At 39.0% G+C, this 130,730-nt stretch overlaps 3 protein-coding genes across 4 annotated transcripts in view; 2 read left to right on the top strand and 1 right to left on the bottom strand.

Annotated features, from left to right (window-relative positions):
* Window positions 1-12,469: 12,469 nt before the first annotated feature.
* On the bottom strand, window positions 12,470-17,760 carry tmem218 (transmembrane protein 218). Of its 2 annotated transcripts, XM_066651359.1 has the most exons (4): window positions 17,184-17,760; window positions 16,902-17,112; window positions 16,321-16,423; window positions 12,470-12,985 (listed from the first exon to the last, which is right to left on the bottom strand). In XM_066651359.1, the coding sequence occupies exons 2-4, from the start codon at window positions 17,009-17,011 to the stop codon at window positions 12,851-12,853; spliced, it is 348 nt and encodes a 115-aa protein (XP_066507456.1). In that variant the 5' UTR covers window positions 17,012-17,112; window positions 17,184-17,760; the 3' UTR covers window positions 12,470-12,850. The 2 variants fall into 2 exon arrangements, with proteins under 2 accessions (XP_066507456.1, XP_066507455.1); XM_066651358.1 differs by having other exon boundaries at window positions 16,902-17,760.
* A 1,841-nt stretch (window positions 17,761-19,601) lies between these two features.
* Window positions 19,602-120,545, top strand: pknox2 (pbx/knotted 1 homeobox 2). Its single transcript, XM_066651252.1, has 12 exons — window positions 19,602-19,649; window positions 37,738-37,819; window positions 88,145-88,253; window positions 94,548-94,684; window positions 110,343-110,514; window positions 113,882-114,061; window positions 114,232-114,367; window positions 115,838-115,935; window positions 118,183-118,302; window positions 119,027-119,103; window positions 119,316-119,494; window positions 120,298-120,545. The coding sequence occupies exons 3-12, from the start codon at window positions 88,167-88,169 to the stop codon at window positions 120,543-120,545; spliced, it is 1,434 nt and encodes a 477-aa protein (XP_066507349.1). The 5' UTR covers window positions 19,602-19,649; window positions 37,738-37,819; window positions 88,145-88,166.
* A 10,005-nt stretch (window positions 120,546-130,550) lies between these two features.
* Window positions 130,551-130,730, top strand: part of panx3 (pannexin 3) — an 8,290-nt gene continuing 8,110 nt past the window's right edge. Inside the window, exon 1 of the mRNA XM_066651253.1 lies at window positions 130,551-130,730. This exon is cut by the window's right edge and continues 4 nt beyond it. Within this exon, the coding sequence (XP_066507350.1) occupies window positions 130,551-130,730 (180 nt within the window).

Genomic DNA, 130,730 nt, shown 5'->3' with positions numbered 1-130,730 from the left:
ATGTTCCCTGTACAACTGCACCAGCATGAAAACTGACATTTGATTGGTCAGTTTAATCTCATATCTGGTCATACTCAAACTCTGAGCTCTAAGGCAACCAATGTCCTGTTTTTTTTTGTTTTTTTTTTAACTGTTTTTGTTTTATTTTCTTGAAATTGGATTTACATCCTGATATCAATTCATAAATCAAATGCTCTAACAACAAGAATAAAAAGATTCGTTTTCTATTTCGGCCCCAGGAGTATAAAAACTGTCCAATCATCTTACTCAGGCAAAACGAAATAATTGGAGAGCTTGCCTGCCTGTCCACTATATTACCCTGCTGCCATGCCTGAATGCTAAATACATGTTGGGAGACTTGTGTCTGGATGCAGAGAGGGGTGCAGGTGGCTAAACAAAGGAAAGACAGACAGGTAGAGAAGGCTTCCAATAAAAAGAGGCTGAATAAACCCAGAGGGCAAGCCAGAGTGAACATGGGTGAAGCTTTTGGGTGTTTTCATGCATGTGAATGTGGTCTGTCTCGACAGGACGTAGATGGATTGTGTTTGAAGGTGAGGGTTTGAGCTCTTCTTCCTCTGTGACATATCAAGCGTTGGCACCACTGTGTTTTAGAAGAGGGGATTTGAATGGAGGGCTGAATGTAGGGGATGATAGGGTAAGATCACACTCAAAGCATCAAAATACAGTGTAAACCAACATGGTTATTCTCATTTTCCCTCATCACTACTGAATAATTTAATACTAAGTAGTTCATTAAAAAACATCAATTTTACTTATACTAAAAACGTTCCTTGCAAGGCTTTTTTTTTTTTTTTGCTAATATAGAGGCACAAGTATCACGTGTTAACACACTGAGAAGCACAAATCCATTCTAAACTTTATCTAAGCAAACATTTGTAGACACCAGCTCATCTCAAAGGAATTAATAAGAAGCTTATCCACTTTACTGCATTAACAGCCTCTACTCTTTTTTGCTGATTACACTGCTGTGAGGATTTGAAGGCACTGAGCCAAGAGATCACTCATGAGCTCAGGTACTGCTGTTGGATGAATAGTTCTGGACCACAAAATCCACTCCAACTCTTTTGTAGAATTATGGGATTGTGCTCCATCATTCCAGAGAATGCTCCCCAGCGTGATATTATTACCCCCTCTAGCTGACACATTGTATTGGGCATAGTGACCTTTAGCTCATTTGCAGTTGTTCCAGGTTGTGTCCTTTTACTGCCAGTGCTTTCTAAAGGCATTAGCAGTGTGTGCGCAATGGAATGTCTTTTTTAGCATGGGAGCACCATAAATGGGAATCCAAACAATTATTTTATTTATTTACTTATTTTTTTAATGTTTGTATAATTAATAAATGAGTTCCACATGTTTTAATGGGAGGCATTTTACTGCTGTTTAAAATGACCTGCTGTAGTCTTTTGAATTTGGATTCCATCGCTATCCAAAGAAAAACATATTTATTTATGTATTTTTATTTATTTATTATTTTGTGTGGATTTTTAGTTTACTTCATCATTTTAACACAGCAGCTGTCCATCACAATTTGTGAAAAGTTCATGATGAATGAACCAAATGTTCCAAAACTGACTTGGAATAAAGTATTTTACACTAATTTCCACTGAAAGGATTTCTAGAAAGTTACTATTTTAGAGATATGGGGTTTTACTGATTATAAATTGATGAAATAAAGGTAAATATAAAAAACAACAACGATATTTTGTGCCTATGTAATAAAATATATACATTTTAAATGTAAATATAGCATACATTTACATGGCTTTATGTAAACTGTCGAATATGAAAAGCACCTGATTGGAATAGTTGAATTCACTAGATTCACAATAGATTTGTGAATAGACTCTTTAGGACATGCTGAGTAATTGTAAATAAGAAAATATAACCAGCTAATCCCCACCTTTGCCTCTTAGAAATAAGTGTACAATGCAGAAAAAAACAACACTGCACTTTTGGTATTAGATTGGACTGAATAAAATGTGACCTGAATTTCGCCATAATCAACAGCAGAATATTTCTTAAGAGAATAACCATATTTGGAATCATCCCTTTATATATTTATCAGATATAATTTTGTGCAGTGAATACAAAAAAAAAAAAAAAAACATTTACAAACAAACTCCGTGAGACTTAAGATTTACAGTGGTTTAAGTATAAGATTTATAGAAATACACTCTAGACTATGTCTAGCTGACCCTGATTACTTTTTAAGCTTATGCAAATATGCCTTCTCAAGGGAACAGAGGGAGAGAGTAGAGAAAAGAAGAGAATGATAGAAATAAGAGAGAGCAAAAAGAAAGACAGAGGCAGTGGCAGTTCATTTTCCTTTAAGGAAGCTCTAAATAAAGTGGCGTTTAGTGAAGTGTCTATTGTGAGTGTAAATGGCCCGAGCTTCAGTGATAGACGCGTATTGATCGCGAGATCACTGCCCGATGGCCTGCACATCGACCGGCCTTCAAGCTCAACAAAGGGCACAGCGGAGGATCTGACCACATTCCACCACACAGCCACTCAGCGAGAAGAGCAACAATGGCCTGCAAGAGGATTTATTTACTCAGTAGCAGCAAAGAGCAAAGCCACTGATTTCTGCACACAGGTTCACCCTGAACAAGACACATCACTGATTACTTTCCTGTAGAGCAATACCTCGAGCATTTCTGGAGGATAGTGTTTCTTTAAAATGCAGATGTTGCAATATTATTCAGAAACCAGTGAAAGCAAAGGAATATCAAATAGCCATGAAATCATTTACACATTTATAATGCTTTTCATAAATTTCAAAAATGGCAGAAAAAAAATCTGTGCTTGACTGCATATAATAATTGGGACTATACATCAAGTCAAAGTCAGTACTTTACAGCATGAACATTTCTGTATTTTACTGCATGAAAAGAATCAGCATCTTTATTTTCATCAGTGCAAGAATAATTCAGTAATTTACGGAATAAAAGTGTAGTGTTTTAATACATGAAAATATAACTAATTCTCTACAAGCATAATTTAATACTTTAATACTTAAAAATTCAGTGCTTTTTACTGCATGAACATTACAGCACTTCTTTAAAGATAATTCTGGGCATTGCTGCTTGAAAAGTGTACAACTGTCCTGTGTGAAATAAAATGAAGCTATTGCTTGAAAAGTTTTTTAAAACATTTTTTATAAATTATAATTTATATGCCACTGTTGATCCAAGAAATGCCTGAAATATAATATAATATATTGTAGTAATTTCAACTTTTGTGTAAGTTATCCCAGTTTCAAATGATGAACTGATCACAGGAATAAAAATAACTCTTAGAAAAGTCTTTGGCTGTAAAAAAAAAAAAGATAATTCCTAATACACCACTTTAGCTTGATATATTTTACATCAACTAATGCAACAAATGAAGGTTGAAACTGAAACCTCATCACCGACTTTATCCTTTGTTCTAAAGCATTTGTTGCGTCAATATTCCACCCATCCAGCATCAACCTCAGCAGCCACTTCACAGCTCCATCTCCGAAGAGGTAACTTTATTTCCTGCCAATTTCTGCCCATGTTCCATAAAAACCTCCAAACATCCAAAGAGTCTAACAGCATCAGCAGAAATGTTATAACGGAGCATTGATATTCACTACAAAGACTCACAGCGACTTTTAAAAGAGAAATCAGTGACCAAGTGTAAAATCAGTGGGTTGAAAAGAGCTGATGTGTAGCTCTGATTTCATGCACTCGCCCCCATGCTGACACACCGAGAGATTTTCTCTTCGAAGCATTTTTTTGTGAACACAGCCGTGACACCGCCGCCGGAGATGAGGAAAATGGAATTCTCTCAGATCAGAGAGGAAACAAGCGTGCAGGGTCTAATCCATGCATAACCAATCATCTTTTCAATCTTCCTATTATGATAAGCGCTGATGAGAAGCCATGTTTTGTATGTAAATCACCTGAACACATTGCTACCAGCTACAACTTGAGTCTTTGTAGGACAAGATGATTATTGAATGCAGAAAATGTTCAATTATGCCCTTATCCCACATCGGAAAACTTGAAAAATGTAGTATGGCTATTGAACCAGAGCAAGTTGCAAGGAACAGTGGTTGACATTAAGAGCTTACCAAAAGATTAATATTTTTTCAGAAATGTCAAGATGCCAATAAGAACCCTTTTTGTGTTTGTTTAAAGAACATTTCAGTGGGTGGTTATTAAAGAAATCATTATTGTATTAGATGTAAGTATAAGGAACTTTAAAAGTGACCATAAACTTTAGTATAAAGTAAAGGTATTTTGAGGACTGTAGGGAAAACATCAAAATGTTGTTGAGATTTTACCTTTCCTGCGATGACCCCTGTCTTTTCGCGATGGACGCTCATGTGCCAGGTGAAGGTGGTCCCGCCCTCTGCCCGCTGACCTTTCTGACCCCTGCTGCTCCTCAGGTAAACAGGTGCAGTGGCACTGACAGCGGCCAGAAGCTTCGGCCCAGGAGCCTACGAATGTCAGCCATAAGAGCCATGCTAAGAAATGCATCTTCAGATGGAATTGCTCCTCTCAGGGACTCTCTTATTTTCCTCGTTTCAAGTGTGCACTAGCATCCGCCAGCGTCCCCTAAAGTGCCAACCCACTAACTGACAAGTCTGCAGCACGGCCCGCTAGCCTCCGACCTGTGCTAAGTTATTCTGAGATTGTTATAAAGAATGTGTGCTTTTCTTTTTTTTTTTAAAGAATGTTCCTTTATAGTGCTTTGCGTTCACATCCCCCCCCCCCCCCCCCCCCCATCCCTCTCTTGTGCTCTCTCTCTCTAGCCCTCTCTGTTTTTTTTTTGGGGGGGGGGACAGAAAGAAGTTGGAGGAAACAATGATTGAAAAACAAGTTGGAGACCCCATGCTGGGAGCGAGGGAGAGGAGGAGAAGGGAGGAGAAGGAGGAGAGGGACGGGGGATGCTGTCTCCTCCAACAACATCTGTGTCATTCGTTCTGCACGTCCCACAGATAGAGAATAAGGCTAGGACTTGGGGCCAGCAGGGAGGGGAGGGTAGGACAGGGAAGGGGAAGGGGGAATGGGGGCATACAAGAGGAGAAGGAAAAGGGAGGGGATGACGTTTTCTTTCCATTTGACTTACATTAATCAAGTGTCTACTAGATGACTGATCAAATCCTTCACAATGAAAAAAGTTTCTGCTTCTTAAAACTTCAAACAGCACCAACCACCCCCCTCACGTTCTCAGTCTTGAGCAAGTGTAGGCATATCCCAGTCCCCTGTGTTTGGACGTTTGGTCCGAGCAATTGGAAGTTATGGGGGATAAACCAGAATCGTTTGTGTTTAAAGCAATTTAATATTGTCATCAGTGACTACAGACTTTCATTGAGCTCCATATCATTGCTTTCATTACTTCTTCTAATGTTCTTAATTGGATAAAGTGGATAAAACTCACAAGTGCCTAAGCTGACTGATCAAATCTTTTACAATGTGATAATGCTAGAACATCAAACTCTCAAGGAATGCGAACAGAACTCTTGGACTTGGGCAAGCAGACACCCTCCAGTTCCTGCATTTCTGCAGCTTGCTGCTCACTCAAAGGCCTTAGAGAGGCAGAGTGGGTGTGTTTTCAAACAAAACTGACCTTCTCCAATGCCTTTAGCGGCTTGCCTAGAGTGAAAGGTCCCACTTTTGTTGTGAGGCTTTCACAGTTTCCCAACTCGGCCTTTCTATCTCACGCTTGCCTTTTATCTTCACGGGGAGGATGAAAACATCGAGCTGTAGCGCTGAAATCGCTAATGCAACTGGAACATTTTTGATTGTTACCCAGCGGATGTTTCGCTATAAGCGAACGCTATTTTAATTTTCACACCCAAACATATCAATTAATGTGACAGCAGGCCGGTTGCAGCTTTTGATGGTTGAGAGGAAGAAGGACTTGAACAAGGGCACAAAAGAGACATATTTAGTTAAGAATAGTGCTCATCCCAGTGCGTGGATAAATTTGTTCTTCCCTCTTTTGCACAGTATGAGGCTCATGCATCATCGTGCCTGAGTGGTCAGAATCAAACAGCAGAGAGAAAGCGATTAGTCTCATACAGGCAGGCCCAGTGTCACTCTCTCCAGGCCCGCTGCTTCACTTCACTGGGAACACAAGGACCATGCTGGGCTAACAGGCCTGACCTGCTCTGGGGTCTAAAACCCACAACCTCTTGACTAATTGAAGAACGTAGCCCACACAGTGTGTTGTTAAATTTACCCTGACAGAGCAGCTTTAGGTTCATACCATTTTGACTTAGTTTGGCCGTACCATATTGCTTCTGTCATTGAATCATAAACCAAAAAGCCAGCTCTCCTTCCTGTGGTCTCAACATTTCATGACAAACAGAATAACAGAAGATGTTTTACATTAGCACTTACTACAAAAGTAAAAGTTAAAAATCTGATAGGAATGGTATTTGCCTTTCATATAACAGCGTTTAATGTGTTATTGATCTTATAATTATAATAGACCAAAGCATTCATCTCCCTGAGTACTCTATGATTGCTGTTGTTAGAAAATACAACATTCCCAAACATTCTTAACATCTATAGCTCTGCTTTTCAAAATTGAAAATGAGTTTGTTTTCAAATGATGAAGTTACAGAGTTATAACAGAGACTATGTTAAATGTAATTCTCTGAATGAAACAAGCCAGCACCTCAGTCACTATTAGCATATTCATACATCACCCATGATTGGTGCCCTGACCACCCATATCATTGCCTCACCAGGAGTGACCTCTTCATTCAGCTCTACTGGCTTCACGCTGTGTTCCCTGCCTGGTGTTGGTACATCTGGGGTAAACATCCCCCACAATGCAGCGCTTCCCTGTTGCGCAGTGCAAAAATGCCACGCTTCAACCCACCACAGGGCGTCAGGGCTGGGCAGCGAGGGTTTATATCTGCCTCTGCTGACCCTCAAATACAGCCGTGATCTTTAGGCCAGGAGTATAGGCTTTGGCGGTAATCCCTTCTCTGTAGAGGGAAAAAGATAGAAAGAGAGAGGGAGAGAGAGAGAGAGAGAGAGAGAGAGCAATGGGGGGGTGACAACAACTCATGCTTCACACAAAGGGACTAATGGTGCAGGGCTGAGAGGCAGTGAGAAAATCCACCCTTCTATTGCTCAAAATACATCAGTCGTTGCCCAGGCAACCCTTGCCAGCCCATCTAGAAAAGCACATTTCCAAGCCTTAAGCTTTAAGTGAAGGAATGTCACCCAAAGTTATCTCCATTCCCTCAGCATAAGATTGTGCACTCCAGTTAAAACTCACCTGTCCTTCAGAGAGCTCTTAAATCTGACCTCAGGCATCTTACAATAATCACAGATCCAATCTACAGTGAGCTGAGGGTACACTGTAGTTTCAAATCAAAGTAAAATAAAAAAAAGTTTCTTGCATAAACTTACAAAAGAGAAATAAGGTAAGTTACAAAATGGGCAGCACTCTTAAAGCTGGGGTCACACTAGACATTTGCACTTTCCAGTGCACTGAGACATAGGTGACACTGGAAGATTGGTGATACACATATGACATTGGTGATACATTCATTTATTCATTCATTATCTGTAACCCTTATCCAGTTCAGGGTCACGGTGGGTCCAGAGCCTACCTGGAATCATTGGGCGCAAGGCGGGAATACACCCTGGAGGGGGCGCCAGTCCTTCACAGGGCAACACAAACACTCACACATTCACTCACACCTACGGACACTTTTGAGTCGCCAATCCACCTACCAACGTGTGTTTTTGGACTGTGGGAGGAAACCTGAGCACCCGGAGGAAACCCACACGGACACGAAGAAAACACCAAATTCCTCACAGGCAGTCACCCGGAATGGGATTGTGATACATTCAGTTTTTCTTTTTATTTTTTATTACCTAATCAAATCTAAGTACCACAAAAGATGTGCACGATCTAATTGAACCTCCCAACTGACTGTAGTAGGTTGCCTCACATTTTTGTGCCATCAAAAATATTTATAAGCAGCTTGCACTGTGTTGTATAGAATATTGTGCATACAATTAAGGCTTCCTCCATTTTGGATCTACTTTACTGCTGCAGAAATATTAGTTGAGGATAGAAATTCAGATGTGTACATTCTCCAAACTTGATCTTGGCATGAAGTTAACTTGTTAAACGTGTTTGCCCTGAATATTTGCAAAATAAAATCACTCCTTGCAGCACATTTCCTCAAATATTTTCCTAAAATCTAGTGTAATCACAGCTTAAATCTGCATGAAAACATTCATGACATGCACTAAAGTGTTAGAAACTTGTTGAAATAAAACTTTATAAACATCAGTAACACTTTCATGTCATAATTCGAAAGAGTAATTGTCACATTAAGCCAGCTATAAAAGTTATAGGTAGGTTTTAGTTAGTTTTAGACCTACATTATAGTGGTACTGTAATGTCTGTCAGTGAGCCAGTAGATATCCTTTAGCCTTATAAACACTGCTTTTAGGTGAAGTTATCTCATTGTAACACCAAGAAATGGGCTGGGTATAAAGTGTGCTGGTTTATATCTTAGTCTGAAAAAAAGTTAACACTGCAAGGCATGATGCATCACTAGTCCTGCATTCTCATTCTAAAATATATGATACATGATTCTCAGGGCTCGGGTTAGGACTGCAAGGGTCTTGGGTAGGCCAACAGGCCGCAAAGATGCAGAGAAAAGGAGGCTGGGGGTGTGGGAGCAGGAGTTCTGCTTGAGTGGATCACAAAGGAGGATCTACTCTTCTCTTCCCCTCCCCTTCTCTCTCTCACTCTTGCTTCTCCTCCTCTGCCACAAAGCCTAGCACCCACACCCATCACATCACATCCCAGCACACACTCTCTCTCTCTCGTCTCTTTGTATGTCCAGCTGGCTGCGCCACAAAGACTCCCGCTCAGACTCCCAATGAGCGCTGGTGCCCTGGACGCTTTGTTCGCCCCTTTTTCCCACTCCCTAGAGAGAGAGAGTCACAACTACCATGAAAACCAACCAAGAACTGAGAGAGAGAGAGAGAGAGAGAGAGAGAGAGAGAGAGAGAGAGAGAGAGAGAGAGAGAGAGAGAGAGAGAGAGAGAATATACTGTACAATCTGAAGTCAGGGATTTGATGAAAGTTTGAAGAAAACTGGCAAAAATATGTGTAATCATTGTGCAGTTATGAGCAAAATTTCTGATTATGTGAGGCTCCCATAAATGCTAATTAGCTTTAGCAGAAGCAATGTAACTTTGTACAATCTTTACAAAATATTGAGTCTAACAATAGCAACTGACTGGTCAATACCATTTAAGTTCACATTCTGGTGCATTTTCTGGTTGTGTAATGCACCTTGTTGACATTATTCCCACCTAAATGAAATAAAGAATTAGCTAAATTGTCTTTAGCTGCTAGTCAGAGGCAAAAAACACCTAGCAGTATCTTTAGATCACACTATTACAGCCATTATTATTATAGCCAGGAATTAGCCATTTTGGCTGTAATTTAATTGGAATCTGCGGTTTAAATTCATTATCAGTGCACCCCTATATGATATAGATGCCATTATATGGCCTTGGATATGAATGGCTAATAATCCTTTAATGACTTGTATTGCACTCATCCACACCCACCCAAATAAAGCTCTGTCCTCTGGATCTTCATCAGTTCAAAACATGCTGTGTTTGTTTTCCATTCTGTCAGCCTCAAATGCAGGGTTAGTGATTTCATGATTCTTGATTATAAAGACTGTTCAGTTTAACTTGTTGGAATGCAGGTATCCATTCATTCTTTCATTCATCCATCCGTTCATCTATCCAAGCATGCATCTACCAATCCGCCCTGCACCCTGTTTCTCAAGCTCTGAGAGGTCCAGCAGAAAGCCTCAGTGTTGAGATGTGGGCCGGAACTAATAGGATTGGATTTGATTCATTAGATTCTCTTTCATCGCACTGGTTGGAATTTCACTGCACGTCCCACCGAGCTGCCTCGTTTCTTTTTTGTTTTTTTAATGGAGCTTGTGAAGACTCTGGGTGTCACAAGCTTCACATAACTGAGGCCAAATATTATACCCCCATCAGCTTACTCTGATAAACAAACAAAAACACACACAGGCACAGGCCTGAGTAAACATATCATTGCTGTCAGATCAAAAGTTTTGTTTTCAACTAAACTTTAAAATGGCATTCTTAACTTTGAATGGAAGATAATTGTATTTATGCTAACACTTTTAATAGTATTTAAATAATATTTATTCCTAATTAATATTGGAGCGTTTCTATTGGTCCGCTAATCCCAAAATCCACTTCATACTGTTACATTGCAAACAGTACTTTTTTGTCATAAGCATATAGTACTAATCCATATTGTACAAGAAAGAAGTGATACACTGAATTAACATAATTCAAATGTATACATCTTTCCTGCATGAAATAAAATACATTGCATATATTACACAGTTGTGCTTAACGTAAATAAACTGGGTAAACATGTTGATGCATAATTTATTGCATATTTGCATATTTTATTTTAATTCATGGAGAACGATGTGCACATTTAAAGGAAAAAATACTGTGTATTACATTTATCAAAGTTAAAACTAGTCTCATTAGGGATTATTTACTGAGCACTGTTCAACATTTATTTAAAAGACTGTAAGACTGCTGCTGTTTTATATATTTCCCCTCATATTTTATCAAACGTGGCCTTAAAGTTTTGTGAGCTACAGAACACCATAACAACAAACCCAGCATAAAAACAGAGCATGAGGGGAAGATACCACAACTGGATGTTGTATTTATCACTATGTATATAAACTAAACATAAAAGACATTTAGCTTGCATATGTTTTGAGGTAATTTGTCCATAAAACCATGTGTAGTTGCTTTAAATAAATACAACACAAAAACTGTGACATGCAACATATTTCAGTATTCCAAAAGTTTTAAATATTAGCATCTCATACTTTACCTAAAAGTCTCTTGAAAGATATTGGTTATATAGAGTCTGATCAATTATATATTATGTTTATATTAGCTGCCACTGACCTAACAATGCTAGCTTCACAGCAATGCTAAGCAAGTTAAACAAGCTACTAGCGCATAAATGTTCTTTCAATAAAATGATATTACTCAATGCCTTTTCATGTTATCAGTGCTAATAAAACTTGTTTGATAATGTCATATGTGTATCACAGGATTTGCATAATGACACATAACCGGAACTGTAAGCTAAAACTGCATGAAAGCCAGAGAAAGAGATTGTATTTCACTGCCTTCAGATTGTATGTTTAAACTAATCTGCCAAAACTGATATGGCTATTTGAACCAAACAGCAACAAAGAGAGTGAATGAAAGAGTGGTGTCTCAGAGATGTGAAAGCCTAGGGTGAGATTGTTTAGTGTGAGACTGAACAGTCTCTTTTATTTGTTGTAAACACTGAACCTAGGCAAGCTTCCTAATGTATTCAGCGTGCAACAAGGACTCCGTCCACGCAAAACATTTCATGTGAAGAAAGCACTATAATGATGTCCCTCTCCACGTGTAAAGAAGTCTTGCTTCCCTCAGGGACGTATGAAATGGAAGGCAAACATCAGAAACAACAAAAAGCCCATACAGAGCATCACCTTGTTACGATCAAAATAATCAACTTGCACAGCTTGAAGTTCTGTTGAACTGTCCAACTTTGCTCCCTGGTTTTATTGTTTGTTTTGTTTTTTTTGCATTTTACTGAGAGAGAGAGTCTCTTAAAGAATGCTTCCACTAGGCTGAATTAGCATGTCAATATGGTGCGGAGCTGATGAAATTTGTCTGGTTTGGGTTGTCAACAAGCACAATGTGGCGTTGTAATTTATCAGTTAACAGAGTGCTCTAACAGGCCACTTCACAACTACATCCCACACACATCAGTCACTGAGAAGTTTGACACAGCGTTGTCTTCATTCAAAATACTACCTGCAAATAAACACAACACTCATGACAAACAAGATGCCTGATACAGACAATGATGTATGAAATACCTTTTGTTAATGGGAATCCCACTGATTCTTCATTTATGCATAATGAAACCATTGACATATAAGTAAAGTCATTATTTTGTGAAGTGAAATGGCGTTTATCAATGGAATAGACAGAGGGGAGCCAGGCGTTGCGATGTCTACAATGCAAATATAGCCAATCTATTTAATTTCCAAATGGATCAGTGACTCTAAGTGTGTCGTCTGTATGTAATATGCAATGCTGATAATAATAAAAGAGTTAATCTGGGATATTACATTGAAATAAATCTCTGCCAGTAATCCCACCGCCATGAATTAAATTTAAAAAACAGGTTTACACTAAAAACATATCAATAAACTATAGTTAACTGCGTTTCAAACACTGTGCAATGAATAACCTGTATCTCCCAAAATAGTAACTTCACAGGAGAAGGGAAAAAAATGGAAATCAATGTAATAAGAGTTTATGTCAAGTCATTTTATTTCAGGACATTTCTAATGTAGCCTTAGGTGGTACACGTGTTGTTGTGCCCTATTTTATTATTGCAACATTTTTGTGTATGTTAAAATGAAGTTTAAAAGTACTGTTTGGTGTATGCTAAATAAATATTACTATTTAAAATACAAACAAACAAACAAACACATGGACAAATGTGTTTCACTCTTTTCAGTGTAGCAGCAGTGTAATGAGCAGCCTCCTTGTGTTCTGCCCAAATGGACATGAGTCTGTGCTTCTGATCTGGACAGCAGTAGAGTAACACTGGAAGCTCTTGTAGGACCGTCTCTTGTAAAGCTGGTCCCATTGACAGGGGCTGAGCCAGACAGGCCCTCTGGGTCTGTGTAGGGGTCTGCCATGTGCCAGTCTCTGTTCTAGTGAGCTCTCACAGGCTTGGCATGCACTGGCTCCAGGAGGTGGAAGGGCAGGAGCGCAAACAGAGCTGCCAGGAACACGACACTCACTATGGACAGCAGCACGTAGCGGCCAATAAAGAAGGTGTCCACTATCTGAAACAAAACAGAGGAAACCATTATAAACATATAAATGTACTGCATGAATAGCTGTATAGGCTTAATACTGCTGGGCCAATGGTGCAACAAAAAACCTTATTCAGAGATGGAGAACAGATCAGGTTTGTTCATGTCCACTAGAGGACAGCAGAGTTCCTTAAAGAAGAGCTGAAAAGTGTACCCCATTTTGGTACTTACAACCCTGCACACACTTTGAGATACAGGACTTCCCTGACAAAGCTGATATGTAAGTGCTGCGTACTGTACAATATGGCAAACAAAAAGATAATAACTTCAGTGCAGTGGGTTACTAAATATGATCAGCATTATACATGTGAGAAAAAATGTAGAATCTTTCAAATATCCACATAAAATAAAAAGAGTGCTATATCCCACTTTCACATTAATGACAGAATGGCCTCAGAAAGTGACCATAATTTGGTAAGATGAGAACAATATCAGAATGTGTTGATGTGAAATAATCTGCCCTACAGCATCTTAAAAAGCCCGACTTCATCAGAGTGGTGTTAATAGAAATCTACAGCATTTAAAACATGTATCTAAAACGACATTTACAAAAAGCTATAATATGAAATTGTTATTAAGACCGTACCTTGCTTATTAATATGAACACTTTTTAAAGTAGAATACTGCATAAACAACACCATCTGAATCCATTACAAATATTAAGGCTTCACACATTATGCCTCGGCTTGCTGAAATACAGCTTTACATGGCGAAGAGATGAATGCTAACCACAGTAGCCTGTCCCTAAAGGCCTGGGCTAGTGTATGTGGGCTTGATCATAGGAAAGCTACCTTAAGATCTGTGTGTGTGTGAAGGTGTGAGAATGAAACAGTGAATGTTTGTGTGAGACAGGGTGGGGGAAAAAGAGAGAGAAACAGGGGGAGTGAGTCTGTGGATGTGTGAAAGAGAGAGGGAAAGGAAGAGGGGGAGAGAGAATGGGGGGAGGGCGTCGTCTCCAGTGAATGCAGTGTTCTCTCGTTTAACGCATCTCACTTTCTAATTTGCCAATTAGCCGGCTAGCGAAGCAAAGAGCGGAGGCCATGTTTTATTAATGCGGCGTTGAGTGTGCCGTGCCCAGCTCCTGTTTGGGGCCAGCCTAATTGGCACTGTGATATGTTTTTGTACAACAGCAAGGGCTTAGCCATTTCTTATACAGCAGACGGCCACTTATCAGGAGAAGCAGACGATCTGCTCAAACTTACTGCAACCAATAGAACAGGGGAAACTAGCATCAGTGTTTCTAGTTTTATACATACACAACAGAGTTCTTTACAATAAACACTGAGTGTACATATCCATATTAATTGGCTCTAGGTTTACACATGTTCTCCATGTAAAAAATAAACAATCTGAACAATATACCAAACCTGATGATAGCCTGCATCAGTGCAACATACAGTACAAGAGGGCACAGTCATCACCAAAAATATGTGGACACCTGCTTGTGTACATGATTCTTCTGGAATGATTAAGGATATTACGGTTAAAATGTACGGCTAAAATTATTTTTAAGGTGTTGATAGTGGACATTTCTACACACAGTAACCAAGAGGCCCTGAATTTAATAACGTATATAGAGTGTAAATTAGATAAACAGTCAAACAGATGTCTACTGGCTCAGACAGTAATGCTGACTATTTACAAATTGACTAACTCAAATTCAATCTTGAATGATAGCATTATTCCATCTTTAGTACCAATATCACTTGGTCAGTACCACAAAGGTATAACATTTTAAAAATCCATCGATAGTCTCTTGTCCTTTTTACCAGAGAAGCACTTAAACATCTGAGTAAAGATGAAGAACCATGAAAAAACAACAACCCTGACCCAAATCAGCATCACCACAGCATAGTACCCCATGGATCTTACAGTATGGGCTAGCGCTCAGCGATGAATTACAAATGAGCCGACACCACTGTGTGCTGAGACCCCATTGGCTCCACTAAAAAGAAGTCACGTTGTTTAGGCCTTGTGAAAATTTTTCAAAGCTTTACAACACTTTTTGTTTCTTCCAGTTAACAATATTCCACTGTGTTTTCCATTCTAATCTCAGGCTGAAAGGCTGAAAGGTAAACTGTGTGGTTTGTATGTGTGTGTGTGTGTGTTTGGCAGTGAGGTGCAGTGGTTTTGGCAGAAACACACCAGGGGAAAACGCTGCTGTGTGTTTGTGCTACTCTGCTGCTGGAGAGAGATAAACCACACCAGGCCTTTTGTGTAAAACACACACACACAACAATGCAACCAGCATGACAATTAGGAAAACCTTCAACAGTTTAGACAATGTTTGATAAAATTCTACATTTCCACCATTCAAAGAAACATTGTGGGAAACATCTAAATGCTGACTGGGATTTATGGTTTAAAACAGTGTTATGCCATCTTCAGTGTGGTTCGGGAATGTAAACACTGCGGCCAAATCTGAAATTAGGTCAACGTAGTTTTTGTGCTACTACAGTAGTAGTGGTTAGTAATATGAGGTATTTGTTTAAGCCACTGCCACCTACATGATGATGTGCATGATGAAGTTTGCTTTATTAAATGAGCTAACTGCTTATTAAATAGAGGATATGCCAAAGACAAAGACTCCCCTTATTTATATTATTATTTATCTCTTATAAAACTGCCATTAAGTACATGTTACTCTTTTTATCTTGAAAAAACAAAACATGTATTTAACAGAAAATGACAGAGGATTAGAAATTCAGATTTTATTGTATCACCTTTTTGCCTTTATTATATTTTCCGTTGTTTTCAGTGTTTTGACGAGATATTTTCTACACGTCCACTATTCACTCTTAGCAGTTTGCTGCATTTTCTGCTTCTCATAATTTAAGCAATCCCAAAAACTGACACTTTATTGTTTTGAAAACACCAGCAGCTGAAACTTCTCTGTTCTACTATACAGGAGGAAATATAATGCAAATATCACATAATCTAAGCATGTGATATTTCACAGAGATTTGTTCCAGGACTGGATATGAGTTATATGAATATAACTATAGGCTAAATTCTGGCACAGTTTTTTTTAAGCAGCATTTTAAACCAGCATTCCATCGTTATCCAAATAAAAGTACCTTTTTTTGTAGATTTTTATTTGTCCTTCATATCGTGTGAAAATTTCATGATGAACGAGCCAATAGAAATTCTGCAAAATTACTTGGAAAAAAAATCTTTTTACCTTCACTTTCACTGAAGGTTAAGACGTTTTTTTTTCCTTCTAAAGTAAGTTACTATTTTGGGAGGTACATGTTTTTAATTGGACAGCAACATTATGTTCCACTATTACATTCACTAGCACTGACCTGTGTTTCCTTAACTGTAGAAGGGAATTCAGGTGCTCGGGGGAAAAAGATGAGGATAAACGTTATGGTTAAAGCCAGGACCACAGTGGGGATGATGAATAGTCTGATGAGGAAAAAAAATAATAAAAACATACAATATTATTAATTTATAAAATTGCGCATATTCACACAAACAAGCACATTAGCAAGGCGGGCTCTTCAGCCATTCAGTGAGAGAGTGAAGAATACGAAAGTGATTAAAGACTCATAAAAACATTCATAAGTAGGCTATGCTTCAAATTAATGACACTGACAATATGAAATGAGCTAAGAAATTAACAACATGGCACCTACAGTCCGCTCTTTTTTAGAATGTTCATTCAGGCGATGAACAATTAAGAGATTTAGCTTTTGTGAAAAGTTTATTGTTAAAAGATACATGATTGGGAAATGAATGGTAAGGGATTTTCAATCAAAATATTACAGCTAGGGGAATGCACACACGCACACACACACATACATACACACAATTTATATAGGTAAATATAAACTGCTGTGTATACAGTAATGTTGGCAGTTGCCATTTTGTTCCTGTGGCTTACTTTGTTTGAGCAGAAGCTCTAGAAAGAAGAAGAGTGAGAACCAGACTCACAATCCATATGAGAGCAATGATGAAGACTCCTGTCCCCACACCCAACACTGCTGTAGCCATACCTCACCTACCCCTGTATCTCACTTACAATCTAAGCTATGGCCTCATCTACAACTTCAACGTACCTTAACTGACCTCACCAAAAATGTTAACTCAATTACCTCACCTATTACCAACAACCTCCCCCCACACCCTCAACCTAGAACCTCAGCTCAAATGCAAACTCAATTACCACATCTAGGACCTCTCCTAAAGCCTCCAACTTTACCTACAACCTTAACCCCCACGTCAACTTTCCTTACTTACAATCTACAAGTTCTCCACCACACTTAACCTAAAACCTCTGCTCACATACAAATTCAACTGGAACCTCTCCAGGAACCTACAACTTAACCTAGAACCTAAGCTAACTACACGGAAAATCCCGTGAGAGAACCCAGAGTTTAACCTCATTTACAACCTCAAATTACCTCACCAAATACCTTTAATGTACCAACAGAATATCAACAAAGTTTAATAACACAAAAGCAGTGTAAACAGGAATTAGTAAACACTACACCTTAGGTAACGTTAGCTAACACCCTATCATTCAAAAAGAACAAAACAGACTAAATTTAATCAGACCAGTAGCGTTTTTCCTGTTTCTTCGCCCTGTTTCTCACTGGCTGTATCATTAATAATAGCTTCCGTCTTTTTGTAAAACTTAAAATTTCTGCAATCCAGCAAGAAAAGTCTTTTCTAACGGTTTCTCCATAGATACAAAACAGCGTCAGACACTACCGCCACACTTCCTATGCTACCATAAACAGCCAACCGGAGCAATTGTTACTCACACGAACAGGATGCTGGGAATTGTAGTCCATTCCTTTGCCGCAGGACTACAAATAAATACGAAAAGTGAATAATAATCTCAATAATAATGAATAATAATCTCAATCTCATTTCACATGTTATATCTTTCATGTAATTTTGTAAAATATCACCACACTTGTTTTATAGTTTACTTATAAAAAAAATTATTAGTTGCATTCGGATTCAATGTTTTGTAATGTCTCAGTCAGGTCATTGAAATTGTGACCCGAGGTGTATTCTACAAAGCAGGACCAGTTAGCCAGGAAAGTTGAGATAAAAAGGAATGTCCTTTAATTATTTTCCTACAGGACAGAACTGATAATAATAATAATAATAATAATAATAATAATAATAATAATAATAATAATAATAATAATAATAATCTGAGAATAAAGTCAGAATTCTGAGAATAAAATTTGAATAATCCTGAGATTAAAGTTGGAATAATTCTGAGAATAAAGTCTGGAAAATTCTGAAAAAACAAAGTCGGAATAATTCTAAAAAATAAGTGAGAATAATTCAGAGAATAAAGTCAGAATATTTTTCTGCACATATAAGGAAGCAGACACAACCTGTTACAGTGTAATTGAGGAATGCAGTTGAAGTCATAAACTTGTTTAGATACTAAGTCCTCAGGCACATCATGGGTTGTGCAATAACCCCTTTATTCAGAACATGGCATGAAGTTTCACAAGATACAATTAGATTGATTGTGAAAATGATTAATCCATAGAGAGTGGAACTTTGGCATGCCCATGTCTTTCTGGATGGAAGCATAAAATAAATCATTTTATTCACTTAACTTGACTGTTTCTTTAACGACACACTCTATGGCACACAAACAGAGAGCCTGTCTGTCTAAATAGTCGAATAGCAAACAGTGATTCTCTTAATACTCCTACTTTATTGTCTGAATTATTCAGACTTTTTTCTCTCTGATTTTTTCTGACTTTTATTTCAGTAGTATTCCGAATTTATTCTCAGACTTATTCCGAATTTATCCTCAAAATTCTGACTTTACTCTGAGAAAATTATTACTATTATTACATCAATGCCATGACCCTAAAATGCTGTCATATCTTGGAAATCTGACTAGAAGAGAAATCTGTTTGTTTAGTCAAACACACTTAAACCTTAAGTCAAATGTGTCCAATCAGAACAACAAACAACAACAAAAGCACACAAAATAATTAAAGCAAAACATATATTGATAAATAAAACCTACATTCTTAGGTTAAATGCTAAAAAGTGGTACCCCTGTGATCTGATTTTAGTTAAAGACCATACATTTATATATATAATTAAATAAAATGTGTCTAGTGGCAATATGTTAATTACAATCAAATAACACGAGTGACATATTCAATCTTCTTATTGATTTTGTGTTATAAATGGGTTCATGTTGTTTTAAAGATCTGCTGATGCTGATATGCCCTGGCTGTTTTTGCTGATACTCTCTTTGTTGATGCTGTTATTGTTATTAAGTTGATTATTATGTTGTTATCATGCGTTGGCAATATCTTGAACTTGATATATGAGCAGAAGCAGATCTGCCCCTTTTTTTCCCTGCGTCTCGTCACTGTCACGTTCTCAGTGCGCGCCGACAGGGGGCCAACAGACTCCACACAGAGGAGCACACACTGGACTCAACACTTACTACAGCACGGAGAGAGAGAACCAGCAAAGAGTGGTACAGAGAGCGAGAGAGAGGGAGAGAGAGGGAGATGAGGAGGGGGAGGAGGGGGGGTGGTGGGAGGGGTCTTACATGGTAGACGTCACTAGTTGTGTAGGGGAGTATAGGCTGTGTTGTCAGCCTGGTGTCAGTCTGATGAAGATTGGCATTCAGGTAAGCTGTCATTCATTTTCAATGTCAGAGCGCAGAAGCTAACACTCCAGCATCTTTTTTTCTCTCTCTCTCTCCCTCTCTCTCTCACTCTCTCCCTCTCTCTCTCCCTCTCCCTCTCTCCCTCTCCCCCTCTCATTACAAAAGGCAGGACATTATTCATACAGACAGGGCCATGGACGAGGGAGAGCAGGGGCGAGCGAGCGAGCGAGAGAGAGAGAGAGGGAGAGAGAGAGCGAGAGAGAGAGGGTTGAGAGAGCAGAAGAGAGGAAGAGAGCAGGAGGGAGGGAGGTAGGGAGGGGAGGAGGGAGAAGAACGAGTGTGATAGAAGGAAGAGAGGAAAGAGGGAAACGAAGGGAAGATACGATATTTGGAGGCGCGTTAGGATTCTTGGATGATTTGTTTGCTCCTTGAATCATCGGAACTTATGAAATGTGGTAATTTTCCGTGTTAGTGGCCGGACTGTCAAAACAAGTCATTCGGTCATTAAGTTATTCGTTTGATATCCACACGAGGCGGTCATTTGTAAGAAGCCGTAGCATCTGTCAGAAGGGGTTTTAATGCAGAGCACTTTTAGTTTGTTTTGGTTTGTTTTTCCTCGTTTCACTTCGTTACTAAGACCCTGAATGTGTTTCTTTTGCCGCCCGCTCTCACTGTGAGTGGGTTTAAACGTCAGACTGTTGTAACGGCTGTTGGACCAAACTGATCGTTGTTTTAGTTTATTTGGGTGTAACCTGCTCTTTTAAAGCAAATCCTTCTACTTAGGTTAATTCTGACCAGTGGTAAGGTCACACTTTTTTGTGGTGAAAATAGCATTTCGAACATTTTTTTTCCTGGCTCTGGTTTTTAAGGTCAACTTTTTGGGCACTGATAGTAAACAGACTAATGTTACATGTTTGTCATTACACAGGAAGGTTGGTGGAGTGAAAGAAATGTGTTTATATAAGCTATTACTTCTTTATCTCTGTATTTTTGTATGTAACATTTAGTGTATATAAAGTATATATATGTTTTTATTTAATGTAGGCTGTTATTTTCAGTAACATTTCCCTTTCCACTGTTAATTGCTGTTCATATTTTTTCAGTGTCAGTGTTTTCAATATTTTCTGGTTGTAGCCTTCCAAGATGTTTGCTAATGAAATATAAAGCGTTTTGCAACTTTTTTTTCATATATTATTTCTGTGTTTTAACATATTTGTGTGTTATTTGAGTAAAACAACAGAAAACATCCATGTTTAGTTTTAGTAGAAAGTTCTGTGGTAAAACTGCCTCAGCAAACACTTTTTCATGATGAACTATGGCCTTTTTCTAATGAATTTATTACATCAAATTTGTAAATGTTAAAATGTCTGCAATTTTTAAAGCAAAACCTAGTTATATATGAAAATATTTTATTTTATTTTTATGTATGGTTAATATCAGTAGTTCAGAGTAACATATTAGCCAGAATTACAGTCCTTTTACCTTTATTGTACACATTTATATTATAGGAATTATATAGGATTATATTATCAATTATAGGAAGTTTAGACGCCACAAACACAAGCAAAAGAAAGAAAAAAAACACACAACACAGCAGAGCGTTGTAAGAGTTTGTTGTTCAATTCATACATTATTTTTAGTGTGAAATTATTTATGTAATTTAAGTGTAAGTGTTTAATATCACACAAACCTGTTCCTTCTTAATGCACAAAAGTAAACTAAACTAAAATATCTTGAATGTACATCTAACATCAGGTCCATGCTGCCAGTGATATCCTGTGTTTGGGAATCATGACAGATATGAAAGCTATTAAAAAGGATAGCTCTGTGGTACTGACATGGGGATTACATTGCGTACATAACCACGAGAGTCTTCCCATGCCGTTCCGCATCTGACACGAGTCCATGCTTTCTGACTGTCAGAAGAGCTGGATGAGGAATTTCTCACCACGAGAAGGCGAGAGAGTGCGTGTCCCTTTGTCCTCTCAAAGGCAAGAGCCTATGTTAATCAGGTATTGTGTTTCAGAGGTTTCGGCTATCATAAGTCTGTGATATTTTGGGTGATGGTGGGGGGAGATAGTTGCTGTTCTGTGCCAATTTAAATGCTGAGATCCCTGCTGTGATCTTAATTGATGATATGTGTCATGGGATGAGCCACCCTTGGGCAAAACTGCAAATACAAGGAAAAAAATAATAAACCCAAAACAAAACAAATACATTTGCATATTCTCATTGCCTTGTCAGGAGCAAATTGCAGGCTGAGGTGCAATTCATCGGGTCCTGCAGCTTTTCACTCTAATCACTAATAAACTGATTCGGTCTTGCCTTGATGAGGGCCGTAAACAGAGTGGAAACAGCATATGTTATAAACCAATTTGCGCACTTATGCTCGGTCATAAAGCTATTTAGAAAATTGAGCTCAGCCACAGTGTCTATCATTTGCTTGTTGACGGCGCTCTATTCCAGTACTTTATTTTCTACAGATATTGCCAGGATTATTTCAACATCTCTAGCGCTAATTTTACGGAACTTGTTGTAGGTTTATCTATGAATTTAAAGGGAGGGAAAAGAAGTATTAAATCAGAAATATTCATCAGCTTGGAGTCTTCTGGGTGTTGTGGTTTTAGACGTTCAAGGTCTTGTGCAACTTTGTGAGTGGATGTGAGGATTTGCACCTAGTTCTCCCTCATAGCACACCTCCAGATGATTTTGATGCATGGAGGCAGCACTGGGCTGGTACTGGCCCGGTCCACTAAGCCCTGCTGATCCTGATGGCTCTCAGAGGAGTGCAGACCTGCTATTGCTGCATGTCCAAACGACCTCGGCGTACTTTTCTTCCCCTTTCCGCACTCAGCCTCTATGCTGCTTGGCATAACAGTCCAGTTCCTCCCCAGGGGCGTTGGAGGTACAGACAGATCTGCTTGATTTATGCTCCAGGAACCGGCGACTGGAGGTATTTAACGATCACCTATACAGTTTACATCACAGGCCTGCTGCCTGCACTAGCCCCTGTGTGTACAGGGACGAAAGGAAGATCATGAAAATACATTAGAAGTATGAGGAGATAATGCATATCCATGTCCATAATGCAGTTTTAATAGAAATAGCAAGGTCAAGTTTAACAGTCAAAGTAAACATTCGTACAGACTTACTGTTCAATTACTTTGTCATCAGAGTCTGAGGCCCATAAATGATCGTTGGAATATTAATACATTATTTCAACTATAATAACCAATAAAATATTATTTATAATACAAATAATAAAAATGGCAAAAATTCAGTTTTGTTCGAAGCATAAAATGGCATAACCCCTCATTTATGAGTAAGAAATAATGACTACATCAAGATCAAAAGCAGATTCAAATTAGCAAGGGCTTATTATTAATTCTGAATTTAAAAACCTTTAACAAGGCTGTAAACGTCAGAGTGCCTTTGTTCTTATCTCTGGTGGAATGCTGCTAATCCTAATAAATGAACACTGCCTTGCTGGGAGAAATAGGGCCTGCCTGAGAATTCTGAATTTATTAAACTCTTCTGCACTTGCTGAGCAGGCGTAGGTTAAAAATATTTGATTCAAATTCATCTGGAGATCAAAGGGCAGAAAATACCACCCAAGACCAGCTCTCTTCTATTTTTTTTTTGTTCCTGCTCAAAATATATAAATATACATGTGAATATTATAACTTTCCAGTTTCCATTAAAAAATAGCTCAGAGTATGAATGACTTTGAAGGAAGACTGCAAGGAGGAGGTTCTTCTAACATTCGCTCTGTTAGACCTGATATGTGGTGAGCGAATCTAACATTCTACACATTTCTAACGTGTGTAATGTGGACGAACAGACAAACTGGAGACAGTGTGTTGATGATTTTCTTGCTGCTGTATGAGCACAGTTACATTTAGATAAAACCCTGTAGTGTTGATCAATATGAATGGGCTTGTTCTTTTCTGAGTGCTTCCAAATATCAGTGCTTTTATTTTTGTTATTAATAATCCTCCATTGGTGAGGAAACGTGTCTATTTTAGCCATTGACATTGGGTAATTTGTTGTTGTTGTTGTTGTTATTTTGAGGCCTCTTTCTTTTGATTGGCCACACCTCTGATTTTCAAGTTTATTATTTTATTTGACACAAAAGTATTGTCCAAAATATGATTAGAGCCTAACAGACTCTACTTAATGTGGTGATAGTTGAGGTGCTTTTTCAATTATTCAGTGATTGAAGAGTGGTTTGATATGGAGTAGAAATTGTAGGAAAACTTATCGATCTATATTTCGTTTTCGTCATTGTGATAAACACGGTTCACAGGTCCACAATTAATATATAGCCGTTTTATTTACTATGATTTCATATTTTTCCATTTATCTAAAATACGCCCGTCTACACAGTCCTATTTCCACCACAGTGTGTAACTCTGACTCTGTAACCTTCTTCTAACCTTTTTACTCTAACATTGTTTTATTTAAAAAAAAATTAGGTACTGCTATGTTTATTGAGACACTATCCATAGATGCAACAATACAGTTGGTTGAGTATAGTCACCTATGGGAATGTCTTTTCAAGTCTGCTTCACACAAGGCTGGTTTAACTGTTTAGGTTTCTTTGAACTGGAGTGGCCTGAATTATCATCTATTACTGTGAAACCCATTTTGAGTGAGAACGCCATCTGTGTCCAGACTTTCTGAATTAAATCTTTGACAAAGTCTGTTCTTCTCCTTTTCACACTTCCGGACATAGATGGCCACTGATTTGGACGACCTGATTTCTTTTTGCTCTGGAACGGTGGGTTATACCAGACCTTCCTCCCCTGCCGATCTTCTCTTGGAGAATCTTTTGTTGTTCTCTCTATGCAGCCCAAACATCACCAACATCGTTTTTTTTTTCTTAGCTGCACAGCCATTTAAAGGCATTGATTGCCCTTTGAACGCTTCATAATAGCATTAATCCAAGGAAGCATCACTTAACAGCCAGGATGGAATTCTTTCCCTGTGTTAATGCACTGGAATGTGTTTTTCTTATATGGAACATAAGTGACTCTTGAATGAGCTCCCAATCGCTTTCTCTAAGAGCACCATTACTGTATATCAATCCAGCTAAGTGGATGTGCATTTTATTTGCTAAGTGATGTGTTTTTCCACTTGTTTTATTGGCCTGTTGTTCCCGAAATACTTAAAGGAGTGCCGCTTTATCCCTCCGATATAAAGCATTAGGGCCTGCCTGGCCTCTGGATGACCGTAAAGCCCATGGCTTTCCTCTGGCTTTAACTTAATATAAGATTTACAGCATGTGTGAAGTCCAGTGATTGAAAAAAAGTCAGACACAACTTTGCTTTGGAACTCGTGCGCAAGATTCAGCATGGCAGATTTTTGTAGAAATCGCTGACAGATTTAGCGCAAATGACCTCTGAGCTCAGTGGTTTATAAGCAGATAGTCAATGATCCGAATCGGTTGACTCTCATTTGCTTTTGTTGCCAGTTTCTGGGCTTCGGAAAAAAACTTTGTTCTTTTTTGTTGCTCGTTTCTGCCTGCGAGAAAACTTTGTGCACCCAGATGATAAGTGCATTCAAGAACTGCAACATAAAAGATATTTTTATCAGAGCAGCATAACTTAGCAGCAGAGTCAAGTGAGGAGAAGGGCTGTAAGTTTGGGAGAATTGAGGACTAAAATGTGCACAGTTTTCTTTTGATTAGTTTCTAGTTCAGTGTTCGATCAGTGTGAGACACATCACTTTCTTCATTTCAGTCAGTATTTTGAATGCTGCTAATAGATATGTCTCAAACATGAGAGAGAGAGAGAGGCTCAGTGCATTAAATGGAAGAATTTCTGTGTATTAATAATAGCAGGTTATTTGAGATGGACCTAACTGAAAATGCGAGCTTTGTTTGCAGTACCAGCCCTGATTATAAGAGACTATGAATTCAGACAATATTATCTGCTCATGTAACATTATATTAAATTACAATCTGTAGCTTCAGTTATGTTGCTAGCTATGTAATTTATTATCTTATATGAAAAATCGGTGTATGTATGAATATATATCTTGTTAACTGTCCGAAGCAAAAAAACATTTCTCCAAAATAGTAACTTTATGGAGAACAAAAAAAATCTTCTTCACTTTCAGTGGAAGTCACTGTCAAGACATTTTTGTTCCACATAATTAGGGGCATTTCTATTGGTCCATTCATCCTGAAATGTTCACACAATGTGCAGAAGAGTTGCTGAGTTGAAATGGAGATACATTATTTTTTAGATAGCAATGAAATGCTAGGCGCAATAGTTTTGTATGTTCAAATTAATTTAAACTACTTTGCAGTCATTTATGCAACACTTAGTTCCGATGACACATTCATATGACCCACTTTACACTGAAGCAAACCATTAGTAGGTTTCTGCTTCAGTACAAAAATAAGCTGGCCATTGCTGGCAGTATATTTGACCAATATCCATAAGAAAGCGAGTTTTCGTTTCCTGATATTATTAGCCGCCCTGTATACTGGCTCAGGTTTTATTGCTGAATGAATAGCAGTAAGTTGGATTCATTTTCATTTGCCAGTTACAAATTCAAAGCACACATTCTTGTCGGAATTCATTGTGGTCCATACAGAAGCAAAAGATATTGATCATGTTGAGTTATTGTACCGCATAGTGTTATCTTGTTAATGTTTTATATTGTCACTTTGTAGATCAAATTAGTGAAAAGAAACAACACGTTTTTGGTCATTTAGAATTTAGCAAGCCAAGTCTATTCCAGGAGACAGCTTGGATCTCAAATCTGCTTTCACACACACACACACACATTCAAACACTGAGAGGGTCATTGCCAGCTTGACTCAGTTGGGCTTTTTTCAGTATGTGCAGACATTTTAGGGAAAACCTCATGTCGCTTCTGATTTAAGAAGTGGTTCTATTTGAGGCCTCGACAACATACTTTTGGTTTTCTAATGGATTTCCAGGGCGAGCTGCCCCACATTTCCCTCCCGCTCACTTTGGTCGGGTTTGATGGGCCTCAAGGCTTCGAGTTGTTTCCTTTCAAGTGGAGATGTAAACAATGAGATTGCAGATGCGTGCAGTATGCGTTCTGGGGCTTTCGCTAAGGAAAGTTTTATAGAACATGAAACCCATCTTTTATTCATAAAATTCTGGAGCAGAGCTCTCAGTCTGTGCCAGAGTTTGATGCTTTTTTAGTTGTATTCCTAGGGTTGTTTTTTGCAGCCTTCCAAGGCACTTTTGTTTTCAACATAACAAATTGCTGGTTGGATGGACAGCAGCATATCTAAGACAAAAGTGTCTTATTTAATTTGATGAAAGATTTGCCCTTTAGTTTACAGTGTGGTCAGGGAGAGTGCTGCCCACTGGTCAAAATACATTCACACACTGGAAATTCAGATTTAGTTCATCTGAAGTGTTGTTATTTCAGCTCATTTGGAATCACTCATCATCCTACAACAGATAAGGTTCTCATGTTAGATTCATTTAGATGTTTTGATAGGATCTGTTATGGTTATTAAGAGGTTTCTAGCAAACGTCTTCAGAGCTCCATGAAGAATCTCATTTTGTTAGCGATATTGATTATTACGTAGTAGTGTAATACAAACACACATACACACACACACAGACACACACAAACACACACACACACATGTGTGTATTCTTGTATTGATGCCATAACAGGACCACTTTTGAAGGACTGTCCTACAAAATAACTGCTTTTAAATAATAAAATTAATTTTTTATAGTTGTAAGAACCTCCTCAACATGCAAAACTAACTTGCAAAGCTTCTAAATGCAGATGTTTGCTTACTTGTCTAAGCCAAGAATCATTTAGGAACATATCTTTTTAAGAACACCCTTGAGCCGCTTTCACATATGAACTCCAGAGATACTACAGAGAATCAGGTCCTGAGATTTTTCAGAATTTTCCTTTCACATTTGTAGCGAACAGTAGGGGCTTTTCTGTGTCAGATGTGTTCTCACATTTGGAAATGTTCAGTGTGCCTTAGGCATTTAGGTATGTATGTCACAGGTGGCTCTGTACACCCATGCGCTCATTTGGACATTACTTGGATTTGTACTCTGCTGCCAGCGGGATAAAATCTGAGTGATGTCCAGGACAAATGTTATGGGTGTTTGTATTCACACGTACAACTGATCTGGGTAAAATGTCTGGGTTACATCCATGTGTTAAAGAAGTTTTGGTTCCATGTTCAATTCTCATTTTCATGTTTACAGAATTTAAATAATGACTTTAAGGTCTAGAATCTTCACATTAGCGATCTCTCTTTAGTGCCTCTGACAGAAACCCTTCACTAAAAGGTGCTTAAAGGAACCAAAAATATTATTTTATTTTATTGTGCAAAAAAATATAATTTTTGGCATTTATATTTTAGAAAGTAAACATTAACAACTCTTTTAAATTTCCCAAATAATCATTGGCTTTGATGTAAGGTTGTATGAAAAGACTCATACATTTCAGTCACGGTTCTTAAGGGAAGCAAATGTCCTCCTGTGTCATTGCTAAAAGTAACATTTGTGACATCTTTATTTTTCGAAGTTTTGCGTGATATTGCCATTTTTTTAAAAGTGCTCTCTATAGAATATTCTCTCAGGGATTATATCAAGGATAATCGTTTTTTTAAAGAAGAGTCCATTGCATTGTTCTTACGGGAATTAAGTGTTTAAAAGTAGCTCTTCCCTGGCACTGCTCCAGAAAACCCTTACTTTTTAAGAGAGTCGTTCTCAGGCTCTCGAACATTAATATCTTGATCGTTTTGAAATCCGTATATTTATTATCGGTGTGAAATAGAGCGTTCTTGGCTTGGTGCAGTGTGAGAATCAACTGACCACCAGGCGTCCAAAGCTCACAGCAGGATGGAAAGCATTCCTATGCTCTGGAGTATAACTTTATAATGCTGCCCTTCAGACGGCTCTGATGACAGCTAGGGGCTAAAAGTGAAAAATAAACAGCTGCAGGCCTAGACCTGGGGTAAATGTGGATGTGGACCAGTGCCATGGTCAGGGTAGGATGACATAGGGACAGAGAGAGGATACTGAGGGCCTTTTTTGCTGGCCAGCGAGCATATGATGGGCCAGGCCTGCCAGTGAAACTTTGTGTTTGACCTGGTCAACACATTTCAGTGCATCTGGAGAAGAGGGGAGAGTTAATGGTTAGGTGTTGGTGCCACTGTATATGGCCTGCACCTGCCGTTTGATTCCTCTGTTATGAGCAGGGATTAGAACTGTACCCTCTCAGTCAACAAGTCAGATAATCACTCTTAATGTTCTTGAAGATTCTGCCAATGGATTTACAGTGCCTGACTGTATTAATGTACTTACAGTATATGAATTATTATTTTAATTATTGTTATTGCATTACGTTATGGACCATGAGTTATAATCCCATTTTGGCATCAAATGTTGGTCCAAAAATTGGACTGAAATCAATTCTATTTTGAAATCAATGGTATTAATAGGGGGTTGGTCCTCCCTTCTCTGAAGTAGAAAACCATCCTATTAAACAGTTACTTACTAGACAGACGATGATTTAAGGAACACTAGGTAAGATTTTGTTTTTTGTTTCTGTAATGAACTCAGTGGGGAGGCGGAAGGAAGGGGGTGGATTCTTACCCTCCTCCAAAAGTTACATAGTGCAGTTTCTCCAGTGCTGAGTCCGGATTCGCAATGCCAGAGGCACTATTCTTCCTATTACAAGGAAGTGAACCATCACAATTCATTTGAAAGTGTATTTTTGGGTGAAAATATTACATACTGTTCCTTTAAGTCTAGTCATACATTAAACAGCATTCAGAATGCAGAGTCTTCTTTGAAAGGAAAATGTAGTTGAAGAATAATCTTCAGCACTTTCTGGGAAACTGCCACATGATGCTTTACTTCTTAGCCTAAAGCTCTGAGTATGAATGTTCTTCAGAATTTTACATGTACAGCATGGTCATGATGAATGATTTAGTTTGAAACAATGGCATTTTAATGTAAGGAAACCATGGCTTTTGGTCATCGCAGTCAGGGACAGTGTGGTGTGGTCGTGAGAAGGAGTTGCTGAAATGCTGCTGGCTCCACACTCTGGAAGTATTTATAAACAGCCATGGATATTCAATCCAGTCGATCACACCTCACCTCTCAGCTTTCAGTCTTTGCTTGCTGAAGATGCCTCGTTGCTGCTGCCAAACCACAGCTGGCCTGGGCAGCAGGGAAGGGGTTAACCTTTAACATCCTGCTCTGAAATGAGGCTGGAAAAACAGGGTGAGAGGTCAGCATGAAGTGAGACACTGCAGGGGAATTCCTCACTGTCTTCTTAGGCCTGCCATGCAGTTCTGTGGGGCCACACACAAAAATATGAGATATTATGAACATTGTGGTGGTTGCACAAGCACACACACACACACTCTCACACACACAGACACGCGTTATAATTACATAGACATTCAGACGGGTTGTCCAGGTATATGTCCACACCTGTGCAAGTGGTTTTGGTTGTTCTTTAATGTTGCCATGAGTTGGAATGTTAGCCCCTTTTGTCTCAATGTTTGGTAATTTGTGCACTGTGTTTGCATTTTTGGATCTGTGTGTGTGTGTGTGTGTTGTGCTTTGTGTAACTCCAGCCTCAGACCAATTGCATTCCAATATCAATTTTAAGGGACATAAATTTGATAACTGAGAATATTTATATCTCAATATATTTTATATTTTTATTTTATACACAGATACACCTGTGATTATTGTCATTCCTTAATTTGTTAAATTTATAACTTCTATACACAACGAATGCATACAGTGTCTTGTCTCTGTTGCTCTAACATCAGGAGATTGGAGCTTGAATCACAGCAATTATTAAATGTAAATTTGTTGGTTATCTGTACCGAAAATATATAATACCATTATTGTTTTTATTAAAAAATTTGGTTGAAATTCAAATAAAATGTGCTATTAAATCAGTTTACTATCCATAGTTACAAGGTAATTTGAAGAACGAGTGAAAGTGTGAAACACATATTGATATAAAATGCTTTGTAACAGTATATAAGCCTCAACTATATAGTGGTATATATTGTTAGGCATAATTAATATACAACACAGGTGCCTTATAATATCTGATAGGTGCTCTGATTCTCAGAGATTCGATATCAGAGTTAGTATAAAAATGAAAGGAGTTGGATCAGGGCATCCCGAAGTGTGAATGTTTATGTGTGTCAGACATGGTTATTAGAGGCTGCTGGAGCTGAGAAGAGCCTGATGAAAGCTGCATGGCTTGCTCCCCGGTGACTGTTCTCATTCCTACAGTCCCAGGACAGGAAGCTGGAGAGCAGCAGGCCTCTGAGGCCGTCTCGACTCAGGGAGAAGTGAGACTGTGCCTGGCCAAGATCCAGGACGCTCCACTGGCCCACAGAAGTGAAAGAGCATATGAGATGTGTGCTGGGGATTAGACACAGGAGAGATGGTCTTCGTGGCATCCGGCTTCAGTCTCAGCAGACTGGGCACAAAGAAAAGTACAGCAGCTCCCTCTCCTTTCTGTAATGTCCTAAAGACCACAGCGCAGGAATAGTGGCTAAAGACAATAAGGGGATTTTCATAATGATATAATGGAATGAGGATTCTATTGGGTGACAAAAACAAATAATTTGCAGGCATATTGCTAATATACATTTTTCAGGCAAAATTAGATACAGATTTATTTCAATCTTAATGTGCATCCCAAGTTATCATGCTAATGAAGAAAAGTCATTTTAGTGCCTATGATACAATGGGAAGGAGATGGTTCCACATGTTTAGATGCAGGGAAAAAGTCTTATCTTTTTTTCCACTTTGAAAGGTCTTCCATAAGTCCAGGGGAAATAAAAATTACACGGTGAAGAAGTGCACTATTTAAATGATATAAAAGGATTTGTTTCGGACAAGAGCTTGGTTCCACCTGACTCATCACTTTGCTGTGTGATATTTTTAGGGCTGAAGTACTTTTCCTGTTTGGATTTCCAGAGTTTTCTAGGCTAGAGGACAGTAGAGCCTTTCAGGGTTTAAGCAGTTATAAAGTATAACCCTCTGTAATACCGGAGGATAGCATGGGTAATGGCTAATATATACACTGTTTGCTGCTAACGCGACAGGCACACTGTGTGTATTTGAGAGTGAATGTGTTTTGGTTCATTTGCCCCGTGTTGTGTCTAGTGCAGCTGCATGTGTCAGCTGCTGCCTGCTTTAATGTGAAGTTTAAACCCTTCATGACGCCAACTAGGGTCCAGTTACACTAGTGGGAATACCTGCTATTGTGCTCCAAATCCCTCCGTAATTCTCAGGAATTCTGCCATCCTTCCCTTAAACTGGCTGCATTGTGTCTTGCTAAACTTCCACAAGCACAAAGGTTGCTCACCTTAAAGACGGTGGGTTTGTTAGTCATTTTCACCTCTAGAATACAATTTGCCTTTGCTTTGGTGTCTTTATAAAGAGCAATATAACAGTCTACACTGATCCTACATAATTATCCTGATTATTGTTTGAGACTGTAACAATTCTAGCATAATCAGGCTAGTACTGCTGATTAGCACTGTCTCGATTACTCAATTGAGCTTGTCGGTACCGCTATTAAAATAATCAATGATTAAAATTGACCTTCTTAATGAATCGACAGTGTTTTGTTGGCACGTTGCATGATAATGTATATTATGAATTCTCTTACTGATTCCTTTCACCCCTTAAAATATAAGGAGGTGTTCCCCTTTTACATTAATTACTTGTAAAAACCATTTCCTGGCTTTAGCAAATGATTTTTATCAGCCCAGCAATTGTTTTTCACTAATCATTCCATGTTAGACACTAATGTTAATATGAAAAGTGTGTTAGCCACTTTACTGTGTGTGCAGCGAAAGTTTTTCATGGTTGAGTAGAAGGTGCATTTATAGCATAGATTCCTAATTATACTACTACAATGCTAAATCATGTTGTTAAAAAAAAAAGGATATGGCATATTATGAATGGTTTTTGCCGTTGTCACGGTAACAGGAAGCTCAAAACCCTGGCAACAGCTGTTGTTATCACAGCCTTTGAACAGCTGGGGGCTATTGTTGGCAAGGCATTGTGGGCATTGACTGTGTCCGCCAGTCCGTGCCTTGCTATGGCCGAAGCAGAGATTTTTGGATTTGGTAGCTCAAGCAGTGTGTAAAGACCACTATGTGTGGAAAAGAGATAGATATGCTTGGAAAACAGAGTCACTGTTGTATAATTCCATATTAGACATAAGGAAAAATTATTCCACAGACTTTTCTCAACTTTTTGCTCAGAACCATCCAACAGCTGGAGAAAATCTTGCCAATTTATGTGGTGTAACACACTCAGAATAAACTCAATCAACAAATACGTTCTTCCAAAACAACTATAGTGAAGGTGGACAATTTTTGTTTTAGAAAATATAGGTAAATAACCCATTCAACTAAGTCATAAGTTGTTTAAAGCCACTGCGTAATTGTTTTATAATTATAGATATTTAAAATATTGTAGGTTAAAAATTTACAACATCAAAATTACCACCATGCTAATGAATTTTAACTTAAAGGAAAAAAAAGAAAAGAAACTAAACTGAGGTAAAAATGTGTCAGTGCGGCACGGTGGCACAGCATGTAGAGACCTGGAGGTTGTGGGTTTGAGTCCCGCTTCGAGTGATTGTCTATGAGGAATGTGTTCACCCAGTGTCCATGTGGGTTTCCTCCAGGTGCTCCGGTTTCCTCCCATGGTTCAAAAACACACGTTGGTAAGTTATGAGTGTGTGTGTGTGTGTATGTCACCCTATGAAGAACTGGTGCCCCCTCCAGGGTGTGTTCCTAGGCTCCGGACCCACCGCGACCCTGAATTGGATAAGACAGTGAATGAATGAATGAATGATAAAATTGTGTCCTTTCACACTCAGATACAATCTATGTCATTTGAACTTAATACATTCATTCATTGATTATCTGTAACCGCTTATCCAATTCAGGGTCGCGGTGGGTCCAGAGCCTACCTGGAATCGTTGGGTGCAAGGCGGGAATACACCCTGGAGGGGGCACCAGTCCTTCACAGACAGACACACACCTACAGACACTTTTGAGTCGTCAATCCACCTACCAACTGTGGGAGGAAATCATTTTTGGATCATATTTTGTGTGCACATTTATCTCAAAAGCAGAGAACAATGTGGAGGTGAAATTCATATGCCTTGTCCTCCTACTGATCAACAAAATGAAGAATTCTTGCACTTTTGGCAAATAGTGGATACTTTGGACACCCCTGAGCCTCAGTGAAAATTGGTAAGAATTCCTGGAAGAGGAGAACTGGACAGAGATAATGTAGGAGAAGGGTTGTGTGCTTGAAAAGTTTATATCCCTGTGATTTATATGGGGGAACCTCAAAACACTGCTTTCTTTGTATATTTGCATGCCAGGAGGGGGTAACCCACAAATCTTCTCAGCGTTTGCGTATTGCATTTTTGTGTCCTGTTACTGATAATAGTGTGTTTGTAAGATGCCCAGAATCTTCCAGTGTGGCTTTTTAATGAAGGGTAGAGAGTAAAACACACATCTTCTATATTTGCGGGTGTAGACAGTACTCCAAAAGACCCAACGTATGAAGGCAATAGTTATGTGATTTCTTGACATACTAAAATAAAGAAATGTGATTTCTAATATGGAGGCTTTAAATCAAAATTCTTTAATTAGTTTATTATTTTTTGTTTTTGAATTGTGCTGATATAAACAGTCAAATTGAATTAGCTTCTCATCTCTCTGAACAGGTATTGCTGATACATAATCCACAATACAGTACAAAATTCATAGATAAGCATCACACGTTTATTTTCTATTCACAGTGGACATTTAGTATAATTTACTCAGTATTCACAACATATTTATTAGCCCAATAAAATTCCACTCATTTCAGATCTGGAAAAAAAATCCACAGGTATTTCTCTCCGACGTTCTATTGTAAGAATGCTCAAAACTATGGTCAAAGAAGCTTTTACTGAGAAAACTAAAGGACTGAAATGATGAATATTTGAAAAACTGCCAAAGAGGCTGTGGATGTTCACAACTGACTGGCCACCCAAGAGTCCAGACCTCAGACATCACTGAATGTGTTTTTTTTTTTGTTGTTGTTTTTTTGGATAAGAAAGAAAAAATAATGCTGCAGATTTCTAAAAAAACAATGAAAGAAAGTAAAGAAGGAGTAATTAAGGCAAAATTAAAACAATGTACATATTTGATTCTTCTGTGCAATTTTGTAATTTAATAGCACATGTAGTCATCTTTGATTCAGTTCTTGTGGCTAAAAATCATCATCATCAAAAAAAAAATAAAAATAAAAACATAAAAACACAGAAATGTTCCAACACATATTTAGACACTCTTACTGAAACAAACATTGGCAAATTACCTATTAATACCATTGTTTTAAGAAGAAATGTTGAATAACCTTTAGACCATTTACTGTACCTCCCACCCCAATAAATACTTGCGTATGTCCTCATTTGTGTATGTGTGTGTGTGTGTGCGCAAAGGGCCTGTGTGTATGTGCAGGGGTCCAGCTGGACTCTGGCTGGCTGTGTGGGCAGATGTGGTGGTGTGCTGCAGCAGGAATGCTAATGCTTCCTCTGAGGTTAGCGAGGAACAACGCGATTACCCCTCCAGCCCCCAGGGGGGGGCCACTGAGCTCTCCCAGCTTTAATTCATTTTGACGTCAACAGGAAGCTGGACGATTTCTCGGAGGGAAAAGAGGTGGGCTTTGTGGGGGGGGGGGGGGGGGGGGGGGCTGTCAGCCAGAGGGGTCTGGGGGTTCTGTAGCTTAGAGAAACTGCAGGAGGGATTAGCCAGTGCTAAAATGTTTTCTTTGTAGTTTGGAAGAAACCTGAGGAAGGTCCTCCATAAACCTCCCAGCTTCACTGACCCTTAGAGGGGGGTGGGGGCTGGGTGGGCCATTATAGACGGTATTCTGCAGTACCCAGGCCATCCCTGTGTTCCCTCTTTGCCTCACACACACACAGCCCCTATTGAAGCCTTGGGCATAGACCTCACACACACACACACACACACACACATTCTTCCTTTATTTTTTGTAGGGTCATTAGCCCATGGGTAATCACAATGCATTAATGGAAGACGTTTGTGTGCCTCGCTCATTGTCTGAGCACAGTTATAATAGTTAAAAATCCAAACCTTAGAATCAGTGCAAATTATTAAACTCTTAAAATTTAAAGTTGTTTTTTAGTTACCGAAATTAAAGGGGGCTATATTCCACAATTTAACATAGTTCCCTGGAGTCTTAATTAAATGTCTGTGACATGCTTTGGTTAAAGTACTACAAGAATCAAACAACAATGAATTTTCCTCCCCATGTTCAGAGCAACTGGTTTCAGCTCCTGTTCCTTTAAAGTGTATGTAAAACCTTGAACTGAGTGGAACCATGCCTCTATGAGTGTTAAAAAATAATGCACGTAAGGGGGTGGAGACCAAGTGTATGTGAGAGCAGGGCAGTGACAGTGACACGGGGAGGTGAAGGCAGCCTTTTAAGGACCACACTTCTTAGCCTTATGCAAAATTTTAACACCTGAGTGAGAGGGGCCAAGGCCTAGGAAGCCGCTTTTCCAAAGTTCATTTGTGGTGTAGGCCACACATGTTGTTCTCCTCCAGCATGAGACGTGAGTGCCCCAGGCACCACAGGACCACAGCTCTGGCTGCAGACAGTGTATAGATGAGGAGTAGCAATCAGAGTGTGCAATGGGCCCCAGAGTCTGGAAGCAAACTCCACGCTCTCTGCTGGAGCTAACCACGCTCTCCGCTGGTGAGCTACTGCTGGGGTTAACCTTGAACTCTTTGGTTTCTGTGAAGAGACTGTGAACCAATGCAGAGCTGGGTGGAAACCCTCTACAATTATATAAGAACAAGGTGCTTGGAGGGTCTACAATCAAAAAATCACTGCCCACTTTTGACATGATGGAAGGCAAAAGCCTCACAATATTGTCATGAATTTGGCGATGGCCACTGATTCAGCTCCCTGAAATTTTCAGGGTCTCAGAGAAAAGAATGCACTTTGAACCATAAATGTCTGTTATATATCTGAAAAACAGTAGAATACACCATACAACTTCAGTCTGAATATTTTAATAACACATAATAACACAAATTTAGGGTTTGCTTACTCTTTAAATGAGAATGAGCCACAGCTGGGTTCAGCACTAGAGCCCAGGAGTGAGGAGCGTGGAGAAGCAGCTCTGGTTTTTAGTCATTTTCATGAATGTGTACAGGCAATGAACAGGTGATATTTTTCATAATATGTCCCCTTTAAAGCACATTAACTATGACATTGCAGCATGTTCACACCATCGTGATGTTATACCCAACATGAATTTCCTGTCAGTACAATAAATAAACATAGAGTTAAAATCTGTTGTTAATGACTCTGGATCACTCTCACTCTCATATTCTCAACATTCATTTAATATATCTAGTAATATGGTTTTAAAGGACCAGATCAACTTTGCTAATAATTTTATCCATGGAAATTAGCTACCAGTTAGCCTGACTGTAATAATGCTTATTAGTAACTGAACTCAAGTTTTAAGTCAGTCTCATGTCATTATTATTCCAGGGTCTTAAGCAGATTTCCTCTGTGTTAAAATGAATAGTGTTTTTGGAAATCACTGCTGTCATGCCAAGTGGTAAACAAAAATCTGTCAAATTCTCTGAATTGCGAGGTCATATACAAATGGAAATGCAAATGTTACTAGATGCACGCTGAGCACTATTTACATAATAGACTGGTAACCTCACTAAAATACCTCACTCAAATAAGTAATTGTTGTTAAATGTAGTAGTTAACTTGCTTTGGCTGTTAGCCTACAGTCTGCTGTATATAAGAGTGCCGAAATTTATTTGTAGGCTTGCTATTAGTAGACGTACTGTCATGCACCAGCATTTCTATGCACAGGTTAAAATGGCATGTACATATATCATTATTCATTCTGACGACTAAATGTTAATCCAGAAGATCCAGTGAAATGAAGAAAAATGTACATAAGACAAACCAGATTACATTCGATGTTATCTTTGTAACACCTCCATTTTCTACCTGTGTTGCAGACCGTCAGGAAACCGAGAGCAGTTTAATCGGGTGGACCTGACTGAAACATGAACATGCTGTAATGCTGAGGACAAAATAACTGTAAGTGTTTGTGGTGATATTTTTTTCCTCCTGTTTTCACATTCAAGTTTCTTGCACCCTGTTGCATAGTGCTATTAAATATATGAGAAAATCTGTTCTATTTTTTGAGGGTTTATCACATGATAAATAGTTGGCAGTGTGTATTCAGTATCACAGTCCCTCATTCCCACAGTGTCAAAGTCTTAGCATAGCCTTATTTTGTTGGCATTATATTCAGTTTTAAATCAAGTCCATGATTTTACTGTTTGTGAATATCTGAACTGGGATACAAGCTTCTAATGAACGTGTTATCTTTTACAGTACAAATTTGCTTGATCTAGTTCCAACCCTTACTTCTTTGAGGGCTTCTTTTAAGATTGTCTCACACTTGGTTAAAAATGGCTAAAAATACATGAAAGTTGGTAGTTAGTAATTAAGAAGATGCCAGTTGCATAATGCTAGCAGATGATTTTCTGTATTCATTATTTGGGATGTCACATCATATGAGAACTGTGGGTCAGTGTCCAATATAATTTACATATATATCTGTAGATGTTGCACATAAACAGTTACAAAATGCAGAATTAGCATTATAGAGGATATGATTCTTATATTATTGTGCAAATTTAATTATTAGCACCATTAGCCTAAGCTATTTTTTTGCTGCTACAAGACTCTGGATTTGTCTAGTGACATAAAAGGTCTATAATCAAGTACCTGTTCTTAGTCAATAGCTAAAGGAGAGGGTTGAATGTGTGCTGTGTTTTTGCCACTCAGCTCCAGGATCTTGGGGTAGTGGGTTCAATACTTGTCTCTGGTCACTGTCTGTGAGGAGTTTGGTGTGTTCTTTCTGTGTCTGTGTGGGTTTCCTCTGGGTGCTGTGTGAATGTGTGATGGACTGTAATAGACTGGTGCCTTGTATGGGCTTTGTGCTCAATTATTCCAGGAAGGCTTTGGACCCACTGTGACCATGATGAGAAAATTGGGGAGTGTTCAGACTTGTAATCCAGGTTCCTTGGTTCAGATCAAACAAGCAAATGATAAATTGTTACATGTTTCCTTGTTTGCTTCCAGTTCACACTGACACATTTAGAATCATATCAATGTATGTAAAAAAATATATAAATATATATATAATATAATATAAATAATATGTGACGCACGTATGACTTTTGTTTTGTGAGTCATTCATCAGAGTCGTCAGCTGGGCTTATTGCACTCATCCCGTTTATGTGTGAGGCAGTTTTACCAAGTGGAAACACAACAAGAGGTGGTAAAATAAATGAAGGTGTCAAAACAGCGGCAGAAATTCGTCCAAGGCTCGAAAGAAAGAGAGTCTACCACAGAGTGAAATCCTTAGGAGGATTGTCCTCGGTGCCTTGTTTGTTTTTAAAACACTGGCGTGAGATTATTGTTACAACTTTGGTTTGGTTTGTTTAGACACCTTTGGTCAGTGCTGCATTTACACCAGACTTCGAACTGAAACGGCCCAAGACCCATTCGAAAAGGGGCGCTCATACTTACGCTATCAAATGGTATTAATGTACTAACAGAGCAGTTTGATTTAATCAAACCAAAGCTGACATGTCTGAACACACTCTTAATTCGATTTTTTATGTGATGCATTCTTTGAAGGCACAGTGGCTTTTGTTGTTTTAAAGCGTTGAATGAATGCTGATTATACAGTCTGTAATGGGTGAATGGCAAAATAATAATCACTTAGCTATTGTTTACAAAGGATTTTAGAGTGTTCTTGCCTCTGTATTTAACTCAAAAGTGTTGATGGTGTTTGGAGGAAGTTGGATGATTTCTGAGGTCTCTACCCTGAGATATGAAACATAGCTGAAGACTGCAATCCTACCATTTTAATATCTCTCCTCCAGCTCTTCCTTGCTGGTTTAGTAGCAATTGGGCCTTGATAGATGAATGGCAAATTTCAGCTGGAGCACTTGCTGTTCTTTTCCAATCACTCCAGCTGCGTTGCTTAAGCGTTTATTTCCTGAGTTTAATAGCACTTTTTTGGTCGTGTCCTTATAGAATGCAAATTCGTTCAAAAACACAATTTGGTGCCTTTAATGGTTCGACGGCTCGGGATGCAATTGCCTGAGCCGTGGATGAGTGAGAGAGGGCAAGGTTGGGGGTGTGAAAATGTCTGTGAATGTGTGTGAGTGTGCAGCGATGGCAGAATGAAGCAAGGTTAACTCTCAGCTTTTTAAAGGGGGTAAAAGACAGGCAAGGCTCTTTAATTGAGTGTGAAAGCAGCTGGGTGTTGGGAGCCATTTCCCCCCCTCCGCAAGCTCGACGAGTGACTGTCTCAATATCCTCTCGGCTCTAATCGCTCGCTCAGCGCCCTCCACCCCCGTCTCTCCCTCCCTCTCACCCTCTCTCCCTCACTCCCTCGCTCCCTCTCTCTCTCTCTTTCCCTCTCTCTCCCCGAGCCCTGCGCCCTGCCGAGGATTGTTTTACGCTTAATTTTGTTAAACCTAACGAGATTTTGCTAATTAAATCTCCCCCTGGCTGGAAATCTCTCGCTCCTGTCGGGAGAAGTGATTGTTTGTAGATCTTTTTAGACAAATAAACATTTTCAGTGAGAAGGCGTGGAGTGAAAGGAACACTTCCCGCTTTCCATTTTTCTTGCTGGAATCAGATAGAGGCCTGATACACTCGTGTTCGCTTACAAGGTCCTGAGATAAGCCTCTGTTATGAGTATTTTTTTTAACACTTATAAGATGTGGGATGATTTCCCACTGCTTCATCATAGAGGTTTTAAATGAACATGTAGTTTAACAGGGAGGCTGTAAACATTATTATTAAACCACCCTTGTGGTCAGGTTGGTTTAAAAGCATTGCTGGATGCCAGTAATTCAGCCTTGTGCGATTTAATCTTTGTATGATATGATGGCATTATACAATGTATTATGATTTGGTTGTGATAATAAATTGCATTTTATTGCATTAATTTAAATAAATGTATCTAGATTGTTAACAGTTGTCAGTTGTTGCCAAGCAATATAATAATATTATATAATAACCAAAATAATAAAATGAAAATAATCATAATTTGTAGATGTGGAGCTCCTACCAACTCACAAACTGTGAAATATAACAACCCAGTCTGTTTTTTTTGTGGTGTGCCAAGTCTGAAATCTTGGGATAAAACAAGCCATTGTGATTTTTGTGCTGTGTCATATGTAGATAGCAGATTTAGGTTTGCCCCACCTCCTTATTTGAGTTTCTCCAATCACAGTGCTGGACCTGTGTTTATACAAAGACAAGGTTAAACAGAGCAAAACAAACACATCAAATCTAGAGAAATACGAATAGTGAAAAGTGTAGCAAAAACAAGTATGGCTGAAAACAGAGGACTAAGCAAAAAAGAGCTTCCGTTCCACATCCTTAATCCTGGGTGCCTCATGCTTAATTCAGCTGTAGCTCATTCTCATTTAAAGGAACAGGAGCTGAAAGCAGTCATTCTGAGCATAGCTGTTTAAACAGAGTAAGAATGGTGCTGTGGTGTCTGGTTGAGATGTATAATTGACACCTCAGGACTCTGTTCACTTAGGCAGAGGGGGTTGAATATGTCCCATTTACTTTGAATTTAAATGGTATATGTAGTCATGTTTGTGTATTGAATAATGCTTCAAACTTTGCTCAGCCAACCAACTTTTTCAAGTTTATGAATATTTATGGGCAGATTTGTTCCGATACTGCCATCAGGTTCTTGGTAGAAATTTTAGTCCCAGTTAAAAGAATAGCTTGAGTACACATTCTGACTGAGAAAACATAAAAGAAAAGCTAGTAGCCATGAATAGTGTGGTATAATTTGCATGGTGCTAACAGTTGTCATTGTATTTTGAGTTAATGATAGCAACATTAGCTTTTTAATTATTTTTAAAAATTGTATTTGATTCAAATTAATTGGCATAAGATATATCTTGTGCTATTTTTAAGTCAATATTCAAATCTTGTGTCCCCTCCAGGGTGTATTCCCGCCTTGCGCCCGATGATTCCAGGTAGGCTCTGAACCCCCCGCGACCCTAAAATTGGATAAGCGGTTACAGATAATGGATGGATGGATGGATTCAAATCTTGTTTCACTTATTCTGTTAGCAAACATCTTGAATTTGGATGATATAAAGTGGATAAATTTAACTTGCTTACTTACACATTTGCCGCTTTTTATGGCAGGTGTCAATAACATTAGCATTTACTAGCATGCATTATATACGAAAATCTGTCATCATGTGTTTGAAAGAAAAAGAGGAAGCAATGGCTCAGAAATATTGTTAATGTGAAAAAATGACAATTGCCAGCTAGTGAATGTCTTTGTTGTTCCAGAGAGAACTGAGATTGCGGTCCCTTGGTGAAGAGGCCATATTGTCATTTATATAAGGCATACACAAGGTGTATGAATATGTATGGGTGTAGCTTAGTTTGTGTGTGTTGTGTTTTGTTGTGTGTGTGTGTGTGTGTTTGGGGGAAGTGGTGCTGGGTGGGACTGCTCCATTGAGCTCTCCCAATGAGAGGCCTTGAAAGCATTGTTGACTGCAGGCAGTGGTCTGCTATTGTGGATGCCCCTTGGGACACTGTTATTGTGGGACTCAACCTTATGTTTCCCGTTTGGACTAAGGATAGCTGGTGCCAAGGCTCTTTCTCTCTCTCTCTCTCTCTCTCTCTCTCTCTCTTCCTTCACTTTCTCAATCACACACTAACAAAACCACCCTCCACTAATCCTACTCTGCAACACACACAAACTCACTCATACTCCCATAAACACTCATTCAAACATGCACAGCCCCTGGCAGTGTTGTTGCTTAGTAGTGGACTGTTGGGCACTATGCCCAGTCTCTTGTGAAAGGTTCCCTCTGATTCTGCCCCCTCTGATCAGGTTTCTGCCACCTGTTGCCCCACGCCGGGAGGGCTGTAAGTCCACAGAGATGTCATGGCATCTGGCACCATTACATTGCACACTAACACTCCAAATATCACTCGGGACCCTCTATTCAAATTGCAGCATTCATAAGGCATGTACAGAGATCCACACATTTGTTATTTGCCATTAAAGTGCTCAGAGCTGTCCCTCTGCCTTTTATTTTTATATTTCTAGTTTATATTTCTGCTAAACCACTGTCTTCATTGCTAGAAAATCAGCATTCATTAGGGTCTGGATGCTCAGCCTGACTGATCATGTTAGCTGACCAACTGAACAAAGACCAGCCCATCATAAACTAGTTTAGATTAGCTTAGACCAGCTTAGAGTAATATTTCAGGAGGGCTAAGAAAGAAGCAATACATACTGCAAAGTCAGCAAAGACATCAGTGTTTAAAGTGTTTCAGCCAAGACATCAGTGTTTCTTCATTTTAGCCTGGTAGTCATGAGGCTAAAGTAGCAACTAAGTGATATTAGCTTATGCTTTTATAAACAATTAGCACTGTGCTAATAGCATGCCTAAATCTTAATGCCCTAAGTAAATTTGAGTTGTAAAATATTGGACTTGCATGTATCTAATACTGTTTAAGTTATGATTATCTATTAAAGAGTCAAAGGTAAGTTAGCTAAAAGCAGTGGGAGCTGTCATTTTGAAACATTGAACTTTGACATATTGTTACATATAAAAGATAGCTATAAAATGGCTGCTAGTTCTGTATACTAACATACTTCTTTTCAAGTTTATAAATTCAACTCAGAAACCATAATAGCAGGTCTGTTTGAGATTATTCAGCATAGTTTGTGACAATTGTCTGTTCATTTAGGCATACAGTTAAAATGGTACTAATTTATATGTTTACGTAACTTGTTGGCTGCTTCACCCAAACGTAAAATACAAATTTGAAGTACTATGTGTTTGACCACCAGACTAATTTTGAGGTAAAATGGGAAAATAAAGAAATTCTGGACATAAAAAATCACCAGGATTGATTTATCTTCTGTAAGTTGTAGATTATCTGTTTTACTGAACGTCTCTATCACATCTGAATGCATTATTTCATATGACCTCAGCCCTGACAATACATTGACCTGGGCACTCTTCCATATGAATCTCTGCCATTGTCATCTCCATCCTCATCCTCACCATGATCATCATCTGTGCCCCCACCTGGGCTTTCACCTTTTTGTCAGTACCTCACCACGCACGATTAAAATTATGTTGATTTAGCTTAGTAGCCCCCATGCCCCCCTTCTCGATGGAAGCTTATTAGTTTGAATTTTTTTTTTTTTTTGTATTATTTATTCCCATTTTCTCAGGGTCCCTGTTGGCATTTCCAATTACTCTCGCCGTTCGGCTGTAATTGCCTCGGCGCTAATGGCCGCCAGACAATCGTGCTAAATGAGGTGAAGGCGCGAGGCAGCGAGCTCGACTTCATTAAGAGCTAATGGGATTTTATTGGGGGGACTGAGGACCCGGCTCATCAGAAAGGAGAGTTGGAGGAAAAACGGAACAGATGGAGCAGAAGAGGCAGCGAGAGCTCTATAGGCTGCTGCTGCTGCTGCCACTGCTGCTCTTTTCAAGTTCCTACAGCCCCAACTGTTTCCACCTATAAGTGCACAGATGTATATATCCACATACAGAGATGTTAAAGTAGATAATGGACACAGTGATTACATCAGGATGTCGACTGGATAATGATGTAAGAGTGACTTACATTCATATTTTTACCGTAGGCCTAATAAATAAATAAATACACTTGAACTTTAAAAGTTTTTTTTTTGTTGTTGAGACTGAGTCTGTGTGCAATTGGGAACAAGAAAGCAAGAAAGCAAGAAAGGTAATCAGCCCTCTCGAAAACTTCAGCCCTGTATGTCAATAGCTGCATACAGTGACCTGAAAAGTAATTTAATTGTTGATTACAGTGGTTTATGTAACAGATAGTCAGCTAAATTTATTTAATCGTGACAAGCCTTACAAAATGTTTTCTTCATTCCACAACATGAGTGAAGGAGTTTCACTGGTGCTTTCAATATGATGACTTGCTCTATGCGTCTGTTTCTTCTACTTAAGCATCTGTAACATTAACTTCCGGTACTCATGTATTCATTACTGCCGTGTTTGTGTTGCTTTGTTCTCTTTCTCTGCTGTACATGTCCTTATAATATATGTTAGAGAGAGAGAGAATTACTTTTCTGCTCTTGTGTTTGCACATATATACTCGTTCATGTTGTGTTGCTTTGTGTTGCGCCATAGTCCTGTAGCATTGTTTTTTCTCTTCGATTCTGAATGGATGAAACATGATAAAGCCTCTTGACTCGACTCTTGGAAGATATGTGTGTAATAGATCAATTATATTGTGGTGCTTACAGCCCTCTCAGAGTTTGTCATGAAGCAGTTGGAGAGGATTCTCATCAAAACCCAGCCACAACTGTAAAACATAAAGCATTTACCTGTCGGTGTGTCTGCAGAAATACTTCCATGGCCCTCTATTTTGCTATGTAGCTACTGTATACAAAGATAGATGGAAAGAGAAAGAGAGAAAGAGAGCATTTTACAAGAGTGCTGTTTTGCCAGACAAATAACCGTAGACATCCCTGAAATAGTATCACAGCGGCTAATTCGACCCTTAGAAGCTGTAGGGTTCTCAGTCTATAATCAAAGCATATCAAATTAGAACCTAATAACCAGGGCTGAACAATAATTCAGCATCAATATACAGGGGTTGGACAATGAAACTGAAACACCTGGTTTTAGACCACAATAATTTATTAGTATGATGTAGGGCCTCCTTTTGCGGCCAATACAGCATCAATTCGTCTAGGGAATGACATATACAAGTCCTGCACAGTGGTTGGAGGGATTTTAAGCCATTCTTCTTGCAGGATAGTGGCCAGGTCACTACGTGATGCTGGTGGAGGAAAACATTTCCTGATTCGCTCCTCCAAAACACCCCAAAGTGGCTCAAAACAATTTTGATCTTGTGACTGTGCAGGCCATGGGAGATGTTCAACTTCACTTTAACGTTCATCAAACCAGTCTTTCACCAGTCTTGCTGTGTGTATTGGTGCATTGTCGTCCTGATACACAGCACCGCCTTCAGGATACAATGTTTGAACCATTGGATGCACATGGTCCTCCAGAATGGTTCGGTAGGCCTTGGCAGTGACATGCCCATCTAGCACAAGTATTGGGCCAAAGGAATGCCATGATATGGCAGCCCAAACCATCACTGATCCACCCCCATGCTTCACTCTGGGCATGCAACAGTCTGGGTGGTATGCTTCTTTGGGCCTTCTCCACACCGTAACTTTGGGGAAAACAGTAAAGGTGGACTCATCAGAGAACAATACATATTTCACATTGTCCACAGCCCAAGATTTGCGCTCCTTGCACCATTGAAACCGATGTTTGGCATTGGCATGAGTGACCAAAGGTTTGCGCCCAGCAAGACGTGCACCAACAATTTGTCCTCTTTTGAACTCTGGTATGTCACCCATAATGTTGTGTGCATTGCAATATTTTGAGCAAAACTGTGCTCTTTCCCTCTGCTAATTGAACCTTCACACTCTGCTCTTACTGGTGCAATGTGCAATTAATGAAGATTGGCCACCAGGCTGGTCCAATTTAGCCATGAAACCTCCCACACTAAAATGACAGGTGTTTCAGTTTCATTGTCCAACCCCTGTATATGGCAATATAAAATGTTTCAGCATCAAGTTTATGATTATAAATCATATTTTTATTATTTCATTATACATAATTTACAGCGTCTGTCACTGACTTATGTCCATTACAATGCACTGCCATCAGTTCATTGCACTCAGTTTTAAAGTTATTTTAAAAATATTAATATAGACATAGCCAAGGTTTATTTTTGACGGTGATGTCATGTTTCTTGTTTGTTCTTGGTAGTTTTTGTAGCTTTTATTTTGCTAATATCAGTATCAGTATCAGTATCAGTTATAGCATATCAACTGAAATGAAGAAATAAATGTTATATATGTTACATAAATGTTGGCCATATAGTCCAGCCCTAGGAATAAGTACATCTAAATATTCCATTAATATCCCAGCAAAGATCATAACACTCCATATATATGGGTCAATGATTGTTTTAAGACACTTGCCAGCCTGTTATGAACTTACGGTTTTTGTGATGTCACAGAGCTCACAAACCAATTTACATATTTTCATGTACTCAGCTTACAGCAGTTCAACCTGAACATTAGGGTTAAAATTATAAAAAAAAAAATTAAAAGTTTTCATATTGTCAGAACAGAATTCGTTTACATTTATCAGCCTTAAAGGCACAGTAAAAAAAAAAATGCCTGTTTAACCTAAAGAGATAAAGAAATGTTGCAGTATGTTCACACAAAAACGGATTATTGCTGCTTTTTTCACAGAAGCCCCCACATACATATCCTATACAGTTCTCAGTGGGAGCAAATCAATAAGAATTATGGCAGATATTAGTATTATTATACATCATATTTGTAGGGAGGAGTTGTTTAAAGACCAGAAATAGATATGTTGTGATGTACATTGACATGACCTGGACACCTCGGTCTGCTAGTGAGAAGCAATGATTGCTGAAGATAAATAAAGCTGCAGGCATGGTCAGTGTCGGGGTTTAGGGATCACTCTTCTGCTGCTGCTGCTGTTAGACTGATGTGAAAACAGCTGTACAACTGAGCTCATGGAATTGATCAATAAATAGCCATCACACGCAACATAAGACCACAGCGTCCATCAGGCACCGGACAGAGAATGAAAGTAAGCCCTGTCCAGCCAGAGGATCATCTAGAACACTGAAGAATAACATGTTAGATAGAGCATTGGCTTGTAATCGCGTTAACTCCTAGGTAGGAGAAGGAAAATCACCACTTTGATTAGATAAGAGCCACAGCTCGGAGCGATCACGTCAAAACCTCAGTGGGTGACATTGCACAGGAAGCTCAATGTCAAAAATACAGCAGAGTCCTATCAGCATGCTGCTGTTATTTTTTTATTTATGGTAGACTGAAAAAACTAAACAAGAAAGCTTTGAAAAAAACAAAAGGTGAACAGTCATGATATAAATAATGGAGTTATTATTATTGTCAGGTACAAATGATATAGCAGCAGAAACATTTAATTCATTCATTCATTATCTTTAACCACTTATCCAGTTCAGGGTTGTGGTGGGTCCAGAGCCTACCTGAAATCACTGGGCGCAAGGTGGGAACACACCCCAGGGGGGCCACCAGTCCTCCACAGGGTAACACACATTCACACTTTTAAGTCACCAATCCACCTACCAACATGTGTTTTTGGACTGTGGGAGGAAACCGGAGCACCCGGAGGAACCCCACATGGACACGGGGTGAACACACCAACTCCTCACAGACAGTCACCCGGAGCGGGAATCAAACCCACAACCTCCAGGTCCCTGGAGCTGTGTGACTGCGACTCTACCTGCTGCGCCACCGTGCATGATTGGGGAGTATTACATTTTATCATATGGTCATAATATTGCTGTATATCATAATGTGGACCAAATTTATATCACACAATTTAGTTTTTCCCCTCTCTTCACCAAACAGTGGCGACAGAGGTGTCCCAAACAACATTTTAACTTAGAAATAGTATTAGAGGTACATTAGAATATTATTCATTAGTGTAGTATGTGAAATAAGAAGTGTGTGGTTTGTGATGCAGCCATAATATTTGTGCTGTGGGTGTATAATAAAGAGAATATAAAGAATGTAATAAAGATAATATAATTTTTGTGAATTAATACAAAGAGAGGGTACTTCAGTTGGGATGTTCTTGATCTGAAGGAATGACATTCACTGTTTACTAAATAGAAATAAAACAAAAATGATTAACTTTCTGAAAATACATTTTGAAGATGAAAGGTTTGATCCAACAATTAGTTTAATCTTAAGACTTTTTATTTGACTATTTCTTCCAGTATTAGTGGGTGGAGCCGAAATGCAGTTAACTGAATAATATCATAATTATGTTATTAAGATGTTGTTTTTTTGTGACCTCACAAGATCAACCAGTTGAAAACAGGTGTAAATGGACTTTAAAGACATGGGAGTGATAAAACTCCAGTAGCACTGCTGTGTCTAATCCACTCATACCAGCACAACACACACTAACACACAAGCACCACATCAGTTTCACTTCAGCACTGGGAATGATCCAACTTCCAAGTCATATCTGCTCTGTCATGGTCCTGTCGGGGTCCTGACAACTGAAGACCAGGGTGAAAGTGGGCAAACAAATAACGCAGAGTGACAGATGGACTTCAGTCTGTTTCTGTAGAAACACAAAGTGCTGTATGGAAAGTGGAGCTGAGGGAATAGAGAGTGAGTGCAGAAACAAGGAGGTGATCATAATATTATGGCTGATCTGTGTTTACCAATGTGGGGCCTAGGCTAATGCTTCATGTTATTGCGCTGTGTCAGCTTGTCTCTTTGCATTTGTTGAATCAGAGATTAATGAGAAAAGGGAGGGAGCTTTGAGGAGCTACTGAAGGCTACAGTGGAGTGCCCTCAGCCCTGCACTAGACTGAATGGGGGAGTAAGTAAATGAGTTAGTGGAGAGCTGTATTAGCCAGTGTATAGGAGACTGAATGGGTGAGAGCTAGAGAGAGTTAAAGAGGAATTGGTGATGTGTTTGAAGAGTCTGGCATTTGAGCTTTATGCTGATGGTAACAGCTGTAACGTAGTAAATGAAGGGATGAGTATGTCTGTGTGCATATCAGAGACATTATCAGAACAGTCCAAAATTGACATGCTGGAATATGAATAGAAAAGCTGGCAGTGCTCAACACCGCGGTTGTATTACAGTGCAAAAGGAATAGGTATAAATGGGAAAAACCTTGGTAAATGTGCACATTGTTGGGTCATCTAAAAAATGCATTTGAACCAAAGAACACAATCCTATTTTCCAGTTGTTAGATTGCCAGTGTATTTATAGTTCTCTTTCTATTCAAGAAAGATCCAGATCTCATAACTAGAACTGGTGGCTAGTGAGTAATGGTTGTTTACTTGAGCTGTTAGTCAGCAACTTGAAAATGATATATCTAAGTAGCTAGAGTGGTCATGTTATGCTTGTACTTAGAGGTGACAGATTATACGCCATTTCCCCTAGTTAGCACAGCCCCCTGGGGTTTTAATGAAATGTCCGTGACACACATTGTTCAAAATACCACAAGGATCAAGCACCACAAGCACCTTTTTCACCCGTGTAAACAGCTTCGGTCAGAATGGCCTGAAATAAGCACCTGTTCCTTTAAATGATATTGAGCCACAGCTCAGTCCAGCTGCGAGCAAGCAGCAGCGAAAAGAGAGGCACTCTCATGTTTGCCATTTGTTTGTTGGCTTTTTGGTTATATGGCAGTTATTATCAGCTTAAATTTTATGATTGGTCTACAAACAGTTTACACTAATGTTCAAGAGCCATATTAATGGTTTTATGTTATGGAGTGTGCTATAATAATGGATACAAAATGGATTAAATATTACAAATTACATATCAGAAGCTTTAGAAGAAGAAGTTTTAATTGTATCTGAGCTGTTTAATTAGATATTTGAAGCATTCTGTGAACAAGAAGTGAATAAAGAATACATTGTGAATGTCTATTTATATTCATTTCTTGTCAGATTGCCTGACTGGAGATTTGATATGAACTAACTGGAATTCTGGATATTCTTTTTATTATAACGTCTATCATAAATTATTGACATTATGCAGCATGCCGTATTAGAATCATCTGTGGCTTCATATTTCTTTCTGAGTGTTCTTTTTTCGTTTCTTTTTTTTTTATTAAGTAACTGCAGGAAGCATTTCATGACAAGTGACATCAACCTACGTTAATATCTTATTCCAATAAATGTAGTTGTAAAATGGTTGACGCTCTTATAGATCATTGTAAGTGTTTAAAGATGTCAATGTAGGTTTATGTCCGTGGTCATAAAATGCTTATTTAGGTATCGTGTAGCTTTATGAAGTGTTGCTGTATCATTTTATACACATATCTGCAAACAAGTGTATTATTGACAACAGTGATTGCACAGTTTTTATAAGTGATACCAAACTCTTGAACAATAAAGTGTATCAAGTTGTGTATATCAAGACCACAACGAAAGCCTAATACAATAGGTTTCTTTTGACATGTTCCAGTTTTCAGATAAAGTGCACCATATACTGTGTCAGCCATTGTGTTTACCATACACTACATCCTTTGTAGTCAATAGTGAAGTGAATAGATTTTCTCAAGCCTTTAGAGCCCACACACCTGAGCTACGGGTGAGCTGTGTTTGTGTGTGTGTGTGTGTGTGTGTGTGTGTGTGTGTGTGTGTGTGTGTTTGTGTGTGTGTGTGTGTTCTAGCTATTCATCACGTTGTGGGGACAAAAATCTTTTTACATACTCACATTGTGGGGCCTTCTTGTCTTTATGGGGAAAAAAGCATGTCCACATGATGTAAATCAACATTTTAGGGTCAATGGGTGTTAGTTATAGGGTCAGGATTATGGTCAGGGTTAGGGTGTGTGTGTGTGTTACTGTGTCAGTGGGTAAACATGAGGCTGCACTAGTATATGTGTGTGTGTGTGTGTGTGTGTGTGTGTGTGTGTGTTCGAGTGTGTAAGCAGACCAAGCTGAGTAATCTCGTCCTGTTTCTAATGGCCATAATGTAATGCATCATGAGTGTGTGTGTGTCCAGTCAGAGCAGCTGTGCTGCAGCTGCCAGTGTCTCCCGCTGAGGGAGAGAGTCGTAGTCCTCCAGGGTCAGACCTGTGGTATGGCGGTCTCCGTGGCAACGGGCTTTGGGCCGGCACAGCGAGAACAATCCTGCCACTGAGAGCAGAACACTGAGCCTGAGCTCAGCACATGGGAATGTCCCCCAAACACATACACACACCCCAGGAGACTTGTGTCACTCATATGTCTCATGTCCTAACTTATATACCATTGTTGTCATATTACAATTCAGCTTGCTTTTTTTTGTTGTTGTTTGTTTTACATCTTTTCAAAAAACACCAGCTTCCTTTAGATAGTATGAAGGGAACACACGTTGACCCTATAGTCAGGTGATCATGAGTTTGATCCTCAATGATGCCACAGCAATCCTAGGACAGGAAAAGAGTGCAACTGGCCCTGCTTGCTCTTGGTGCTTATCCCTTAGGAGTCAGGCATCATGCTTTTGTGATCAAACCTCATGCGTCATTCAAGAAGAAATGCATCAATGAAAAGCATCTTTGTCATTTTTTTGTATAATTAAGAAATCTTAAAAAATGTAGAATTTACTGACTCTCCACTAAAGGCTGAATACACCAAGGGAGGGTGGTGTAGGGGGTGAACATGCTGGAAGAGAGAAAACACGCAAAGGAGAGGGATGGCTGAAAAAAACTATTTAGAATGTAAAAGCAAAATTTGAACAAAAAAGACCAAAATAAGCCAAAACTCCTAATGGCCATTCCACTCTCCCCATATGTCAGCACAAGATCTGTAAGCTAGCATAACAGAGCTGGACAGTTAGTGTTCACCTCCAAGAACTCAACTGTCTGCATTGAACATTGAGTTGGTGGCAGTTTGATAATAATTGATGGCTGGCTTCACATATGTCAGAGAAAGTGTTTACTGGTCTATATTCTCCCAGCTTGGCAGCATTGTGTGACCGACTGAGTCTCTGCTCATAAGTGGAGTTGCCGATCATTAAATCCTGTGCATAATCATTTCCACTTTTCAAAATGTCCATGCAATTTAAAGTGATTCAAAGTCATTCAGATGTTTGAGTGATGCTTCTTTGATGAATGTACCCATTTTTACAAAGTAAAATTTGTAAAAATCTATGTTTTTATATGCAATATTTTGCTGTACAACTCCCTGGATACACCTCACCATAAATGTACCAGCTCAATTTCTAGAAAAGTAGGGATGCTGTGCAAAATAAAAGATGCAATAACGTGCAAAGTATTAAAAAAACACATATTTAATTGAAAATAGTACAACGACAAAATTTCAAATGTTAAAAGTGAGAAACACACACACACAAAATATTTTCTCATATGTTCTTGATATAGGATTTCAGCTTGTCATCATTTCGGGTCTCAGTTTTAGTGTCTTTTATTTCATAATGTGCCCAATATTCCAGTGGTTTTGGACCATTTCAACACCTGTCTTTTTCTAAGGAGCCATGCTTTTGTAATCCATGCACAATGTGGATTGGCCTTGTTTTACTGAAATAAGTAATGCCTTACGTTAAAAAGACGTTATCTGGATGGCAACATCTTGTTCCAGAACCTGTATATTATCATTCAGCATTAACGGTGCTTTCCCAGATGTCACCCATGCCATGTGCACTAATGCAACCCCATAGTGATGCTGGCTTTTGAACTGTGCACTTATAACAAGCAGGATGGTCCCTCTGCTCTTTAGCCTGGATTTAATTTTTTTTTTTTTTTGGACCACAGAACACTTTTCCACTTCACCTCGATTCAACTTAAAAGAGTATGGGCCCAGAGAAAGCAGCAAGGTTTCTAGATCCTGTGTGTTTATGGTTTCATCTTTGCATTTGTGGATGCAGTAATGAACTTTATTCTCTGACAGTAGGTTTGGGAAGAGATTTTAAGCCCATGCAGTGATTTCTACTACAGAAACGTGACTTTAATTCATTGCCATCTGAGGCCCTGCACATCACAGCCAGCTTGTCCTTGTCTCTCGCATATAGAGATTTCTCTGGATTTTCTGAATCTTTTAACGATATTCTATACTGTGGATGAAAAAAATCCAGGTTCTTTGTTATATTAACTTCAGTTTTAGATTGTTGCATTATTTTCTTGTGCAGTCTTCCACAGAAAGAACCTCTGTGAACCTCTCCCCATTTTTATTTAGAAAGACACAGCCTGTCGGAGATACAGTTTTTTAAAGACCTATTGCCAATCAACCTAATTTAGTTAAAAAAAAAATTCTTGAATGGGGTATTGAATATGGTCTATGTCCCTAAAGGATCACTGCAGATTTATTGTAAAATTAAGTGTCAGAAAGGGCATCAGAAAGTGTCTTCTTGACCATTTTGTCTAAAGGCTTTCTGTGATGTAGATTTTTGAGAAATTTAATAATGTCCAGACATCTGGTTCCTGGTTATCGGCTGCTGTGAAATATGTAAACATCTCTAGAACTGCAGGGCCACATTTTTACATCACTGATTGATTAGATGAATAGATTTAACTTTGTCATTGCTCAGTATAAGTACAAGGCATGAAATGCTGTTAGTATCTACCCGAAGTGCAACAGAAGCCTTGTGCAAAAGAGTGCAGAAATTGTGCTCTAAATTAATATTTATTTATGTATATGGTGAATAGGAACATATTTACAATTGATGTGAAAGATACAAAATAAATTAAATGTACACTATATCCACAGCATGTAGCAAACAGTATGATGTGTATTAGGTTGTATGAATAAATGAAAAGTCTGTATCTAGTGTTGTGGTATGGTACGTAATTACAGCTCCCTGCAGCAAAACCTGTGAAAATAAGAGTGGAGAAGTGAGAGAATCAAGTAAAAGCAGAAAGAAATAAGTGGTATTTTGACCAAAGCCTGTCCCAGAGGTTTCATTAAGACCCCAGAACTTTCTGGAAAAGGGGTAGAATATGCCCATTTTAATTCCAAAATGATCCTGGTATTTTAAGTCAGGCCTGTTTTCTCTATCTATATTATAAGTCAGAAGATGGCCTTGAATGAAGGAGGAAGACTGGACTTGCTGTGATGTAGAGGATATGATGATAATGAAAATGTAATCAGCCAGTGGTGAAAACCAGAGAGAAAGCAAGACTCAGACACCAACAGAGGTTGCTTCTGTACTCTCTCTCTCTTTCCCTCTACCTCTCTCTCTTTATTCCTCTCTCTCTCTCTCTCTCTCTCTCTCTCTCTCTCTCTCTCTCTCTCTCTCCTTTCCCTGTAGTGAGGCCTCTGGAGGGAGGCTTATCTCTCGGCTCCAGCCTAGGCCCACAGTGCTCTGGCCCACAGTGTTCAGTATGGGCCTCTGCCCTCCTCTAAACACACACACACACGCTCTGCAGCTTTCAAATTCTAGGCCCAAAGATTTAGACCGACTCAAACAGAAGCAAGAAGTTTTTTTTTCTGGTGTTTTTTTATTGAGGCTTGTTAATCCAGATTGGGAAAAACAATGTAAGATCTCAAAACGACTACACTCTAAAACCCATGTGTTAATCTCACATTCCACGCTTTGGAGTTATCACTTTTACAAAGACTTATCCAACATTCTTTGTGTTTTTGTCCCTGAGATTTGACAGGACTTTGGATGTACCAAAATCATTTAGAAATCATTTTTATCAATTTCCAACTTCTCTTTATTTCTTACAGTTCAACAGGTGGGCTGTGTTACTATGTGTTTAAGATTGATATATCATCACTATCAGAACTATTTTGTATTTTACATATAAAAAATGTAATGTAATCTCCAAAAAAGATTGTTATAATTTATTATGTTTTAATCATAACATTTTAACAGTGTAAAGTACAGTTTGGAGCTTTCAATTAAAAACAAAATCTGTTAAAATGGAGTTAAAAACTGAGATACAATGTATTAATATCACAGCCATGAAATGGATTGCACGGCAAAGAAGATGATGATGATGATGATGACAATGTATTAATATTACAGCTACATTATGTTAATAACCTGTTAATGACACAATTTTTACCACTGCAACATTTTGTTGTAGAGATATCTGTTCACATCCCACTGCAGTGCTTCAAGACTAATAATAGATAATGCATCTTGAGGGTGGAAGGGATATATGAAAACCAACCTTGATATAGAGTGGATTTTTGGCAGTGGACCTTTGTGAATATAGAAGGCACACAGATAACATTCCTGCTGGATAGTTTAATGCAAATCTTTATTTATAATAACTGGATTCAAATTATTAATACTGTTAAAAAAATAGATTAATTAAAAGACAGTAATGATTAATCAGATTTAGAAGACAACAAATTTAAAGTTAACAAAACTACAGGTGGTTGTGGGTTCAAGTCTCACTCCGGGTGACTGTCTGCAAGGAGTTTGGTGTGTTCTCCTCGTGTCCACGGGGGTTTCCTTCGGGGGCTCTGGTTTCCTTCCACGGTCCAAAAACACACGTTGGTAGGTGGATTGGTGACGTAGGTGTTAGTGTGTGTTGCCCTGTCAAGGACTGGTGCCCCCTCCAGGGTGTGTTCCTGCCTTGTGCCCAATGATTCCAGGTAGGCTCTGGACCCACCGCGACCCTGAACTGGAAAAGGGTTACAGATAATGAATGAAAGAATGAATGAATGAAAACTACCTAGATAGACAGCTTAGCCCAGTGTGACCACTTTCTCTAGCTAGTATAGCAGTCATGATTGGAGGATTAGTTAATACAGGTTAGTTCCTACTTCTTGATGGTGATGTATTTGTGTAATGTTTGTTTGAATTCATAGTTGGGGATCATGCAAAGATATCAAAACAGAATAAAATTTGATCAAATCCATTAGAGACGTCCTACATCTCAGAATCTTAACCTAACTGAAACAGCAGTCAGTAGTAAATAAGATAATAACAGCCTGGGTGTGTTAAAAGTAATCCAAAATGTATTGACCATAACTGGACACACAAGTCCAATGCATTTTTTAGCACATCTGTTTCGAGAGTGGATGCCTCATTAGATAATCAATGCATTCCTCATATTGTACCAGCAGATACTTTGTTGTGTCCCTTAAAAAATATTCTGTCCCTATACCGCCCATTACTTAGCAACAGATTTATGTAAAGCAGCCTCCTTGTACTCTGTGTGTGTTTTAATAGGATAATGTATTCCCTTGTTGTTTGTTTAGCTGATCTTCTGCGGCGCATTAAGTTCACTTTTTTACAGGCGGCTACGAAGCTCGTGTTTTGAAAGTATAGCTGCCGTTCTGAGGTGGCCATTGTCATCTGTGAAAGTATGTTTATTTTTGTAGTCACACGTTATAGCTGAATTATGGATCTGCCTCCCACACTCCTTCTGGAGAGGCCTTCGCAGCCAGCTGCCTCCTGACTGCCTTCATACGTCTCACATATATGCGAGATTTCACTTTAAAAAAAAAAAAGAAAAAACAGGTAGAAGTGAAGGTAAACAGCTCGCACGAAGAGAACTGAGGTGGCAGGAGCGTGATCTTCTAAAAACTTTAATAAACAGCATAACTTGAGCATTCCGTCTGTTGGAACTAAAGTGTTTTTGATTAATAAAGACATTTTGGTCACAATAAGACTTACATACATAATGCTATTTATGAATTATTTTTGGATCCTTCAAAAATAATTAGCGGCATCAAAAAGGTTTTAGTAATAGCGTTTAATAAAATCTTAAAAAGAAAAAGAAAAAAATCTGTGAATAGTTCTGTTTTACTTGGTTTTGCCAGATCGATAGACCCTGTCCTCTCTAAATAAACTGACAGGGCTGGACAGTATGTAAATCCACATGGCTACCAGATCAGAAATCACAGAAAAAAACAGATTGGAAACTATTTGGACAGAACAGAGGCCTGTTTCAGTGCTCAGAAATATGTAACACACACCCTACACATGTGGTCACTTATTGAAAAAAGGAACATGGGGCAATGAGGGTAGGAGTATTTTAGCAAAAAAGCATTTCTTATAGACTAGTGTAAGCACTTTAGTTAGCTAGCCAAGGAAATTTTGCTTGGTAAACCATTTTTGGAAAAATTTGAATACTACATTTCATCGTAATATGTCATTATTAAATTATTTCATTCATTGTCTGTAACTGCTTATCAAGTTCAGGGTGGGTCTGGAGCCACCGGATCACTGGGAGCAAGGCAGGAACACATTCTGGAGGGGGCACCTGTTCTTCACAGGCGATACACACTCACACATTCACTCACACACTCACACCTATGGACACTTTTGACTCGCCAATCTACCTACCAATGTGTGTTTTTGGACCATGGGAGGAAACCCACGTGGACACGGGAAGAACACACCAAACTACTCACAGACAGTCACCTGGAGTGGGAATCGAACCCACAACCTCCAGGGCCCTGGAGCTGTGTGACTGTGACACTACCTGCTGCTGGTAGGTGGACTGGCTGTGTGAAATTGTCCACAGGTGTGTGTGTGTGTTTCTGAGAGAGAGAGAGAGTGACTGTGTGATTGTGTGAAATTGCCTATAGTTATGTGTGAGAGAGAAATAGTCTACAGGTGTGTGTGTGAGAGAGTGACTGTGTGTGTGTGTGTGTGAGAGTTCCTGTTCTCATGTTTCTTGTTTGTAATCATCACCAGGTACCGTCTTGATCCACACTTACACTGAACAGGATGAACAGCAGTTACTGAAGGTGATTGAATTAATTAATTTTCTTAGTAATGTAGCCAGTAAGTCATTTTTAGAATACTGAATCTTTTATATTCCACTACCCCATGTTCTTGAGTGTCATCTTTGGAAAGGAGTTACAGGGTGTAGCATTTAAAATCATCCCCTATGAAATGACCCTGCAAGTGCCTGACACATCACAAATAAAAAGAGCAGATCTTGATTCCCAGGCTACTAGCAGTGCTGGTCTTTAGGTAAATTTAAAACATCATACGTATTCAGAAGTGTTCAACAATCATATATTATTACCCACTACTAAATCTTCTGTGATATGAAACTGAATTCAACTTCTTATTCTGCAGGGTTCTTTTTAATTAATCTATTTATTTTTTTCTAAAAGAGGCATTGACTGACTGACACCTAATGTTGAGTATAGGAACCGTTAAATCAGCCGTGTTTCACAGAGAGAATTTAAAGTGGCGCCACTACACCACTACAGCGTCTGTTGTTAGTTCAGCCATATTTCACATTCCAGTATGTGAACTAAATGTGGAACTGTTTGGCAGTGACCAAACAGGTCCTTTTTTCCCTGGACAAGTACTGTTGGGACCTAAAAATTGCATGTTCAAGTGGTCAGAGAGTTGAGAGCTGAATTGGGACACACTTTCGCCGCTTCTGCGCTGTAGGTCCACCATCCACCGCACTGCAGCTCAGTGTTTTACTGAAGCCTCGAACAGAACTGTGTTAAACGTTGTTGAGGTAATATTTATCATAGTCTCTTCTTTATGTTTGGAGAATGGTTCTGTGATACAGCCTTTTGTCTTCTACTGTATATTTAACAAACAGAAAGTCATCTTGTCTGTCCCTATAACGACATGAATACACGGACACATCTCACCGTTACTGACTTCATGACGAGTAAATTACATCTCCACACGTTTTGGTTTAACTTTACACAAAAACCGACTGATATCTCTGGATTATTAAAGCCAGAACACCAGAGCGAGGTGTTACTCAAAATAAACCAGGCTGTGAATTAGTTACAGCACTGTTTTCTGTTGGATAAAAATGTAAGTCAGTAATAAATATCTAGTTCCCAGCGATGCTCTGTTAAGGTGCTTGGTTTTAGAAATGTCCAAAAACTTTATTATCTTGTTGCTTTCTGGTAAACGAGTTGCTCTCAACACGTTGCTTCAGTTTTGTAGCTTTGAAAACACAAAATAACAGGCTTCCCATGATCATACACACACTGTCAGCAACTGACAAGATAATTATAGTTTGTCATTCTTTGTTATTATTGTAAACAAATACATTGAAATGAAGCACCAAAACTTCTCCAGACCATGCAATGACATGGGGTATGTATTTTGGGTTTTCCTTATTTTTGAAATGCCAGAAAAACCTCTGTGATAATGGCTATATGGCTAATGGTGGTCTGGCTAAACTAGGCTTGCCTTGTTTTTTTTAAAGTGTTCTTTCCACATTGAATGTTGCAGTAGTAACGTCAGGTGCTATAATGCATTTAAGGTGGAACTGGAACTAAACTAGCTACCTACCAAGGCAGCATAGTACTAGTGATGTTTTGCTGTGAAGAAAAAGCTTACACACATCAGTGCACAAAATGTGGGGCAATTAATGAAAAAATGTTTAAAAACATTGCAATATTTTTATGACATAGTATTGTCCTTTTTTGACATGCTATCTTTATTTGGTCAAAAATAGTTAGTGAAAACAATGACAGTCAGTTTTGGTGGGTGAAGACTTCTACAGATAGCAGTGAAAGTAAATAAAATCAGAATTAAATGTAAGAATGCAAATCCCTTAGAAATCAAATCTTTCTTGAAGTTGCTCCCACTGTTCCAGTGTCCTGCTCGGGCGACAAGTCACAGCTAGATGATAAGCACTCATATTTGTATTGATACGTTTTTGTACGCACACCCAAGTATATACGGAAAACGTGAAGGGGTGGGGTGGCTGCACACGTTTCCATGGCAACAGGCTTCCCGCGAAAAGGTCAACGTGGAAGGCAGACAGGGAAAGGCACAAGAGGATTATGGGGATTTAGTGCAGAGTTAAAAAAAAAAAATCATTTCTATTCTCTTTTTATGTATTTCTGTCCTATCTGAGCGATGATAAAATGGGAGAGAGAAACACTGGATATGAATCGCGCAATTATGTGGCTCAAAAAATAAAAAATGACATTCTTCTTCTTCTTCCTTTTTTATTATTATTATTATTTCTCCGGCTGCTTTGAAGTGGAATTGAAAGAAGAGAGTGGTGGACGGCGCTTTGTGTGCAGTGCTGATACGCACTAGTCTGCCCCCTCAATCACTCTCTCTCTCTCGCTCTCTCTCACTCTCTCTCTCTCTCTCTCTCTCTCTCTCTCTCTCTCTCTCTCCCTTTAATTAAGTCAGCCTCACTGGCATGGCTGCCAAAGATAATTGGAGTGGGTTTTGGATGCCATTTACTCGAAATGTCGCCTCTTTCCTTTTCTTTTTTTTTCCTCACTTTCTTAAAAAAAAAAAAAAAAAAAAAACTCACCTCTCTCCTCTGTCACATTTTCTCCTTTTCCTCCCTGTCTCCCTCATGAGAGGGATTAAACTGAAGTTTGTGCTGTACAGGTGTGTGCTCTGTGCTTAGCACAGTGGCCTTTATTTGCCATGTCAGTGTGTGTGGTTCACTTTCCCAACTTCTCCCCAAGTTTTCTGTTTAATTTTCATGGCTGATTGATTGATTGAGCGGTACTGACTGAGAGTTGCTCTGGTCCCTGTGATACAGATTTCAGCAGCAGAGCTTGAAGTCTGTGCAGTATCTCAGCCTGAACTGGCCGGCTGCAGTTTGTGTGAAGAATGGTGTGAGTGTGATGCAAGCTGTGGTGATTTGAGTGGTGCTGTTTTATTCCTGAGAATCCATCTGATTGACACGGATACCAGCAAATGAAAAGTAACCAATGTTGTTTGTTGCACAGGGTTGCTCTGGTCTATGTATGTTCTAGGTCATCATTTGTAAGATTTCAAATCCCTAACATTAGACTTTTTGAGAAAGACGTATGTCTACATAGTAAATGTTGATTAAGTCTTATCAGTTGTCATAAAGGCTGTTATAATCAGTTTCATCCTAGAAAGTGTAACAACAATTGACAACTTGTTGGAAAACGTCTAAATGGCGTAGATACTCTAAGGTTTCAGAAGCTAGAAAACCTACTTTTATTATGTTGACTCTTTTTTTTCCTGTTCTGCTAAATTCAGTATTATCTGAAGTGTTTGTACTGATAGTACATATTTATTTAGTGGAATTTGGCAAATGCCTACTGGCTTCTGTAAAAAGTGTATTATGAGACTGCAGTTTTTCTGATATTCAATGCATATTCAAATTGTTTTATGTAGTAACTTCTGCATGATATGAATGCAGCAGATCGATACATGTGTAAAGCACACTGTATTATTCCTCTAAAGTAGGGGATTGCATTATATATGTAGTTAATATTTCAGAAGTAGCTCTATGAAATCCATATCTTTAAAAGTGTATTACTTAAAAATATCCTTAAACTCAAAGTGCTAATATGAGACTACAGTGAAATGGTGTGATGTACCCTTCTCTTTAAGTTTGCAGTCTACTATTATAGGCTACATAATGTAGGGTAGTACAGAATTGGTGTGAAGTCCTCGGGATGTGTGTGTGTGTGTGTTAAAATTTGAGAGATACTGTGTATATAGTAACAGCAGTGTGTTTATTAGCCGGACTGTGTTTGTGTTTGCATGTGTGTGTCTGTGTGTGTGTAATTGTGTCAAGGTTTGAGAGTGTGTGTAGTAGTGGTAGTGGTAGTAGCAGCAGTGTGTGTGTGTGTGTGAGTGTGTATCTGGCTGCTGTGGGAGTTAGCGAATGAGGCCTCCTATCAATCACGCAGAGCTGGTGAAAGTTAGTGTGTGCAGCCAGGCCACCCAGCCAGCACTCCAGCAGGGGGATCTGATATCCCCCCGGTCCTAATGGGCTCCAGATGGTCCAGCAGAGCTCTGAGGAGGGCAGGCCTTTCTCCATCCACTGCAGGGATTACTTACTGTTCTGTACAACTGTCTTCAACTCTGTATGTTTTACATCAGTTATACTATTATATCATTACTGTACTGTAATGCATATTGATGGGGTGATGGTAATGGTGTGTGTTACAGGGGAGATACTTCATCAAGTGTGGATGATGGGAACCACACCGTACTGTTAGCCATGCATTCTTGCTTCCTGAACTACTTCTGAGATACTCCTATTAAACTTAGGAGAATCACTATCGGTGGCAATAAACAGGTCTGATTATGTTTATGATTTTCAAGAATGATTAAGGTAATGCATACTTTTTTTGCATATGAACAGTGCAGCCACCAGTTTCATCAGTTTCTGTCTCATCAGTTATTGTCCTCTTTTTTGGTTTTCATTTATTTAAAGAAATCTGGGTTTTTTCTACAACATTATTTTGAGTATGTTTTGTCTTCACACTCTTCAGCAGCAGCCAGTGCAGTAGAGAGCAAAAATATCATAAAATGTGATGAAGACTGCCTGAAGAAAATACATTCTGTGCACACCGTGTGAAATACAGAGCACAAAGCTGAAGCCGAGATGTTCTACAAAGTGATGGTGGCGTGTTACACACAAACAAGTTTTTATCTGGTAATTTAGTGTTTCACACAGACTCAAAGTCCAATTTCTGACAGAAAACAAAGGCATAAAAAGCGAAAGAATGCACTCGCTGCTGTGTGCCATTGCTTACATTGCCATGACTACAAGAGTGTCTTACAAATGCTCACTCTGTCTTAATAAAAGCGAGAAGCTACAGTCTGGAGAATTATATTATACATGCAAATATGACTTTGGATAATGATTATCTAGTCATTTATCTTTGGAACTATTGAAGTTCTGATTCCACACTCTGGTGGATGACTTACAATTAGGATTTTTCTGCTTCTCATGATTCGAATAACCCAAACACAATGAATTAAAAATACCTAAAAATGGGTGTATCGGTACCTTATCTTTTTCAGTACATCATTCTAGCAGAAAAAAGGCTTGGAGTCAAGGTGAAAGATGTAAATCCAGCTTAAAAAAAGGACTATAGCAGTACATGGTAAAATTATACTCCCAGTGTAAAGATACTGAAGATACATACCACTCCTGCATTTGTGCACTGAAAATGTTCTCCCCCAACAACTGCAGAGTGTAATTCATTACTACAACACTGTCCTGAAATCAAGGTTGTTTCCTTACGCAATGACAGAGGCTCTGTTCTCCCTATTATAGGTCAGGGAAGCATCATAATGGTTTTTAAGCTGTAATTTTACGGTAAAATGACTGCCTATTTTTTCTTTAAAACTGAGCAATCATGTATTGATATTTATCTTTTTTTGTCATTGTCTTACTATTCATGGTTCCCCATGTTAATATGAATCTGTTAGAACTGTGGCGTATATTCTTGGTGCAAGACCACTCTGTGTTCTTGTTTCTATATTTATTGTCCATTTTATCAGCAACACTGACCATAGAGGTGCGGTTTGTTGTTCTACAATAACAGACCATCTGTTGCTCTGTATACTTTGCTAGCCTCCTTCCAGCTTGTCTTTCAGTGGTCAGGACCCATGATGCAGTACCAAAACAGAGCATGTATGATTTAGGTGGGTGATCATTATCAGTGCTGCAGTGACACTGACTTGGTGGTGGTGGTGTGTTATTGTGTGATGTGCTGGTACGAGTGGATCAGACACAGCAGGAGTTTCTAAAGCCCTCAGTTGCTGGAATAAGAATTGTCCACCAACCAAAAATATCCAGCTGACAGTATCCTCTGGATGGTATCTTGTGTTCACTGATAATTTAACTAGAGGACGACCAACACAAACTGTGCAGCAACAGATGAGCTACTATCTCTGTCTCTTACAAGGTGGACCAACAAGGGTGTTTAAAAAATGAACAGTGAGGTGAATATAATGCTATAGCTGCTCAGGGTGTGTAGTTTCATTTCTGTTAGAGTCAAATTGTCATTTCGCACACTCCCCCCCACACCACACACACACACATATACACATACTTTAGACTTAAATTTCAGCCTGAGTAATATGAATTGCCAGCCTTTAGGTGGAGAAATACATTCTTTTTAGTAAAATAAATATTCAAAAAGGTCCTATAATCATGAAATTGGACTGTGGTTATTTAAAGCATTAGAGATACATGGAGGAATGTGTGCTTTTGGCCTGAGGTCCACATGGAAGCTCTCAGGGTAATATTAGATGTGAGCGAATGGCCGGTTGTTGATGCACCTGCAGGTTAGGAACCTGGCACAGGGCCAAGGATGGACAGAGGGGCTTTCCATTCAAAACAGACTTTCTTGTTCCCCAACTGAGTTCTTCTCTCTCCATTCTCTCTCTCTCTCTCTCTATCTCTCTCTCTGTGTGTTCTCTGTGTCTTCTGCTCTCATTCACCTCACACTTAGAGTTTATCTTTTCTCTTACAGTCTCTCTCTATCCTTCTGTTTCTTAACCCCCTGACACCCTCTTGGTTCTTTCTGTTCCTTTCTTCTTATTCCTCCTCACTTTCTTGTCTTCTCTCTACCTCTCTGTACTCTCACACTGGTTCTCTTTCCCTTCCCTCTCTCTTCTGAGTCTGTCCCTCATGTTCTTTTTTTAGTCTCTATATCTTTCTCCACCCACTCTCTCTCCCTCTCTTTCTCACTCTCTCTCTCTCACTCTCCCTCTCTCTCCTTCATTCCTCAGTCTTCTTCTCTTTCCCCTGTGCATGCTTGCCTGTCTCCCAGTGGCATTGCAGAGGAAATTTAATATTGGATTGTTTGGAGTTTCCAAGGATTCCATTCGGTGTAGCTCGGGGCTGCGCACAAAGACAAACATCAGCTGCGGGGGCCAAGAGCAGCAAACACCGCCTCATTATCCTGCCGCGCTCATTTCGCCTCTGCGCCGGCGCTCTCTCTCTCTTCATTGTCTGTTCCTTTCCTCCGAGTGATCCTTTCTCCCTCAGCATCCTGCCCGCGGCCAGCCCGAGTAAAGCTACACATCTCAAAACCCAACTTCTGCAATTTCCACGGCTCTCGGCCTGCTCTGTACACTCAGCTGATTTTGCAGCTCTTCAAACTGAATATGGAGTGGAGCTTCGAATCAGTATACCTGGCTCTCCACATGGCCCTTGACCTCCTTCCACATTTGAACTATTTGCACTTCAAGTCAAATGGTAGTTAACAAATAGTGATCAAATACAATTCCCAATCAAGAAATCTAGCAGTTATTTTGCAGATTTGTCTTTAATATGTTTATTTGCTATTACAGTCCTGATAGTTTGGGTTTCCTCTCTTTCAGTGATGCTTAGAGAGACCAGTAAAAGCACACCCTATCAGAGAATGTTTAGAATGCTAAACTTGACTTTCTACTGACTCGCAGAAATCCTGTTTACCATTCACATTAGGAACCCATCACTAAGCCACTTCATAGAAAATGCAAATAGGAATTGACACATTTAGGCTACGTTCACATTACGAGCCTCATGCATCAATTCACATTTCTTGCACAGATCGGATTTGGCGGTCTTTAAGGTTCACATTCATAAAAGTAAATGAACTGCATCTGTCTGTATTGTGTTCTCCCATGTCTGTGTGGTTTTCCCAAGGGGGTTCTGGTTTCCTCCCACAGTCCAAAAACACATGTTAATGGGTAGATTGGCTATCCAAATATGCTCATATGTGTATGTGTGTGAGTGGCTGGGTGATGTACTGGCACCCAGCCTTGTGCCTGCGGACTCACCTCAACCCTGAACAGGATGAAGCTTTTACAGAAAATGAATGCAATATTTTCTGCTTTATTCCGACAACTTTTGTGGTTCTTAGTGCCATATCCTTTTAAAACTTAATACACAGTGCACACTGGTTGCGATGCATGTTTTCTACAATGCTAATTTGAGCTTAGACTATATGTATAGAATTTGTGTAACAGTTAAGTCTTTGGAGTTTTGCCAACACCTCTGTGAGCTGAGTGAAGCTGATTTGTAAGGAGGAATACATATGTGCAAATTGCCTTTCTTTGGCATATTTGATTCTCTTTTGATAGACCCTTGTTTTATTTTAGTTTAAATATATCCGTAGATGTTTTTATTCTGGTGCTGCTGAGACTTGCTCCTGGTGCTCACTCCCCTGGCCAAGCACAACACGTCCAGCCCAGTTCCACCTCCCTCATGACCTGTGGTCATTTGAACAACCACGTTCCTGTCTCCCGTTCTCTGTCTTTCCTCTCTTTCTGTCTCTCACTCTCACGCTGTCTCTTCTCTGATGTCTGTCCTTGTAGCTTTCATTTACTTCTAGATTTACTTTTAGATTTAATTGACCTATCCATGTTCTTTCAACAACCGTTGCCATCTTGGACAGGTTTGGAGGAACATTCACTCAGCGAGGATCTTTATTACTCTTTGTTCAGAATCAGCATGTAATGTTGTGTTTCTGGTTTATTAAGTTAGGATGGAATCCACTATGGAATCCAGAATGTAGAATGGTCATCCAGACTAGTGTTGCCTCTATATTGTAAGAAATACATGCACCCAATCTATTTGACCTGTTTGACCATTCACACAAAAATGAAGTTCCTGCTGTTTGTGTGAAATATAATTGGTCCAAAATATAATCAGGATTCACTTTGAATGTTCAGAATGTTCATCGCCCCAAACCAAATTTCTTCTGTAAATAAAAAAAAAATCATTCTATTTTAACTATAAATAAGCACTCTTAAACTAATATATGTATATTTTTGTATTATTCTGGAAGTAAGTGTACATGCTCACAGTATAATTTTGCTTACACTATTTTTGATTTGCTGTAAATAAGCAGGTTTCATAACAAACATTTCATAACAAAAGGTGGCATAATATCATTGCTGTAAAACACAAATAGTAACTGTACAGGAGAAGGAAAAAAAACCTTCTTAACTTTCAGTGGAAGCCAATGAAAACTGATTTTATTCCAAGTCATTTTGGAGCATTTGTTTGGTCCAATTTTCACAAAACTTATGAAGGACAGCTGCTGGGTTCAAATGATGTAGTAAACAGAAAGTTGACAAAAGCTTAGATACATGTATTTCTTTGGAAAATGCCGATATACACAACTCACTTTACTGGCTTTTTCCTCAGCTCTGCAGGCTGTGACAGAGAGATTTGTCATGACACTTCAGTGACTGTTCTAAAAGTTGTGATTCAGACAAAGAAAAAGAACCACTTTTATCTATAAATTTTCCAGAACATCTCAGATACAGATGGGTCAAATCGACCCATGAAAACTGAGATGTACAGATGTACTGAGAATGTTTCTTCGCTGGCATTTTCCTGCATGCATTGGTCTGACATCCTTTGTTATGTTTTGACTGGATGCTTTTGACTGTTGAATGCTGTTTAAAAAAGAGAATATAATGTGAACATAGTGGAAATTAAAAGAATAAAATACGGAAGCAATATTTGAAAGTATTTTGCATGCTGCATGTACCGTCAAAAATTGGTGTTTAAAATAACCTTTTACATCAAAACTTTATATTAAGTCAGGCATTATGCAGCATATTAAAAATCATTTTGTTTAAAAGCTTACTGTAACAAAGCTTTTATAGGCATTAAACTCTTCAGACATCTGCACATTCTCTCAGTGCTGAACGAATGTTTCGTTTGAATGTGCAGTTCACCTTTATATTTGTTTTTTCTTCTGCCAGAAATGTAGAACCATCAGCTTTGTGCCAAATGGTTGTTTTCACTTAGCAAGCAGTGGTCATTGTCATGCAAAGATCTTTCAAAACACCATATAATAGAACATGTAGAATCACTGTGTGGTCAGAACTAAGGGCTGTATAATTCGTTATGGATCTCATGTGTATAAAATTCAGTTGTAAGTCTCTTTATACCTGTAAGGTACTGTAAAATCCTGCAGTAACTGAGGGTGTATGGTTCTAACGCTTTAAGCACATGTGTTATGTGTTGGTCATTTGATCTTTTGTGCTGTGGCCTCTCGGCCGGTCAGTGCACACTCTCCCGCTGCGGCCTTTTCTCTGGCTGCTCTTTTGAAACCCAACCCTAAACTCTTCATTACGAGTCTGCTGACAATCAGAGCACTCAGGGGCACTGTGTGATAATCTGCCTCCTCATTAGCCCCCTATTGCTCTTCTCTCTTTCTCTCTCTCTCTCTCTCTCTCTCTCTCTCTCTCTTTCTCTCTCTCTCTCTCTCTCTCTCTCTCTCTCTCTCTCTCTCTCTCTCTCCCTCCCACACATGCACACACAATTTTTATTATTTTTTTTTTAATGTGTTACCAGGAGTGGAATAAAATCCTCCACATCACTCACTTCTTAATCCCATAGTTGCAGTCCTGCCACACTACCAAGGCCATGCTCTTCTCTCTCTCTCTCTCTCTCTCTCTCTCTCTCTCTCTCTCTCTCTCTCTCTCTCTCTCTCTCCCTCTCTCTCTCTTTCTCTTTTCTTTCTCATTGCACTTGTTTCAGTTTTGAACCTCCTTCATCTCTTGTTCTCTCATCTACTTTGACTCTGTGGTTCGGACCCCTCAGTTTTCCAAAAGCAGACCTTTTTTCTGTTGTTGCAGCCAGTTTCCCAGCAATGGTGCTGTATTCCATTAACGCCCAAGTTGATGATTGATGACAAATTAAGTGGAGGAAAATCTGGCCCAAAAGCCCAGTTTCCTACGGTCAGTGAGTCATTAGCTGAAAGTCCATCTTTAACTCTTGTTTATGACTGTTGCTTTAGCTGTGCAATTTATAGGCCATTAGTTAATTACACAATTAATTACATAGTTGTTACATTACTTTGAAATCAAATATTTAGCAATTTATATATTAAACAGCATAGTTTTAACATGCTTGAAATATGTTTCCATTGAATTTAAATGCTGTTTTCCTAGTTCTGACTTTACATTTTCTTGGATTCAATTCATGTGTTTTGAGGTGAGTTAAAGTAAATAATGTGCAGGGTTTTTCTTTACCTCACTGCTGGACAAACAGACTATCAGCTAAGAGCAATAATGTCTCATTAAAGTGTCTATAACTAACTGAATTTCCCCTAATTATATTCTATTAAGCTGGGAGCATGAAAGCTAGCATGGGCCTCCTCCAGAATGTGTGAAACTAGCTATTGCTAGTTTCACACATTGTGTGCTTTTGCAGCACTTTTCCTTCATGGAATTCATATCAAATGCAGTGATGAATACATTTTTCTAGCTTGCCTTTTTCAAACTACTTAATTGTTGAAAAAAATGACAATAGTCATTTTTAATACTACGTAACAGTTACCATAAAATGACAAATGAGTGGAAGAATGTTTGAATTTTGAATGACACTTTTGCATTATACAAAAATCACTTTATAACTTATTTGTACACTTAGTATTTACAATGGCAAGTGTGGTCTCCGTTGACAATTCAAGGCCCTCAACCCCAAAATGCTGCTGCAAATGGGTTACATTGTGCTGGTCAGAGGTCAAATTGTGTTGTAAGGTTGTACTATGATAATAAAGTATGTAACTGAAGTTATGAAGCTGCACTTTCAACAATAAATCTATCTCTAAGTGTTTATTTGAGAAATAATTAACAGCAAATTACAGAGGAAGCTTTAAAGTTGTATGCACTATGGCAGATGTTGTAGAGTTAGTGGATTGGTGTGTGGGAGAAGGTTAAAGCTTGATGGCGCAAAAGGTTTATCAGAGCTGTCCTTTTTTTCTGCTGGTTGTCTACCCAAAGTCTCACTAAAGTGACACAGAGCTGGCAGGCTGGTGTTAAGATTAGGAGGTATCCATTTAAAAAAATAATAAATAAAAAAAATACAGGGCCTCGCAGATGGAGAGAGAGATAAAGCCCCCTACTGTCCCCCTGCCGTATCTCCGCTCGACATGACAGCGCTGGGAAACGATTTGACAGCAAAACTCTTGAAGATTACCCTTCCTCTCTGCCGGGCTCTGGAGTTCCAATTTCGGCGGAATTCCAGGCCTTCGATATTCTGATTTTTATCAGCTGAGAGAGGAAATGTGACCACTGCGTGTCAACCGCAGGACGTGGCGCTCTCTCTGCTGCTCCCTAATAACATCAAGATGCCACTGTGCTCAGTGCCAACTGGAAAAAAAAGAAAGAAAAAAAAATAGATAATGCTTCCACTGAGACCCACACACAGAAGAGGCCTGGAACATGGATGGACATGAAAGTTCTGTAGCTCTGCATTCCAAGAATAAATACAGCTAAATTATGGAGAATGTAAATCTCCTTATATTTACAATAGACATGAAGTAGACTTGCTTCAGCAGCACAGCAAAACACAACAATGTAATAATTTCCAAGTATTGTAATAATGCTTAGAAAAGTAATTAATTAATTCATCCGTTTTTATGTAAAAGTTCCATCTTGTTCATGTGTTCATTGGAGCCATAGCAGGAACACACCCTGGAAGGGGCCCAGTCCATCACAAGGCATCACACACTCACAAACATTTTTTGTGGACACTGTTGAACATGCAATCCAGCTATCAACGTGTGTTTTTAGACTGTGGAAGGAAACCCACACAGACACAGGGATAACACACAAAACAGACAGTGACCTGAGGTGTTTTGAACCCACAACTCCAATACTAATATAAATATCTATAATTAGATCAGATTAATTTCTACTAAAACCTCATTTGTATGAAGATTGTAAGGTAAACACAGTGTTCCTTTAGTGTGGGTGTACATAGTCACTCTAAACAAACACTGTAATGGACTAAACAAAAAAGACTAGACTAGACAAAGCCAAACTAGACATACAAGACTGGACTATACTCAACTAGACTAGACTGAAATAGATTAGACATACCAGACTCAACTAGACTAGACATACAAAACTCACCTAGACTAGACATACAAGACGTAACTAGATTAGACAAACAAGACTCAACTACACTAGACTCAACTAGATAAGACATACAAAACCCAACTAAATTAGACTCAAATAGAGTAGACATAAAAGACGTAACTAGACTAGACTAAACTATATTCAACTAGATTGGACATACAAGACTCAAATACAAAGCTAGACATAAAAGACTCGACTACACTACTGGACTCAACTAGACTAGACTCAGCTAGACTAGACATGCAAGACTAAACTAGATTAGACATACACAACTCAACAACTCAACTAGATTAGACATACAAGACTCAACAACTCAACTAGATTAGACAAACAAGACTCAACTAGATTAGACTCAACTAGATTAGACATACAAGACTCAACAACTCAACTAGATTAGACATACAAGACTCAACTAGATTAGACATACAAGACTCAACAACTCAATTAGATTAGACAACCAAGACTCAACTAGATTAGACTCAACTATATTAGACAAACAAGACTCAAATAGATTAGCCATACAAGACTTAACTAGACTAAACTAGATTCAACTAGACTAGACATGACACTAGACTCGATTAGATCACACTAAGCTTAACTACACTAGGCTCAGTTAGACTAGACATACACAATTCGAGTAGACTCCTCTAGACTAAACTCAACTACACTAGACTCAACAGCACTAGACATACAAGATTCAACTAGACTAGACTCAATTATACTAGACTAGACTCAGCTACACTAGACCAGACTCAACAATACTAGACATACAAGATTCAACTAGACCAGAGGTAACTACCTTACACTCAACAAGACTACACATACAAGACAACTAGTCTAGTTCCAATTGTACTAGACACAATTTGTCTACATCAGAAATAGAATAGAATCGAAGGTTAACCCAGCAATTCCCCTGGCTTGTGGAATGTTCCAGCAGGAACCTGTGAAGGAGAATAGAGCTGTGAATGAGGAAGAACCCCAACAAAGAGTGTAGATGAATGCTGTATGTACACTATGGCTACGTGCATACCTCTTTTCCTTTAGCAGGGTGCCAGGAAAGCTGTTTAAAATAAACCAGAGGATATCCTTAACGCTTTCCAGCTCCTCATCAACAGCGCTTAAAGGGCGTGGATGAAACAAACATTCTCTACCCATCCGCACACATCCCATTGTTTGTTTTGAAGTTTATTTGTTTGTTTTTTTGAGGAGAAATTCAGTTGTAAACATGCAAATTCTTTTCACTTTCATCCCTGCCATGCTCGTGCGTTCTATTGAGAAAATACTAATTATAATAAAAGCTTTTAGCCATGCTAATGAGGTCATTTGCATGCGATCCATCAGGCTGAAGGGAATTACGAAATTTCACCACAGACTAAGTTTTGACAACACCCGTTTCAGCGAAGACTTTAATCTAATTTTAAAAAGCAGGACACAGCGCAATCACTTCCAGATCTGCTATATCCAAACAATCATTAGCATAAACACAAAGGGAGCAGAAATTGGAGATAGATTGGAAGGATGGTGCCGCGATCGCGTCTTTGTGGGCTCTGAAGGGGGGTTTCACGCTCGCACTGTAAATGCATTGAGCTTGTTTTAGCCTCCATTGCACTGGAGCAGATCACTGATGGTAGGAAAATGGTGAAGATGAGCTAAATTTATATCTCCTCACTGGTGTACCGTAAACCTTTAACTTATTTTTTTCAAATACTATTTGAAAACATTACTTGCCATTTATATGGCAATAGATGTTTTATATGGATACTTCTAGTGCACCATTTGAAAAAGTCCAAATAATATTTTCAGTAAAAATTCAAGGTGCATATCATTTTCATTTTCCTGTTATGTTTATTAAAATGGAAATGAAAGATGCTTTTATTGTCATTGCACATCAATATATTAAAATTGTGCTTCCACACAATTTCAACCCATTCATGGCAGTGCTCTCTCTCTCCCTCTCTCTCTCTGTCCCCCCCCCCCCCCTCACACACACACACACACACAATCTCACACAAACACTCACACACTAGTGTACTGTAGTAAGCGAGTGCAAACCCCCAGGGCTACAGGCAGCCATCCCAGCTCCCAAGGAGCAGTTGAGTTTTATGGGCCTTGTTCAAGGTCACTTCAGCTGTGGATGTTGAGGGAAGGAGAGAGCACTCTTCCTTCTCTCCATCCCCACAAGCACTTTTCCTGCCAAATTTAGCAAATTTAGAGGATTAAACCAGCAACGTCCTCTCATCCTGAGCCATGTTCTTTTAAAGCTTACATCTTGGAGATAAGTTTTTCATCAGAATTGTTATTCATAAAATATAAATGAATGGTGGTCTCTGAGAAATATTAATGCTATGTTATTATTAATACCACCAATATTTGAGAACTAAAAATATGTTTTCTATTATTCATTAGGTGTTATTCTTTATTTTAAAAACTCATTATTTCCAAAACTGGATTAAAAAATGATGAAAATATGGGAATTCCTCATATATACTGAATATGTGGGTATTTTTTCAGGAAAGTTCAGAACAAGGAAAAGTAGTTTTTTGTATGCTGTGGGTTGTTGGCAAGCCGTGAGCAGCATGCGTTCCATTTCTGCACATCTGTGTTTGTGTATATGAGAATGTGTTTTGTTTTTTATGGGTACATGAGATTTAATCCCCTACCTGCGGCTTGTACAGGTTAATGAGCAGTGCTGGGATTGAGTCTGTAAATGTGTGTGTGTGTGTGTGTGTGTGTGCGTGTGGCCTCAGGGCCCTGGGCTGGACCCACAGCCGCTCTGCAGGGCCCTCCCACTTCCCCTGTCCCCGTAACCCCCTCACAACCCCCCACTTCTGACTCAGCCCCCCATTGCGAATGGACTTCACACTGGACTCTAATGGAGCAGATGCATTCAGATGGGCTGCTTTATTTATGCACTTTGGAGAAGGCCTGACTCAGGACATTAAGATTCATGATATTTGTGGCGTTGGTGACGCACCCGCTGTTTTAATGTTATTCATTGCGTTCTCCCCCCGCAGGATCCGCCACTGACGAACTTCCGAGCGGGTTATGCCTAAAGGGAGGCGGAAAAATGACAATTGGACACACTTCTAGCTCGCCGCGCACATGCCTTTGTGCTACAAAGCAGCCTTATATTTATCAGATCTTATCTAACCACTCTGTTGAGAAGTGTAGAATGAGTATTTTTCCTTTAAAAAGCCCATATCATGGAAATATTTCTTTTCTGTAAAAGAAGACTTTGATGTTTAATGTGCTACAAATGATACTATTCGTCACCCAGTCTATAAAGTTTGTTTATCCAAATACTATCTATACACTGTTTATCCACAAGCTATCTTCCCATTTGTGAATTTTAAACTGCTTATAATCACACCAGTTGTAGATGCAGCTGTTCAGCTTCGGAATCTTCCTAGAAAAGCATACAATTAAAATGTAGTTAAAATGAGTCTCTTTTGAGCATCTTCACAAAGTATTGATGGGTAGATGGATAGATAGATAAGAATGAGCTCATTCTTAATGCTAGAAATAGCAATGCTGCATAAAATACATTCTGACATTATAACAATACCAATTATTCATTCATTCATTCATTCATTCATCCATTCATATTCTGTAACTGATTTATCCTGTTCAAGTCACAGTGAGTCCAGAGCCCACCTGGAATTCCTGGGCACAAGACAGGGTGCCAGTCCATCACAGGGCATCACACACTCGCACATATGGACTTGCACACTTTTGAAAACCTAGTCCACCTACCTAACATGTTTTTGGACTTTGAATATGTATTGTTTTGGACCTGGAGGTAACCCACACAGGCAGAGGGAGAACACACCAAAATCCTCACACCCCAGGCAAGGCTTGAACCCCAAACCCTAGAACGCTAGAGCTGAGTGTCAGTGACATTACCTGTTGCACCACCAATTATTATCAATTCTGCGCATTCTAAATCTCTTTTATACACATTTGTGGCCAAAAAAACAAAAAACAAAAACAAAAAAACAAACAAAAAAAATACATATAGCATTTGTCTAGTAGCTTACAGCAAGTTGGCGCCACACATCCATGTTAAATTTATAAGTACTCCAGCCGGATCTACTTTTTGAATGGTGCACAACATATAATGGAGTTTTTGGTATGTAATACCGCAAACATCCTATGTGGCCCTCAGGAAAATACAGATATGAACCTTTAAGTGTCAGAATCATTCAATGCTGTATCGGCTTGTAAGTGTGTTGGGGACATGTTGACGTCTATTGTTGCCGTAATCTGTCCATCTGCGCAGGAGCACATACAAAGAAGGCAGCTCTTGACAGATGTGAAATTTGGCTTGGGGACTGAGAGAGGGGGTCTGTGCATGATAAACAAGCTCCATAAACACTAAAGCTACATCCTGCTGTACTCTGCCTCTGCTGTGTTTACAAAAACATCATGCAAGTTCCAGTCAAGTTTTGAGTCTCTAAGGTAGGGGTGTGTGTTGAGATTTTAATTTTTAATGGATGAGTCTTAGTGGATTCTCCAGTTTTTTTAATTGTTTTTTTATGGATGTTATTTAGTTAAGTCTCATTTTTATCTGCAGGCAAAAGTGAACTCTGAAAGCTTTTAAAAACATTTTTTTATTGTCTGTAGAACAAGGGCAAAGTGTCTTGATCAAAATACCTGAAACATGTGGAGTGATAATAATGCCCCCATGTGGGGAACCTTCACTCTGCTTAACAGAGCCAGCCCTAGTAATAACAACCTAAGATCTATTTTGAAAAATAAATAAATAATAAAATAAAAAAGGTTTGTCAAACTTGTCAAAATTGTCAAATTGTCAAAATAATATTGTGCTCAGTCTCTGCAGCGCCCCCTCTGGTTGAATATAGGCATGGATGACGTGTAACATGATGACCCATCACAATCTAGAAATCAGTCAACCAATGTTACTGCCCCCTGATGACATCCACCTATGCCAAAAAATATCTGAATTATACAAGCCTAGCGTGAGGGAGATTTTTGGTTGATTAGTTGATTTAGTTGATTGTTTAGTCTGTTTATGGTCCCTCAAACTTTTAAGTATTTTTCAAAGTTGGAGGGATGGAGTTAGCTGAGACCAGTGGGGAGCAGTTACTCTTTAAAAGGAAAGAGGTCCCAGATCCCTGACCTCAACCCCACTGAACGTCTTTGGAATAAATTGGGCCAGATTCACATCAGTGCCAAGCCTCACAAATGCTCTTTTGACTGAATGGGCATAATTCCTAAAGACACACTCCAAAGTCTTGTGGGAAGATTTCCCAGAAGTGCTGGTGAGGGGAAGGAGGTTCAACTTCATATTAAGCCCCATGGATTTAGAATAGGATGCCTAACTTGCTCATATGAGTGTGCTAGTCAGGTGTCCAAAAACTTTGGGCCATAAAGTGCTTATGTTTGACTAGGAGGAGACATAAGTTAATTTAAAAACCATAAAATAAACTTTCCCAATCTAAAACAATGTTGATGTTTTGTATTATCACCTTTTAAATTATGTTCTTCTGAAATATAATACTCCTCATAAATGACCTCCCCTAAGCTTTGATATGGCCTACAACAAGACAATCACAATAGCATTTAGGAGCTCTAATATACTTCTAAATCAGCGAAGCAATAACCTCAGTTGCGCTGTTAGGCATTATTTTCACCTTATTGTAAGAAACAATAAAGAACAGAACATGTTATCTCTTATTGGAAACTGTATCACCTTTCTTTGTGGATAGTGATGTGTTTTATGGGTGTTTTCCATTTTTCCACTGCAGTTGGGCACATGAAACTCAGCCTCTTTCATCTCAGAGTAACAGGGTTCTAATTTCATGGCTGTGCTCTAGTGGAAAACCTTCATAGAGCAGTGTTGTACTAACTTTGTAAGGCATAGTTGAAGTTTTTGACATTTGTTAAGTTGGCGGACAGAAAAACTGCATCAAGGTGGGCTGTGTGGTGAATCTAAAGCGTGTGACAAAATTCACCAGCATGGTGTTATTTTCAAACCTATTTTGGCCTAAAAGCACGTTGGCGCTAAGACCTTATCAGGGCTGCTCTTAATCGCAAAGTCAAGTATAACATATTTTTGTCAATTCAGGCAGACATAACGTCTCTGACTTTTTTGAGAGGGATTTTGAACAATATCACCCCTGAAAATATAACTCCCAGTTGCTAATGAAACTAATTTACAGGTATAATACAGCAGCAAACAACTAATTTCAATATAAAGGAATAGTGAAGTAAAGTCTCCCTGAGCAGAGAATGAAGTCACAACCTCTGTGTGTGTTGTTCTCTGCTCTTTGTTTTTATAGCTGTTTAGGCAACACATGCATGTTTGTCCCAATCTGTGGAAATGTTGGCCCTTCCATGTTTTGTTTTGCTGTCCCCAAGAGACAAGACAGTGACATATGCTCAGGTGAAAGCGAGCAGACAAACAATCCTATACTGAAAAAAAACCACACTCTTCAGCTGAGAAAGCCTCTGACAAATAAGTTAAAACTGCTCTGCTGTGCTCATTTGTGGTTAGTGGCTGCTTACTCTGGGCACTGTGCTGAGAAAAAAATGGGAGGGCAATACATGACTGAAGGGAATGGCATGGTGAATACGAAGCATTTGTTTTGGTCTGAGTTGCTGGTGCTCTCAGAGTGTGACATCTAGTCATTGAATGTCATATCTATCAACTTTAATTATCATAGCTATTAACTATTATAACTATTCATTTATTTTAATTATTATGATATAGTGTTGTTGTTGATGATTATTGTAATGAGAATAAATTAACATTAATGTAGTTGTGAATTATTGTTGGTGCATTTATGCAATGCTATTATGAAATAGTCATTATGCTGTAGCTTACCTCTCATTTTAAAGGGGATATGAAGAAATCATCTGATTGGATATAGGCTAACCATGCCTTTTAACAAATTATTCCATTTAAGCCAAATTATTTTTAGATATGTACCCCGCTACCAGATTTATGCATATAACCTGGTCACTAAATTATCAGACTACACTTCTTCTGTGCCCACACAAAGAACTTTGAATTTCTTACTATGATGTAATTTCCTTCAGACTTCAAACCTGTATCATGTAACAGTTTTATACACAATATATCCCAATGCTTCAACTGTGCACAGACAGCTTATATATTCTACTCTGAAAACATGAAATGGGATGCTCTGGAACTTGCTAACCTATGTCATTGCCAATTGTAAGGAAGAAGGGTATTTTCTGCATTTTCTAGAGTGACTGATCTCTGTTCAGTAACTTTAGGATTAGTTAGACTGGCATTTTTGCTCATGGTCTAATCGTTATGCTGCAGTATCTGATCTCATGGTTCTTTAGTTGAATGCCATGAAATCCTCACAGATTCCAAGATTTAATGTTAACGCAGTACAGAAGAAAAAAACCACACCCATTAATAACCCTTATTTTTTATGTTCTGTAAAGTATGTTTAGACTCACAGATGGGAGATAAAGATTGTGTTGTTTAGTTATTCTGGTCATTTTTGTTTATTGTTGTTGTTGCTGGTAAATTTCAAACGCAAAGAGCTGCGATGCATTCGCTGAGTCACATTTACACATAGATACATACACATACACACACACACACACACTGTTTATACTAAGCCGTTGGTCCATGGTTCTTGTCGATAGCTGTTCTCGGCGAGACGCTTGTCTGAAAGATCTGTACTGATCAGACAAGCTAACGATTACAGCTGAAGGGTCAGGTGACACTGGGTTATTGACCAGAGTCCACATGGCCAAGCAAGTTGTACTCTTTTGTATGGGGCTGATTTTGGCTCTATGTTTAATCCCTATAAATTCACTGACCTGCGAATGAGTCCAGATATATATAAATAAATAAATAAAAATAATCAGTGCTTTTGCACAGTTATCCATCAATAATAAGTCAATAATAAATCGTTGGACAAGGACTGACATGAAGTAGAAATGTATCGCAAACATTTGGTTCAGTTCAGAGCCCTGAATAGACACTTAAAGTGAAGGTTATTTATTAGCCTTTGTCTTGAACATATGCAGTTTTTTTATGCCAACAATTGTTAAAACTGAAAGTATGGACAGAAAGTGATCTGATGGACAGAAAATTACCTGTGTATATTGATTCTCTCTTATGCCCTGCCCCCCATGTCTCCTGTGTAACCCCCCACCATGATATGTATCCAGTGACATTGCAAAACACTGTCTAAATCAAAATGCAGGCTTTGGTAACCACAACAATGCCTGTGTTAATGTTAAATGTTATTTACTCATAGTATTCACATTTTTCAATGTTGTCATTTTTTGGGGACTAAACACAGCTCTGCCCCCCCAATTTCAGACAGTTCTTGTGCCAGCCACCAATCCAAGGTAGGCTGAACCTTTTTATAAGTCCATGGTATGTTTCCGAGTTGTCGTTGTGAGTCAGATATAAATAAATGCAATCTTTACTGCAACTTGCCGATATTACAAATGGCGTTTTTGTGTATGCATTTCATCATGATTTTCTCTGGCCATTCAGTGCTCTTGAATGTTTACACGGCACGTTTAGTCCTTGCTAGGAACCACGCTTGCAACCATGATTGAGCAGGTACTACAAAGTACCCATTTCCACATACCACGTAACAGCAGAGCGGAGTACATTAATGACCATGAAAACGCCATTGCAGTGTTATTTATCTGATGTGGACAGTTTAACATTGACCTACTTTCCTTTATGTTTCTAATATCAGAAAAATGAAAAAGAATGAAATGGTTGTTTTGACTGGAAATGAAATAAACCAACAGTGGTCTGACTGCACTGCACACTGTTTGAAGATAACAACAGTTTTAGGAACCTTTCAGAGGAACATTTTAAGAGTGTGAAACCCTGATGCCTTCTTCTCAGAGTGATTACATGAGTACACGAACCACAGATGTTGTCTTTACAGTCGTGTAATGTGAGCAAAACCATCCAAAATCCAGGGTGATGCTGAGAAACTCTTTATGAAGATGGTGGGATGGTTCAGTGTGACGAGGCCGCCCTTAGCGCTGTGTTGCTGAGACATAAACACAAGGCAAGGAAAAGTCGGTTAGACAGCCTTCCAGAGACTTTAATGTCATTCACAACACTCTGATTAGGCACCAAATTTCCTCCCTTCGCTCCACATTCATGAGCCTTTGATGTCGTTCACTGCATAATTCTGCCTTTCTTCCCCTCTTTTATTTCCCTTTCTTCATGCGCTCGGTGGCAGAATTAACAGCCAAAGCGATTTTATGCAGAAAGCATGTTGTATATAGAGGTTCTCCTGCAGTAATATCCTGTGCTTCCCTGCAGCGATGTGCTATCTCCAGCCCTGTGTGTGTATGTGTGTGTGAATGTGTGTGATGTAGTAATTAGCAGTGTGTGTTGAGTAAGGGGGGTCTTGGGGGGTGAAGAGTGCTTGCTCTCATTGTATGCACGCCTGTTTCGCCCATTAGGTGAATGGCGAGTGTGAGAGATACCTGCTGTGTGTCAGTGGATGGGGCTCGATATGTTGTTATCGATCAAATGCAATAAGATCAATAGGCTGCATGTTAAATCTGAGGGAGCCATGATGCATTTTAAAAGAGCACAGTACCTTTCACCCGCAGAGGCCTCAGGGTGACCTTGGAGAGGTCTCAGTTCATTACAGAGGGGGCGTGTTTATCAAAGGTGGGTAGTGTAGCCTACATTTATGCCCAAGTTTTGATAATTTTAGGAAACCATTACAGCATGAAATTAAACTCAAAACATGAATCAGGAGCTAATTGTTAAAGTCTAAAATCTACTTAAGTATTTTTTTAACTCTTAACTTAAATGTAAATGTAGTTAATGGCTACCTTCCTTTGATGTTTATGTCATAATCACAGTCAATTCTTAAGTAACAGTAAATTTACACCAAAAACAAAAAAGCAAACAAACAAAAACAGTTTCTATAGTTACTGCTGGATTGCAATGTGTTATTCATGATCAGCCAATAAATTAAAACAACCACTGTACATTTATAAGCATTTTGTAGTACAATTACAGTCTGTAGCCCCCTTTGAGTTTATAGTTTATTTGACTGTGGCTGTCCTGACCATTGATAAACAGGGTGAAAGGGGGCTAACAAAGTATGCAGAGCAACAGAGAGATTACAGTCTTTAATTGAGCCCTTGTAATCTTGAGCCAAATACTGCCCATCTCCACTGCTAAACTGGACAAGCAAGCCATGCTCTACACACACACACACACATATATGTATATATATATATATTTAAGTTTGAAGGGATCAACTTTACAACTACCAAAGTGCACCTGTATGGTCAGTGAAGCTGATGAAATGGACAGTGTGTGTACAAATGAGGAGGTGATTTTAGGTTATAGCTCATCAGTGTACATTAAATCACTGTTTCAATGTAATTAATGCACATACATAATGAATTGCCTGGTTATGTAATGAATTACATTTGCATTTGGTTTGCACCTTTGTATTTTCATTGTTTTAATACAGCTGAAATGAAAGACATTCTCCAATTAAAATAAGACTTAACACAGCAATAACTCTACACTGTAGAGCCCCAGAGAGGCTGAAGATAAGAAAAAAAGTTACAATAAGGCAACTGATTGTAGGTTCTGTGCAGGTTTTCTTTCTTTGTGAACACACTTCCATAATCTAGTCCCAAAATGTAAACATTGTATATATCATGCACTGATTTTATCTGGATTTTGGTTTTTTAATTGTTTCCCACAGTACGAATAACGAAAGTTGTATAAAATATCTAGAAAATTGCATTTGCTGCTAAGGATTTAAGAGAGTAAATCATTTTGAAGAAATTCTGCTGCTCCATTCATTATGAAATATTTACACAATGTCCAGAGCAGGCTTTTCAAATAGTAATTTGAAAATGTAATCAAAAATAATGTTGAGATTTTGATATCAACAATATTTACGTCTTTGTCTATGTATGTGCTGCCTGTCACTGTGCCAATGTGTGTGTATGTGTGTGTGTGTGTGTGTGTGTGTGTGTGTGAGGTTGCTGCATACTGCTGCTGTGGTGTTAGGTAGTGCGTTACTCGAGGGAGCGAGACTTGAGAGGCCTCCTAAAATACTGTGCAATAATTGGAATTGCTTTATCTTTAGTCTCATCAATTAATGTGCAATTTTCCATTTAATTACCAACTCGCTCGCAAAATTTGCAATTAAAATGAGGCGAGATAACAGCGAAGATGCCTTTCGGCTGATAGCACTTGGAATGAGAACACAGGGCTTAGTGTGTAATCAGTATACAAATCACACATACACACAACATCCTCAATTTGTATGATTTGGACGAGCTTCATAAAATATGTAATACCGAGCCAGAATCTAATTTGTGCTGGAAAATTCTCCACATTTCTACAAAGTCCTACATGAAACAGTTAGAGTACAGGGGTGCTGATGGTGTTTATGATAATAATGACCCCAAATCCTTCTGCCTATGTGTGTGTCTGTGTGTGTGTATGTGTGTGTGTGTGTGTGTTCATACAAGTGTGCATAGAGCGATGTCTTGAAATAGCTGCTGGTTTGTGTTGGCCTCCTCTGTCCTTTTTCCACATATGGCTGCCAGGATGAGTGTGTGTGAGAGAGAGAGAAAAAGACAGACTAGCAGACAGACAGACAGACAGACACAGTCTTTCCTGTCCCTCTCTGTGACCTGTTTGTCTGTCTGCTGTGTAGGGAGAGAAAGATATGTCTGGCAGATTTTTTTTTTGCCTGCTCTCAAGCCTTCATTGTAGAACGTTCCCAGCGTGAGTTGTCCTTTTTTGTCATTTTCTTTTATTGTTGTTTTGATAAATCAATTCGGAATATGTTATGAATGTCAGAGATGGCACAGTATCAGTACTTACAAGGAAACCTTGCTCTTATCAGTTACTATTGTTATTATTAGCCTATAGCTCTTTTTTGTTTGAAATTATACCGTTTAAAACCTCACGTCACATCACACACAGTGGGAGTGCTATTTCAGGCTTGATTTGTTATAGTACTGGATGGTATTTATAGTTATTATTTTATTTTTCTCACTAATATTCACTCCAGTATTTTCTATCATTTCTTATAGGTATAGCCTTCTTGAGACATTCCAGATCACAGCATCAATGCAGGAACTGCATGTACTATTAAAGAAAAGAGACCAAAAGAGTTATGGAAACCTATAAACTACAGTCTGTGTAGAGTAATGGCATTAACTGCATAAAGATTGGTACATGGTTATTTAAACATTTACTTAATTATTAATTCTTCCTGCTGCCATGCAGTTTTTTTTCACATGCAGGCTATACTTGAATGGCATCATAATGTACATAGGTAGGCACACAAGTATAATATGCTTTTGTTAACACTCAGTTTCTACCTTTGGCTTGATCAAACAAAATCAAGAGTGCCACACAGTGTCATTGTTGCAAAGCACCACCCTGTCCCCCATTGTCATTTCCATTGTTTAAACCTTCACCTCAGTCAAGTTCATTATGTACTTCAGATACAAAAATGAAAAAATGTTGCCAGTTTCACAGTGATTCGTTTAATTACGTGAGTGAATGCTATGATCCTGGGTGTCCCTATGCCCAAATCATTTACTACTCCCCCATAGTGCTTAACATATATTTTTTTTATTCTGACAGGATTGTAATAAGTACAGCTTGCTTACAATCCTAAGATAAACTAAACAGTAAGGTGTTAGGCCTGTCACAATAGCAATTTTTGCTCAGTGTCAGAAATAACTGTGATTATAATAATTATATTATTGTCATATAAAAAGTATTGCATGCCACCAGATATAATGATAATATATTAGGTGTACCATAGGTTACAATACATTTTAAAGCATATACTTTTTTTTTTACATATAAGTTTAATTTAAAAATTACAAGCCATTTTATTGTAACTGTAAAAAAATAATATTAATGAGAACAGAACAAATCAATGCACATGATTTTTCAGGGTCTTTTTTTCTTGATGGAACCCATAACGATTGCAGTGATGAATAAATACTTATTCTTTAGGTTATATTTTGTTGAATACAATCACTATTGTCATTTATCTTACTATGCATCAGTTACAATAAAATGACAAACAAGCATGAGGATGTTTGAATTTTGAATTGTATATATATGTGTGTGTTACACAAAAAACACTGGAACTTGAATATAATAAATGTTGAAATGTCTTAAAATAAATAAAACATGAGTAAACTAAACCCACTGTCATCAAACAGATCGACATATCGAGCCGAGATTAAAAACTCCAGAGTAAACTAGAAAAGAGCACAGAGCAATTGGTCAGAATATTGATGAGAATGATTCTTATGTAAATAAAAATGCATGAAAACACACTTGGAAATATTTGAATAAATGCACAAATCATTGCGCAAACATCAATATATTATACAGTTAGTCAAAAATGTAGATTTCATGACAGGCCTCAGATGTGTACTGTATAATGTGAATGTAGCAAGTTGTGAGTTTTTTTGCAGTATCATTGGCAGTATCACTTGGCTTTACTGCAGCTATGCATTACCTTCCCCTCAGCTGCACTGTAAAACACACAGATCTGTGTATTACTCATGTTCTTTGACAGTAATTGAAGAGACAGACAGCCACAGGCACTTTCAGAGCCTACGGAGTTCCAGTAGACTCGGCTCGTGGGAGAACATGAGAGCAGCTTTCTGAAAACTATATAGGTCATAATTTATTTTAAAGAGATGTAGCTTTGATGTGATTACAGGAAGAAAATAGATCTCACACTCTGTGGGAAAGGCTGTAATTTTGCAGTTCATTCCGTTGACCTGTTCTGGTGTAATAGCACGTATGATTAGTCAGCACTGTAACAGTCAGCTTCCAGTTCTCTGCGAATAGGACTGCACTGTGCAAACAAATAAACCCCACTGCAAATGAACCGTATACCGTAATTACAGCATCAAGTATTATGACAGTTTCACTGTATCAGTATCTGATATTCCCCTGTAACATACAATATTTACAGCCAAAGGTCTGTAATCACTTAGTCATCCAACATTTCTTCTGGAATCAAGGGTATTACTAGTAGTTTGTCCTCACTTTACTGAAGGAACATCCTCTCCTTTTCTAGAAGGCTTTACACAGCATGTTGGAACATTGCTGAACATTGCTGCAAGATTGCTCTGACTCATGAACACCACTCCAACTCATCCCAAAGGCACTGAATGGTGCTCCATCACCCCAGAATGACTTGTATCTCTACAGCCAGTGCTCGACATTGAGCATGGTGACCTTAGACTCACACATCTGCTCTAGAGTGTCCTAATGCACTTCATACTTTTCTGTAGGGTGTGTGTATGTTTACAATTGAATGTCCACAATGGATGTAAATATCATTTGCAAACAACTTTACATACAAAATAAGAGAATTAGAAGCGGAATGTTTTTAATGAAACTTGAGCGTTAAAGACAATGTCTAAAATTGTGGGTTAGTTTGTTTGCATTCAGAAGCTCAGAAGAAAAACGACTGTAAATTTTTGTTCACTTTTTGATTTACCACAGAAACTTGTTTGTAACTCCAGTTGTTTAGTTTTGAAGCATGCAGTTAACAGTCTCTAGAATCCAGATTGTTTTCCTACGTAAATAATCTGAAACAGCAAAAATAAGTCAGTCTTACCTACTTATGGAGCAGGAATGAAGCAATATCCTCATCTCTTTTCATGATTTTCAATGTTTGGAGGAGTCTTTGAGTTTCCCTGCTGTAAGTAGAGAGAGAGGAAGCCTAGCATGTCTGACCGAGCCACTTTTTTTTTTCGTAAACACATTTGAATGGTTTCCTGTATACAAACAGACAGGAGAACTAGCAAATGTTGAGGATACATCCTCTGAATTTTATAAAAAGTGTTTTTTGATTACAATCATGAACGTCGCCTTTGTGTATAGCAGGGGAACTGTAGTAAGCTGTAGTCATTTCCACACCCAACTCACATGAAGGTTATGATTCATTCTCTTTGGAAATATATTTATTCATGTGTTGAATGTGGATTGAGGTGTTTGTCTGTGTCAGAGATTATTGTTTTAAAGCTGATGCGGTCACTGGATACCGTTCTGTAAGCAGACAGTGAATTATGGCCTAATGGATTTGTGGCTGCGTCCTCAGACTGAGGCTTGACGTTGTGTATGTGTTTAAGGAGTGTCTGTGTTTATTTGTACGACACTGAACTGTATTTAATGAGTGAGGCAAAGACACTTTGTTTTATGGAAAGATCAATACGGCACGCAGAGACCCCTGGTCTTCAAACGGAGGAGTGTGAGCAGTGTTTACTTCACAATCAGAACACACACACACACACACACACTATAACACTTCAGAGACACAGAGGTATGGAATTCTGGGATGTGAGAGGAGAAGAAGAAGTGAAGAAGTAGTATATCTGTTTTTCTGCTCAAATTCAATGATTTGTTCATTTATTCATTCATTCATTCATTCATTCATTCATTCATTCATTCATTCATTCATTAGTTTGCTCATTTATTCATTCATTTTATTCAACAGTAAAATTAATCTTGTTGGTTCCCTCATTTACTTCATCATTCATGCATTCATTCACTCATTCAGTTATCCTTTTCTTCAATTCTTCATATATATATATATATATATATATATATATATATATATATATATATATTCATTCAAGCAGTGCTGCCCCCAAAATATTTTTAAATCATTTTTTATACTTTAATAACTTCAGACACTGAAAACATATAGTGTCGGAATGAAAAAAAATAATTACAGCAGCTATTATTCATTGGACAATGATTCCAGACTTTTGAATGTCAGGGTTTATACATGTTGGTGGATATCAGACAGGTTGTAATGCTGTGGTCATGTTCATGTTAGTAATTGTCTGTACAGTTACACTGTATTACTGAATGTGTGAGTTTGGCAGGGGGTCCTTGGGGCTGTGGGGGGGTGGGGTTCTGATGTGGCATCTTGGGCCCAATTATCTGCAATAGGGACATCCCAGCGTGCCCCATCCCCTGAGTCTGTCCTGCCCACACATGGCATCAAATACCCCTCTAACACACGGCTAATGAGCTCCTGATTGGCTTTGGTGCTGTTGCTCTGTTTACCTGTAGAAAACACTCATTTAAGGTGGATCTTCAATATACAGCAGCTTCTTGAGTTTTTTTTTTTTTGTGGATTGGCAGTCTGTTCCCTGCTCATATTTTAGGATGGTTTCAGATGTGTTTGATAAGTGTGATGACAGCTCTGTTTGATAAATCACTCCCACAGTGAAGCTACAGTTCTGATATAAACTTGAGCAACACTTGGTTTCAGAAGTTGTCCTTCTGATTTCACAGGTGTAATTTCCAAGGAGGTTTTGAAATAATTGAAATAATGCAATATATACAGAATTACAGTAAATCACTGTAAAAAAATAAGACTGGAGCATTTAAGTGTAGGGTCATGAAAAGAAGGTTATGGGTGGTCAGTTAGTGTGTTATTTAGCTCTAGTTGGCAAACCGATTATTTAGGTTATTTAGTTTTTAGTGGGTTTCACCTCTCAGTTGTGGACACTGGATATTTTTAGGGGTTTGTTTTGAGAGTGTGTGCGTGTCTGAGAGGGAAAAGAGTGTCTTCAAACTCTTCTTTAGGTACAGCATCACCTACTGGTCGCTACCTTATTGCATCTGCCTTTTTAAACGTCTCTTGGTCACAAGAAGAGAGAGAGAGAGAGAGAGAGAGAGAGAGAGAGAGAGAGAGAGAGAGAGTTAATAATAATAAATTAAGCACTTTCTTGGCCAGTCAGTTACAAATTCACACACACATTAGTACTGAAGACACAGTCACAAGTGTGAACTCTGCGACAGACTCAGGGACCAGAGTGTTAGGGGTCAGCAGTGATTTCCCCATGCTCTTACTCAGCCTGGATGATTTTCTCTACAGTGTATTTTTTAAAAACACATTTGAATCCTTTTTGACAGCAGATTATTTGGAAAAGATTTATAATTGAATTAAATCAGTGTGAGGTCAGAGATTTACACAGACATGTATTGCTGCTGTTGGAAAGAACCTTGTGTTTTTTTAACTAATGTAATAATAAAGTACTAGTTTTGGCTTTGAGAAACTATTCCCAGGGAGGTGTTCAAAAGCAGATTTGTCCAGCATTTGTTATTGCCTGTAACACTCTGTGTGTTGCTTTGCCTCTTGCAGGGTCTCCATGTGAAGCTCTCCCATGATGCAACATGTGCCTCCAGCACCAGCACTGACAATGATGGCCACACAGAGCGTCCCTCCACCGTCCTATCAAGAGAGCCAACAGGTCAGTCAGCAAACACACAGGGAGTACCCAATATCCAAATGGTAAACAGACAATAAGCAAAAGCAAACGCCATGAACCTATCCATCATTATAAAGTAAAGTTTTGGATTATGAGGAACAACAGTGAGACTCAGGAACCAGAACTTCACATAAAGATGGCAATGAACCTCAGACTTTATTTATTTCAATAGCAGTCTTCTGTCACGGTGAAAGCAAGAAATGAGGCATAGGAGTAATTACAGGGATTTGGAATTTTTATGAAAACAAGGACTCACAGACTAAATGAACAAACAAGCGAAAACGGAACTAAATGTGAAGAGAGAAGGTAACAAAGCTAAATATATCCTGAAAAATAAACAAACAAAACAACAAGGCAGAAAGACCTACAACAGAGGAAACAGAACACACAGGAACGTAGAGTAAACAGATACTAAACAATGCCAATGGACAACAAGACAACTAAAGTAATGACAGAGGAGAACACAATTAAATTATCTTGACAAACTAAACTCACAATAAACTAAGTCACTAATGGAAAGTAGGGGAAATCTGTAAACAACGATAAGCATAAAACAGATTGAGAAGGGTATAAAACAGAGAGCAGCCAGGACACAAAATGAAGAGACAGAAATGATCAAACAACAAAAGACCATAGTAACAAAAGAACAGGACCAGTAACTCACAAAGACTAGAGAACAGGACTAGATATACAAAGGGACAGACTGAGGAACCTTGAGAACAAACAATAAACAAAGAATCCATGAACACAGATACTGATAGAACATAAACACGAAAGAAAAACAGAAAACAAAGAGGAGAAAAGTATGAGTAGTGTCTAATCCTGATATCATCATACCGCACGGTATTCTGAGAGATAATAATAATAATAATAATAAGAAGAAGAAGAAGAACTAAAAAGCAAATAAATAAAATAATTAAAAATAATAATATTAAACAAGAAAATAATTACAATGAATATATAATGTACAAAATGGCAATGTAATCCTAAGTTTGAATTTAAATTTCACATTCATGCATGAAAGTTTGAGCTTGCATAATCACATAAAAAGTTTAATTCATATTTTGAAATACATTTTCATTTAAATAAACATATTCATATAGCATATACATTTCAGTGTAAATGAAATATCAGTAGAAGTCTATAAAATCACAAATGTAAATGGAATTCCTGAATTTGAATTTGAATTGCATGTATTACATGCATGTATGGGTGTGAAATTGAAATTCAACTTAGGATTTGCATATGGTGGTTGGTGTGGTACAGTAGTAACACCATTGTCTCACATGTGTGAGACCTGGGTTCGATTGCAGGTCTGTTCTACACCAATATGAGTCCTTGGGCAAGACTCCTAATACTGCATTGGCCTACCTGTAATACCAATAACCTTGTAAGTCGCTCTGGATAAGAACGTCTGCCAAATGCCTTAAATGTAAATTGCATTTTCATTTTACTTTTGCAACTGATTTAATTTCATAGGGGGAGAGGGTTTTAAAATCAGTTCTAAATCTAAAAACTTGATACTGTAAGTTCAGTACAGAGCCCATATAAATGAGAATAACAATAATTACAGTAAGTCTGTTGGTAACGCATGCATTAACTTCTATATCACTATGCACAGAAAAGGCTGAAGACTAGTAACATTGTTGCCTGTAAATGGCTGATTTACTGACATAATTTAGATGATGTTCTGAGCTAAATACAGAGTCTGGCAGGACACCAAAGTTTCTAACTTGGGATTTCAAAACTTCAGACACAGCCAATCATCAGCATATTCTGGAAGATTGTAGAGCCAAAGCTTGAAATCGTGGCCACAGATGGCTGAGGGATGACCTGGGATTAAACTTGTGATCTTCCAACGATAGAGATTTGCGCAACTTGGGACCCTCTATCTGGTAGATTTTTTAAAGTGAAAATATGCTGGCACATGCTTTACTAAGCATCAGATTTTTATTTTTTTTATAATAATAAAAAAAAACATGCGTGTGCCTTAACAATTGCACAGGCTACATATTTTATTATACTCCCCCCCCTAAAATGTACAGAAGATGGATACGGACAAATATGTCACTTGACCAGGTGTACCCAAACTTTTGCATACAACAGGACAGGCAGAGTTACTACAGTCAGGTATGGCCTGAAGTCAACTCAGGTGATCATCTCAGGTTCCTTGTCCTCCAAGCATGTGGGGAGGGATACACATTGAGGGGAACTTCAGCAGGGTGCCTCCTCCACCCTGTCCAACTGGTGCATCCCTCAACCCTGAGGATTAGTGCCAGGGGAAAGGAAAGCAGCGCAGCGGCGGAGACATGCAAATGAGAGCTAGTTAAGTGTGAAGAAGCTAATTTATTTCCCATTTGAGGCTAGGATTAAGACTTCCAGCCCCCAGGAACCCCCCTTCAACCCCCCACCCCCACCCACACCCACACCCCAAAGCCAGAGGGATAAGGGGGAGGGGTCTTGCTTTCAGAGCCTCGTCAGGAGGAAAAGAAAGAAAGAGGGCAGGAAGGAACCAGAGAGAGCAGAGGAAGAAGCAAGAGAGCGATGTAAACAAGCAAATAATGCATGGTAAACAGATTTCTGCGCATCCACGCGCTGTATTGACAAAGGGCGGGAAAGGGCAGGGCTTCCATACCGGAGATTTATGTGATGACTAAGACGGGGGAAGAGTACATGCTAAATTTGACCTACATTAAAATTAAGGGGTTGACTGCTGCAAATTAGCTTCTACAATTTAATTACACCATATGCCACTGTCAACGGTGTTAAGTCGTCAATACAGGAGACATCATCAGTGCGTTACCTTCTGTCATCCCTCTATGCTTCAGAAAATGATAATAACATCTGGTTTCTAATTTTCTTCTCAACAAAACACAAGAAATCCAACTGAAATACATAAAAAACTATATGGCCAACATTTCTGGACAATGTCTTATGAACTCAGAAGTACGAATAGAGGGCTGGTTCTCCATGCCGTACATACTCTACTTGAATGTACATGGCTCTACTTGCTTTTTAGCTCCTGGTTTTCAACTACAATGACAACCATATTTGAAATGTAGCTGGTGATGATGCAAAACACCTTCTCTAACGTGAACTGCAGACTTTGAAAACTACAGCTGCTACAGTAGCATTATGCATTGTTTACACATCGTGTATTTATGTGTTGTTGTCGTTTTTGGGATTTTTCATTTCATCAGTCACCAATTCATTGAGCGTTTGAACCCCTTTAAAAGACCATGATGTTATTTTCCAATCTGCATTTGTGAGTAGGATTAAAACACATGTGAAGAGAAGCCTTTTGAAGAGAAGATTTTGTCTGATCTTGTTGTGATTAACAAGTCTCTCTGACACTCTCCTAGCTGAGCAAGGTTTACATGTCAGGTTCAGTCCCTGGGACAATGAGTGAACAGGTATTAAATGACGACCTGGTTCCATGTAACAGGTAAAAAAATTTGCGTAACAGAAAAGCAAAAAATGTAGAGTAGGTACCATACAGTGGATAAGCACCATAAGTAGGGATTACACTAGATGTTCTAGCTTTTCTGTGAAGATTTGCTGACATTCATTCACAACAACCTCTACAAACATTTGCATAAATACACCACAAAGCAAGTCCATTTAAGATGCAACAAAGCTTGGACTTTTGCCCAAACTGTTCCTTATGTTCGTAGTATGTGGAGTCTTGTAATATTGTTGGAAAGGCAGTGATTTTGTAGCATATACACATTTTGAACATTGGTGATTGTGGAAGTAGAACTCTGGACCTCTTCCAGGTCTTGGGTCATATGTTTCTCCACAAGGATGCTGTTATTCATCACAGTACAGAGCATGTTAGTGTCAGGAATAATTTTAAAAAGTACATTCTGTCTACTGTGGTAAAGATATCAATAAGAGATGTGGACTTGTTCCCACTGAAAGGAATCCTGCGATACATAGTGTATAAAGCTGGACTTTGTGAGGTTAGGAGATTGTTGTGTTCAGATGAGTTGTAGTAGTTGGAAGCAAGATAACTTAAATAATTTTAAGGAAGTTACATCTGCAGTAAAGGCAGAAGCTTAAGGGATCTTATATAAGGTCCGCAAGAAATGAAGAACCACAGATAACCTTAAGCATTGACCTCAGAACCACAAGGAACCTCAAGCAGTGACCTTAAGGAATATATATATATATATATTAATAAATATTATATATATCTTCTAATATATCTTCAAATATATATATATATATATATAGGATCTTGAAGATAAAATAACCTGATAGTATATAGAACCGCAAGACATCAGGGGAGAAAAACACCAAGGTGTCATACTTCTCATTAAACCTTAGCAGAAGACCTCATGTAAGTAAGATCCTCAGGGAACTTTAAGGAAGGAAGAACATTAGGAAGATAAGATAAGATTAAAAAAAGATAAGATAAGATGGCATTTTACTGATCCCAAAGGAAACTGCAGAATTTAAAGGAGGAAGGAAAGGAAAAGAACCTCAAGGAACCTAATAGAAGGACCTCAAACAAGGCAGAACATCAGTTAATCATAAATAAAGACCTGAAGGATGGAGGACACTCAGAAATGTTTTAGGAAGAACTCAAGAATGGAAGAATTATGAGAGCCTTAAGGAATGGTCTCCATAAAAAAGAATTCCAAGGACCCTTAAAATAAGATCATTGGGTCCTCATAATTCAATTTTCCTCAAACTATAACTTATCTAAGGAACAAAAGCATGTTTCAGGAATGAGTCCCCAGTTGTTTTGATTGTGTGATTGCACCATATTTATTCAATTTCTTATCTCAATCCCAATCCGAAAACTGCTATTGCCAGCTGAATCTGGTGAATAACTCTAACAAGAACAGTTTGGCTTCATGGACTCAAGTTTGTTATAAAAGACGTCCTTACAGGTTTGAAACTGAGTTGCTTCTAAGCTACAATCTGATAAGAGAACCATGACTGGCTGCTAGCCAGAAAACAACATGCTGGGTAGTATTTCCATCCTAGGATTTCTCGGGTAAGTCAGCAGCACAAGCTTTATGTTTTGCCTTACTAATGCTAAAGAAACATTTTCCTAAGGAAGGGATATATGTAAAGGGATATATGTGTAATCCTAGACCAGCACTTTCTTCATGAAATGCTTAATGTCTGTTTCACATCTTTACCACAATTCAGCAAACTGGATAACAACACCTTCAGAAATGTGAAATTTGGAGCCAGTTTTATGAATTATTGGATGGATTATTTAAAACGTTCGTTAAAACGAACCAAATCTCTATTGATACCCTTCATTTGAAAGAAAAGTTCGATCGGCTGTTCTTAAATCTGTGTGTGTGAGGAGGGTGTTTTTAACAGAGTTAGTCAAAAGTCGCAGGACACCCTTGCATCTGAAGATCACAGCAAGTTTGAAACATGGCCATCTTGAAAGCTGCCATATTGGATTAAGGGCAAGTTATTCAAATGGGAATAAAAGGAAAAGCCCAAGGAATAAAACAGTGTCCTGTGACTTTTTGACCCTATATAACACCACACACACACAAACACTCACACACACACACACACACAAATATATATGATATCTAATGGATATCTTCTCATTCAATGTTTTTCTCTTTGTTTTGTATTATTTTCTACATTGTAAATGAATATGGAAGACATTTAAACCATGAAGGAACACATATGGAATTATGTAGTAAACAAAAAATTGTTAAACAAACCAGAATATGTTTTTTACTTTAGATTCTTCAAAGTAGCCACCTTTTGCTTTGATTACAGCTTTGCACACTCCTGCCGTTCTCTCAATCAGCTTCATGAGGTCGTCACCTGGAATGGTTTTCAATGAACAGCTGGTGCTTTGTCAAGAGTTAATTAGTTAACCGCTCGCCTTCTTAATGTGTTTGAGACCATAACTTGGGTTGTGCAGAGGTAGGGGCTGGTACACAGTTCTATACACTGAATAGCCCTATTCCAATAATGACTAATGAGAAGATGTGTCCAAACTTTTGACTGATACTATATATACATTCATTCAGTTATATTCCAACTTTAACATCATATTCCTCAGGATACAGTTTTGTACACCTCCTCTCATGACTCAGATTGGGGGTGGGTTGACTGGCTTAGACTTGACACTTTTGAGGAAGAGAATGTAGTTCAGGATGTCAGCAGGGCTTCCCTGGGGCTAAGTGTGTCTTCCCTTCTAGAGTGTGACCGCTTGTTCTTACCCTGATCTTTAGGCAGTATGTAGTATAGTTGGAAGATGTTACATGTATTTCTTGTCTCCTCCAGATGACGGGCACCACGCAGCAGAACTCCAAGGCCCAGCAGGTCCACATATCTGCATCAGCAGCAGCAGCGGCCACTCCGGTCAGTGTGACCCTTGACCCACAGGCCCAGCTGGAGTCAGACAAACGGGCTGTTTACAGGTCAGTTATTTTCAGAGTCAGTTTATATACAGTGATACATCGAAAGTATTATTATTATTTTTTTTTAATTGAATGTTTTTTTTCACAATATGTAGTGTCAATTTTAATTTGTTTTATGTTTTACTACAGGTTATATTTATTTTTATATATTTGAATGTATTTATTTATTTATTTATGTTGCATGAAATTAAATCATCCAAAATTAAAATCTGAGATGTTGCTTAAATTCTTTTTCTGAATGTAGAACACTTTGATGTAAACAAAGCAAATTAATTTTTTTTTTCATATCTTTATTTCCTGTTCTCTCCTAGTTTCCATTTGTCTTTGTTGTGAGCTTAGTTCATCATCCCTTTGACTTATTTTGCTCTGTCATTAATTTAGTTGCCTTGTTTTCCCTTGTTTTTGTGAAGTATTAATTTACACTACGTTCTGTGTGTCCTGTTTCATCTGTTAGTGTTTCTGTCCATTTACTTTGTTTTGTTTGTTTATTTCTTCAGTATATATTTATCCGTGTTTCCTTCCCTTTAGCTTGTTTTATTGTGTGATTCCTTGTTTTAATAAAACTCTCGCATCTCAGCACTTACTCCTCCTCCTTGTTCCTTGCTTCGGCAGTGACAATGGAAAAGAAATTAGAAAGAAAAAAGAAGAATTAAGACTTCATCTATTAACAGCAGACATTATTAATGTGCTAACTCTGACAGTCTTAGAAAAGACCTCAAAACATTATGGCAGTATTGCAAAAGTAATAACCTTTAGTTATTGGTTTCCATGTACTAGATAAACACCATATTCAACTTCATGGTCATAATCCAGTTTGACATCCACAAGTACCTATGCGTACAGAAGCTGGAGCATATATCATTGTTTGGTACATGTAAATTACTTTATTAGTGTGAGTAGCGGCAATCATCTCACTGAATCTGCAGTGGTGCAGTTTTAGAAATGTGTCTCCAAGGTCCCGCCTCCAAACAGAAAATTAAGATTTTAATTGGTTATGCCTCTGAGTCAGACTATCGGCCGGTTTGCGCCTACAGGTCAGTGCTAGGAGCGGTTCTAGAGCAGTTCAGGGGGAGTTTTTCTTTTCCTAATGACCCATTTAAAAGAAACCACAAAGTGGTGCAGCATCGCCCTAGTATTTCTAAAGGTGGTGGGTCAAATGCCTATTTGGCCCCATGCTTCGGGTGGCCCTGACTTTGGAATATTTACATAAATGTGAAATCCTCAATCTACTCTTCATTCTGGCAAATGTTGTAAATGTGAAACACTATCTAATGGTCATGATTTATGTTAGGACACTTTATATTTGTTAAATGTCTCATCTGAAGCATTTCTTACTGCTGCTAGCAGACAGTTTACTTGTCAGAATCTGAATAGTTTAGTAAAAAGACGTGTCATTCAGTGTGGTTTGGTGTAATATGGTTCATTGTAGAGACTCAGATCTCTTTACAGTGATGGTGCTGGAAACCAGGGGTCAACATAAATACAGCCATTGTATTTACTGTCCAAACCGGCCAGTGACTTTTGAGTTTTTCCTGTGTTTTAGGTATAAACTAGGAATAGAAATTAAATTTCAAACTGAATTCACTTTGAAATGCATCTCAATAACTTGTTTGCAACTCCTCATGCCAGTGACATGATTCCAGATTTCAGTAGCATAATTATTGCACCATCACTTTTGGAGGCCTAGTGCCACCCCCGTCCAAAGCAAGACCATTTCTGACTATAGTGTTCATTAATTTATCACTAGAACCAAGATGTCATCAGATCATTGAATTGAAGTCTCAAAAAGTGCCTGTTTTCCACAGTTTGCTTTTATTTTTCATGAAGCCTTTTATTATTTACTTTAGGTTTATAACTAGGCAAACTAAGCAATGGAATCCAAATATCTCAAGGGCTTGTGGTGTGGAAAGTTGTAGTTTTGAAGACTGATTATACATGATTTGCAGAATGATAAATATCTCAAAGTTACATACACCACAGATAGATACATACGATCTGAGGAATGGTGTGTTTGCATCAGACATATTTTCTTTCTCAAATTCAGTTCAATAATGCATACCAGGCTGATGTTTTTGTAGTTATGGGTTCTTTTTTTAACCCTTTAAGCCCCAGTTCATTACAGGACAGTGGTTCGTTGGCTGCTGCATAAATTGTGTTCTGTCTGTGATACTGTGTGTGTGTGTGTGTGTGTGTGTGTGTGTGTGTGTGTGTGTGTGTGCGTGCGTGCCCTGCATGGTGTGTGGCTGCTTTGGCGGAGTGTGGAGCTGGCTGTGATTAGCAGTGTGTGGCAGTGCTGCAGTAGTGGCGGCAGCCCCTCAGGCAAGTGTGTGAAGGCCTGGGCAGGCCTGAGGCTGGATCTCTCGGCTCCTCTAGAGACACAGCAAAGCCTTTGATGTGAGCAGCCTGCCTGAGGCAGCCTGCAGGCGCACACACACACACACACACACACACACATGCACACATATTGAGCCTAGATGCATATTCTCACTCCCACATGTACATGCACACACATGCACAAAGCCCAATCTTATATTACTCTCTCACCTGAAACTCCCATATGAAGACACACACACACACACACACACACACACACACACACACACACACACACACACGCATACACACACAAACACATAAACATATTCAGGTTAGATGCATACACACACCCACATACACACACTAAAACACTTGCGTATAGTCTCTCTCTTTGGAAACACCTATAGGCATTTTTGTGGGTGAAACTGTAAAGTATTTCAATAATGCATTTCTGTAACAAAGCATTGTAACATATTACAGTATAAATTCGTGTACTATTTCTACAGTAACAGATTTGCATATATTTAGCCCTTTATCACAGCAGCATGCATTAAGCACAAGTTTGAATGTGAAGGAGTCCCAAACTCACCTGAGCAGGTGACTGTGAGGAGTTTGGTGTGTTCTCCCTGTGTCTGTGTGGGTTTCCTCCGGGTGCTCCAGTTTCCTCCCACGGTCCGAATACCCATGTTGGTAGGTGGATTGGTGGCTCAAAAGTGTCCATAGGTGTGAATGTGTGAGTGACTGTGTGAGTGTATTTCGCCCTTTGAAGACTGGCGCCCCCTCCAGGGTGTGTTCCTACCTTGCGTCCAGTGATTCTGGGTAGATTCCGGACCCACTGTGACCCTGAACTGGATAAGCGGTTACAGATAATGAATGAATGAATGAATTAATATTTTCTTCCCAAATATTTGTCATTACTAATTCCACCTGTCAGTGACTCACCTCTGATGGCAGCCTTGGGAGGGCATGGACATGGAAATGCTGTCTCTGAGACATGTGAAACCAACCCACTGCTTCTTTTCAAACAGCCACTATTGCAACATCACAGCTTCATGCACTAAATATGGACTCCAGGCCTCAGATGGGAATTGGATAGGTCAAAATAATTTAAGTAATTAATAATTTATATTTGTTTGCAATTTTCTGAGTATGTGTCCCAACAATGATTGAGTAGATATAACCTCACACATGCCCAAGTAGGAGCTAATCTTCAAACACTTGATCTCATACCCTCACATTTGTCTGTCACACATATAAACACACACACAAATGCACACATAAATTGTCACAATCACAGTGAAGCTGTCAGTCATTAGTGAGAGAAAGGCCCTTCACAGCTTTGTGTTTTGATCTTCGTGACACTATATGAATGCTCTAAATGTCCACAGGGTATATTCACAGTCATCACTCTCTCATCAGAATCTAACACACGGCCATACGCAGCATTAAATGTGGTAAGGAAAGGTGGATATTAATGTAATACATTGCACATGTAGTCGTCTACACAGGTTTAGGTGCTCCACTCCATCCCCTCTGTAGTGTGGTTAATACTGGTGCTTTCTGTATAGAAGTTTATGGTTCCCCATCCAGTCCATGGGCGAGATTTCAAACACTGAATTCATCTACCCCTGTAATATGATTCCAGTTGGAAGGGGCTCTGGATTAGATTGTCTGACACAATCACAGTTCACATAGCAGATTAATTAATTAATTGATTGATTCATTCATTCATTGTCTGTAACTGCGTATTCAGTTCAGGGTTGTGGTGGGTCTGGAGCCTACCCGGAAACACTGGGCGCAAGGCAGGAACACATTCTGGAGGGGACGCCAGTCCTTCACAGGATGACACACACTCACACATTCACACCTATGGTCACTTTTGAGTCACCAATCCACCTACCAACGTGTGTTTTTGGACCGTGGAAGGAAACCGGAGCACCCAGAGGAAACCCACGTGGACACAGAGAGAACAGACCAAACTCCACACAGACAGTCACCCGGAGTGGGACTTGAACTCACAACTTCCAGGTCCCTGGAGCTGTGTGACTATGACACTACCTGCTGCGCCACCAATAACTTGTTTAAGTTTCTGAATAAACTCTGGTGCTGAAACACTTATGCATGTTTTATACAGTGATAGGACACAGGGTAGCATATAAAATGGTCTGATTCTTCTCAGATTTATTTCACTCTGCCCAGTATGAACATGCACACACCATGACACCTTACTGAAAAGGAGTTTTTTCTTATGGCATTTTGAAATGATTTGTTGACCATATTGAGTTTTGTGTACTCTAGAATAAAACACATGCAAGAACAAAGAAATCAGCGCAAGGCACAGACAACACACCCACTCTCCACATTTAGCATGGCTTTCATTGTTGATGTGCTAATATAGACTGGATTGAGAGCTTTGGTAGCTGGGTAATTTGTCTTGGCAGGTTGTTTACTCTAGCGTAAATGCTTGCATTCCTCATTCCTCTAATTGCCAGCATTGTGGGTGTATGGTGTTGCTTAGTTTTTGTACTGTTTGAGGGTTTGTGGCATTGTTTAGACTCATCTCTGACTAACACGGCCTAATTATTATCAGTGGAATAGATGTATGATCAAGTATATATCTTAACGAGTTGAGCTTCTAATAAAAACCTGAGGATCCTGGGATCGGTCTCAGAGCTGGGGGTGGGGCAGCAGGAATGGTGGCATCTTTGTGCTCAAAATAGGAATGTGATAAATGTCCAAGTACTTTTTGTCACAGTGGAGCTTAAAGAGATAATAGCCCTGGTGATTGTGCATGTGTATATGTAGTAAGACAATATGTCAAGTTGTAACATTGAATACACTATGTATGCACTATACAGAATCCCTGTATTTTTAATGAAGGCGGCTGCGTAAAAATACAGCACAGGCGGCTTGTGTAATCTCTGTAGAATGTCAAGTATGAGCTATAACAGTATAAAAGGTGGGGCAGAGCGATCTCTGGACTGATGAAGCACTATATCCAATTGGAGTGGCGTTTGTTAGCCATAATTAATCATCAAACATGAATATCTGACCTTGCTACTTCTTACACAGCTGAGAAAAAAAATGACCGTATATTCCTGAATGCACAATTTGTGTGTGTGTGTCAGTTATACACAAAAAAGATTGCAAACAGTTTGTTCCTTCCATGTACACAGGTCAGAAAAAAACAATAGGATCATTCAGAAAATGGACATATGGCATATTCTGTCTGATTTTCAGAATTTTATCCAAATCGCAGGGCCGAGTTTTGTGTGAAATATTCTTTGCATCATAACATAAGAAGTGAGTTACTTTTAGTGACTCAAATGCTTGCTGTTCTGAGATTTTCTTTAACAATGACAGCAGTTAAATGTGGCGAGTTTGAGGCCCGACATTTGAATAAATGCTGGAGAATAACACTTTCAAGTATTAAATGGTTTTGAAAAGAACGTCATTTATTAACACCGCTATCTCTTCGACACTGAATGTGAGGTTCCTCTTTTGTCTTGATTATGTTGATGGCTTCTTTTAAACCCTGTCTAAAAGGAAGGCAAAAATTAGTGGTCGGTCCTGTGTGCAGTTAGTGTGATTAGACACAAAAAAATACAAATGTGATTTTAATATATTGTGGACACAGCGAGTCATATTTTGCATTGTGTCTTCTCAGACACGTACATCAGGCCTAGGTTTTATTCTCTGCATGGGATTTATCGATATTCACCCCCTTCGGCAGCTCACTCTCTCCCTCTCTCTCGCTCACTCTCTTCTGTTACAGAGTGTATTTGCATTGAGACTGGATTTTAGGACTCAGGGTGCTCATGCTGCTTCTCATTGAACTCCAGTGGATACAGAGATTCATGAGAGAGAGAGAGAGAGAGAGAGAGAGAGAGAGAGAGAGAGAGAGAGAGAGAGAGAGAGAGAATGAGAATGAGAGAGTGTGAGTGAGAGAATGTTATAGGCCCAGCGGCAACAGCAGCAGCAGTAGCAGTCTATATCACACTCATCAGGAGAGCTTTTAATTTGGCGGTGCAAGGGGACATGGTGGAGCAGCACTTCCCAGCTGCAGTAATGCACCATAAAGTCTGTTTACATTCGCTGCCGGGAAGCTTTCACTGTCATTGGGCGCCCAACATCCCAAACACTCATCCCTCGCCGCAGGCTTCAAATCCCTGTCCTGTCACAGTCTCTAACTCAACTGAACCCAGCTCAAACTTCTCACACCTGGCCACAGGCTTCAGATCCCTGCCCTGTGACACTCTCTAATTCAACTAAACTCAAACCACTCACATCACAAGCTTCTAATCCCTGCCCTGTCACAGTCTCAAACTCAACTCAACATTAACCAATCACACCAAGCCACAGGCTTTAAAACCCAAGTTTTAACTCAAGTTTAAATTTACATCACAATATTTTCAGTTTTCATTCACAGTGTACCAGTTAGTAAGAAAGCATATACGTGGGAAGTCAGTCAATCAATAAATCAATCAATAAAAATAGCGGAATTCTTTTGTAATACCACATGGTTATATAATATTCACTCTATATAATATACTATTTTATTGAAGTATTTTTGTAGGGCTGGACAATACTTCAATATCAGTGTATATCGCAATATGAAATGTTTCAATACAAATGATATGATTTTTAAACACATTTTCAGTATTTCAATATGCACTATTTACAGCATCTGTCATTGACTGACGTTCTTTACAGGGCGCTGCTGGCAGTTCAGCACTCAATTTTAAATTTAATTTAAAAATATTAATATTGACAAAGCCAAGAGGATTGTGTTTGATGGTGGTGTCATGTCTCTTGTTTGTTCTTAGAAGTTTTTCAGTGAATTTTATGTTGTTCATATCAATACTGGAAATATATTGTATTGACCAAAATTAAGAACTATATCGTGATATAAGTTTTGACCGTATCGTCCAGCCCTAGTATTATGTATTATTATTACTGCCATTTGTTGTTGCTTATGGTGGGATTTTAATGTTTGCATATACTACTACTAGCAAACTTTTTGTGTTTTAATGTAAAAGGAATGTGACTTCATGAATTGTGATTAGTGCATATTTACATTTTGTAAATGGTGTTGTTGCAGTGCCCTGAAGAAAGCTTTTTTTTCTTAATGTGGTGGTAGCAGAAAGTGGTCATACAGAGAACAGCCAATCTATTAATCTGCATTATTTAGGGCTCAATTTCATGTCTTAGAAAATGTAAAATTCATAAACCTAAAGAGACTGTATTGGGCTAATATTTCCATCCCCATTGTTCACACTCATAGCTGAATAACTGACTTGCTTTAAAGCTGTTACAATGAAATTAATGCCAGTGACTGAATAGTGACTGAATGTCAGTATTAATATGAATAGCTATGAATAAACCAGATAATGAAACTGTTTTAAAGCTGTATCCCAAAATCATCCTCAAAGAACCCACTGACCTTTTTAATATTTTTTGTGGTTCTGCTCACATCACTAACCCACCGCACTGCATTCTTGATCTTATTGCCCTGTGGTTATATCTGTTATATGCTGTTTTCCTCTTCTGTCACTTCTGCAAGGCTGAAGGGAAGTGGACATAATTCAGTTTGTTGAGCATTATTGAGATATACTGGAACACTGGGAAGAAAGAGATGAAACAAACACTGAGCAAGGACAGCACAAGAAAGTACACTGATGCCGAACCAAAGCAGCAAACACTGATATCGTAAAACCAGGTGAAAGAAGAGGCTAGACAACTGAAAGATGGTGGAAATGAGGAAAAGCTGAATAAACCACAGAAACAAAGCAAAATAATTACAGAATTAAGGTGGAAATTTAGAAGCACTCAAGGTGGCACTGCAATAGAGGAAAGGTAAAGCTGAGACAGTGTGAGGAATGACATGGACATTGGTGGAACTGTGACTTCTTGCTGATTATGAACAACCTTTCATAATGTTTAAATATGAATTCATATATTTTGAATATACAAACATTCACATGAATGTGTAAAGCATGTAGTTCATTTTTTTGTGGATTTGATTTTCTAACGTGTACCCAGTGTGACAAATCAGCCTTAACCCAGACTTTAAAGGGGACATCTACGATTGTGGGCAATCACAGTTCTCTCTTGTTGTTTACATTTCAAAGGTCTTTTAAGGTGGAAAAGTGTGTTTGAGGGGAAAATGACTGCTATTTGTACATGGATGTAGTGTAACTTGTCTGTACATTTTTATTCACTGTTTGAATTACCACAGAATCTCATTTGTAACTCGAGTTGTTTAGTTTTGTAGCATCTTCGGTAATGCAGTTAGCCATCTCCCAGATTTTGAAACATTTCCACCTTAAATGGTTTGAAAAAGCAAAAATAAGTCAATATTACCCACCTACGGAGCAGTCATGAGCAATATCCTCATTCTGGTAGATACTTTTCAACGTTTACTGTTGTCTAAAAATAGAGAGAGAGAGAGAGAGAGAGAGAGAGAGAGAGAGAGAGAGAGAGAGAGAGAGAGAAAGCCTAGCATACCGGACCGACACAGTTTGCCTTTTCACTCATTTACAGACACTAGGGCTTGGTAAACTCCCTGGACAGGTTTCCAGCGTGCAGACAGATTGGAGAGCTAGCGAATGGTGAGGAAACATCTTCTGAATTTTATAAAAAAGTGTTCTTTTATTACAATCATGATCTACACCTTTAGATCTGTTCATAATCCTCAGCTTAAATCTAGAGTTAGAAGTTGCAGGCATTTCCTTTTGCCATCCTCCAGTCTACTGTTCTTCTACAACAGTTTACAGCAGTGCTTTTGTAATTCTTACGGCTTAAGCACTGAATGACTGCTCACCAAGCAGTCGAGCTCACCAGTCTGCCCAGTATATATTAGCCCACCACCTTTTTTGTATTTGTATGTATTATGTATTTTTTAACCCTTTATGTCTGTAAACCAACATATGACCTGGCTGGAGAGAGAGAGAGAGAGAGAGAGAGAGAGAGAGAGAGAGAGAGAGAGAGAGAGAGAGAGAGAGAGAGAGGCTTAAGAAGAAATAGAAGAGGTAGAAGAAGTTAAAGGAGGAGAAATGAAAACAGGCTAGAAGTAGAACTGCGCAACTGATTGAAATGCAGCAGCAGGGGTCCCTCATAAACCCTGATGGTGAACACTGTATGTGTGTGTGTGTGTGTGTGTACATGCCCCTAGTGCAAGGTTAGCTCCAGACATGTAGCCTGGAGGGAAAGAGAGAGAGAGAGAGAGAGAGAGAGAGAGAGAGAGAGAGAGAGAGAGAGAGAGAGAGAGAGAGAGAGAGAAAGAGAGAGAGAGAGAGGAGAGAGAGAGAGAGAGAGAGAGAGAGAGAGAGGAAGAGAAAAGAGAGAGAGAGAGTATGTGTATATGTGTGTGTGTGTGTGTGTGTGTGCGCGTGCGTGCGTGTGTGTGTGAGTGGTCTCAGCGTGGGGGCGCCTCAGACTGGGTTTAATAAAGGCAGCAGCCACTGGCTCGCCCTGATTAGGATGGCAAACACACCGGGTAGCACCCCCCCATCGCCCCGCAGCCTGTGGGTGGCCCAGTGCGCTCCCCAATACAACTGTGGCTAGCTCTCGCTCCGGAAAAACACACGCTTCATTTTCACACGCTAAATCATGTTAACCCTTTCAACTCCTCACTACTGACAGCAGGTCCAGGCATTCCTTCAATTACATTTAGAGCTTGCTCTTTTCCAGAGCGACTAACTCTAATTTCTAATCCTGTAACTGATTTGGACGAATGTAATATTAGGGGTCAAATCCAAAGACTTCTGTTTGTGTAAAAAAAAAATCCAGAAACTATGCATTGATACTTCATTTAAACCTGTATACCACTTCAACATAATGATATAGCATTATAATCCTGACCAAGTTGGGAAATGACCCCCAGCCTGGCCACCTCTTTCTTTACATAAACGTTTGTGTCCATCTTTCTGCTGTATGCACCCACAGACATGAGTAAGGCTGCTATGAGGTGAGATAATATATGGTGAGCACCAGAGACCATGTGGTCAGCACCAGATGCTACTGAGTGAGCACATATTACTGGCAAGTCGGCATTCAATATTATAAACACCAGATAATAATAATGATAATAATACTCTCACTTAAGCAGCTCATTTGGTAGCATCTTGTGTCCAACAGCTTTTCTAGTGCTCACCTTGTAGTATCTGGTGATCACCAATTTTTTGTTGTTTGAACAAAAAATATGTAAAAAAATAAAACGTAATACATAAAATAAAAAATACAGAAAATAAATACAGTTAAGGGTTAAGGGTTAGGTTTCTTGCTCATGGGCAGGATGCTGTCTCTCCACTCCCCTCACAGTTTTCCTGCCTGTAAAGGGGATCAAACTTACCAACCTTTGGAGCAAACCTTCTTCTCTAACTCAAGGCCACTGATGCCTAAAGTTGCCCGTTGCCTTGCTCCTACAAAAGCAAACCTCAGACACAAGGCAAAAAAAAAGTGTAGAGTTTCTACTGCAGCCTATTCTTCAAATGTATTTTAAGGCCTGTGATTACGTAAGCCTTATAAGATTTCCCAGTAAATCAACTCATTAAAAATGTAACATTATAAAGCATGGCCACTGTAAATGCCCGAGCTATAGATAAATCCTTCTGGAGTTTTACACAAACAAGACATTTTTGATGAATAAAGTGCTTTTTTTGCAGCTTTGAAGTCCTCAGACTTTGCGAGCCCGTCTCTGAGCCTTTAAGGTGTGGACGCAGGAGAGTTTCTGTGTCTTTTTCTGCATCGGATTTGGAGTGATTCTGCTGACTCCTGCCTCTTTAAATGGCACTTTTTACGGGCATGGTAATGGCCCCCAAGGCGCTTGTGGATCTTCAGCCCCTCTGCACTGCAGATAGGGTCTGTTTCTGGCTCGATCCCAGCACTTCCAACAACTCGCACTTGCACTACAAGGTTATGGCTGCAGCATCTGTTTTTATTTGAACCTGTGCTCCAAAGTCAGCATGGAGTATAATACAGTCAGCTTCTTAAACAAGCTTCTGTAAGACAGTCAACAATGCACTCTCAGGCAATGTGCTCAGTGCTGGGAGAAGACAGCATTTTAATTTCAGCAGTTTGTCATTTACAGTGCACAGCTGAAGTTGGAGGAAACCTTTTCTTCTTATAAAATACAGTTATAAGAACATTAATGAAAATCAGAAGTTTTTTAGTAGACTACTGATATAGGGACATCCTGTCAAATGCAGGAGTGACACAACAAATGACATTGTACGTTAAATGCATTGTGAAAACAACATTAACATACTGTTGTTTATGAAAGTTAGTAATAGATGATACTGCTAAAATAGAAAAACATTGCTTAAATACTGAACTATAACAATGTTATAAATGTTGGCGTCGGAATAATTAATATAATAAGACAAAGCTATTTCATTTGTAAAATGTTATGAAATATTTTAAGTTCTGGATTATAACAATGTTATAAATAACCCATTATTTTGATATGAAAATCTTATTTCAATTAAATGCTTTTTACGTTGACATCTGATGGCATAAATTGTGTTATAACTGTGGTCCAGCATTTTAGTTTCAGTACATTTAATAATTAAGCTTATACATCGTAAGACAACTGTTAATATTTCAAAATTGTGTTAAAATAATGTTATAAATGTCTATTACATATTTCAATAAAATTGCTGTTTAATATTTAATGACATAAATATTCTAGTTTTTAAACATTTTTCAATACTCATTATTTCATTCCATTATGTTTCTTGTTTTAGGTTCATGTTCTTTACACCAGGACCCTTAAAATTCCGTACAAGTCACACTTCTCTTTCTCGTTTCAGCGCTCACTCAGTTTTCCTCCAGCTTTTTGAATGGAAAACACTAAAGTGGGTTACATCATCACCGCTGTCTCAGTGGTCTGACTGACTGAAACCACGCTTTCACCAAAACATTTTCTGAGCGTGAGTGTTTCTAGTAAGAAAAAAACAAAAAATCAGCTGGATCAGGGATTTCCCATTGATTTCAATGAGAATAGAACATTCCTCCTCATGCAAAGTTTAAACCGTTACTGGCCTTAAAGTTTAAGCTAAAACAACCAAACTTAGCAGGATTGCAGACCATAGACCTTAATATAGTGCTTGTGTTTCTCTGAGTGATTGTGTGTATTTAGTTTCATACAGCATATGTTAAATATATAAGAATCATTTGTGGTTCACTGTTTGACATATTCTGCCACAAATAAAGTGGTACACATTCAATACACAGACTCACAAACACAAACTAATTTGCCGTCTTAACAGAGATAGCATTTTTGCTATGATCTTTGAAAAGGTAAAGATCCTTTTTTAAACTTTAAAAGGTTATTCACATTCACACATCTGACATGGTTCATTATGAAATCAGAAGTGGTTCCTCTACACATCCCTCAAAGAACCTTTTGTAGCACCTTTATTTTTAAGTGTTGGATTCAGTATTTTCTACACGGACAATGTTAAACCTGGAAGCAACATGTTTTGCAGGGTCATAGATCCTGTATCTGAATGGTGTACTTCTGTTTTTCTGCATCTTTCTGTGAAGCGTGTCTCTGCTACAGTTTTTACCGCATTAAGATCTGCAGCCGCCACACTCACAGTTTCTGCGAGAACTGCACTCTGTAGTTCATTAAGAAGTTCCAATGTGCGTAGCCTTCAAATAAATATTTGGTCCCAAAACATTTGTTTGGAGAGTGCAGATGTGTGCTGACATCTCAGTAAGGGGATACCAGATGTTGTGTTGTCATTATTCTCAAAGTATCAGTTGTTCCCTTATTGCAGATGCCTGTGTAGAAACATGTCTGTGATACACCTTTCAGACTTGATACACCATGTTCCAAGTCTTATTCAGGATCTGTATTTTGTCCCACTAATTCTGATCTAGGATCAGCTCATAACTGTGTTCATTTAACCGTGTAATTTCATTAGAAATGTCATAAACTGGACTCAGATCTGAACTGTTACTCAGATGTTACAGATGGCTTAGATCTCATAAAAAATCTGACCTCTTTTAACAGGTTCTCAGGTTAATTATCTTTCCATCATTTTGGCACCTTGTCTCAGTGTCTGCACTGATAGATTTGTACTGTGTGTGTGTGTGTGTGTGTGTGTGTGTGTGTTGAGTTTTGATGGCTTAATTTGAATGCTACATATGTAAAAGACAGATTTTTTTGGTATTATGATTTTACTCAGACTCAGAGGGGTTTTTATTTTCCACTTTTCAAAGTTTAGAGAATATGTAACGCTCCCAAACCCACATTCCCTCAATATTTAGGTCAATTTACATATTTTACATAATAGTCTAGTTTTAAAGTTTGCCTTTCTACACTATTATTGTACCTACCATGGCATTTAACACCAAACATCTCTTAGCTATATGCACCGATATCCCTAGGCACCTATATTAATGAGCATTTCTTGAGTCTGTACATACTTTATACTTTTTTCATGGAAAATATATTACCACACAGTCACTGATTAAATAATGGCAACCAGGTTGTAGTGTTTATTTGATGTTAAAAGTTAGTTAAAGTTGGAAGTTCAGACATGAAATGAAATACAAATCGATTTTAAATGCAATTATTTGCATAACTACAATGTAACTACACATACATTGTTTTATCACTATGTAATTAATATGTAATTAGTATGTCATTAACTAAGCATATTGGAATAGAGTATCAGACATAAACTTAGTCTTATCCTCTCAGTTTGGTCACTGCCCATTTGTGTACTAATTCCATAAGGTGTTATAGAGGAATCTATGACAGATTTTTTTTGGTGGCCCCTGTGTAAGATTTGGCCTTCGCTCTCTTATCTGAATGGTAATTATAATATTCAGGGTCATTTTTTCCCCCACTCTTCCAGGTCTGCTGAAACAAGCCTCTGGGGGTTAAATTGATAGCGTCCTCAGGCTGTGGCTCTGTGGGCTGTGTCGGGGTTATGATGCGGAGCTAAGGGGGGGGCGAAAGAAGGGGGAGGGAGATAAGCGAGCTGATGGCCTGCAGGGTGCGCTGTGGTGGAGGAGAGCCATACGAGCCCGGAGGGAGTGCGCTAGTCGTCTGTGTGTTCTGCCGAGAGCCTGCTTAGTATTCGCCTCACATCACATGGAGGGAGCCGCATTAAATTGGGATCAGGCAGATTAGAGTCTAATATAGCGGGCTATTAAAGGCTGCAAATGAGAGCGGTGGGTTACAGCTGGAGCAGAGGCCCCTCACCCAGTCCCACCGCCTCTATAGCCCACAGCACACAGCACAAACACATATACACAGACACACACACACACACACACTTGTACACACATATAGGCACATACACACTTAGTTGCGCAAACGCCGTCAAACACACACGCAGTGGCTTTTACAGTGATTATACGTCTTCATGGTTAACCTCAAGCTTCCGCTCTACAACACCATATTTGTTTGAGAAACAGTGACAGAATGATGTGGTGAAGAGTCTTATTTGTTTCCTCTCAAGCCTTTTACATGTTTCCTCAAACAACCCTAGACTCAGGATCATTCATTACCAAAATCCTCTAACCCACACACTGTTCAGCCATAATATTAAAGCCTCCTCCTACATTTCATTAAAGCGAGTAGCCCGTCCATTGCTCAGCATACTTCATCAGCCCCACACACCGTTCTCCATAATCAGGACCTTCACAGGATCACCACAAAGTGTTGTGTTGGTACGAGTGGCTCAGTTTTTAAAACCCTCTGCGTCACTTCAGGACTGAGAAGAGTCCACCAACCAAACATATCCAGCTGACAGCCCTCCTGGGTCCACTGTTAAATGATGATGGGCAACTGACCTTGACTTTGAAAGGTGGACTGACAATGTGGTGGTCCTGGTCATGGCTAACAAAGTATACAGAGCAACAGGTGGACAACTTTCTGTAATTGTAGAACTACTAAGTGCACCTATAAGGTCAGTGGAGCTGAGAAGGGACAGTGATAGCTTCTTCCCTAAATCCAAAAACACACGTTGGTGGGTGGATTGGCAACTCAAAGGTGTCCTTAAGTGTGAGTGAATGTGTGAGTGTGTGTCGCCCTGTGAAGGACTGGCGCCCCCTCCAGGGTGTATTCCAGGGTGTTGGCTCCAGACCCACCGCGACCCTGAACTGGATAAGCGGTTTCAGATAATGAATGAATGAATGAATATATATATATATATAAAGATTATGTCATATATTTCTAGACATAAGTGTTTTATTCTGTTGCAATAATCTGTTCTGTCAATAATTGATTTGTCTTTATGAACGATCAGTGTTTTTCAGGATAACATCGCTGACAGAGTAATCGTGCAATGTTTCTAATGTCCACTCTGGTCCTGTCCCTCAGGCACCCCCTGTTTCCTCTGCTCGCTCTACTGTTTGAGAAGTGTGAGCAGGCCACACAGGGCTCAGAGTGCATCACCTCGGCCAGTTTCGATGTGGACATTGAGAACTTTGTACACCAGCAGGAGCAGGACCACAAGCCTTTTTTCAGCGAAGACCCCGAACTGGACAACCTGGTCAGTCAGAACACACACCATCACACTCTTGACCTCAAAAATGCTTTATTCAGATGTGTACATCACTTCCGGATGAAAAAAATATATTACACCAACTTATTTTAGCATTTGGAAATGTATTGTAATCAATTGGCCATGATGTACAATGTGGACCTTGGAGTCAAGGATCATTTTTTAAAATCATTAATAAATGACTGTTGCAGTCACACAGCTCCAGGGACCTGGATTGGTGCCTCAAAAGTGTCTGTAGGTGTGAGTGTGTGAGTGAACGTGTGAGTGTATTTTGCCCTGTGAAGGACTGACGCCCCCTCGAGCGTGTGTTCCTACCTTGCGCCCAGTGATTCTGGGTAGGTTCCAGACCCACTGCGACCCTGAACTGGATAAGCGGTTACAGATAATGAATTAATTATTCATTCATTCATTCATTATCTGTAACCGCTTTTCCAGTTCAGGGTCGCGGTGGGTCCAGAGCCTGCCCAGAAGGCAGGCGCAAGGCAGGAATACACCCTGGAGGGGGCGCCAGTCCTTCAAAGGGCGACACACACACACATTCACACCTACAGACATTTTGAATCGCTATTCCACCTATCAACGTGTGTTTTTGGACTGTGGGAGGAAACCGGAGCATGAATTAATTAGTTAATTAATATTTTCTCCCAAATATTTGTGAGTGTGTTGCCCTGTGAGGGACTGGTGCCCGCTCCAGGGTGTATTCCTGCCTGGAGCCCAATGTTAACTGGGGAGGCTCCGGACTCACAGCACCTATTATTATTATTATTAAAATATCTTCTGTATTAAATGATATATAATTTCAATAAATCCCAAAACATAAATGCAAGTAAATGGACTTCTCTATCTAAACCATAGTACATGTGTTCTCAGCTAGAGTGAAGGGCAATGTTTGTTTCCAGATCTTATTGATTTCCTGATTGTATTGATTTTCCAAAACAGCAGCACACTTTATTTAACATAATGAAGTGTTTCTTAAGCTGTGAAACTAGGTATTGGGAAATTACCTCAAATAATACTGGATTGCCATGAGGAGAAGTGTGAAAAGGGTTAAACCAACAAATTCACAAACAGAATATCATTACTTATTTGGCACTAGTCCTTCACAGGGCGACACACACTCACACCTACGGTGTGAGTCGCCAATCCACCTACCAACCTGTGTTTTTGGACTGTGGGAGGAAACTGGAGCACATGGAGGAAACCCACGCAGACACAGGGAGAACACACCAACTCCTCACAGACAGTCACCCGGAGCGGACTTGAACACACAACCTCCAGGTCCTTGGAGCTGTGTGACTGCGACACTACCTGCTGCATTAAATAGCTTTTTAAAACCCCTTTTTCTCAGGTTCTAATCTGTTACAAGTGTCGCGGTCACAACTGCTTATAAAATAGTACTGATACCAATAAAATGAGTTGCTGGAGCACATGAGTTCACGGTCACCATGTGTATACAACTTCCTACCATTGGGCTGTGGAGCTGTGGAACTGTTTTTACTGGAGTGATGGAACTTCATCCAATCGATACCTATGGGATGTTCTGGAGTAGTGTTTATGATCCCGAACTAATTGTCCAACACAATTACTTTCCTTAACTAATGGCAGGATGCCATCAAATCCTCACAGATGTCTAGTGTAACACCTTCCCTGGAGATTCAAAGCTGTGACTTCTGCAAAGAAGAAATGCTAGACAAGCTGGTGTCCAAAAGCTTGGATGCCCCATGAAAAATCTGTCACAACTCTAGCACCCTCTGCTGGTAGAGGCACTCATGTTACTGAGGAGTGGACATTTATGAGGGACTTTAAACCCCTTAAAATACACACAATTGGCCCCAACTACACAAATAAACATGGCATGTGTAGTAGATGCTGAATCATTTATGTTAGCTCAAGAATAAGGTGTGAGATTAAAAACGATTAATAATAATCAAGAAATAAGTAGCCTTTGGTTCACAGGGTTATGTCGAATAATTGTCACGTTCTTTTATAGCCCTTTATAGCCCTTGTTCTCTTTGTCTCAGCCTCTCTCTCTCTTCCTCTGTCTCTCATTCTCTCTGTCTGTCCGTCTCCTTCTCTCCTGACAGCTAGCAGTAATTAGAAATTAGGCGAATGAGGAAGTGGGGGTAAAGGTCAGTGTTCATCATTACCAGGTCTCTCGCCCGACTACCATGGCTCAGTCAATTAACTCTGCATCTGTGTGCTTTATGAGGGGCCGGTGGCTCAGGAACAGCACCCCACCACCACCACCACCTCCACCACCACAGTGGCGGTGACAGCACCGTGCCGCAGCGGCGCCGGGGCGAGGGATGGCACGGTGCCCCGACCAAACGAGCCGCAATAATTGGCAGATTTATCTCCTCCTTGGCAAAGCACTTTTTCGCCCATTCGCTCGTCCTTGAGTGCTGACTTTGAAAGCACGTGATCTGTGGAAATGAGGGAGTTAGCCACGCAAGTTTAGTCACGTCCAGGAGAGAAAGAGCTGCCATGGTCTCAACAGATGAGATGTTGTTTTTTTTTTCATATCATGCACAGAGGCAAAATTACATGTAAGAGCTGGGTGTCTGATTTCATACACAAAATCAGGTCTACCTCTGTGTGGTGCTCTTTTACATGAACGCAGGTAAAATTACTCCCAGCTCATCGGCATTGATGGTTCTCAGCTGCCTCACACAGGCTCTTCATATTGTGTCTCTAGTTAAACAGTGTTTTTTATACAGTGCCAGTCAAAGGTTTGGACACTTCTTCTCATCAGTCATTGGTGGAATAGGGTTATTCAGTGTATAGAACTGTGTACCAGCCCCTACCTCTGCACAACCCAAGTGTTGGTCTCAAACACATTAAGAAGGTGAGCAGTTCTACAAATTAACTCTTGACCAGGCCACAGCTGTTCCCTGAAAACCATTCCAGGTGACGACCTCATGAAGCTGATTGAGAGAACGGCAGGAGTGTGCAAAGCTGCCATCAAAGCAAAAGGTGGCTACTTTGACGAATCTAAAATATAAAACATATTCAGGTTTCAACACTTTTTGTTTACAACATCAATCCTTCATAGTTTTAATGTCTTCCACATTCATTTACAATGAAGAAAATAATAAAAAACTAAGAAACACCATGGAATGAGAAGATTTCCAAACTTTTGACTTGTTCTGTACATTCCCGATATGTGGAAAATGTCCCAAAACAAAGGAAACCCTCCCTGAGGGTGTGTGTGTCCAAACATTTGATGGATACTGTATGCACACACATTCACACTGAACAGATGGGTAATGAATGTAAATACTCAATAGATGTTCCTAATCCAGTGATCTTTCAATGGATGTGTATGTGTGTTTGCGTGTGTATGTGTGTGTGTCAGATGGTGAAGGCGATTCAGGTGTTGAGGATCCATCTGCTGGAGCTGGAGAAGGTGAATGAACTCTGTAAAGACTTCTGTAACCGCTACATTACCTGCCTCAAGACCAAGATGCACAGTGACAATCTGCTACGCAACGACCTGGGGGGGCCATATTCACCATCACAGACAAACCTACAGCAGGTAACACACACACACACGCACACACACACACACACACACACACACACACACACCAACAAATGTACGTCCCCAGATATCTTGAATAAATACAGTGTATACATTCTTCTCATCCTCTCTTCTCTTCTCTTCTCTTCTCTTCTCTTCTCTTCTCTTGACTCTTCTCTGTGTAGGAACTGCTGCAGAACTCCTCTCCCTCTCTCTCCTCTGTGTCCAGCTCGGTTAACCCCTCAGGCATTGTGGTACCCGCAGGCTCTCTGCCTCAGAGCAACGTCACCATGACCACCATCAACTCACAGGTTGTCTCAGGTAATTATGAAACCAGGGAACATTACTTTTTCTTCAGTGTTCCTCTTTCACACTGTGACCCATACACCGAGTGACTTGGATGTATTCTGTACTAAAAACCTCTCCTAAACATTTCTCCCCCCATGTGAAGGACCCCCCCCCCCCATGTATATGGAGCCTACAAAGCAATACGATGCTTCATTTCATCAAGAGTTGCACTGTAAATGTAAAAAAAACTCACTATAAACCTCTTTTACAGAAAGGTTGGGAAATTTTGTAAAATGTGAAACAAAAACAACAACAAAAAGTATCTTTTTTTAAAATTCTCTTCTCAAACAGTTTAACTGAGAAAAGTTCAAGGAAAATGTTTGATAAATATTCTTACATATAAATAAATTTTTCTCAGCACATTCCAAAAAGTTGGGACAGGAGCAAAATAAGAGTAAACATTTTATAGAAAATAAATGTCATACTCTTTTGATAAACAAGTGAATATTATTGATAGGTGCAAAAGCCAACATCTCCTATGGTATGAGGTTGCATTAGTGACTTTGGCATGGGTTCAGTTGAGGTGAAGACCATCATTGGGTGTTTATAGAACCATATGCTGTCATCAATATGACATATTTTCTGGAAAGTCCATGGTTATTTCAGCAAGAAAATGCCAGGCCTCATTCTGTGCTACAGCACCATGGCTTTGTAGTAACAGGGTGTGTGTGCTGGACTGACCTGCCTGCTGTCCAGATCTGTGCCCTATGGTGCATCACGAAGAGGAGGATCAGGCAATGACAACAGACTGTTGAGAAGCTGTATCAACCCAGAATGGCCAAACATTTCATTTGCATAAATGTAACAGTTAATATCCTGAGTTCTCAAATGATCTAAAAATGAAAGGTGATGTAACACACCAGTAAACATGACACTGTCCCAAGTACAGTCAAATTCTTCAGTGAAAACTTTGGGAAAATAAGATTTTTCAAAACTTTTGTCAAATAAGATTTTTCAAAATCACAGATTTTTTTGTTTTTATTGCATTCTACACAACAGCCTGAAATTAGGTTCCAAATTTTCATAGAAGTTAATGAATAACTCGTAGTAATAATGAATTAAGTGTAGTTGAGTCCAGTTCGTCTTGGTAAAGTATGCAAGGAATTCCAAGAAACTTTTTAGGTGCAAATAAAAATAGTTTTAAGGGCATATCTTATTCCTACGCATAACATTTGCCTTCATTTTACATTAACATTTTAATCTTGTTTTCCCTTAAAAATAAACAGGCTGCTCTTTTTATTCTGAAAGCAGCCCTGTCTCCTCAGTGGCTTGATAGACTTTCTTTTATTTGTTTGATATGTGGGTAAGACATTAGCATGGTGAGTTCTGCTTCTTTGAGATAGTACTGTTTACCAATCTGCCCTCTTTATCATCATGTGTGGATATGTGTGTGTGTGTGTGCGTGTGCGCGTGTGCGTGTGTGTGTGCAACTGGTTCCCGCAGGTGGGACCCTGTATCAGCCGGTTGCTATGGTGACCTCTCAGGGGCAGGTGTTAACCCAGACTCTACCGCAGGGGACTATCCAGATTCAGAACACACAGGTGAGGGACCACACACACACACACACACACACACACACACACACACACACACACACACGTACATCTCGTGCTACTGAAGTAGAACAGATTTTAAATAATTTGAAGTGTGGAAATTTCCCAAAATCCTGTACAGTTCGTTCTGCAGCCAGAGAGCACCAGCGTTTTAGAACTGCACCAAAAGCAGAACCCCAAAAGTCAGAGAAGTGAGTTTGATTAGAATGTTCTCCACAGGAATCAGAAACTACTATAAAACATTTTAAAACTCCACATTTTTTAATGTTTTTGTTTACTTTACAAAAAACTGAGCTGATGTGTAGTGCACAAATAGAACTGGGTTTATTTATTTATGTATTTTTTTGTTTGTGTTTTTTGTATTTATTTATTTAGTTAGTCATGTTTAATATTGATTTGTTTACTTCTGCTTGGCTCCAGCAAAAAGAACTGAAGTGTGGGGTGGAATTCACTAAATAATACTACATTTTATTTTGGAGGATTCAAATACAGTAAATAAGTAATAAATACTACCAGTCATATCAATACCTTTAGCATAACAGAAGTTTAAATATCACGGTTGACAAATCTCCTAAAAGGGGCAGGGTGTTTGTAGGCGGAGCTTGGTTAGATGAGGAGTAGATATGAACTGTTCATTCTTATCGTCAGCTGACTCTGGAACTTCCTTGCCATTGGTTCCAGTGTAGCTGGCTGTGTGTGTTGCGGGTGTTTATACAGAGCCGTAGCAGGCAGGTGAGGCAGGTTTTGACAGACAGCTGGGGCTGGGGTGGGTTATCCTGGGTCCAGGCCCACACTCTGCTCTACACGCAGGCTGGGAATAGAGCTGAGCCCATAACTACATCCCTGACAAGCTCCCAGTAATGATACCCCTGCATGGAGCCTCCAATTAATTCACCCTGCTTCCTGGAACACACACTTATACACTCCCAGGGCTGAGGTATGTGTGTATATGTGTGTGTGCGTGTTTAGAGGTGGCACATAGGGGGATAGAGCATCACCATATGATACTTGGCTGCAGATATTATGTGGAGATTTTTTTTATTTTCAATTTTTTATCTCTAAGCTTGATTATTATTTATTTATTTCTGAAGTCAGTGGGGATGTTTTTTGCTTTTCATGACTTTTTTTTTTTCATTTGAGGCGTCAACGACGGCATGAAATTAATTATCCTCATTTTCCAAAGTGGAAATGTTTTTTAATTTATTTTTTATTCATTTATTTATCAGCGCATGAGGCCACGCTGGATTATGCATCTGAAGCCCCTCTGAAATGTTAATGTTCGGCAATCTCCAAATGACTGAAGACTGGGGCAAAAATTGCATAATAAAATTTCACTCATTTGAATACTTTGGCCTTTGTAGTTACATGGCAGGGTGGAAAACCTTTAAAACACAACATTAGTACATACACATGCATACATATATACACACACTTTCTACTCTTTCCAGGGTGTGTGAATGTGTGTTTGTGGTCCCTGTGGAGCTCGGTCTCCGTCTCTAGATGGGGGTCTTGTTGCAGTGGAGCTGGAGTAAGTTTGATTAAAAGGAGAGCAGATTTGCCGTGGCGCTCTTTGTGATGAAAGGCCTCTATAAACGCTCCCTCCCCGGCTTTAATTTTAGGTATCATTACTCCGATTGCGTTGCTATGGTGACTGAGGGCATTTCTGGCCCTGCCAAAGGAACTGCAAGTGGCGACTCTTTGTTTCCGTGGCAACAACTATCCCTCCCTCTCTTTCTCTTTCTCGCTCCCTCTCTCCCTTCCTCCTTCCCTCTCTTTTTCTCTCCATCTCTCCTCCCCTTTCCCTTCTTTCTTTACTCATTGTTTCACCATATTTTCCCTCCCACTGTTATTTTCCCAACTCTCTCTCTTCTTGTCTCTTTCCCAGACTTTTTCCAAACTCGCTACCCCTATTTTATTAATTGTTTTCATGTCCTTTTTTAATTCCTTTCTCTCTTTATCTCTCATTCCCCTTCCTTTTTCATTCTTTCTCCACTTCATTTTTTTACTCTCTCACTGTCTCCTTCTCTATCATTGTCTTTATCTATCTATTTATCTGCATATCTGTCTTTTTCACTGTACACCTCCCTTCTTTCCTGTTCTCTTCTCCCCTCTATTCACCACGTTTTCCAGTCTCATACTACCACTATTTCTGCTCTCACTTTATTGACTCTTTCTTCTCTCTCTCTCTCTCTCTCTCTCTCTCTGACTCTTTGTCTCTCTCATCTGTGAATTAAGGTGAACCTGGATCTCTCCTCCCTCTTGGACAGTGATGATAAGAAGTCGAAGAACAAGCGAGGCGTTCTCCCCAAACATGCCACAAATATCATGCGCTCCTGGCTCTTCCAGCACCTCATGGTGAGAAGGGATGAAGAACATACTCAATTCACACTTCTTTCTTGATAATTCATCAGTGAAATTATTATTTATAAAACAAACAGACAAAAAGAAAACATTTCCTCTCAGTCAGAGCTATTCATAGGTGGCTCGTCCCCACTTTGTAGCAATAACAGCGTGCACTTTTTCTTGTGAAGAATTGATGACATTCATCCATGAGAGCATTAGAGAGGTCTGGTACTGATGTTGGATGATGAGTTCAGGGTCATAAAAACCACACCAAGTCATCCCAGTGGTATTGAATGATGCTCCTTCACCCCATAAAACACAATTTCACTGCTCACCAGCCCAGTGCTGGGGGGAGGGGTTTATACCTCTCTAGCAGATGTCTGTCATCGGACATAGTGACCTTAAGCCAATGTGCAGCTGCTCAACAGCGTCCCATTCATTTTGTGGCTGAAGTGGTGACTCCACACATTTTAAACATTTAATGTGTGTGTGTGTGTGTGTGTGTACTATTTGATTTGGAAGTTGAACTGAAGTGTGTCAGACTGGTTTCAAAGGAGGTGTTAGATGAGTAGCTGTCCATAAACTTTTGGACATATATGCTTACCCTATAACTATGATGTCATAGCAAACGCTTGCTAATTACCTTATGTTAGATGGCTAATATAAATAAACATGTATAACGTATTTATAAATGTTTATAACATATGTACATGTTCCCCTTTCGTTTTGCTCTCAGCACCCTTACCCGACAGAAGACGAGAAAAGACAGATCGCTGCGCAAACGAACCTCACCTTACTGCAAGTTAACAACTGGTAAGACTGCAAGGATAAAGAACTAAGCTACTTCAACAACACTTGATATGCTTTGTACAGAGTTGTAGGGGTGTGGAGTGTTCCACAGCAAAAATATAGCAAAGTGGCGCCATCTAGCGCTCAAAACCACAAAGTGCTTTACAACACAACGATCAGAAATTGACTGCAACTTTGCCCCGTTCTCATCTGGTTCTTTTTATGTCATTTGAAAGGTTTATTAATGCCCGCCGGCGTATTCTGCAGCCCATGCTGGACGCAAGTAACCCTGACCCCGCTCCTAAAGCCAAGAAGATGAAGTCTCAGCACAGACCCACGCAGCGCTTCTGGCCCGACTCCATCGTGGCTGGAGTTCTGCAGACACACGGCCCTCACTCTGCCAACAACTCAGACAGTCAGTCTCTCTCTCTGCACCTACTTACCTTAATTAAAGCCCAAACCCTGACCAGAGACAAGCAGGTTTTTCTAAAGATCAGAGGCTCAGTCTGAGAAAATCAAGCATGTAGTAAAACATAAAACAGGTTGAGACCCCACTGGACTCTTTTGTTCCCCATTGCATCTCAGTTCATGTGCACATACATCGCTGCTGTAAAAAAAGCCATTTATCTCCTGCTGTCCCACCCAGCTCATTCATTTTAAATTGAAGCTGATTGAGCAAGTGGAGAGTATTATCAGAGATATATACTAATATTGTACTGACTACCTTAAGAGATCAATGGCTTTTGGTCATTCCAAATTTGAATTCTAATTTTTGTGTAGTTGCCCTTGTTCTATAATCTTACTGTAACTTACTGTGTGTATATATGTCTGTGTCTGGGTGTTCTGTAAGTAATATACAGTACTGTGCAAATGGTTAAAGAAACACCACTAGGTAGTATTTTTATCTTAATACTACAGCTTCAGAATCATTGTCATACTTCACTGATGTGTAACTGGGAAAATAGTGCCTCTGTCATTGCTATTCTGCACTATGTAACTTTTGGAGAAGGGTTTTTTTTACATATGATACATCTCCTAGAGTATAAACTACCCTCCTCCAGTTGTTACACACTGCAGTTTCTGTAGTGCTGAGCCTGGAAAACAACGACAGAGGCACTTTTACAGTTGTAATTTTAAGGAACAATATTACGTAGTGTTCCTTTAATAAACAAGTGTGCTTCAGCAGTACTTTTTACACTTTGTGTTTGTCTTTTTCAGGCTCTTTGGGTTTGGACGGCCTCCAGCCTCTCTCCTCTGACTCGGCCACTCTGGCCATGCAGCAGGCCATGCTGGCTGGGGCTGACGACTCCATGGACGGCACGGAGGAGGATGAGGAGGAAGAGGACGAGGAGGAAGAAGGGATGGAGGAGGAGGAGGAGGAAGAAGAGGAGGATGAAAGCGAGGGAGTGAGGCAGCTATCTGGAAGGAGAGATATGCGCCTCGATCACAGCGAGGCACTGGAGTAACATACAAGAAGAGACACCAGTGACCAGACCACAAAGTCAAGGCAATTTATTTGAACAAGCCCACCCCCCACCCCATCCCCACCAGTGACTTCTGCAGGACACTTCAGTGCTTCGGAATGTCCAGTTACATGTGGGAGGGCCGCTTTGATAATAAGAAATGAGCTGTGAATTCCACACTGTAAACATGAGGGTACCATTTTACCGAAGGGTGGCCTTCATAAGGCTACATGACATATTACATCTGACATAGTCCTACAGTAACTGTTATAAATGCTTATTCCAACAAGCATCAGTGCTCGTCACATCACTGCAGCATTAGGACCACTGGCGCTTGTTGGGATATGTCTTGATAAATGTGTGTGTGTGGGATAATGTCAGTTGTCATTAAAGATTGTTATAAAAAAGACCACCCTTCAGTACAGTGATACCATATACAGTACTGTGCAAAATTCAGAGACCACCCCTCATTTATAGACTTTCCAGTTAGAACAGCCATGGGTTTTCAAACATCTTTGTTCCTCTTTTCCTTATTTTCCTCAGTAACAGATGCTTGAGAGATACACGTCCTTTCAGACCCATGGTGTTGAGTTTGTTTTCTGCAGATTTCTCAGATCTGAAACAAGAGTGGAACTTAATTTCTCCTGTCTCTGAATGAACTGTACTTCAGGGTTGTTCAGACTGTAAATAATAGAAGGGTGTAATGTACTTTACACAGTGCTGTAAATTATCCAGGCCACCTTAAATGACAAATATTAAGTAACTAGAATGTAAGACTGGGACTCTTATTCTGGTAACTTGTTATTTGTTAAATGAACTCTGTCTTTAAAGGTAGCTAGGATACTTACATTTTTATAATTATTTTCTTTTAATACTTATAAATTAAGTATAATCACAGACTTTAACCCTGTAATTTTACAGAGCTGTGGAATGCTCTGAAACTAATCATGCAAAATGTTACACTTTGGATTGGATACTGGGAGATTACAGACAGGGTTTTAGTTCTATTTCCATAAATCCACCTTCCGTCCTGATACGTCCTCATGAATTTGATTTTGTATCCACGTGGTTCTTCTTGGTTCTCAGGTGAAACCCACGCAGCATGATATCATTTTATGAAAGCTTCCAAGGTGACTGTATTTTGTTTAGGCATGAATTTTCAGAGCAAAAGACCTTGCTAAGCAACCGTATTCAAAACAACAAAAGCAAAAACAAACATTATATAAAGGACCCCACAGCACAGAATATACCCCTTCAGCCTGTTGCTTGATATTTATGGTTTAGGTTTTCAAACGGCAGTGCTGCCCTCGGGAGGACTCCGGTTATGCCTGGAACTCTCAGATGATGCAATCCTGAATGACACTAAAGGCACATTTTTCTCCTGCTCAAGACAAAAAAGAAAGAATAAAAATGTGGGCGGAGCCAAGCTGGCACAGCAAGCATCTCATTCACAGAAGAAAAACAAAGCAGTGGTTCCTTCCAGACCACAGACTTCCTCAAGATGTTTACAGGAGACAGTACTGCAGGAACAGAGCAGTGGATTTACCTGATTCAACAGTGGCCAGCGGTTACACATCAACTTTATACAAATATCATTAAATTAAAACGGTTTGGCAGATGATGATCCAATTTTAGACACTACACTCTTCAAAATAAAGGTGCTACAAAATGTTCTTTGTGAGATACCACAGAAGAAGCAGTTTAGGTTCCATAAAGAACCATTTGTGTTAAGACGTTTAAATGGGAAAAGAACCTTAAGATGATGGATTTTTAAATATTTAAAATGTCACACTCACACATCTCTTAAAGAGACATGGTTCTTTATCGACCCAGATGTGTTTTTTCTATAGCATCGCTTAAAGAACCCTTTTTAGCACCTTTATTTTTAATTGTGTAGCTGTGGATAGTGTAACTCAGTTAGGCCACCTTCCCCTACAACGTGTGTCTAAAATTGGATAATGTTACATAGGTGTTTCCTTACTTATATTTTATTTTCCTTACGTTTGGGAAACAAATATATAGTGAGCCATTTTTGTTGCTATATACATACATCCATTCTTAAAAATGTACCATTTCATTAGGCATACAAACATTTTATGCATTTAAATGGTGCTTTTCCACTACATGGAACCTACATGACTCCACTCGACTAGGCTTGGCTCTTTTGCTTTTCCACTGACCAAATCTGGCACCTGGTCCCTTGAAACCCCCATGGTTTCCAACCATGCTGAGTAGATACTAAATGGTGATATGTAAACCCTGCAGAGCCCTGATTAGCCAGAGAGACATGTCAATCACCGCAAAATGCAGAGCTCATTTAAATCCAGCACAAAACCCACCACTTGTAAAATGTCTTAAGTTGCAGTAGCACAACGGCAGCTCGTAACTTTACCTTGAGGTGTTTTGAAGAGGTTTAAATGGGCTGATGGCTGACGAAAATTTCCAGTGAAAGCCGAACATGCAACAAGGAAAGCTGATCTGTGAGAACTGAGGTGCGGAGCCATGTTTTGTCCAAAAAACAAAAACAACACGCAAATACAGGGTGAGTAAATTGTTGTGGTTTGCAAAACCTGCAATTCCCTTTAGAGACAGGGTTTTGTGATGTCACCGGCTCCATTTCGCGGGGGGAGGTGTGCTAGTGGAAAAGCGACAAGCTTTAAGCGAGCTGAGCCGTGCCGAGTCGAGTAGATCTGGACTCATGCTGTGGAAAAGCACCATTTGAGCGTTTAATGGTATATACACTACATAACCAAATGTTTGTTGTCACCTACATATCCCCACTTAGCTATAACACACAGCCTCTGTTTTTCTAGGAAAGCTACAAAAAGCACCAAAACATTGCTGTCAGGATTTAATTGTATTTGGCCATAATGACATTACAGAGATCAGGTACTGATCTTAGAATTAGTTTTGATCACAAGGCAGTCCAGCTTGTCACCACAGTATTGGATGGAGATGCTTCTGTCTGGAGAATTCAGAACGTCTGCTCCACAGCCCAAAACCGGGGTGATTTACACTCCTGTAGCCTACACTTGGCACTGAGCATGGTGATTTTAGGCTCAAGCGAAGCTGCTCCAGAGGGTCACATTTTACCTTTCAATGCATTTCAGAATCTTCCCATCAATGGGTGCACTTTAATATAGCAGTAATCATTCATTAGTGTCTACATAGATGAGTGTGGATGTGTCTACAAACATTTGGACATAGTGTATCCAATCACTTCCCTGTTAAAGAATCCTAATATGCATTTACAATATTGCTGCATCTTTAATTCTGTTGCACTGCATGCATTGTTAGGCCCCTGTTCTACAAAGGTACTTCCAGAGGTCAGGTACTGCTTGGTTTACGGATCACCCTCAGCGCTGCAGAGACACTGACGTGGTGGTGTGTTGGTGTGTGTGGTGCTGGTATGAGTGGATCAGATACAGCACGGCACTAACACAGCTCCACCACGACAGTGTGACTGCAGCGCTGAGAATTATCCACTAGCCATAGTACCTGCTCTGTGGTGGTTTTTTGGGGGCCCTGACTGTTGAAGAACAGGATGAAAGAGAGCAAACAAAGTATGAATGGCTACAGCTGGATAACAGTCTGTTATTGCAGATCTACAAAAATATATTCCTGTATGGCCAGTGGAAACAGAGAGATGGCCTTAAAGTTATGGCTGATTATATATACTTTGAAACCAGTGTACAGATTTGAATCAAGTAAATCCTAAGGTTTATGGATGTGAGTGTCTCTACAGAAGGTCTGAGCTGCTGGAAGCCCCTCTGACTCTCTCCTCTTTTCTGTGAAGGACAGAAGCTGTGAAGATATTCCCAAGGTTTTTTTTTTTTTGTTTTGTTTTTTTTTTTTGTTTTTTTTTGTTTTTTTTTTTTCTTTATTTTTTTGTGCTAAAACAGTCTCCAACTAAAGCACCTGTTTCTGATGTGATGTCTAGAGCTGAACGCAGCTGTTCTTGGATGTTATTGGATTTGGTCTTTGTGACGTATATGTTTCCTATTATCTTTTTTTTTTCTTGGTCTTTTTTTTAATGGTTCTTCCAGAGCAAGTGAGAATAGGGGAGAGGTTTGTATTTCCTTTGTACGCATTGTTGTCATAATCTATTGTGTCTCAATAGACCATTTTTGATAATTAAAAGAGATGATTTTAGTGGATGCTGAATGGCTTTAACTTCTTACAACCCTTCATATCCACATGTGCAAAAGTTTGGGCACTCTTGCTAAGTTTTAACACATACACAGCCTCTTTATGGAATGCACTACTGCACATTGTAAAGCATAGTTATAGTTTAATTTTGGTCCAATTTGACATATAGGAAAAAAACAACCGCAAATGTGGCCTGTGTAAACTTTATGACAGCTTTTCTTTATTTTTTCCTCATACGTTGATAAATAAATAAAACTCATGCAATGATTAAAAAAAAACAAAAAAAACCAAAAAAAACTAAAACATATATATATATATATATATACTGCACATGATGTGTGACGCAGACCTGTACATTGACCCAGTGTGTTTAAACATTTGATTATGCCTGTTTAAGCCCTATGAACTTATCATGCACATGAATTTCTTCCCCCAAAATACATTGTCTTTCCCCGGAATTTCTGCAGTTCCTTTTTATTTTTAATAAAAAACAGCCAAACATATCATTACATATAGAAATGTGGGCCATTTTGTCCCACAGTCTAGTCATTGCACAGACTTACTATTTGCTAAGCCTCCCCCAATGCTACCAATCATGTGGGTAATCACATGGGCAAGCACAGCCTTCCTCCAAATCATATAACGCCAGTCATCAATTCTTTTTGAACTATTGATAAAAAAATTCTACGGAAAGCTTTACACACTTGGAGAAGACAAGAAATAATTGCACTATTAGTTGTAATTTAGTTGCACAACAAACACTTTGTTTAGTCCCAGGTATACATATTATTGAGCATGAATTATTATCTAAATGTATATGTTATTAGTGTGCAATTGACTGGACTTTGATTCTCGAGGGTTCTAGATAATACCAGGTTTATCATTACGTACTATCTTCAGTAAAATAACATTCATTTTAACATATATTTTTTCTTTATATCTTTTTGGATCTTCAATATATCACCTGGAATCATCGTTATACAACATGCTCCTGGGCAAGTAGAATAAGTTATTGAAATCCTTTATGGAAGACACACCAATATTTTAGACCATTGTTTCATAAGTAGATTATTAGTGATGCAGACTGACTAGCATATAAACTTAGTGCTATTTGGAACCCACATGAATCAAAGTCCTGCCAATTACACACTAAAGCATGTACATTTTTGTTAATAATTAATGCTCACTAAATTGCTTAGCAGGGGCTTAACAAAGTGTTTAATGTTCATTGTTGCAAGTAATAATGGAATTATTGGTAATTTCCACATAACCCCCCCCCACACACACACAGACACACACACACCCAAGTACTAATAAATGTCACAGTGAATAAAGCTTGCACGGTGAATAAATCATTTATAAATGTCTAATTCATGCATTACTGCGCAAATAACGAGACCCTAAGCTCCTAATTTGTGTTCCTTAGAATAAAGTGTTAACAGTAAAAATAAATCTAACTTACACATGCAAAGAAAGACATTTTCTTCTGGGGAGAGCCTCTGACCGTGGTGACCCACAGGATTATGGTAAATTTAAGGCAGTGAAGGATACATTGCACTCTTTCAAAATCAACCCAATGGAGAAACCTCAGCAAGCAGCATTTTATACAAGCATTTGGTTTAGACTATCTCCCTGAAGCCTGCCTCAGTATACGGCAAGTATGATGTTTCAAACACAGCCTAGGAGTGTTTATGGAGTTTATGTTAAAAGATAAAAGCACAATGTTCTATAATAACCATTTTATTTACCTGAAGTAAAGTATAGAGCAATATGCAGATTTGCTGCAGGTTACGAATTATAGGGGAACTCCTTCACATCAGTTCAGTTTTCATTCCCAGCTTCTACTGGGAATTCTAATTTATTTTTTTTTTTAATTTTTTGAAGTAGGTGGATAACTGATGGCACACATTCCCATGTTTCAGGATTGACAGTGAAATCATAGAATAGTAAAACAGCACTTTGACAGCGTGGGTAGGTCTGTTCTCTCAATGCACTGAAAACCTCTCTTAACAACTCTTAAACCAAACACACTTTAAAGAACTCAACCTACATCAAACCCACTTTACACTGAGGTTCCTTTCATTTACATACACAAGTTAACAATAGCAGGCCTCATCTTTTGGCAACAGCATGGAAGAGTGCAAGCAAATCTATAAAGAAATGTTTTGACATGTCTTTCCAAAGAGTTGAAGCTGTTAATGCAACAAAGTGGAAAACTTTCCTTTTAACGTCCTTCATGTCAGGAGGAAATTGTCATGAGCAAGTGTCCTTTTAGCGTATGCTGTGAAAAACCATTAAGTGTAGACACCCCTTATAATTAACAAATTCAGCAACTTTAAGGTGCCGCCATTGTGGACACGAATGTTCAGTTTTGAAAACACTGGGAAAAGGAATAATCCAGTCCAGAGAGTTTGTACATGATATTAAGATCACCACGGCAGTTAAAGTGGCATAAGTCCTCTCAGATGGACTTTAGAGCAGTAGAATTGTGTTATTTGATGTGATAAAGCCCCATCAAATAGCACTGGGATGAATTGTAGCATGTGTGATACACCCAGCATCATCACCTGATATAACAAATGCTCTAATGGCCAGCAGATCTTGTACAAATGTTCCATTGTCAAGTGTAAAGCTGTTCCAGAATAGTAGAGGCTGTAACTGCAGCCTTTGATATATCGGATGAGGAGCTGGCTACTATTTTTGGTCATGTAATATATATGTGAAACTCATGGTTGGGGTTTAGGATTCTGACCAGGTTTATACTTGAGGATAGGTTTTGTGTTGAGATCAAGGCTGGTGTTAGAACATTCTACAAATCATCTAAATGATTTTTAAATAAAAGACGATACAACAGTTCATGCAAGTGATTATTTTAGTTAATATCAGTTTACAGAGTTTCTGGTTTGTGAATATAATATCATTGAGTGATGAATGCTGTTTAATGGAGTCTAATAATATTAACTGTATTAGATAATATTTATTTATTCATTTATTTAGGACAATGAACATTAAACAGCATTTCAGTTTCCACATAAATGTAAATGTGCCAGTTAGCTAATAAGCTAATCTTCATCTGTAGATCAGTTGATTACAAACTAAAAGTTAACATCATCTGCTCAATAAAAAACAAAAAATAATAATAATACTTGCTAATATAAAGCTACTTAAACTTGATTTGGTGTTACCTCATTGAAATGTCTTACAAATGTATTTAAAGTATATTTTAAATTTATACTCAACTTATAAGTATTGTTCCATATTTTCAGCTCTCCAAGCACAGGACTGAGTGTTTTGGTCTTCTCCCAGTGAAGCATGTGCATGTTTACTGTGCTGTTTTAGGTGGAGCTGAGTGGTGGGAGGGTGGTGGGGTAACTTTGCAGATGATTACAGTGCTTAAAAGTTAGAATATCATTCTGGCCCAGATTTCCCCCTTAAATACCCAGAGATTACAGACTGCTCCTGGTGCAGCTTGTGGCCTGTATTTCAAGACATATGTTCTTAGTTCTTGGTGTGTGGCTAATTCATATTTAGTGGAACTGGATACACCAAGAAAGAAATTCACAGAATTTACTTGTTAAAAATTGGAACTTATGTCTACATGAATGAAAACATATATTACCTACAGCAGCCTATTTATTTAAATCATGTAAATTCCCTTTTTAGTGTACCACACTCTGAAATCTAGCTGTTTTCATATGTCTAAGCCAGATGAAGCATAGTGACCATACTACTGACTGTTTAATTGGGCAAATTCCTCACTAAAATGCAGTGGTGTATGGCCAAAACAGATAAACTGACACGTGTCTGTTCTACTCATTCTTTTTTTTTTTTTATCTGAAAATGTAAGGTTCCTTTGGAAACATCTCCCATATATTTTGTATGCTGTATTCTCACTTTAATATTATTGCTGTCCAGTGAAAAATATTTATGCTTCTCTTTTTGTCAATGTTTAGTTTACTACATAATTTGATCACAGCAGCTTTCCTTCAAATTTGTAAAAAAATTAATGACGAAAAGACCAATAGAAATGCTTCAAAATTACTTGGAATAAAATCTTTTTACACCAATTTCCATTGTAAGTTATGAAGCCATTTTCCTATTTTGGGGATGCATATTTTTCTTTGGATAACAACAATATTGTAATGTCCAATATGTCTTCATATTAAAAGTACTCTGAAAGTCCTGTCCTCAAAGTCCTGTCCCCAAATCAATTTTGCAATATGACAGCAGATACTGTCACTGTTTCCAACTTATTATCCAGAAAACAAGGGCCATTTTCCATTCAGTTTGTTGCCAGGTTGGCCAGTGTGCCCTTAAACAGCACTCTTGAATAACTGAATTTCCAAAAGTTGGGAGAGTGGCACTGAAATAACTGTAGTTGGGCTGTTCTCCAGGTTTCTCATGGGCATATAGCTCATAGCTCAGTGGCGTGTTAGGTCTGCTCTGGGCGGTGGTACAGAAATAGTGAGGGCAATGACAGGAGCAGGAAAAGCCACAAAGGCTAGGCGTGTTTGAAGTGGAAGGGCGCCACCAGCTTGGTGCGTACTGCCCTACAGCCCTTCCCGACTCTACTCTGCTGTTCTCTCTCTCTCTCTCTCTCTCTCTCTCTCTCTCTCTCTCTCTCTCTCTCTCTCTATGAATCTACTTAATTGCTCCTCTGTTCTATCTCTAACTCCTGCCCTTTAGCTTCTCCAGAGACTTCTGTAACCTCTTTAATTATCCCCTTAACCCTGTCCAGTTCAGCCTCCTTTCTAGTTCAGCCCTCCTCCAGTACTTAAAACCCTCAGTAGCACCCCCTCGTCTTCCCCAGCCTCAGGACCACATCACCACTGGAGTCACTGCATCGCGAACACCAAAGGTACTGCACTTTTCACACATATATCTCAATTAGTCATCCATAATTCCATGTGAGGATCTAGCAATCAATGGATTCTAATTAGCTCAGATGTAATTAGTAATAAATAAAATGATTTCCATTGCAGAGAGAGCATTCAGCAAAGTGTGATTATGCTGGAAACTTGTTGTAACTTAATCTAACTTTAATGTTTGGTAACGCTTACAGTAGGCCACTGTTAATAAAGCTTTAGGATGCCTACATACAGTATGTCTTTTATGAAAATTAATATTTATAAATGTCTCAGTTGTGCTTTCTAGTGATAAACTGACTGAGAACATTTTTGGAACAGCCCTGAGTATGTACATATATATATATATATATATATATATATATATATATATATATATATATATATATATATATATATATATTACTGTACAATCATTTCATTTCTCATTATAGATATTTTAAAAGGTATTATATTTCTGAATATTTACACTAAAATGCTTTGCATGTACCAGTGGTTTAACACAGTGCCAGTGATTTTATTATTTAAATACTCTTTACTAGTGTAAGGGGTTAATTTTTGGACATTGACATCAAATAAAACATTTATTTTAATATTTATTTCTTCTTTGTCATTATGGTTATTTGATGGTTGTTAATGTGTTTTTAAGTAAACAAACAGGAGTTTTTATGGCATTATTTTACACACAAAATACCCCTAAATCACTTTTGGCTAAAAGCCTTAAGATAAAGTCTGGATTTATAACATTTGCATTGAAGTGTAAATAAAAGTGAGAACATTGCAGCTCTTTTCCAAACATAATTATTAAACTGTACATTTATTTTCAGCCAAAAATAGTTCACTTCAAAAGCTTCTACTGGAAATTTTATGTACAGTGTCCTTTAATAGTTTTTATAGTTTTGAAATTGACTGCAATTGGAAGCAAGAGGCTAAAGGGCTACAAATTAAATTACCCTGTGTCTGATCCATTAATGTTGACCTCCACAGGTTTGACATGTCCATAGCGAACGCAGCGGCTCAGGCCGTGCTGTCTGACGCTCTGCTGAGAGACAGTAATGGAGACAACCGCATCCGCCATCTGGACCTGGAGCTGCCCCTGGACAAAGTCATCAAGTTCGTGTCTGTGGGACTTCCACTGCTGCTGGTGTCTTTGGCATTTGCTCGCGAAATCTCC

Source organism: Hoplias malabaricus, chromosome 18 (assembly GCF_029633855.1).
Source record: "Hoplias malabaricus isolate fHopMal1 chromosome 18, fHopMal1.hap1, whole genome shotgun sequence".
Taxonomy (NCBI): Eukaryota; Metazoa; Chordata; class Actinopteri; order Characiformes; family Erythrinidae; genus Hoplias; species Hoplias malabaricus.
Note: the sequence above shows the minus strand (reverse complement) of the source record. Positions and strands in the feature narration are given on the sequence as shown.

Coding starts and splice junctions, on each gene's coding strand:
- tmem218 (XM_066651358.1), bottom strand. CDS start 17,011: ATGGCTACAGCAGTGTTGGGTGTGGGGACAGGAGTCTTCATCATTGCT. Junction 16,424..16,901: donor AGAGCTTCTGCTCAAACAAA/GTAAGCCACAGG, acceptor TTTCCTCATCAG/ACTATTCATCATCCCCACTG. Junction 12,986..16,320: donor CTACAGTTAAGGAAACACAG/GTCAGTGCTAGT, acceptor GTTTTGTTTCAG/ATAGTGGACACCTTCTTTAT.
- pknox2 (XM_066651252.1), top strand. CDS start 88,167: ATGATGCAACATGTGCCTCCAGCACCAGCACTGACAATGATGGCCACA. Junction 119,104..119,315: donor TTACTGCAAGTTAACAACTG/GTAAGACTGCAA, acceptor GTCATTTGAAAG/GTTTATTAATGCCCGCCGGC. Junction 119,495..120,297: donor CTCTGCCAACAACTCAGACA/GTCAGTCTCTCT, acceptor TGTCTTTTTCAG/GCTCTTTGGGTTTGGACGGC.